Source organism: Lampris incognitus, chromosome 3 (genome assembly GCF_029633865.1).
Source record: "Lampris incognitus isolate fLamInc1 chromosome 3, fLamInc1.hap2, whole genome shotgun sequence".
NCBI classification, from domain to species: Eukaryota; Metazoa; Chordata; class Actinopteri; order Lampriformes; family Lampridae; genus Lampris; species Lampris incognitus.
Genome location: NC_079213.1, coordinates 23264631 through 23385344, shown reverse-complemented (window position 1 = coordinate 23385344; position 120714 = coordinate 23264631). Strand labels below are relative to the sequence as shown.

General features: G+C 44.8%; 39 non-coding genes across 39 annotated transcripts; all 39 read left to right on the top strand.

Moving 5' to 3' along the window:
* The first annotated feature begins 5415 nt into the window (after positions 1-5415).
* On the top strand, positions 5416-5487 carry trnad-guc (transfer RNA aspartic acid (anticodon GUC)). The gene has a single exon. It is a non-coding gene; the product is annotated as a tRNA-Asp (tRNA).
* Positions 5488-7900: 2413 nt separating this feature from the next.
* On the top strand, positions 7901-7973 carry trnar-acg (transfer RNA arginine (anticodon ACG)). Its single transcript has one exon. It is a non-coding gene; the product is annotated as a tRNA-Arg (tRNA).
* Positions 7974-9478: 1505 nt separating this feature from the next.
* trnar-acg (transfer RNA arginine (anticodon ACG)) lies at positions 9479-9551 on the top strand. Its single transcript has one exon. It is a non-coding gene; the product is annotated as a tRNA-Arg (tRNA).
* A 1505-nt stretch (positions 9552-11056) lies between these two features.
* On the top strand, positions 11057-11129 carry trnar-acg (transfer RNA arginine (anticodon ACG)). Its single transcript has one exon. It is a non-coding gene; the product is annotated as a tRNA-Arg (tRNA).
* Positions 11130-12634: 1505 nt separating this feature from the next.
* Positions 12635-12707, top strand: trnar-acg (transfer RNA arginine (anticodon ACG)). Its single transcript has one exon. It is a non-coding gene; the product is annotated as a tRNA-Arg (tRNA).
* Positions 12708-14212: 1505 nt separating this feature from the next.
* Positions 14213-14285, top strand: trnar-acg (transfer RNA arginine (anticodon ACG)). The gene has a single exon. It is a non-coding gene; the product is annotated as a tRNA-Arg (tRNA).
* A 1505-nt stretch (positions 14286-15790) lies between these two features.
* Positions 15791-15863, top strand: trnar-acg (transfer RNA arginine (anticodon ACG)). Its single transcript has one exon. It is a non-coding gene; the product is annotated as a tRNA-Arg (tRNA).
* Positions 15864-19623: 3760 nt separating this feature from the next.
* On the top strand, positions 19624-19695 carry trnad-guc (transfer RNA aspartic acid (anticodon GUC)). The gene has a single exon. It is a non-coding gene; the product is annotated as a tRNA-Asp (tRNA).
* Positions 19696-26844: 7149 nt separating this feature from the next.
* trnar-acg (transfer RNA arginine (anticodon ACG)) lies at positions 26845-26917 on the top strand. Its single transcript has one exon. It is a non-coding gene; the product is annotated as a tRNA-Arg (tRNA).
* A 603-nt stretch (positions 26918-27520) lies between these two features.
* trnad-guc (transfer RNA aspartic acid (anticodon GUC)) lies at positions 27521-27592 on the top strand. The gene has a single exon. It is a non-coding gene; the product is annotated as a tRNA-Asp (tRNA).
* Positions 27593-30010: 2418 nt separating this feature from the next.
* Positions 30011-30083, top strand: trnar-acg (transfer RNA arginine (anticodon ACG)). The gene has a single exon. It is a non-coding gene; the product is annotated as a tRNA-Arg (tRNA).
* A 1506-nt stretch (positions 30084-31589) lies between these two features.
* trnar-acg (transfer RNA arginine (anticodon ACG)) lies at positions 31590-31662 on the top strand. Its single transcript has one exon. It is a non-coding gene; the product is annotated as a tRNA-Arg (tRNA).
* Positions 31663-33168: 1506 nt separating this feature from the next.
* On the top strand, positions 33169-33241 carry trnar-acg (transfer RNA arginine (anticodon ACG)). The gene has a single exon. It is a non-coding gene; the product is annotated as a tRNA-Arg (tRNA).
* A 601-nt stretch (positions 33242-33842) lies between these two features.
* trnad-guc (transfer RNA aspartic acid (anticodon GUC)) lies at positions 33843-33914 on the top strand. Its single transcript has one exon. It is a non-coding gene; the product is annotated as a tRNA-Asp (tRNA).
* A 6234-nt stretch (positions 33915-40148) lies between these two features.
* Positions 40149-40220, top strand: trnad-guc (transfer RNA aspartic acid (anticodon GUC)). Its single transcript has one exon. It is a non-coding gene; the product is annotated as a tRNA-Asp (tRNA).
* A 1504-nt stretch (positions 40221-41724) lies between these two features.
* trnad-guc (transfer RNA aspartic acid (anticodon GUC)) lies at positions 41725-41796 on the top strand. Its single transcript has one exon. It is a non-coding gene; the product is annotated as a tRNA-Asp (tRNA).
* A 1504-nt stretch (positions 41797-43300) lies between these two features.
* On the top strand, positions 43301-43372 carry trnad-guc (transfer RNA aspartic acid (anticodon GUC)). The gene has a single exon. It is a non-coding gene; the product is annotated as a tRNA-Asp (tRNA).
* A 1504-nt stretch (positions 43373-44876) lies between these two features.
* On the top strand, positions 44877-44948 carry trnad-guc (transfer RNA aspartic acid (anticodon GUC)). The gene has a single exon. It is a non-coding gene; the product is annotated as a tRNA-Asp (tRNA).
* A 5983-nt stretch (positions 44949-50931) lies between these two features.
* Positions 50932-51003, top strand: trnad-guc (transfer RNA aspartic acid (anticodon GUC)). Its single transcript has one exon. It is a non-coding gene; the product is annotated as a tRNA-Asp (tRNA).
* Positions 51004-52507: 1504 nt separating this feature from the next.
* On the top strand, positions 52508-52579 carry trnad-guc (transfer RNA aspartic acid (anticodon GUC)). The gene has a single exon. It is a non-coding gene; the product is annotated as a tRNA-Asp (tRNA).
* A 1504-nt stretch (positions 52580-54083) lies between these two features.
* On the top strand, positions 54084-54155 carry trnad-guc (transfer RNA aspartic acid (anticodon GUC)). The gene has a single exon. It is a non-coding gene; the product is annotated as a tRNA-Asp (tRNA).
* Positions 54156-57244: 3089 nt separating this feature from the next.
* Positions 57245-57316, top strand: trnad-guc (transfer RNA aspartic acid (anticodon GUC)). Its single transcript has one exon. It is a non-coding gene; the product is annotated as a tRNA-Asp (tRNA).
* Positions 57317-58820: 1504 nt separating this feature from the next.
* trnad-guc (transfer RNA aspartic acid (anticodon GUC)) lies at positions 58821-58892 on the top strand. The gene has a single exon. It is a non-coding gene; the product is annotated as a tRNA-Asp (tRNA).
* Positions 58893-64508: 5616 nt separating this feature from the next.
* trnad-guc (transfer RNA aspartic acid (anticodon GUC)) lies at positions 64509-64580 on the top strand. Its single transcript has one exon. It is a non-coding gene; the product is annotated as a tRNA-Asp (tRNA).
* Positions 64581-66084: 1504 nt separating this feature from the next.
* trnad-guc (transfer RNA aspartic acid (anticodon GUC)) lies at positions 66085-66156 on the top strand. The gene has a single exon. It is a non-coding gene; the product is annotated as a tRNA-Asp (tRNA).
* A 1440-nt stretch (positions 66157-67596) lies between these two features.
* On the top strand, positions 67597-67668 carry trnad-auc (transfer RNA aspartic acid (anticodon AUC)). Its single transcript has one exon. It is a non-coding gene; the product is annotated as a tRNA-Asp (tRNA).
* A 1504-nt stretch (positions 67669-69172) lies between these two features.
* Positions 69173-69244, top strand: trnad-guc (transfer RNA aspartic acid (anticodon GUC)). The gene has a single exon. It is a non-coding gene; the product is annotated as a tRNA-Asp (tRNA).
* Positions 69245-70746: 1502 nt separating this feature from the next.
* On the top strand, positions 70747-70818 carry trnad-guc (transfer RNA aspartic acid (anticodon GUC)). Its single transcript has one exon. It is a non-coding gene; the product is annotated as a tRNA-Asp (tRNA).
* Positions 70819-73918: 3100 nt separating this feature from the next.
* trnad-guc (transfer RNA aspartic acid (anticodon GUC)) lies at positions 73919-73990 on the top strand. The gene has a single exon. It is a non-coding gene; the product is annotated as a tRNA-Asp (tRNA).
* Positions 73991-78660: 4670 nt separating this feature from the next.
* Positions 78661-78732, top strand: trnad-guc (transfer RNA aspartic acid (anticodon GUC)). Its single transcript has one exon. It is a non-coding gene; the product is annotated as a tRNA-Asp (tRNA).
* A 1507-nt stretch (positions 78733-80239) lies between these two features.
* trnad-guc (transfer RNA aspartic acid (anticodon GUC)) lies at positions 80240-80311 on the top strand. Its single transcript has one exon. It is a non-coding gene; the product is annotated as a tRNA-Asp (tRNA).
* A 1508-nt stretch (positions 80312-81819) lies between these two features.
* Positions 81820-81891, top strand: trnad-guc (transfer RNA aspartic acid (anticodon GUC)). The gene has a single exon. It is a non-coding gene; the product is annotated as a tRNA-Asp (tRNA).
* Positions 81892-83400: 1509 nt separating this feature from the next.
* On the top strand, positions 83401-83472 carry trnad-guc (transfer RNA aspartic acid (anticodon GUC)). Its single transcript has one exon. It is a non-coding gene; the product is annotated as a tRNA-Asp (tRNA).
* Positions 83473-84983: 1511 nt separating this feature from the next.
* On the top strand, positions 84984-85055 carry trnad-guc (transfer RNA aspartic acid (anticodon GUC)). The gene has a single exon. It is a non-coding gene; the product is annotated as a tRNA-Asp (tRNA).
* A 1509-nt stretch (positions 85056-86564) lies between these two features.
* Positions 86565-86636, top strand: trnad-guc (transfer RNA aspartic acid (anticodon GUC)). Its single transcript has one exon. It is a non-coding gene; the product is annotated as a tRNA-Asp (tRNA).
* A 10775-nt stretch (positions 86637-97411) lies between these two features.
* trnad-guc (transfer RNA aspartic acid (anticodon GUC)) lies at positions 97412-97483 on the top strand. Its single transcript has one exon. It is a non-coding gene; the product is annotated as a tRNA-Asp (tRNA).
* A 3083-nt stretch (positions 97484-100566) lies between these two features.
* On the top strand, positions 100567-100638 carry trnad-guc (transfer RNA aspartic acid (anticodon GUC)). The gene has a single exon. It is a non-coding gene; the product is annotated as a tRNA-Asp (tRNA).
* An 826-nt stretch (positions 100639-101464) lies between these two features.
* Positions 101465-101537, top strand: trnar-acg (transfer RNA arginine (anticodon ACG)). The gene has a single exon. It is a non-coding gene; the product is annotated as a tRNA-Arg (tRNA).
* Positions 101538-102145: 608 nt separating this feature from the next.
* On the top strand, positions 102146-102217 carry trnad-guc (transfer RNA aspartic acid (anticodon GUC)). Its single transcript has one exon. It is a non-coding gene; the product is annotated as a tRNA-Asp (tRNA).
* The last annotated feature ends 18497 nt before the right edge of the window (positions 102218-120714 follow it).

Genomic DNA, 120714 nt, shown 5'->3' with positions numbered 1-120714 from the left:
ACAGTTCCAGAGAATCTCAGCAGATACTGAACAAGTGAGTATCAGTGAACACCCCGAAACACCGACAGATGTGCAGGAAATTCTCGGCAAGCTCAATTTTTGTGGTAGCCCAGAACAGCAAGCACAGCTGACTTTGTTACTGGAGAAGTACTCTTTTGTGTTTGCAACAGAAGATGAAGATCTAGGCCACACTGACAAAGTACAACATGAGATCCATCTGACAGATGACATACCTGTAACACAGCCATACAGACGAATCCCACCCACACAGTACAGTGAAGTCAGGGAACATATTGGCAAGCTGCTTAAAAAAGGGGTCATTCAAGAAAGCTCTAGTGCTTATGCTTCGCCCATAGTACTAGTGAGAAAGGCAGATGGTAGTCTGAGGCTATGTGTCGATTACAGGAAACTCAACTCAAAGACAAGACGTGATGCATTCCCGCTCCCGAGAATTGATGAGAGTTTTGATGCGCTGAGAGGGGCAAAGTTCTTTTCGACCATAGATCTGGCGAGCGGATACCACCAGGTAGCTATGCATGAGAGAGATCGGACTAAGACTGCATTTACTACACCGTTTGGTCTGTATGAGTACGTGAGAATGCCTTTTGGTGTTTGTAACGGTCCAGCTACATTTCAGAGACTTATGCAAGTTACTATGAATGATCTCATTTTTCAGATACTCCTGGTCTACCTAGATGACATCTTGGTTTTTTCAGAGACATTTGAGCAGCATTTGGAGAGACTTGAGACTGTGTTTAAGAGACTGGCAGAGACGGGCCTTAAGGTGAAGTTGCAGAAGTGTGCTTTTCTACAACAGTCAGTAAAGTTTTTGGGTCATCAGGTGTCAGCAGAAGGTATAGGAACTGACCCCTCCAAGGTCTCTGCTGTTAAGAACTGGAAGGTCCCAACCACTGCCAAAGAGCTGCAGTCGTTCTTGGGTTTCTGTAGTTACTACAGGAGATTCATTCGAGGCTTCTCACAGATTGCCGGGCCACTGCATGACCTAGTCAACAAATGTTCAGGTGTGAAAAAAACAGGGAAAGTAGGTCACCAGTTTTGTAATATGTGGACACCAGAGTGTGACTCTTCCTTTGAGCAGTTAAAGGAAAAACTTACCTCTGCTCCCATTTTGGGTTTTGCCGATTTCACACAACCATTTGTAGTTGAGACAGATGCTAGTCAGCATGGATTAGGCGCTGTATTGTGTCAGCAGCAAGGTGACACCAGACGTGTCCTAGCATATGCTAGCCGCAGACTACGCCAGGCTGAGAAGAATGACCGAAATTATAGTAGCATGAAGTTGGAGTTGCTTGCCTTAAAATGGGCAGTTGCTGAAAAATTCAGGGGTTACTTGCTTGGTTCAAAGTTTGTTGTCCTGACTGATAACAATCCCCTCTGCCACCTCAAGACAGCCAAGTTAGGTGCTATAGAGCAGAGGTGGGTAGCGCAACTGTCTGTTTTTGATTTCGAGGTTAAGTACCGTCCTGGTTGCAGTAATGCCGCCGCAGATGCTCTCTCTAGGCAGGAGTTTGCAGGGGAGCCTGAAACAGACCCTGACTCGGATTTTGACGACTGTATCACTGTGTGTAACCTGATTGAGCGAGGAACAGTTCTGGATCCTGGTCTTGTCTCTAGAGGTCTGGAGTGTTACAAAGTGAGACCGATCCGTGCTGGGGAGTCGAGGTCTGGTGAGACAGGTACTAAACAGGGCAACACCCCCACACTGCCAGGTTATACCAGAGAGGAGCTGGTAGGTTTTCAGGCCGGTGACCCCACCCTAAAAGAGTTTAGGGCATTTTGGGATCGGGGGAGGAGGCCATGTCCCAGAGAGAGAGCAGCCCTGTCTAGTCAAGTGAAAAGATTGTTGAAACAATGGAGATGCATACAACAACGAGAAGGGTTGTTGTACAGGGTTATCACAGACCCACGTCATGGAGAAGTGTGGCAGTTACTCGTGCCTAGTTGTTTGAGGGACCAAGTTCTAGAAAATGTACATAACAACATGGGACATCAGGGCATAGAGCGCACTGTAAACTTGCTAAGAGGGAGGTGTTTTTGGGTAGGGCTATGCGAGGATGTGGAAAACTGGGTTAAAAACTGCGAGCGGTGCATTTTGACCAAGATGCCTCAGCCAAAAATCCATGCTCCAGTTCAGGCATTCCTGGCCTCCCGACCTCTAGAAGTGGTGGCTGTTGATTTTACAGTGTTGGAGGCAGCTTCAGATGGCCGTGAAAATGTCCTTGTTGTGACCGATGTGTTTACAAAGTTCACACAAGCGTATGCTACCAAAGACCAGAAGGCTGACACTACAGCTAAAGTTTTGCTCAGGGAGTGGTTCATGAAATATGGGGTCCCAGAGAGACTGCACTCAGACCAAGGTCGAAATTTCGAGAGTGAAATTATAGCAGAGCTGTGCAAACTCTATGGGGTTAAAAAGACACGGACAACTCCCTACAGGCCACAGGGAAACGGTCAGTGTGAAAGATACAATCGCACACTCCATGACTTGTTAAGGACACTCCCACCAGAGAAAAAAAAGCGTTGGCCAGAGCATCTGTCTGAAGTAGTATATGCCTATAATGTCACTCCTCATTCCACCACAGGGTACTCGCCTTATTATTTGCTTTTCGGGGTACAGCCACATCTCCCAGTAGATGCTTTATTAGGGCGTGAGTGTGTGTCAGACAGGAAACAGGATTGGTTGTCTGTTCATCAGGAGAGACTCCGACAGGCACATGAGAGAGCCAGAGAGTACTCAGAGCAGAAGGCAGCTGAGAGGATCTCACTGCAAAATGAGAAGGTGTATTGTCCTCCTGTGGACATTGGTCAGTTGGTTTTCCTACGTCACAGACCCCCAGGTAGACATAAGATTCAGGACACATGGACCTCAACAGTCTACAAGGTAGTTGACATCCAGGGTACCACACACACTGTTGAACCTTTTGAGGGAGGTCCCATTAAAAGAGTTCATAGGTCAGAGTTGCGACCTTGTGCGAAACCAGTTCCCAAACCAAGAACTAGAACTAGGTTACAGACCACTACACAGCCTGTAGCTGAGGATGAGCCTGAGTCACCTGAGGCTGATTTTGTTATTGTTGAGGAAGTCATCCCTCGCCGGCTTGTGCAAGTACCTAACCTGCCTCTTGCAGCAGAAAGTGTTAGTTTACCTGTGACAGCACCCACAGATGAGAGTGACGGTGAAGGACCTGAGGAAGGTTATTCAGATATGAGAAATTGTGGCACAGAAACAGAATGTGTTAATGATGTGCATCCAAACGTTAGCGACAGTGACTTGCCCATTATTGAAAACAGGGACAGGCCCGCACTAACAGAGGATGCTGGTGGAGCAGGACGTAGAACCTATGCACCTAAACCTGCCATTAGGAAAAGCAAGCGGGAAATGGCTGGATCTCATTCAAACCCATTTCATCTGCCAAAGTCAGCCTGTAATGCAGTCTCAGTCAGCACAGACATGGTCTCTAAGGTTTTGACAAGCCTGGGTGCTGCTCTCTTTGAAAAGGCCTTGCAGGGAGTATTTGAGTCAGTTCATGTTTCGTAGTCACCGAGGACGTTGACTATATTTGCAGGGGAGTATGTAGCCGGGTGGTAAATCTGTTAAATATGTTAAATGATTTTCCACTTAAATTTAGTATAGTTTAACTGTTAATATATGTAATTGTTACACTGTCAAGCCATGTAAAATGTCATTTGATGTATTTAAATTGTGAGGCAGATTGTGAGTGTATTTTTATAGTTTTGGTTGTCATTGCATGTTTTGACCAGTAAGTGGCAGTGGCGGACTTTTATTGTAACTCCGTGCAAGTTATCCAAGTGCATCTTGGGTATTCTTTCTTTTTTTCTTGTGTGGAGCGCCTGAAGATTGCGGTGTGACGAGGCTCTGACTCCGTAGTAAACGCTACTGGAGTTGATGTTCGGTGATTTTGGGCGAGCCGTCGACCGCTGTTCGCCGTTGCAGGCATGACAAGGTAACTGACAGAGTGAGAAGTTGCGCGATCTTCAGGAAGTTCCACATGTCTTTGTTAAACCCTGTTTAACGTACATAGTCCACTGCCGTATTTTGCACCGTATTTTGTATTTATTATTTCCCTTTTTAAAATCTTTTCTGTTAAACTTGCCACATCTGTGAACATTTATGAGCTGTTTGCTCGAAAGACACAGGAATGTATGCACTCAGTAAAACGATCTGCATTCGAAGATTCAAACAATAAAATTAAAGCTACAAGAACCCCGGAAGTAATTGTGTCCTGTGTGGTATCTAATTCCACGGGCTACACAAAGGTTGTGCAACATCAGATCAAGAGAAATATAAACGGAGAAAGTGATGTGCCAACACAATTTGTCTTGTGCGCAGTTTTAAACAGTTTACGGTTTTGTGTAAAGATTGGTAGTGTGCTGTACTGTGGTGATGGTGGTGGTACGGTGTTTAGTTCTCTGCGCTGCAGGCACAGCAAACCGGGTTTGAATCCCGGGCATGGTAGTGGTTGTTGTGAATTTATGGTTCTATGAAGGACTTTCGCATTGGGAGTAATTTAAGTGAAAAATAATTAAGTGCCCATGCATTTCCATGCACAACATGCTATCGTGCCATTATAACTGAAAGTTTTGTTAGACCTCAAGGCGCCGTGCAGTAAAGCATAACAGTTGAAAGAGTATTTTTCCAGTCAAAAGCCATGTGTGTGTAATATGTGAGTTGAATTGAACAGACAGAGGTGCCATCTATGGGCTAGTGGCGCAATGGATAACGCGTCTGACTACGGATCAGAAGATTCTAGCTTCGACTCCTGGCTAGCTCGTTTTACATGGGAAAAAGTCTCTTTAAGAGTGTCAAAGGTACCACACAGTAATTTGTAGGTGTGTTATGGGTCCAAGAGAAGTCTGGCAAAACGGTTATCACATAGAGTTTCACAAACATTGTGTCCTAACTGAATGCGACGGCAGGGAGCGTCAGGAACTAATTAGTTTGACTGCTTTATTTTTTACAAAAATTTCCCAAATGGCCTCAAATGACGCAGCGCTGTAGTGCACGATGCAGTGGGTTGTTTTCAGCTGAAATGTTGTTGGATGCCCTGTTTTATTTACTTGATGTCCCTCGCGTTGAAAAGCGCTATGTCACGGACGAGAAACTTCTCCAGTCTGCTCTCGATCGCAAAGCTGATAGGGACACGGTTTCTTACATGACGGTTTCAGTGTGGACAGAGTGTCCGATGCGACACGATAGTCACACATTCGCATCCAGTTAGGACACGATGTAAGGAGACCTCCACTCACTGCTGGTGAATATCTCGACTCAGTTCATCCGTTGCTTATGCTGTCATTAAGCTCTTTTCTGGTCCTCTATATGCATACCGTCCGGTAAAGAGCCAACAATAGGCCCACGTTTTCCGTTGCAGAGAGTCCTTGTTAGTATAGTGGCTAGTATCCCTGCCTGTCACGCAGGAGACCGGGGTTCAATTCCCCGACGGGGAGGGTACATCAATTTATGACTTGAGTCGTTAACATGTTGACTTCTCCCTATGTTTCCTTCAACGACGGCAGTAGTGCGACTGTCTGCTTCTTGCTGGGGAAAACTAAATCAACAGCAAACCAAGGCAACAGTAAAAACCTATCTAATATCTCTCCCTGTTCTTTCCTCTTTGCCTAAATTAAAACCTAGTATTTTGGTATAGCTATTTTTGGCCTTATATGGACAGTTTTCTGCTATTTCTAGATCCTCTATATAAATTTTGGGATTTCTCTGTGTTTCCTTTGGTCTCTGATGTTTCAACAGCCGAAGAAACTTAAATTTGAAAGGTAATAGAATAGAAGAGAACTGCAATGACTTCAACGTTGGACACAACGGGACTTTTACAAAGGTTGTGCAACATCAGATCAAGAGAAATATAAACGGAGAAAGTGATGTGCCAACACAATTTGTCTTGTGCGCAGTTTTAAACAGTTTACGGTTTTGTGTAAACATTGGTAGTGTGCTGTACTGTGGTGGTCGTGGTGGTACGGTGTTTAGTTCTCTGCGCTGCAGGCGCAGCAAACCGGGTTTGAATCCCGGGCATGGTAGTGGTTGTTGTGAATTTATGGTTCTATGAAGGACTTTCGCATTGGGAGTAATTTAACTGAAAAATAATTAAGTGCCCATGCATTTCCATGCACAACATGCTATCGTGCCATTATAACTGAAAGTTTGGTTAGACCTCAAGGCGCCGTGCAGTAAAGCATAACAGTTGAAAGAGTATTTTTCTAGTCAAAAGCCATGTGTGTGTAATATGTGAGTTGAATTGAACAGACAGAGGTGCCATCTTTGGGCTAGTGTCGCAATGGATAACTCGTCTGACTACGGATCAGAAGATTCTAGCTTCGACTCCTGGCTAGCTCGTTTTACGTGGGAAAAAGTCTCTTTTAGAGTGTCCAAGGTACCACACAGTAATTTGTAGGTGTGTTATGAGTCCAAGAAAAGTCTGGCAAAGTGGTTATCATATAGAGTTTCACCAACACTAACCCCTGTGTCCTAACTGAATGCGACCCGAGGGAGCTTCAGCAACTAATTAGTTTGACTGCTTTAATTTTTACAAAAATGTCCCAAATGGCCTCAAATGACGCAGCGCTGTAGTGCACGATGCAGTGGGTTGTTTTCAGCTGAAATGTTGTTGGATGCCCTGTTTTATTTACTTGATGTCCCTCGCGTTGAAAAGCGCTATGTCACGGACGAGAAACTTCTCCAGTCTGCTCTCGATCGCAAAGCTGATAGGGACACGGTTTCTTACATGACCGTTTCAGTGTGGACAGAGTGTCCGATGCGACACGATAGTCACACATTCGCTTCCAGTTAGGACACGATGTAAGGAGACTTCCACTCACTGCTGGTGAATATCTCTCGACTCAGTTCATCCGTTGCTTATGCTGTCATTAAGCTCTTTTCTGGTCCTCTATATGCATACCGTCCGGTAAAGAGCCAACAATAGGCCCACGTTTTCCATTGCAGAGAGTCCTCGTTAGTATAGGGGCTAGTATCCCTGCCTGTTGCGCGGGAGACCGGGGTTCAACTCCCCGACGGGAGGATGCATTAATTTATGACTTGAGTCGTTAGCATGTTGACTTCTTCTTATGTTTTCTTCAACGATGGCAGGAGTGCGACTGCCTGCTTCTTGCTGGGGAAAACTAAATCAACAGCAAACCAAGGCAACAGTAAAAACCTATCTAATATCTCTGCCTGCTCTTTCCTCTTTGGCTGTTGAAACATCAGAGGCAAAGGTAAACACAGAGAAATCCAAAACTTTATATAGAGGATCTAGAAATAGCAGAAAACTGTCCATAAAAGGCCAAAAATAGCTATACCAAAATACTAGGTTTTAATTTAGGCAAAGGAACTTAAATTTGAAAGGTAATAGATCAGAAGAGAACTGCAATGACTTCAACGTTGGACACAACAGGAATTTTACAAAGGTTGTACAACATCAGATCAAGAGAAATATAAACGGAGAAAGTGATGTGCAGACACAATTTGTCTTGTGCGCAGTTTTAAACAGTTTACGGTTTTGTGTAAAGATTGGTAGTGTGCTGTACAGTGGTTGTGGTGGTGGTGGTACGGTGTTTAGTTCTCTGCGCTGCATGCGCAGCAAACCGGGTTTGAATCCCGGGCATGGTAGTGGTTGTTGTGAATTTATGGTTCTATGAAGGACTTTCGCATTGGGAGTAATTTAAGTGAAAAATAATTAAGTGCTCATGCATTTCCATGCACAACATGCTATCGTGCCATTATAACTGAAAGTTTGGTTAGACCTCAAGGCGCCGTGCAGTAAAGCATAACAGTTGAAAGAGTATTTTTCCAGTCAAAAGCCATGTGTGTGTAATATGTGAGTTGAATTGAACAGACAGAGGTGCCATCTATGGGCTAGTGGCGCAATGGATAACGCGTCTGACTACGGATCAGAAGATTCTAGGTTCGACTCCTGGCTAGCTCGTTTTACATGGGAAAAAGTCTCTTTAAGAGTGTCAAAGGTACCACACAGTAATTTGCAGGTGTGTTATGGGTCCAAGAGAAGTCTGGCAAAACGGTTATCACATAGAGTTTCACAAACATTGTGTCCTAACTGAATGCGACGGCAGGGAGCGTCAGGAAGTAATTAGTTTGACTGCTTTATCTTTTACAAAAATTTCCCAAATGGCCTCAAATGACGCAGCGCTGTAGTGCACGATGCAGTGGGTTGTTTTCAGCTGAAATGTTGTTGGATGCCCTGTTTTATTTACTTGATGTCCCTCGCGTTGAAAAGCGCTATGTCACGGACGAGAAACTTCTCCAGTCTGCTCTCGATCGCAAAGCTGATAGGGACACGGTTTCTTACATGACCGTTTCAGTGTGGACAGAGTGTCCGATGCGACACGATAGTCACACATTCGCTTCCAGTTAGGACACGATGTAAGGAGACTTCCACTCACTGCTGGTGAATATCTCTCGACTCAGTTCATCCGTTGCTTATGCTGTCATTAAGCTCTTTTCTGGTCCTCTATATGCATACCGTCCGGTAAAGAGCCAACAATAGGCCCACGTTTTCCACTGCAGAGAGTCCTCGTTAGTATAGGGGCTAGTATCCCTGCCTGTTGCGCGGGAGACCGGGGTTCAACTCCCCGACGGGAGGATGCATTAATTTATGACTTGAGTCGTTAGCATGTTGACTTCTTCTTATGTTTTCTTCAACGATGGCAGGAGTGCGACTGCCTGCTTCTTGCTGGGGAAAACTAAATCAACAGCAAACCAAGGCAACAGTAAAAACCTATCTAATATCTCTGCCTGCTCTTTCCTCTTTGGCTGTTGAAACATCAGAGGCAAAGGTAAACACAGAGAAATCCAAAACTTTATATAGAGGATCTAGAAATAGCAGAAAACTGTCCATAAAAGGCCAAAAATAGCTATACCAAAATACTAGGTTTTAATTTAGGCAAAGGAACTTAAATTTGAAAGGTAATAGATCAGAAGAGAACTGCAATGACTTCAACGTTGGACACAACAGGAATTTTACAAAGGTTGTACAACATCAGATCAAGAGAAATATAAACGGAGAAAGTGATGTGCAGACACAATTTGTCTTGTGCGCAGTTTTAAACAGTTTACGGTTTTGTGTAAAGATTGGTAGTGTGCTGTACAGTGGTTGTGGTGGTGGTGGTACGGTGTTTAGTTCTCTGCGCTGCATGCGCAGCAAACCGGGTTTGAATCCCGGGCATGGTAGTGGTTGTTGTGAATTTATGGTTCTATGAAGGACTTTCGCATTGGGAGTAATTTAAGTGAAAAATAATTAAGTGCTCATGCATTTCCATGCACAACATGCTATCGTGCCATTATAACTGAAAGTTTGGTTAGACCTCAAGGCGCCGTGCAGTAAAGCATAACAGTTGAAAGAGTATTTTTCCAGTCAAAAGCCATGTGTGTGTAATATGTGAGTTGAATTGAACAGACAGAGGTGCCATCTATGGGCTAGTGGCGCAATGGATAACGCGTCTGACTACGGATCAGAAGATTCTAGGTTCGACTCCTGGCTAGCTCGTTTTACATGGGAAAAAGTCTCTTTAAGAGTGTCAAAGGTACCACACAGTAATTTGCAGGTGTGTTATGGGTCCAAGAGAAGTCTGGCAAAACGGTTATCACATAGAGTTTCACAAACATTGTGTCCTAACTGAATGCGACGGCAGGGAGCGTCAGGAAGTAATTAGTTTGACTGCTTTATCTTTTACAAAAATTTCCCAAATGGCCTCAAATGACGCAGCGCTGTAGTGCACGATGCAGTGGGTTGTTTTCAGCTGAAATGTTGTTGGATGCCCTGTTTTATTTACTTGATGTCCCTCGCGTTGAAAAGCGCTATGTCACGGACGAGAAACTTCTCCAGTCTGCTCTCGATCGCAAAGCTGATAGGGACACGGTTTCTTACATGACCGTTTCAGTGTGGACAGAGTGTCCGATGCGACACGATAGTCACACATTCGCTTCCAGTTAGGACACGATGTAAGGAGACTTCCACTCACTGCTGGTGAATATCTCTCGACTCAGTTCATCCGTTGCTTATGCTGTCATTAAGCTCTTTTCTGGTCCTCTATATGCATACCGTCCGGTAAAGAGCCAACAATAGGCCCACGTTTTCCATTGCAGAGAGTCCTCGTTAGTATAGGGGCTAGTATCCCTGCCTGTTGCGCGGGAGACCGGGGTTCAACTCCCCGACGGGAGGATGCATTAATTTATGACTTGAGTCGTTAGCATGTTGACTTCTTCTTATGTTTTCTTCAACGATGGCAGGAGTGCGACTGCCTGCTTCTTGCTGGGGAAAACTAAATCAACAGCAAACCAAGGCAACAGTAAAAACCTATCTAATATCTCTGCCTGCTCTTTCCTCTTTGGCTGTTGAAACATCAGAGGCAAAGGTAAACACAGAGAAATCCAAAACTTTATATAGAGGATCTAGAAATAGCAGAAAACTGTCCATAAAAGGCCAAAAATAGCTATACCAAAATACTAGGTTTTAATTTAGGCAAAGGAACTTAAATTTGAAAGGTAATAGATCAGAAGAGAACTGCAATGACTTCAACGTTGGACACAACAGGAATTTTACAAAGGTTGTACAACATCAGATCAAGAGAAATATAAACGGAGAAAGTGATGTGCAGACACAATTTGTCTTGTGCGCAGTTTTAAACAGTTTACGGTTTTGTGTAAAGATTGGTAGTGTGCTGTACAGTGGTTGTGGTGGTGGTGGTACGGTGTTTAGTTCTCTGCGCTGCATGCGCAGCAAACCGGGTTTGAATCCCGGGCATGGTAGTGGTTGTTGTGAATTTATGGTTCTATGAAGGACTTTCGCATTGGGAGTAATTTAAGTGAAAAATAATTAAGTGCTCATGCATTTCCATGCACAACATGCTATCGTGCCATTATAACTGAAAGTTTGGTTAGACCTCAAGGCGCCGTGCAGTAAAGCATAACAGTTGAAAGAGTATTTTTCCAGTCAAAAGCCATGTGTGTGTAATATGTGAGTTGAATTGAACAGACAGAGGTGCCATCTATGGGCTAGTGGCGCAATGGATAACGCGTCTGACTACGGATCAGAAGATTCTAGGTTCGACTCCTGGCTAGCTCGTTTTACATGGGAAAAAGTCTCTTTAAGAGTGTCAAAGGTACCACACAGTAATTTGCAGGTGTGTTATGGGTCCAAGAGAAGTCTGGCAAAACGGTTATCACATAGAGTTTCACAAACATTGTGTCCTAACTGAATGCGACGGCAGGGAGCGTCAGGAAGTAATTAGTTTGACTGCTTTATCTTTTACAAAAATTTCCCAAATGGCCTCAAATGACGCAGCGCTGTAGTGCACGATGCAGTGGGTTGTTTTCAGCTGAAATGTTGTTGGATGCCCTGTTTTATTTACTTGATGTCCCTCGCGTTGAAAAGCGCTATGTCACGGACGAGAAACTTCTCCAGTCTGCTCTCGATCGCAAAGCTGATAGGGACACGGTTTCTTACATGACCGTTTCAGTGTGGACAGAGTGTCCGATGCGACACGATAGTCACACATTCGCTTCCAGTTAGGACACGATGTAAGGAGACTTCCACTCACTGCTGGTGAATATCTCTCGACTCAGTTCATCCGTTGCTTATGCTGTCATTAAGCTCTTTTCTGGTCCTCTATATGCACACCGTCCGGTAAAGAGCCAACAATAGGCCCACGTTTTCCATTGCAGAGAGTCCTCGTTAGTATAGGGGCTAGTATCCCTGCCTGTTGCGCGGGAGACCGGGGTTCAACTCCCCGACGGGAGGATGCATTAATTTATGACTTGAGTCGTTAGCATGTTGACTTCTTCTTATGTTTTCTTCAACGATGGCAGGAGTGCGACTGCCTGCTTCTTGCTGGGGAAAACTAAATCAACAGCAAACCAAGGCAACAGTAAAAACCTATCTAATATCTCTGCCTGCTCTTTCCTCTTTGGCTGTTGAAACATCAGAGGCAAAGGTAAACACAGAGAAATCCAAAACTTTATATAGAGGATCTAGAAATAGCAGAAAACTGTCCATAAAAGGCCAAAAATAGCTATACCAAAATACTAGGTTTTAATTTAGGCAAAGGAACTTAAATTTGAAAGGTAATAGATCAGAAGAGAACTGCAATGACTTCAACGTTGGACACAACAGGAATTTTACAAAGGTTGTACAACATCAGATCAAGAGAAATATAAACGGAGAAAGTGATGTGCAGACACAATTTGTCTTGTGCGCAGTTTTAAACAGTTTACGGTTTTGTGTAAAGATTGGTAGTGTGCTGTACAGTGGTTGTGGTGGTGGTGGTACGGTGTTTAGTTCTCTGCGCTGCATGCGCAGCAAACCGGGTTTGAATCCCGGGCATGGTAGTGGTTGTTGTGAATTTATGGTTCTATGAAGGACTTTCGCATTGGGAGTAATTTAAGTGAAAAATAATTAAGTGCTCATGCATTTCCATGCACAACATGCTATCGTGCCATTATAACTGAAAGTTTGGTTAGACCTCAAGGCGCCGTGCAGTAAAGCATAACAGTTGAAAGAGTATTTTTCCAGTCAAAAGCCATGTGTGTGTAATATGTGAGTTGAATTGAACAGACAGAGGTGCCATCTATGGGCTAGTGGCGCAATGGATAACGCGTCTGACTACGGATCAGAAGATTCTAGGTTCGACTCCTGGCTAGCTCGTTTTACATGGGAAAAAGTCTCTTTAAGAGTGTCAAAGGTACCACACAGTAATTTGCAGGTGTGTTATGGGTCCAAGAAAAGTCTGGCAAAACGGTTATCACATAGAGTTTCACAAACATTGTGTCCTAACTGAATGCGACGGCAGGGAGCGTCAGGAAGTAATTAGTTTGACTGCTTTATCTTTTACAAAAATTTCCCAAATGGCCTCAAATGACGCAGCGCTGTAGTGCACGATGCAGTGGGTTGTTTTCAGCTGAAATGTTGTTGGATGCCCTGTTTTATTTACTTGATGTCCCTCGCGTTGAAAAGCGCTATGTCACGGACGAGAAACTTCTCCAGTCTGCTCTCGATCGCAAAGCTGATAGGGACACGGTTTCTTACATGACCGTTTCAGTGTGGACAGAGTGTCCGATGCGACACGATAGTCACACATTCGCTTCCAGTTAGGACACGATGTAAGGAGACTTCCACTCACTGCTGGTGAATATCTCTCGACTCAGTTCATCCGTTGCTTATGCTGTCATTAAGCTCTTTTCTGGTCCTCTATATGCATACCGTCCGGTAAAGAGCCAACAATAGGCCCACGTTTTCCATTGCAGAGAGTCCTCGTTAGAATAGGGGCTAGTATCCCTGCCTGTTGCGCGGGAGACCGGGGTTCAACTCCCCGACGGGAGGATGCATTAATTTATGACTTGAGTCGTTAGCATGTTGACTTCTTCTTATGTTTTCTTCAACGATGGCAGGAGTGCGACTGCCTGCTTCTTGCTGGGGAAAACTAAATCAACAGCAAACCAAGGCAACAGTAAAAACCTATCTAATATCTCTGCCTGCTCTTTCCTCTTTGGCTGTTGAAACATCAGAGGCAAAGGTAAACACAGAGAAATCCAAAACTTTATATAGAGGATCTAGAAATAGCAGAAAACTGTCCATAAAAGGCCAAAAATAGCTATACCAAAATACTAGGTTTTAATTTAGGCAAAGGAACTTAAATTTGAAAGGTAATAGATCAGAAGAGAACTGCAATGACTTCAACGTTGGACACAACAGGAATTTTACAAAGGTTGTACAACATCAGATCAAGAGAAATATAAACGGAGAAAGTGATGTGCAGACACAATTTGTCTTGTGCGCAGTTTTAAACAGTTTACGGTTTTGTGTAAAGATTGGTAGTGTGCTGTACAGTGGTTGTGGTGGTGGTGGTACGGTGTTTAGTTCTCTGCGCTGCATGCGCAGCAAACCGGGTTTGAATCCCGGGCATGGTAGTGGTTGTTGTGAATTTATGGTTCTATGAAGGACTTTCGCATTGGGAGTAATTTAAGTGAAAAATAATTAAGTGCTCATGCATTTCCATGCACAACATGCTATCGTGCCATTATAACTGAAAGTTTGGTTAGACCTCAAGGCGCCGTGCAGTAAAGCATAACAGTTGAAAGAGTATTTTTCCAGTCAAAAGCCATGTGTGTGTAATATGTGAGTTGAATTGAACAGACAGAGGTGCCATCTATGGGCTAGTGGCGCAATGGATAACGCGTCTGACTACGGATCAGAAGATTCTAGGTTCGACTCCTGGCTAGCTCGTTTTACATGGGAAAAAGTCTCTTTAAGAGTGTCAAAGGTACCACACAGTAATTTGCAGGTGTGTTATGGGTCCAAGAAAAGTCTGGCAAAACGGTTATCACATAGAGTTTCACAAACATTGTGTCCTAACTGAATGCGACGGCAGGGAGCGTCAGGAAGTAATTAGTTTGACTGCTTTATCTTTTACAAAAATTTCCCAAATGGCCTCAAATGACGCAGCGCTGTAGTGCACGATGCAGTGGGTTGTTTTCAGCTGAAATGTTGTTGGATGCCCTGTTTTATTTACTTGATGTCCCTCGCGTTGAAAAGCGCTATGTCACGGACGAGAAACTTCTCCAGTCTGCTCTCGATCGCAAAGCTGATAGGGACACGGTTTCTTACATGACCGTTTCAGTGTGGACAGAGTGTCCGATGCGACACGATAGTCACACATTCGCTTCCAGTTAGGACACGATGTAAGGAGACTTCCACTCACTGCTGGTGAATATCTCTCGACTCAGTTCATCCGTTGCTTATGCTGTCATTAAGCTCTTTTCTGGTCCTCTATATGCATACCGTCCGGTAAAGAGCCAACAATAGGCCCACGTTTTCCATTGCAGAGAGTCCTCGTTAGTATAGGGGCTAGTATCCCTGCCTGTTGCGCGGGAGACCGGGGTTCAACTCCCCGACGGGAGGATGCATTAATTTATGACTTGAGTCGTTAGCATGTTGACTTCTTCTTATGTTTTCTTCAACGATGGCAGGAGTGCGACTGCCTGCTTCTTGCTGGGGAAAACTAAATCAACAGCAAACCAAGGCAACAGTAAAAACCTATCTAATATCTCTGCCTGCTCTTTCCTCTTTGGCTGTTGAAACATCAGAGGCAAAGGTAAACACAGAGAAATCCAAAACTTTATATAGAGGATCTAGAAATAGCAGAAAACTGTCCATAAAAGGCCAAAAATAGCTATACCAAAATACTAGGTTTTAATTTAGGCAAAGGAACTTAAATTTGAAAGGTAATAGATCAGAAGAGAACTGCAATGACTTCAACGTTGGACACAACAGGAATTTTACAAAGGTTGTACAACATCAGATCAAGAGAAATATAAACGGAGAAAGTGATGTGCAGACACAATTTGTCTTGTGCGCAGTTTTAAACAGTTTACGGTTTTGTGTAAAGATTGGTAGTGTGCTGTACAGTGGTTGTGGTGGTGGTGGTACGGTGTTTAGTTCTCTGCGCTGCATGCGCAGCAAACCGGGTTTGAATCCCGGGCATGGTAGTGGTTGTTGTGAATTTATGGTTCTATGAAGGACTTTCGCATTGGGAGTAATTTAAGTGAAAAATAATTAAGTGCTCATGCATTTCCATGCACAACATGCTATCGTGCCATTATAACTGAAAGTTTGGTTAGACCTCAAGGCGCCGTGCAGTAAAGCATAACAGTTGAAAGAGTATTTTTCCAGTCAAAAGCCATGTGTGTGTAATATGTGAGTTGAATTGAACAGACAGAGGTGCCATCTATGGGCTAGTGGCGCAATGGATAACGCGTCTGACTACGGATCAGAAGATTCTAGGTTCGACTCCTGGCTAGCTCGTTTTACATGGGAAAAAGTCTCTTTAAGAGTGTCAAAGGTACCACACAGTAATTTGCAGGTGTGTTATGGGTCCAAGAAAAGTCTGGCAAAACGGTTATCACATAGAGTTTCACAAACATTGTGTCCTAACTGAATGCGACGGCAGGGAGCGTCAGGAAGTAATTAGTTTGACTGCTTTATCTTTTACAAAAATTTCCCAAATGGCCTCAAATGACGCAGCGCTGTAGTGCACGATGCAGTGGGTTGTTTTCAGCTGAAATGTTGTTGGATGCCCTGTTTTATTTACTTGATGTCCCTCGCGTTGAAAAGCGCTATGTCACGGACGAGAAACTTCTCCAGTCTGCTCTCGATCGCAAAGCTGATAGGGACACGGTTTCTTACATGACCGTTTCAGTGTGGACAGAGTGTCCGATGCGACACGATAGTCACACATTCGCTTCCAGTTAGGACACGATGTAAGGAGACTTCCACTCACTGCTGGTGAATATCTCTCGACTCAGTTCATCCGTTGCTTATGCTGTCATTAAGCTCTTTTCTGGTCCTCTATATGCATACCGTCCGGTAAAGAGCAAACAATAGGCCCACGTTTTCCATTGCAGAGAGTCCTCGTTAGTATAGGGGCTCGTATCCCTGCCTGTTGCGCGGGAGACCGGGGTTCAACTCCCCGACGGGGAGGATGCGTTAATTTATGACTTGAGTCGTTAGCATGTTGACTTCTTCTTATGTTTTCTTCAACGATGGCAGGAGTGCGACTGCCTGCTTCTTGCTGGGGAAAACTAAATCAACAGCAAACCAAGGCAACAGTAAAAACCTATCTAATATCTCTGCCTGCTCTTTCCTCTTTGGCTGTTGAAACATCAGAGGCAAAAGTAAACTCAGAGAAATCCAAAACTTTATATAGAGGATCTAGAAATAGCAGAAAACTGTCCATAAAAGGCCAAAAATAGCTATACAAAAATACTAGGTTTTAATTTAGGCAAAGGAACTTAAATTTGAAAGGTAATAGATCAGAAGAGAACTGCAATGACTTCAACGTTGGACACAACAGGAATTTTACAAAGGTTGTACAACATCAGATCAAGAGAAATATAAACGGAGAAAGTGATGTGCAGACACAATTTGTCTTGTGCGCAGTTTTAAACAGTTTACGGTTTTGTGTAAAGATTGGTAGTGTGCTGTACTGTGGTTGTGGTGGTGTTACGGTGTTTAGTTCTTTGCGCTGCAGGCGCAGCAAACCGGGTTTGAATCCCGGGCATGGTAGTGGTTGTTGTGAATTTTTGGTTCTATGAAGGACTTTCGCATTGGGAGTAATTTAAGTGAAAAATAATTAAGTGCCCATGCATTTCCATGCACAACATGCTATCGTGCCATTATAACTGAAAGTTTGGTTAGACCTCAAGGCGCCGTACAGTAAAGCATAACAGTTGAAAGAGTATTTTTCTAGTCAAAAGCCATGTGTGTGTAATATGTGTGAGTTGAATTGAACAGACAGAGGTGCCATCTATGGGCTAGTGGCGCAATGGATAACGCGTCTGACTACGGATCAGAAGATTCTAGCTTCGACTCCTGGCTAGCTCGTTTTACATGGGAAAAAGTCTCTTTAAGAGTGTCAAAGGTACCACACAGTAATTTGTAGGTGTGTTATGGGTCCAAGAAAAGTCTGGCAAAACGGTTATCACATAGAGTTTCACAAACATTGTGTCCTAACTGAATGCGACGGCAGGGAGCGTCAGGAACTAATTAGTTTGACTGCTTTATTTTTTACAAAAATTTCCCAAATGGCCTCTAATGACGCAGCGCTGTAGTGTACGATGCAGTGGGTTGTTTTCAGCTGAAATGTTGTTGGATGCCCTGTTTTATTTACTTGATGTCCCTCGCGTTGAAAAGCGCTATGTCACGGACGAGAAACTTCTCCATTCTGCTCTCGATCGCAAAGCTGATAGGGACACGGTTTCTTACATGACGGTTTCAGTGTGGACAGAGTGTCCGATGCGACACGATAGTCACACATTCGCGTCCAGTTAGGACACGATGTAAGGAGACTTCCACTCTCTGCTGGTGAATATCTCGACTCAGTTCATCCGTTGCTTATGCTGTCATTAAGCTCTTTTCTGGTCCTCTATATGCATACCGTCCGGTAAAGAGCAAACTATAGGCCCACGTTTTCCATTGCAGAGAGTCCTCGTTAGTATAGGGGCTCGTATCCCTGCCTGTTGCGCGGGAGACCGGGGTTCAACTCCCCGACAGGGAGGATGCGTTAATTTATGACTTGAGTCGTTAGCATGTTGACTTCTTCTTATGTTTTCTTCAACGATGGCAGGAGTGCGACTGCCTGCTTCTTGCTGGGGAAAACTAAATCAACAGCAAACCAAGGCAACAGTAAAAACCTATCTAATATCTCTGCCTGCTCTTTCCTCTTTGGCTGTTGAAACATCAGAGGCAAAAGTAAACTCAGAGAAATCCAAAACTTTATATAGAGGATCTAGAAATAGCAGAAAACTGTCCATAAAAGGCCAAAAATAGCTATACAAAAATACTAGGTTTTAATTTAGGCAAAGGAACTTAAATTTGAAAGGTAATAGATCAGAAGAGAACTGCAATGACTTCAACGTTGGACACAACAGGAATTTTACAAAGGTTGTACAACATCAGATCAAGAGAAATATAAACGGAGAAAGTGATGTGCAGAAACAATTTGTCTTGTGCGCAGTTTTAAACAGTTTACGGTTTTGTGTAAAGATTGGTAGTGTGCTGTACAGTTGTTGTGGTGGTGGTGGTACGGTGTTTAGTTCTCTGCGCTGCATGCGCAGCAAACCGGGTTTGAATCCCGGGCATGGTAGTGGTTGTTGTGAATTTATGGTTCTATGAAGGACTTTCGCATTGGGAGTAATTTAAGTGAAAAATAATTAAGTGCCCATGCATTTCCATGCACAACATGCTATCGTGCCATTATAACTGAAAGTTTGGTTAGACCTCAAGGCGCCGTGCAGTAAAGCATAACAGTTGAAAGAGTATTTTTCCAGTCAAAAGCCATGTCTGTGTAATATGTGTGAATTGAATTGAACAGACAGAGCTGCCATCTATGGGCTAGTGGCGCAATGGATAACGCGTCTGACTACGGATCAGAAGATTCTAGCTTCGACTCCTGGCTACCTCGTTTTACATGGGAAAAAGTCTCTTTAAGAGTGTCAAAGGTACCACACAGTAATTTGTAGGTGTGTTATGGGTCCAAGAAAAGTCTGGCAAAACGGTTATCACATAGAGTTTCACAAACATTGTGTCCTAACTGAATGCGACGGCAGGGAGCGTCAGGAACTAATTAGTTTGACTGCTTTATTTTTTACAAAAATTTCCCAAATGGCCTTAAATGACGCAGCGCTGTAGTGCACGATGCAGTGGGTTGTTTTCAGCTGAAATGTTGTTGGATGCCCTGTTTTATTTACTTGATGTCCCTCGCGTTGAAAAGCGCTATGTCACGGACGAGAAACTTCTCCAGTCTGCTCTCGATCGCAAAGCTGATAGGGACACGGTGTCTTACATGACGGTTTCAGTGTGGACAGAGTGTCCGATGCGACACGATAGTCACACATTCGCTTCCAGTTAGGACACGATGTAAGGAGACTTCCACTCACTGCTGGTGAATATCTCTCGACTCAGTTCATCCGTTGCTTATGCTGTCATTAAGCTCTTTTCTGGTCCTCTATATGCATACCGTCCGGTAAAGAGCCAACAATAGGCCCACGTTTTCCGTTGCAGAGAGTCCTCGTTAGTATAGTGGCTAGTATCCCTGCCTGTCACGCAGGGGACCGGGGTTCAATTCCCCGACGGGGAGGGTACATCAATTTATGACTTGAGTCGTTACCATGTTGACTTCTCCCTATGTTTCCTTCAACGATGGCAGTAGTGCGACTGTCTGCTTCTTGCTGGGGAAAACTAAATCAACAGCAAACCAAGGCAACAGTAAAAACCTCTCTAATATCTCTCCCTGTTCTTTCCTCTTTGCCTAAATTAAAACCTAGTATTTTGGTATAGCTATTTTTGGCCTTATATGGACAGTTTTCTGCTATTTCTAGATCCTCTATATAAATTTTGGGATTTCTCTGTGTTTCCTTTGGTCTCTGATGTTTCAACAGCCGAAGAAACTTAAATTTGAAAGGTAATAGAATAGAAGAGAACTGCAATGACTTCAACGTTGGACACAACGGGACTTTTACAAAGGTTGTGCAACATCAGATCAAGAGAAATATAAACGGAGAAAGTGATGTGCCAACACAATTTGTCTTGTGCGCAGTTTTAAACAGTTTACGGTTTTGTGTAAAGATTGGTAGTGTGCTGTACAGTGGTGGTGGTACGGTGTTTAGTTCTCTGCGCTGCATGCGCAGCAAACCGGGTTTGAATCCCGGGCATGGTAGTGGTTGTTGTGAATTTATGGTTCTATGAAGGACTTTCGCATTGGGAGTAATTTAAGTGAAAAATAATTAAGTGCCCATGCATTTCCATGCACAACATGCTATCGTGCCGTTATAACTGAAAGTTTGGTTAGACCTCAAGGCGCCGTGCAGTAAAGCATAACAGTTGAAAGACAACTTTTCCAGTCAAAAGCCATGTGTGTGTAATATGTGTGAGTTGAATTGAACAGACAGAGGTGCCATCTATGGGCTAGAGGCGCAATGGATAACGCGTCTGACTACGGATCAGAAGATTCTAGCTTCGACTCCTGGCTAGCTCGTTTTACGTGGGAAAAAGTCTCTTTTAGAGTGTCCAAGGTACCACACAGTAATTTGTAGGTGTGTTATGAGTCCAAGAAAAGTCTGGCAAAGTGGTTATCATATAGAGTTTCACCAACACTAACCCCTGTGTCCTAACTGAATGCGACCCGAGGGAGCTTCAGGAACTAATTAGTTTGACTGCTTTAATTTTTACAAAAATGTCCCAAATGGCCTCGAATGACGCAGCGCTGTAGTGGACGATGCAGTGGGTTGTTTTCAGTTGAAATGTTGTTGGATGCCCTGTTTTATTTACTTGATGTCCCTCGCGTTGAAAAGCGTTATGTCACGGACGAGAAACTTCTCCAGTCTGCTCTCGATCGCAAAGCTGATAGGGACACGGTTTCTTACATGACGGTTTCAGTGTGGACAGAGTGTCCGATGCGACACGATAGTCACACATTCGCGTCCAGTTAGGACACGATGTAAGGAGACTTCCACTCTCTGCTGGTGAATATCTCGACTCAGTTCATCCGTTGGTTATGCTGTCATTAAGCTCTTTTCTGGTCCTCTATATGCATACCGTCCGGTAAAGAGCCAACAATAGGCCCACGTTTTCCATTGCAGAGTCCTCGTTAGTATAGGGGCTCGTATCCCTGCCTGTTGCGCGGGAGACCGGGGTTCAACTCCCCGACGGGGAGGATGCATTAATTTATGACTTGAGTCGTTAGCATGTTGACTTCTTCTTATGTTTTCTTCAACGATGGCAGGAGTGCGACTGCCTGCTTCTTGCTGGGGAAAACTAAATCAACAGCAAACCAAGGCAACAGTAAAAATCTATCTAATATCTCTGCCTGCTCTTTCCTCTTTGGCTGTTGAAACATCAGAGGCAAAAGTAAACACAGAGAAATCCAAAACTTTATATAGAGGATCTAGAAATAGCAGAAAACTGTCCATAAAAGGCCAAAAATAGCTATACCAAAATACTAGGTTTTAATTTAGGCAAAGGAACTTAAATTTGAAAGGTAATAGATCAGAAGAGAACTGCAATGACTTCAACGTTGGACACAACGGGACTTTTACAAAGGTTGTGCAACATCAGATCAAGAGAAATATAAACGGAGAAAGTGATGTGCCAACACAATTTGTCTTGTGCGCAGTTTTAAACAGTTTACGGTTTTGTGTAAAGATTGGTAGTGTGCCGTACTGTGGTGGTGGTGGTGGTACGGTGTTTAGTTCTCTGCGCTGCAGGCGCAGCAAACCGGGTTTGAATCCCGGGCATGGTAGTGGTCTTTGGGAATTTATGGTTCTATGAAGGACTTTCGCATTGGGAGTAATTTAAGTGAAAAATAATTAAGTGCCCATGCATTTCCATGCACAACATGCTATCGTGCCATTATAACTGAAAGTTTGGTTAGACCTCAAGGCGCCGTGCAGTAAAGCATAACAGTTGAAAGAGTATTTTTTCCAGTCAAAAGCCATGTGTGTGTAATATGTGTGAGTTGAATTGAAGAGACAGAGCTGCCATCTATGGGCTAGTGGCGCAATGGATAACGCGTCTGACTACGGATCAGAAGATTCTAGCTTCGACTCCTGGCTAGCTCGTTTTACATTGGAAAAAGTCTCTTTAAGAGTGTCAAAGGTACCACACAGTAATTTGTAGGTGTGTTATGGGTCCAAGAAAAGTCTGGCAAAACGGTTATCACATAGAGTTTCACAAACATTGTGTCCTAACTGAATGCGACGGCAGGGAGCGTCAGGAACTAATTAGTTTGACTGCTTTAATTTTTACAAAAATGTCCCAAATGGCCTCAAATGACGCAGCGCTGTAGTGCACGATGCAGTGGGTTGTTTTCAGCTGAAATGTTGTTGGATGCCCTGTTTTATTTACTTGATGTCCCTCGCGTTGAAAAGCGCTATGTCACGGACGAGAAACTTCTCCAGTCTGCTCTCGATCGCAAAGCTGATAGGGACACGGTGTCTTACATGACGGTTTCAGTGTGGACAGAGTGTCCGATGCGACACGATAGTCACACATTCGCGTCCAGTTAGGACACGATGTAAGGAGACTTCCACTCTCTGCTGGTGAATATCTCGACTCAGTTCATCCGTTGGTTATGCTGTCATTAAGCTCTTTTCTGGTCCTCTATATGCATACCGTCCGGTAAAGAGCAAACAATAGGCCCACGTTTTCCATTGCAGAGAGTCCTCGTTAGTATAGGGGCTCGTATCCCTGCCTGTCACGCGGGAGACCGGGGTTCAACTCCCCGACGGGGAGGATGCATTAATTTATGACTTGAGTCGTTAGCATGTTGACTTCTTCTTATGTTTTCTTCAACGATGGCAGGAGTGCGACTGCCTGCTTCTTGCTGGGGAAAACTAAATCAACAGCAAACCAAGGCAACAGTAAAAACCTATCTAATATCTCTGCCTGCTCTTTCCTCTTTGGCTGTTGAAACATCAGAGGCAAAAGTAAACACAGAGAAATCCAAAACTTTATATAGAGGATCTAGAAATAGCAGAAAACTGTCCATAAAAGGCCAAAAATAGCTATACCAAAATACTAGGTTTTAATTTAGGCAAAGGAACTTAAATTTGAAAGGTAATAGATCAGAAGAGAACTGCAATGACTTCAACGTTGGACACAACAGGATTTTATAAAGGTTGTACAACATCAGATCAAGAGAAATATAAACGGAGAAAGTGATGTGCAGACACAATTTGTCTTGTGCGCAGTTTTAAACAGTTTACGGTTTTGTGTAAAGATTGGTAGTGTGCTGTACAGTGGTTGTGGTAGTGGTGGTACGGTGTTTAGTTCTCTGCGCTGCATGCGCAGCAAACCGGGTTTGAATCCCGGGCATGGTAGTGGTTGTTGTGAATTTATGGTTCTATGAAGGACTTTCGCATTGGGAGTAATTTAACTGAAAAATAATTAAGTGCCCATGCATTTCCATGCACAACATGCTATCGTGCCATTATAACTGAAAGTTTGGTTAGACCTCAAGGCGCCGTGCAGTAAAGCATAACAGTTGAAAGAGTATTTTTCTAGTCAAAAGCCATGTGTGTGTAATATGTGTGAGTTGAATTGAACAGACAGAGGTGCCATCTATGGGCTAGTGGCGCAATGGATAACGCGTCTGACTACGGATCAGAAGATTCTAGCTTCGACTCCTGACTAGCTCGTTTTACATGGGAAAAAGTCTCTTTAAGAGTGTCAAAGGTACCACACAGTAATTTGTAGGTGTGTTATGGGTCCAAGAAAAGTCTGGCAAAACGGTTATCACATAGAGTTTCACAAACATTGTGTCCTAACTGAATGCGACGGCAGGGAGCGTCAGGAACTAATTAGTTTGACTGCTTTATTTTTTACAAAAATTTCCCAAATGGCCTCAAATGACGCAGCGCTGTAGTGCACGATGCAGTGGGTTGTTTTCAGCTGAAATGTTGTTGGATGCCCTGTTTTATTTACTTGATGTCCCTCGCGTTGAAAAGCGCTATGTCACGGACGAGAAACTTCTCCAGTCTGCTCTCGATCGCAAAGCTGATAGGGACACGGTTTCTTACATGACGGTTTCAGTGTGGACAGAGTGTCCGATGCGACACGATAGTCACACATTCGCTTCCAGTTAGGACACGATGTAAGGAGACTTCCACTCACTGCTGGTGAATATCTCTCGACTCAGTTCATCCGTTGCTTATGCTGTCATTAAGCTCTTTTCTGGTCCTCTATATGCATACCGTCCGGTAAAGAGCCAACAATAGGCCCACGTTTTCCGTTGCAGAGAGTCCTCGTTAGTATAGTGGCTAGTATCCCTGCCTGTCACGCAGCAGACCGGGGTTCAATTCCCCGACGGGGAGGGTACATCAATTTATGACTTGAGTCGTTACCATGTTGACTTCTCCCTATGTTTCCTTCAACGATGGCAGTAGTGCGACTGTCTGCTTCTTGCTGGGGAAAACTAAATCAACAGCAAACCAAGGCAACAGTAAAAACCTATCTAATATCTCTCCCTGTTCTTTCCTCTTTGCCTAAATTAAAACCTAGTATTTTGGTATAGCTATTTTTGGCCTTATATGGACAGTTTTCTGCTATTTCTAGATCCTCTATATAAATTTTGGGATTTCTCTGTGTTTCCTTTGGTCTCTGATGTTTCAACAGCCGAAGAAACTTAAATTTGAAAGGTAATAGAATAGAAGAGAACTGCAATGACTTCAACGTTGGACACAACGGGACTTTTACAAAGGTTGTGCAACATCAGATCAAGAGAAATATAAACGGAGAAAGTGATGTGCCAACACAATTTGTCTTGTGCGCAGTTTTAAACAGTTTACGGTTTTGTGTAAAGATTGGTAGTGTGCCGTACTGTGGTGGTGGTGGTGGTACGGTGTTTAGTTCTCTGCGCTGCAGGTGCAGCAAACCGGGTTTGAATCCCGGGCATGGTAGTGGTTGTTGTGAATTTATGGTTCTATGAAGGACTTTCGCATTGGGAGTAATTTAACTGAAAAATAATTAAGTGCCCATGCATTTCCATGCACAACATGCTATCGTGCCATTATAACTGAAAGTTTGGTTAGACCTCAAGGCGCCGTGCAGTAAAGCATAACAGTTGAAAGAGTATTTTTCTAGTCAAAAGCCATGTGTGTGTAATATGTGTGAGTTGAAATGAACAGACAGAGATGCCACCTTTGGGCTAGTGGCGCAATGGATAACGCGTCTGACTACGCATCAGAAGATTCTAGCTTCGAGTCCTGGCTAGCTCGTTTTACGTGGGAAAAAGTCTCTTTTAGAGTGTCCAAGGTACCACACAGTAATTTGTAGGTGTGTTATGAGTCTAAGAAAAGTCTGGCAAAGTGGTTATCATATAGAGTTTCACCAACACTAACCCCTGTGTTTCCTAACCGAATGCGACCCGAGGGAGCTTCAGCAACTAATTAGTTTGACTGCTTTAATTTTTACAAAAATGTCCCAAATGGCCTCGAATGACGCAGCGCTGTAGTGGACGATGCAGTGGGTTGTTTTCAGTTGAAATGTTGTTGGATGCCCTGTTTTATTTACTTGATGTCCCTCGCGTTGAAAAGCGTTATGTCACGGACGAGAAACTTCTCCAGTCTGCTCTCGATCGCAAAGCTGATAGGGACACGGTTTCTTACATGACGGTTTCAGTGTGGACAGAGTGTCCGATGCGACACGATAGTCACACATTCGCGTCCAGTTAGGACACGATGTAAGGAGACTTCCACTCTCTGCTGGTGAATATCTCGACTCAGTTCATCCGTTGGTTATGCTGTCATTAAGCTCTTTTCTGGTCCTCTATATGCATACCGTCCGGTAAAGAGCAAACAATAGGCCCACGTTTTCCATTGCAGAGAGTCCTCGTTAGTATAGGGGCTCGTATCCCTGCCTGTCACGCGGGAGACCGGGGTTCAACTCCCCGACGGGGAGGATGCATTAATTTATGACTTGAGTCGTTAGCATGTTGACTTCTTCTTATGTTTTCTTCAACGATGGCAGTAGTGCGACTGCCTGCTTCTTGCTGGGGAAAACTAAATCAACAGCAAACCAAGGCAACAGTAAAAACCTATCTAATATCTCTGCCTGCTCTTTCCTCTTTGGCTGTTGAAAGATCAGAGGCAAAAGTAAACACAGAGAAATCCAAAACTTTATATAGAGGATCTAGAAATAGCAGAAAACTGTCCATAAAAGGCCAAAAATAGCTATACCAAAATACTAGGTTTTAATTTAGGCAAAGGAACTTAAATTTGAAAGGTAATAGATCAGAAGAGAACTGCAATGACTTCAACGTTGGACACAACAGGATTTTATAAAGGTTGTACAACATCAGATCAAGAGAAATATAAACGGAGAAAGTGATGTGCAGACACAATTTGTCTTGTGCGCAGTTTTAAACAGTTTACGGTTTTGTGTAAAGATTGGTAGTGTGCTGTACAGTGGTTGTGGTGGTGGTGGTACGGTGTTTAGTTCTCTGCGCTGCATGCGCAGCAAACCGGGTTTGAATCCCGGGCATGGTAGTGGTTGTTGTGAATTTATGGTTCTATGAAGGACTTTCGCATTGGGAGTAATTTAACTGAAAAATAATTAAGTGCCCATGCATTTCCATGCACAACATGCTATCGTGCCATTATAACTGAAAGTTTGGTTAGACCTCAAGGCGCCGTGCAGTAAAGCATAACAGTTGAAAGAGTATTTTTCTAGTCAAAAGCCATGTGTGTGTAATATGTGTGAGTTGAATTGAACAGACAGAGGTGCCATCTATGGGCTAGTGGCGCAATGGATAACGCGTCTGACTACGGATCAGAAGATTCTAGGTTCGACTCCTGGCTAGCTCGTTTTACATGGGAAAAAGTCTCTTTAAGAGTGTCAAAGGTACCACACAGTAATTTGTAGGTGTGTTATGGGTCCAAGAAAAGTCTGGCAAAACGGTTATCACATAGAGTTTCACAAACATTGTGTCCTAACTGAATGCGACGGCAGGGAGCGTCAGGAACTAATTAGTTTGACTGCTTTATTTTTTACAAAAATTTCCCAAATGGCCTCAAATGACGCAGCGCTGTAGTGCACGATGCAGTGGGTTGTTTTCAGCTGAAATGTTGTTGGATGCCCTGTTTTATTTACTTGATGTCCCTCGCGTTGAAAAGCGCTATGTCACGGACGAGAAACTTCTCCAGTCTGCTCTCGATCGCAAAGCTGATAGGGACACGGTTTCTTACATGACGGTTTCAGTGTGGACAGAGTGTCCGATGCGACACGATAGTCACACATTCGCTTCCAGTTAGGACACGATGTAAGGAGACTTCCACTCACTGCTGGTGAATATCTCTCGACTCAGTTCATCCGTTGCTTATGCTGTCATTAAGCTCTTTTCTGGTCCTCTATATGCATACCGTCCGGTAAAGAGCCAACAATAGGCCCACGTTTTCCGTTGCAGAGAGTCCTCGTTAGTATAGTGGCTAGTATCCCTGCCTGTCACGCAGGAGACCGGGGTTCAATTCCCCGACGGGGAGGGTACATCAATTTATGACTTGAGTCGTTACCATGTTGACTTCTCCCTATGTTTCCTTCAACGATGGCAGTAGTGCGACTGTCTGCTTCTTGCTGGGGAAAACTAAATCAACAGCAAACCAAGGCAACAGTAAAAACCTATCTAATATCTCTCCCTGTTCTTTCCTCTTTGCCTAAATTAAAACCTAGTATTTTGGTATAGCTATTTTTGGCCTTATATGGACAGTTTTCTGCTATTTCTAGATCCTCTATATAAATTTTGGGATTTCTCTGTGTTTCCTTTGGTCTCTGATGTTTCAACAGCCGAAGAAACTTAAATTTGAAAGGTAATAGAATAGAAGAGAACTGCAATGACTTCAACGTTGGACACAACGGGACTTTTACAAAGGTTGTGCAACATCAGATCAAGAGAAATATAAACGGAGAAAGTGATGTGCCAACACAATTTGTCTTGTGCGCAGTTTTAAACAGTTTACGGTTTTGTGTAAAGATTGGTAGTGTGCCGTACTGTGGTGGTGGTGGTGGTACGGTGTTTAGTTCTCTGCGCTGCAGGTGCAGCAAACCGGGTTTGAATCCCGGGCATGGTAGTGGTTGTTGTGAATTTATGGTTCTATGAAGGACTTTCGCATTGGGAGTAATTTAACTGAAAAATAATTAAGTGCCCATGCATTTCCATGCACAACATGCTATCGTGCCATTATAACTGAAAGTTTGGTTAGACCTCAAGGCGCCGTGCAGTAAAGCATAACAGTTGAAAGAGTATTTTTCTAGTCAAAAGCCATGTGTGTGTAATATGTGTGAGTTGAAATGAACAGACAGAGATGCCACCTTTGGGCTAGTGGCGCAATGGATAACGCGTCTGACTACGCATCAGAAGATTCTAGCTTCGAGTCCTGGCTAGCTCGTTTTACGTGGGAAAAAGTCTCTTTTAGAGTGTCCAAGGTACCACACAGTAATTTGTAGGTGTGTTATGAGTCTAAGAAAAGTCTGGCAAAGTGGTTATCATATAGAGTTTCACCAACACTAACCCCTGTGTTTCCTAACTGAATGCGACCCGAGGGAGCTTCAGCAACTAATTAGTTTGACTGCTTTAATTTTTACAAAAATGTCCCAAATGGCCTCGAATGACGCAGCGCTGTAGTGGACGATGCAGTGGGTTGTTTTCAGTTGAAATGCTGTTGGATGCCCTGTTTTATTTACTTGATGTCCCTCGCGTTGAAAAGCGTTATGTCACGGACGAGAAACTTCTCCAGTCTGCTCTCGATCGCAAAGCTGATAGGGACACGGTTTCTTACATGACGGTTTCAGTGTGGACAGAGTGTCCGATGCGACACGATAGTCACACATTCGCGTCCAGTTAGGACACGATGTAAGGAGACTTCCACTCTCTGCTGGTGAATATCTCGACTCAGTTCATCCGTTGGTTATGCTGTCATTAAGCTCTTTTCTGGTCCTCTATATGCATACCGTCCGGTAAAGAGCAAACAATAGGCCCACGTTTTCCATTGCAGAGAGTCCTCGTTAGTATAGGGGCTCGTATCCCTGCCTGTCACGCGGGAGACCGGGGTTCAACTCCCCGACGGGGAGGATGCATTAATTTATGACTTGAGTCGTTAGCATGTTGACTTCTTCTTATGTTTTCTTCAACGATGGCAGTAGTGCGACTGCCTGCTTCTTGCTGGGGAAAACTAAATCAACAGCAAACCAAGGCAACAGTAAAAACCTATCTAATATCTCTGCCTGCTCTTTCCTCTTTGGCTGTTGAAAGATCAGAGGCAAAAGTAAACACAGAGAAATCCAAAACTTTATATAGAGGATCTAGAAATAGCAGAAAACTGTCCATAAAAGGCCAAAAATAGCTATACCAAAATACTAGGTTTTAATTTAGGCAAAGGAACTTAAATTTAAAAGGTAATAGATCAGAAGAGAACTGCAATGACTTCAACGTTGGACACAACAGGAATTTTATAAAGGTTGTACAACATCAGATCAAGAGAAATATAAACGGAGAAAGTGATGTGCAGACACAATTTGTCTTGTGCGCAGTTTTAAACAGTTTACGGTTTTGTGTAAAGATTGGTAGTGTGCTGTACAGTGGTTGTGGTGGTGGTGGTACGGTGTTTAGTTCTCTGCGCTGCATGCGCAGCAAACCGGGTTTGAATCCCGGGCATGGTAGTGGTTGTTGTGAATTTATGGTTCTATGAAGGACTTTCGCATTGGGAGTAATTTAACTGAAAAATAATTAAGTGCCCATGCATTTCCATGCACAACATGCTATCGTGCCATTATAACTGAAAGTTTGGTTAGACCTCAAGGCGCCGTGCAGTAAAGCATAACAGTTGAAAGAGTATTTTTCTAGTCAAAAGCCATGTGTGTGTAATATGTGTGAGTTGAATTGAACAGACAGAGCTGCCATCTATGGGCTAGTGGCGCAATGGATAACGCGTCTGACTACGGATCAGAAGATTCTAGGTTCGACTCCTGGCTAGCTCGTTTTACATTGGAAAAAGTCTCTTTAAGAGTGTCAAAGGTACCACACAGTAATTTGTAGGTGTGTTATGGGTCCAAGAAAAGTCTGGCAAAACGGTTATCACATAGAGTTTCACAAACGTTGTGTCCTAACTGAATGCGACGGCAGGGAGCGTCAGGAACTAATTAGTTTGACTGCTTTAATTTTTACAAAAATGTCCCAAATGGCCTCAAATGACGCAGCGCTGTAGTGCACGATGCAGTGGGTTGTTTTCAGCTGAAATGTTGTTGGATGCCCTGTTTTATTTACTTGATGTCCCTCGCGTTGAAAAGCGCTATGTCACGGACGAGAAACTTCTCCAGTCTGCTCTCGATCGCAAAGCTGATAGGGACACGGTTTCTTACATGACGGTTTCAGTGTGGACAGAGTGTCCGATGCGACACGATAGTCACACATTCGCGTCCAGTTAGGACACGATGTAAGGAGACTTCCACTCTCTGCTGGTGAATATCTCGACTCAGTTCATCCGTTGGTTATGCTGTCATTAAGCTCTTTTCTGGTCCTCTATATGCATACCGTCCGGTAAAGAGCAAACAATAGGCCCACGTTTTCCATTGCAGAGAGTCCTCGTTAGTATAGGGGCTCGTATCCCTGCCTGTCACGCGGGAGACCGGGGTTCAACTCCCCGACGGGGAGGATGCATTAATTTATGACTTGAGTCGTTAGCATGTTGACTTCTTCTTATGTTTTCTTCAACGATGGCAGTAGTGCGACTGCCTGCTTCTTGCTGGGGAAAACTAAATCAACAGCAAACCAAGGCAACAGTAAAAACCTATCTAATATCTCTGCCTGCTCTTTCCTCTTTGGCTGTTGAAAGATCAGAGGCAAAAGTAAACACAGAGAAATCCAAAACTTTATATAGAGGATCTAGAAATAGCAGAAAACTGTCCATAAAAGGCCAAAAATAGCTATACCAAAATACTAGGTTTTAATTTAGGCAAAGGAACTTAAATTTGAAAGGTAATAGATCAGAAGAGAACTGCAATGACTTCAACGTTGGACACAACAGGAATTTTATAAAGGTTGTACAACATCAGATCAAGAGAAATATAAACGGAGAAAGTGATGTGCAGACACAATTTGTCTTGTGCGCAGTTTTAAACAGTTTACGGTTTTGTGTAAAGATTGGTAGTGTGCTGTACAGTGGTTGTGGTGGTGGTGGTACGGTGTTTAGTTCTCTGCGCTGCATGCGCAGCAAACCGGGTTTGAATCCCGGGCATGGTAGTGGTTGTTGTGAATTTATGGTTCTATGAAGGACTTTCGCATTGGGAGTAATTTAACTGAAAAATAATTAAGTGCCCATGCATTTCCATGCACAACATGCTATCGTGCCATTATAACTGAAAGTTTGGTTAGACCTCAAGGCGCCGTGCAGTAAAGCATAACAGTTGAAAGAGTATTTTTCTAGTCAAAAGCCATGTGTGTGTAATATGTGTGAGTTGAATTGAACAGACAGAGGTGCCATCTATGGGCTAGTGGCGCAATGGATAACGCGTCTGACTACGGATCAGAAGATTCTAGGTTCGACTCCTGGCTAGCTCGTTTTACATTGGAAAAAGTCTCTTTAAGAGTGTCAAAGGTACCACACAGTAATTTGTAGGTGTGTTATGGGTCCAAGAAAAGTCTGGCAAAACGGTTATCACATAGAGTTTCACAAACATTGTGTCCTAACTGAATGCGACGGCAGGGAGCGTCAGGAACTAATTAGTTTGACTGCTTTAATTTTTACAAAAATGTCCCAAATGGCCTCAAATGACGCAGCGCTGTAGTGCACGATGCAGTGGGTTGTTTTCAGCTGAAATGTTGTTGGATGCCCTGTTTTATTTACTTGATGTCCCTCGCGTTGAAAAGCGCTATGTCACGGACGAGAAACTTCTCCAGTCTGCTCTCGATCGCAAAGCTGATAGGGACACGGTTTCTTACATGACGGTTTCAGTGTGGACAGAGTGTCCGATGCGACACGATAGTCACACATTCGCGTCCAGTTAGGACACGATGTAAGGAGACTTCCACTCTCTGCTGGTGAATATCTCGACTCAGTTCATCCGTTGGTTATGCTGTCATTAAGCTCTTTTCTGGTCCTCTATATGCATACCGTCCGGTAAAGAGCAAACAATAGGCCCACGTTTTCCATTGCAGAGAGTCCTCGTTAGTATAGGGGCTCGTATCCCTGCCTGTCACGCGGGAGACCGGGGTTCAACTCCCCGACGGGGAGGATGCATTAATTTATGACTTGAGTCGTTAGCATGTTGACTTCTTCTTATGTTTTCTTCAACGATGGCAGTAGTGCGACTGCCTGCTTCTTGCTGGGGAAAACTAAATCAACAGCAAACCAAGGCAACAGTAAAAACCTATCTAATATCTCTGCCTGCTCTTTCCTCTTTGGCTGTTGAAAGATCAGAGGCAAAAGTAAACACAGAGAAATCCAAAACTTTATATAGAGGATCTAGAAATAGCAGAAAACTGTCCATAAAAGGCCAAAAATAGCTATACCAAAATACTAGGTTTTAATTTAGGCAAAGGAACTTAAATTTGAAAGGTAATAGATCAGAAGAGAACTGCAATGACTTCAACGTTGGACACAACAGGAATTTTATAAAGGTTGTACAACATCAGATCAAGAGAAATATAAACGGAGAAAGTGATGTGCAGACACAATTTGTCTTGTGCGCAGTTTTAAACAGTTTACGGTTTTGTGTAAAGATTGGTAGTGTGCTGTACAGTGGTTGTGGTGGTGGTGGTACGGTGTTTAGTTCTCTGCGCTGCATGCGCAGCAAACCGGGTTTGAATCCCGGGCATGGTAGTGGTTGTTGTGAATTTATGGTTCTATGAAGGACTTTCGCATTGGGAGTAATTTAAGTGAAAAATAATTAAGTGCCCATGCATTTCCATGCACAACATGCTATCGTGCCATTATAACTGAAAGTTTGGTTAGACCTCAAGGCGCCGTGCAGTAAAGCATAACAGTTGAAAGAGTATTTTTCTAGTCAAAAGCCATGTGTGTGTAATATGTGTGAGTTGAATTGAACAGACAGAGGTGCCATCTATGGGCTAGTGGCGCAATGGATAACGCGTCTGACTACGGATCAGAAGATTCTAGGTTCGACTCCTGGCTAGCTCGTTTTACATTGGAAAAAGTCTCTTTAAGAGTGTCAAAGGTACCACACAGTAATTTGTAGGTGTGTTATGGGTCCAAGAAAAGTCTGGCAAAACGGTTATCACATAGAGTTTCACAAACATTGTGTCCTAACTGAATGCGACGGCAGGGAGCGTCAGGAACTAATTAGTTTGACTGCTTTAATTTTTACAAAAATGTCCCAAATGGCCTCAAATGACGCAGCGCTGTAGTGCACGATGCAGTGGGTTGTTTTCAGCTGAAATGTTGTTGGATGCCCTGTTTTATTTACTTGATGTCCCTCGCGTTGAAAAGCGCTATGTCACGGACGAGAAACTTCTCCAGTCTGCTCTCGATCGCAAAGCTGACAGGGACACGGTTTCTTACATGACGGTTTCAGTGTGGACAGAGTGTCCGATGCGACACGATAGTCACACATTCGCGTCCAGTTAGGACACGATGTAAGCAGACTTCCACTCACTGCTGGTGAATATCTCGACTCAGTTCATCCGTTGCTTATGCTGTCATTAAGCTCTTTTCTGGTCCTCTATATGCATACCGTCCGGTAAAGAGCCAACGATAGGCCCACGTTTTCCGTTGCAGGGAGTCCTCGTTAGTATAGTGGCTAGTATCCCTGCCTGTCACGCAGGAGACCGGGGTTCAATTCCCCGACGGGGAGGGTACATCAATTTATGACTTGAGTCGTTACCATGTTGACTTCTCCCTATGTTTCCTTCAACGATGGCAGTAGTGCGACTGTCTGCTTCTTGCTGGGGAAAACTAAATCAACAGCAAACCAAGGCAACAGTAAAAACCTATCTAATATCTCTCCCTGTTCTTTCCTCTTTGCCTAAATTAAAACCTAGTATTTTGGTATAGCTATTTTTGGCCTTATATGGACAGTTTTCTGCTATTTCTAGATCCTCTATATAAATTTTGGGATTTCTCTGTGTTTCCTTTGGTCTCTGATGTTTCAACAGCCGAAGAAACTTAAATTTGAAAGGTAATAGAATAGAAGAGAACTGCAATGACTTCAACGTTGGACACAACGGGACTTTTACAAAGGTTGTGCAACATCAGATCAAGAGAAATATAAACGGAGAAAGTGATGTGCCAACACAATTTGTCTTGTGCGCAGTTTTAAACAGTTTACGGTTTTGTGTAAAGATTGGTAGTGTGCTGTACAGTGGTTGTGGTGGTGGTGGTACGGTGTTTAGTTCTCTGCGCTGCAGGCGCAGCAAACCGGGTTTGAATCCCGGGCATGGTAGTGGTTGTTGTGAATTTATGGTTCTATGAAGGACTTTCGCATTGGGAGTAATTTAAGTGAAAAATAATTAAGTGCCCATGCATTTCCATGCACAACATGCTATCGTGCCATTATAACTGAAAGTTTGGTTAGACCTCAAGGCGCCGTGCAGTAAAGCATAACAGTTGAAAGAGTATTTTTCTAGTCAAAAGCCATGTGTGTGTAATATGTGTGAGTTGAATTGAACAGACAAAGGTGCCATCTTTGGGCTAGTGGCGCAATGGATAACGCGTCTGACTACGGATCAGAAGATTCTAGCTTCGACTCCTGGCTAGCTCGTTTTACGTGGGAAAAAGTCTTTTTTAGAGTGTCCAAAGTACCACACAGTAATTTGTAGGTGTGTTACGAGTCCAAGAAAAGTCTGGCAAAACGGTTATCACATAGAGTTTCACAAACATTGTGTCCTAACTGAATGCGACGGCAGGGAGCGTCAGGAACTAATTAGTTTGACTGCTTTATTTTTTACAAAAATTTCCCAAATGGCCTCAAATGACGCAGCGCTGTAGTGCACGATGCAGTGGGTTGTTTTCAGCTAAAATGTTGTTGGATGCCCTGTTTTATTTACTTGATGTCCCTCGCGTTGAAAAGCGCTATGTCACGGACGAGAAACTTCTCCAGTCTGCTCTCGATCGCAAAGCTGATAGGGACACGGTTTCTTACATGACGGTTTCAGTGTGGACAGAGTGTCCGATGCGACACGATAGTCACACATTCGCTTCCAGTTAGGACACGATGTAAGGAGACTTCCACTCACTGCTGGTGAATATCTCTCGACTCAGTTCATCCGTTGCTTATGCTGTCATTAAGCTCTTTTCTGGTCCTCTATATGCATACCGTCCGGTAAAGAGCCAACAATAGGCCCACGTTTTCCGTTGAAGATAGTCCTCGTTAGTATAGTGGCTAGTATCCCTGCCTGTCACGCAGGAGACCGGGGTTCAATTCCCCGACGGAGAGGGTACATCAATTTATGACTTGAGTCGTTACCATGTTGACTGCTCCCTATGTTTCCTTCAACGATGGCAGTAGTGCGACTGTCTGCTTCTTGCTGGGGAAAACTAAATCAACAGCGAACCAAGGCAACAGTAAAAACCTATCTAATATCTCTCCCTGTTCTTTCCTCTTTGCCTAAATTAAAACCTAGTATTTTGGTATAGCTATTTTTGGCCTTATATGGACAGTTTTCTGCTATTTCTAGATCCTCTATATAAAATTTGGGATTTCTCTGTGTTTCCTTTGGTCTCTGATGTTTCAACAGCCGAAGAAACTTAAATTTGAAAGGTAATAGAATAGAAGAGAACTGCAATGACTTCAACGTTGGACACAACGGGACTTTTACAAAGGTTGTGCAACATCAGATCAAGAGAAATATAAACGGAGAAAGTGATGTGCCAACACAATTTGTCTTGTGCGCAGTTTTAAACAGTTTACGGTTTTGTGTAAAGATTGGTAGTGTGCTGTACTGTGGTGGTGGTGGTGGTACGGTGTTTAGTTCTCTGCGCTGCAGGCGCAGCAAACCGGGTTTGAATCCCGGGCATGGTAGTGGTTGTTGTGAATTTATGGTTCTATGAAGGACTTTCGCATTGGGAGTAATTTAACTGAAAAATAATTAAGTGCCCATGCATTTCCATGCACAACATGCTATCGTGCCATTATAACTGAAAGTTTGGTTAGACCTCAAGGCGCCGTGCAGTAAAGCATAACAGTTGAAAGAGTATTTTTCTAGTCAAAAGCCATGTGTGTGTAATATGTGTGAGTTGAATTGAACAGACAAAGGTGCCATCTTTGGGCTAGTGGCGCAATGGATAACGCGTCTGACTACGGATCAGAAGATTCTAGCTTCGACTCCTGGCTAGCTCGTTTTACGTGGGAAAAAGTCTTTTTTAGAGTGTCCAAAGTACCACACAGTAATTTGTAGGTGTGTTACGAGTCCAAGAAAAGTCTGGCAAAACGGTTATCACATAGAGTTTCACAAACATTGTGTCCTAACTGAATGCGACGGCAGGGAGCGTCAGGAACTAATTAGTTTGACTGCTTTATTTTTTACAAAAATTTCCCAAATGGCCTCAAATGACGCAGCGCTGTAGTGCACGATGCAGTGGGTTGTTTTCAGCTAAAATGTTGTTGGATGCCCTGTTTTATTTACTTGATGTCCCTCGCGTTGAAAAGCGCTATGTCACGGACGAGAAACTTCTCCAGTCTGCTCTCGATCGCAAAGCTGATAGGGACACGGTTTCTTACATGACGGTTTCAGTGTGGACAGAGTGTCCGATGCGACACGATAGTCACACATTCGCTTCCAGTTAGGACACGATGTAAGGAGACTTCCACTCACTGCTGGTGAATATCTCTCGACTCAGTTCATCCGTTGCTTATGCTGTCATTAAGCTCTTTTCTGGTCCTCTATATGCATACCGTCCGGTAAAGAGCCAACAATAGGCCCACGTTTTCCGTTGAAGATAGTCCTCGTTAGTATAGTGGCTAGTATCCCTGCCTGTCACGCAGGAGACCGGGGTTCAATTCCCCGACGGAGAGGGTACATCAATTTATGACTTGAGTCGTTACCATGTTGACTGCTCCCTATGTTTCCTTCAACGATGGCAGTAGTGCGACTGTCTGCTTCTTGCTGGGGAAAACTAAATCAACAGCGAACCAAGGCAACAGTAAAAACCTATCTAATATCTCTCCCTGTTCTTTCCTCTTTGCCTAAATTAAAACCTAGTATTTTGGTATAGCTATTTTTGGCCTTATATGGACAGTTTTCTGCTATTTCTAGATCCTCTATATAAAATTTGGGATTTCTCTGTGTTTCCTTTGGTCTCTGATGTTTCAACAGCCGAAGAAACTTAAATTTGAAAGGTAATAGAATAGAAGAGAACTGCAATGACTTCAACGTTGGACACAACGGGACTTTTACAAAGGTTGTGCAACATCAGATCAAGAGAAATATAAACGGAGAAAGTGATGTGCCAACACAATTTGTCTTGTGCGCAGTTTTAAACAGTTTACGGTTTTGTGTAAAGATTGGTAGTGTGCTGTACTGTGGTGGTGGTGGTGGTACGGTGTTTAGTTCTCTGCGCTGCAGGCGCAGCAAACCGGGTTTGAATCCCGGGCATGGTAGTGGTTGTTGTGAATTTATGGTTCTATGAAGGACTTTCGCATTGGGAGTAATTTAACTGAAAAATAATTAAGTGCCCATGCATTTCCATGCACAACATGCTATCGTGCCATTATAACGGAAAGTTTGGTTAGACCTCAAGGCGCCGTGCAGTAAAGCATAACAGTTGAAAGAGTATTTTTCTAGTCAAAAGCCATGTGTGTGTAATATGTGTGAGTTGAATTGAACAGACAAAGGTGCCATCTTTGGGCTAGTGGCGCAATGGATAACGCGTCTGACTACGGATCAGAAGATTCTAGCTTCGACTCCTGGCTAGCTCGTTTTACGTGGGAAAAAGTCTTTTTTAGAGTGTCCAAGGTACCACACAGTAATTTGTAGGTGTGTTATGGGTCCAAGAAAAGTCTGGCAAAACGGTTATCACATAGAGTTTCACAAACATTGTGTCCTAACTGAATGCGACGGCAGGGAGCGTCAGGAACTAATTAGTTTGACTGCTTTATTTTTTACAAAAATTTCCCAAATGGCCTTAAATGACGCAGCGCTGTAGTGCACGATGCAGTGGGTTGTTTTCAGCTGAAATGTTGTTGGATGCCCTGTTTTATTTACTTGATGTCCCTCGCGTTGAAAAGCGCTATGTCACGGACGAGAAACTTCTCCAGTCTGCTCTCGATCGCAAAGCTGATAGGGACACGGTTTCTTACATGACGGTTTCAGTGTGGACAGAGTGTCCGATGCGACACGATAGTCACACATTCGCTTCCAGTTAGGACACGATGTAAGGAGACTTCCACTCACTGCTGGTGAATATCTCTCGACTCAGTTCATCCGTTGCTTATGCTGTCATTAAGCTCTTTTCTGGTCCTCTATATGCATACCGTCCGGTAAAGAGCCAACAATAGGCCCACGTTTTCCGTTGCAGAGAGTCCTCGTTAGTATAGTGGCTAGTATCCCTGCCTGTCACGCAGGACACCGGGGTTCAATTCCCCGACGGAGAGGGTACATCAATTTATGACTTGAGTCGTTACCATGTTGACTGCTCCCTATGTTTCCTTCAACGATGGCAGTAGTGCGACTGTCTGCTTCTTGCTGGGGAAAACTAAATCAACAGCAAACCAAGGCAACAGTAAAAACCTATCTAATATCTCTCCCTGTTCTTTCCTCTTTGCCTAAATTAAAACCTAGTATTTTGGTATAGCTATTTTTGGCCTTATATGGACAGTTTTCTGCTATTTCTAGATCCTCTATATAAAATTTGGGATTTCTCTGTGTTTCCTTTGGTCTCTGATGTTTCAACAGCCGAAGAAACTTAAATTTGAAAGGTAATAGAATAGAAGAGAACTGCAATGACTTCAACGTTGGACACAACGGGACTTTTACAAAGGTTGTGCAACATCAGATCAAGAGAAATATAAACGGAGAAAGTGATGTGCCAACACAATTTGTCTTGTGCGCAGTTTTAAACAGTTAACGGTTTTGTGTAAAGATTGGTAGTGTGCTATACTGTGGTGGTGGTACGGTGTTTAGTTCTCTGCGCTGCAGGCGCAGCAAACCGGGTTTGAATCCCGGGCATGGTAGTGGTTGTTGTGAATTTATGGTTCTATGAAGGACTTTCGCATTGGGAGTAATTTAACTGAAAAATAATTAAGTGCCCATGCATTTCCATGCACAACATGCTATCGTGCCATTATAACTGAAAGTTTGGTTAGACCTCAAGGCGCCGTGCAGTAAAGCATAACAGTTGAAAGAGTATTTTCTAGTCAAAAGCCATGTGTGTGTAATATGTGTGAGTTGAATTGAACAGACAGAAGTGCCATCTTTGGGCTAGTGGCGCAATGGATAACGCGTCTGACTACGGATCAGAAGATTCTAGCTTCGACTCCTGGCTAGCTCGTTTTACGTGGGAAAAAGTCTCTTTTAGAGTGTCCAAGGTACCACACAGTAATTTGTAGGTGTGTTACGAGTCCAAGAAAAGTCTGGCAAAACGGTTATCACATAGAGTTTCACAAACATTGTGTCCTAACTGAATGCGACGGCAGGGAGCGTCAGGAACTAATTAGTTTGACTGCTTTATTTTTTACAAAAATTTCCCAAATGGCCTTAAATGACGCAGCGCTGTAGTGCACGATGCAGTGGGTTGTTTTCAGCTGAAATGTTGTTGGATGCCCTGTTTTATTTACTTGATGTCCCTCGCGTTGAAAAGCGCTATGTCACGGACGAGAAACTTCTCCAGTCTGCTCCCGATCGCAAAGCTGATAGGGACACGGTTTCTTACATGACGGTTTCAGTGTGGACAGAGTGTCCGATGCGACACGATAGTCACACATTCGCATCCAGTTAGGACACGATGTAAGGAGACCTCCACTCACTGCTGGTGAATATCTCGACTCAGTTCATCCGTTGCTTATGCTGTCATTAAGCTCTTTTCTGGTCCTCTATATGCATACCGTCCGGTAAAGAGCCAACAATAGGCCCACGTTTTCCGTTGCAGAGAGTCCTTGTTAGTATAGTGGCTAGTATCCCTGCCTGTCACGCAGGAGACCGGGGTTCAATTCCCCGACGGGGAGGGTACATCAATTTATGACTTGAGTCGTGACCATGTTGACTTCTCCCTATGTTTCCTTCAACGATGGCAGTAGTGCGACTGTCTGCTTCTTGCTGGGGAAAACTAAATCAACAGCAAACCGAGGCAACAGTAAAAACCTATCTAATATCTCTCCCTGTTCTTTCCTCTTTGCCTAAATTAAAACCTAGTATTTTGGTATAGCTATTTTTGGCCTTATATGGACAGTTTTCTGCTATTTCTAGATCCTCTATATAAATTTTGGGATTTCTCTGTGTTTCCTTTGGTCTCTGATGTTTCAACAGCCGAAGAAACTTAAATTTGAAAGGTAATAGAATAGAAGAGAACTGCAATGACTTCAACGTTGGACACAACGGGACTTTTACAAAGGTTGTGCAACATCAGATCAAGAGAAATATAAACGGAGAAAGTGATGTGCCAACACAATTTGTCTTGTGCGCAGTTTTAAACAGTTTACGGTTTTGTGTAAAGATTGGTAGTGTGCCGTACTGTGGTGGTGGTGGTGGTACGGTGTTTAGTTCGCTGCGCTGCAGGCGCAGCAAACCGGGTTTGAATCCCGGGCATGGTAGTGGTTGTTGTGAATTTATGGTTCTATGAAGGACTTTCGCATTGGGAGTAATTTAAGTGAAAAATAATTAAGTGCCCATGCATTTCCATGCACAACATGCTATCGTGCCATTATAACTGAAAGTTTGGTTAGACCTCAAGGCGCCGTGCAGTAAAGCATAACAGTTGAAAGAGTATTTTTCCAGTCAAAAGCCATGTGTGTGTAATATGTGTGAGTTGAATTGAACAGACAGAGCTGCCATCTATGGGCTAGTGGCGCAATGGATAACGCGTCTGACTACGGATCAGAAGATTCTAGCTTCGACTCCTGGCTAGCTCGTTTTACATTGGAAAAAGTCTCTTTAAGAGTGTCAAAGGTACCACACAGTAATTTGTAGGTGTGTTATGGGTCCAAGAAAAGTCTGGCAAAACGGTTATCACATAGAGTTTCACAAACATTGTGTCCTAACTGAATGCGACGGCAGGGAGCGTCAGGAACTAATAAGTTTGACTGCTTTATTTTTTACAAAAATTTCCCAAATGGCCTTAAATGACGCAGCGCTGTAGTGCACGATGCAGTGGGTTGTTTTCAGCTGAAATGTTGTTGGATGCCCTGTTTTATTTACTTGATGTCCCTCGCGTTGAAAAGCGCTATGTCACGGACGAGAAACTTCTCCAGTCTGCTCTCGATCGCAAAGCTGATAGGGACACGGTTTCTTACATGACGGTTTCAGTGTGGACAGAGTGTCCGATGCGACACGATAGTCACACATTCGCATCCAGTTAGGACACGATGTAAGGAGACCTCCACTCACTGCTGGTGAATATCTCGACTCAGTTCATCCGTTGCTTATGCTGTCATTAAGCTCTTTTCTGGTCCTCTATATGCATACCGTCCGGTAAAGAGCCAACAATAGGCCCACGTTTTCCGTTGCAGAGAGTCCTCGTTAGTATAGTGGCTAGTATCCCTGCCTGTCACGCAGGAGACCGGGGTTCAATTCCCCGACGGGGAGGGTACATCAATTTATGACTTGAGTCGTTACCATGTTGACTTCTCCCTATGTTTCCTTCAACGATGGCAGTAGTGCGACTGTCTGCTTCTTGCTGGGGAAAACTAAATCAACAGCAAACCAAGGCAACAGTAAAAACCTATCTAATATCTCTCCCTGTTCTTTCCTCTTTGCCTAAATTAAAACCTAGTATTTTGGTATAGCTATTTTTGGCCTTATATGGACAGTTTTCTGCTATTTCTAGATCCTCTATATAAATTTTGGGATTTCTCTGTGTTTCCTTTGGTCTCTGATGTTTCAACAGCCGAAGAAACTTAAATTTGAAAGGTAATAGAATAGAAGAGAACTGCAATGACTTCAACGTTGGACACAACGGGACTTTTACAAAGGTTGTGCAACATCAGATCAAGAGAAATATAAACGGAGAAAGTGATGTGCCAACACAATTTGTCTTGTGCGCAGTTTTAAACAGTTTACGGTTTTGTGTAAACATTGGTAGTGTGCTGTACTGTGGTGGTGGTGGTGGTACGGTGTTTAGTTCTCTGCGCTGCAGGCGCAGCAAACCGGGTTTGAATCCCGGGCATGGTAGTGGTTGTTGTGAATTTATGGTTCTATGAAGGACTTTCGCATTGGGAGTAATTTAACTGAAAAATAATTAAGTGCCCATGCATTTCCATGCACAACATGCTATCGTGCCATTATAACTGAAAGTTTGGTTAGACCTCAAGGCGCCGTGCAGTAAAGCATAACAGTTGAAAGAGTATTTTTCTAGTCAAAAGCCATGTGTGTGTAATATGTGTGAGTTGAATTGAACAGACAGAGCTGCCATCTATGGGCTAGTGGCGCAATGGATAACGCGTCTGACTACGGATCAGAAGATTCTAGCTTCGACTCCTGGCTAGCTCGTTTTACGTGGGAAAAAGTCTTTTTTAGAGTGTCCAAGGTACCACACAGTAATTTGTAGGTGTGTTACGAGTCCAAGAAAAGTCTGGCAACACGGTTATCACATAGAGTTTCACAAACATTGTGTCCTAACTGAATGCGACGGCAGGGAGCGTCAGGAACTAATTAGTTTGACTGCTTTATTTTTTACAAAAATTTCCCAAATGGCCTTAAATGACGCAGCGCTGTAGTGCACGATGCAGTGGGTTGTTTTCAGCTGAAATGTTGTTGGATGCCCTGTTTTATTTACTTGATGTCCCTCGCGTTGAAAAGCGCTATGTCACGGACGAGAAACTTCTCCAGTCTGCTCTCGATCGCAAAGCTGATAGGGACACGGTTTCTTACATGACGGTTTCAGTGTGGACAGAGTGTCCGATGCGACACGATAGTCACACATTCGCATCCAGTTAGGACACGATGTAAGGAGACCTCCACTCACTGCTGGTGAATATCTCGACTCAGTTCATCCGTTGCTTATGCTGTCATTAAGCTCTTTTCTGGTCCTCTATATGCATACCGTCCGGTAAAGAGCCAACAATAGGCCCACGTTTTCCGTTGCAGAGAGTCCTTGTTAGTATAGTGGCTAGTATCCCTGCCTGTCACGCAGGAGACCGGGGTTCAATTCCCCGACGGGGAGGGTACATCAATTTATGACTTGAGTCGTGACCATGTTGACTTCTCCCTATGTTTCCTTCAACGATGGCAGTAGTGCGACTGTCTGCTTCTTGCTGGGGAAAACTAAATCAACAGCAAACCGAGGCAACAGTAAAAACCTATCTAATATCTCTCCCTGTTCTTTCCTCTTTGCCTAAATTAAAACCTAGTATTTTGGTATAGCTATTTTTGGCCTTATATGGACAGTTTTCTGCTATTTCTAGATCCTCTATATAAATTTTGGGATTTCTCTGTGTTTCCTTTGGTCTCTGATGTTTCAACAGCCGAAGAAACTTAAATTTGAAAGGTAATAGAATAGAAGAGAACTGCAATGACTTCAACGTTGGACACAACGGGACTTTTACAAAGGTTGTGCAACATCAGATCAAGAGAAATATAAACGGAGAAAGTGATGTGCCAACACAATTTGTCTTGTGCGCAGTTTTAAACAGTTTACGGTTTTGTGTAAAGATTGGTAGTGTGCTGTACTGTGGTGGTGGTGGTGGTACGGTGTTTAGTTCGCTGCGCTGCAGGCGCAGCAAACCGGGTTTGAATCCCGGGCATGGTAGTGGTTGTTGTGAATTTATGGTTCTATGAAGGACTTTCGCATTGGGAGTAATTTAAGTGAAAAATAATTAAGTGCCCATGCATTTCCATGCACAACATGCTATCGTGCCATTATAACTGAAAGTTTGGTTAGACCTCAAGGCGCCGTGCAGTAAAGCATAACAGTTGAAAGAGTATTTTTCCAGTCAAAAGCCATGTGTGTGTAATATGTGTGAGTTGAATTGAACAGACAGAGCTGCCATCTATGGGCTAGTGGCGCAATGGATAACGCGTCTGACTACGGATCAGAAGATTCTAGCTTCGACTCCTGGCTAGCTCGTTTTACATTGGAAAAAGTCTCTTTAAGAGTGTCAAAGGTACCACACAGTAATTTGTAGGTGTGTTATGGGTCCAAGAAAAGTCTGGCAAAACGGTTATCACATAGAGTTTCACAAACATTGTGTCCTAACTGAATGCGACGGCAGGGAGCGTCAGGAACTAATAAGTTTGACTGCTTTATTTTTTACAAAAATTTCCCAAATGGCCTTAAATGACGCAGCGCTGTAGTGCACGATGCAGTGGGTTGTTTTCAGCTGAAATGTTGTTGGATGCCCTGTTTTATTTACTTGATGTCCCTCGCGTTGAAAAGCGCTATGTCACGGACGAGAAACTTCTCCAGTCTGCTCTCGATCGCAAAGCTGATAGGGACACGGTTTCTTACATGACGGTTTCAGTGTGGACAGAGTGTCCGATGCGACACGATAGTCACACATTCGCATCCAGTTAGGACACGATGTAAGGAGACCTCCACTCACTGCTGGTGAATATCTCGACTCAGTTCATCCGTTGCTTATGCTGTCATTAAGCTCTTTTCTGGTCCTCTATATGCATACCGTCCGGTAAAGAGCCAACAATAGGCCCACGTTTTCCGTTGCAGAGAGTCCTCGTTAGTATAGTGGCTAGTATCCCTGCCTGTCACGCAGGAGACCGGGGTTCAATTCCCCGACGGGGAGGGTACATCAATTTATGACTTGAGTCGTTACCATGTTGACTTCTCCCTATGTTTCCTTCAACGATGGCAGTAGTGCGACTGTCTGCTTCTTGCTGGGGAAAACTAAATCAACAGCAAACCAAGGCAACAGTAAAAACCTATCTAATATCTCTCCCTGTTCTTTCCTCTTTGCCTAAATTAAAACCTAGTATTTTGGTATAGCTATTTTTGGCCTTATATGGACAGTTTTCTGCTATTTCTAGATCCTCTATATAAATTTTGGGATTTCTCTGTGTTTCCTTTGGTCTCTGATGTTTCAACAGCCGAAGAAACTTAAATTTGAAAGGTAATAGAATAGAAGAGAACTGCAATGACTTCAACGTTGGACACAACGGGACTTTTACAAAGGTTGTGCAACATCAGATCAAGAGAAATATAAACGGAGAAAGTGATGTGCCAACACAATTTGTCTTGTGCGCAGTTTTAAACAGTTTACGGTTTTGTGTAAAGATTGGTAGTGTGCTGTACTGTGGTGGTGGTGGTACGGTGTTTAGTTCTCTGCGCTGCAGGCGCAGCAAACCGGGTTTGAATCCCGGGCATGGTAGTGGTTGTTGTGAATTTATGGTTCTATGAAGGACTTTCGCATTGGGAGTAATTTAACTGAAAAATAATTAAGTGCCCATGCATTTCCATGCACAACATGCTATCGTGCCATTATAACTGAAAGTTTGGTTAGACCTCAAGGCGCCGTGCAGTAAAGCATAACAGTTGAAAGAGTATTTTTCTAGTCAAAAGCCATGTGTGTGTAATATGTGTGAGTTGAATTGAACAGACAAAGGTGCCTGTTATGTATGCACACATCGACAGTGCTGCATTTGATTTGGTGCTGTTCTATTGTGCTGGGATCGATTGGTGATGCCTGCGGGCTCTGGGTTGTTTGATCGGGTCTGCCTTTGATGCTGTGTCAGTCAAAATAAAGAATGCCACGGAGAGGTTGTGTCGAGCGACAGCGCTGTGTCCTGACGTGATTTCTAAATACAATATTGGCGACGAGGATGGCTGATATCTCTCTCCCACCACCTGCCCCCTTCCTGGCATTACCTGGCGAGCCTCCGGTACCATGGACTCGCTGGCTACATAGTTTTGAAAATTACATCATCGCCTCAGGGCTCGACGACGTGAGCCAGGCTAGGAAGACGGCTCTGTTGCTTCACTGCTTGGGAGCAGAGGGTCATCGTGTGCTCGGGACTCTGGGGAACGTCACAAGCTTTGCCGAAGCTGTGGGACTTATGAGCACCCATTTCACTGCTCCACAGAGTGCCCTCCTTCGGCGATTTATATTCCGTCAGCGACACCAACTGCCTGGTGAGTCTGTGCGGCAGTACGTAGCTAATTTGCGAGGGCTAGCTAGCTCATGCAAGTTTGGCCCGCTTCAGGACGAGATGGTTCGCGACCAGCTAATCGAACACACCAACAACGCAAAGGTGCGTGAGAATCTCCTGCTGGAAAAAGATGATCTGCTGCTGTCCAGAGCAATTACCATCGCACTACAGGTTGAGGGAGCAGCTGAGTGTGCTGCTATGCTAAATACACAGCAAGTGGCCACCTCCAGTCAAGCTGCCAACGACTCCTCCCTCTACTCACGGCTGCCCCTCGGGACGCAATCCAGCCAGAGCGAGGCGGGCGCCGACTCCACTGGGGACGTCTTGCAACTGCAACGACGGCGTTCTCGGCCCCGCCCTCAACAGTCCTGTGGTAACTGTGGGTCTCGGTCTCATGTTTCAAGGGCTCAGAACTGCCCTGCCCGTGGCCAGACATGCCGTAGCTGCGGTAAGCACAATCACTTTGCCAACGTCTGTCGATCTTCCCCGGCTGGGTCAGAGGGCCACACCCCCCAGTCTTCAACCGCCGTCATTCACAAGGTGAGCTCTGCGCCAGTGTCATTCAAATCATGCACAGTCAACATTAATGATGTGTGCATTCCCCTGCTGTTGGACACCGGTGCAAGTGTGTCTCTCCTGAATGTTGATACCTACAGTCAATTTTTCGGTTCACTGCCACTGTCCGCACCCTCAGCTGTCCTCTGTGGGTATGGTGACTCCAAAATCGATCTGGTTGGCTCTCTCCAACTGACTGTCCGCTATGGAACCAAGCTGGTGCCTAATGCAGTTTTTCATGTGGCACGCCGTGGGGCCAACCTGATGGGCCTGGACCTGTTCTCCGCTCTGGGGTTCTCCCTCTTAGACACAAGGGGGGCAGCAATCCTGACTGTCGCCACACCTTGGCAGCAGAAGTGGCCATCGCTGTTTATGGGGCTTGGCTGCCTCTCCGCCTTCACCCATCAACCTCTCCTCAACCCTGCTGTGAAATCTGTCATCCAACCACTGCGCCGCATCCCGTTGGCTCTCCGTGATGGGGTCTCCGCCGAGCTGCAACAACTGCTGGAAGCTGGCATCATTGAACCGGTGGACGCGTCACCTTGGGTCTCAAACCTCGTGGTGGCTAAGAAGAAGTCGGGGGGCCTGCGTGTCTGCGTCGATCTACGTGCAGTAAATAAGGCAGTGGTCCCTGATAAGTATCCACTGCCCACCTCAGAAGAACTCACTGCTCAGTTCTATGGCTCTGAGGTGTTCTCCAAGCTCGACCTCAGACAGGGGTACTTACAGGTGCCCCTCCACCCCAGCAGCCGAAACCTCACAGCCTTTGTGACACATGCAGGAGTGTTTCGCTACACCAGGATGCCTTTCGGTCTCAGCTCCGCCCCTAGCTGCTTCCAGAAAATCATGGTCTCCGTGCTGGCTGGCATACTGGGCGTGGCCATTTATCTGGACGATATAGTGGTACACGGGCCCACCAGTGAAATCCACGACAAGCGCCTTAACATGGTCTTCGCAGCCCTGTCCAAGCACAAGCTAACTCTCAATGCTGAGAAATGTGTCCTCTCTGTGCCAGCCATCGACTTCGTGGGGTTCCGGCTGTCAGCGAGCGGTGCAACTCCACTACAATCCAACGTGGACGCCATTCAGGCCATCCCTGAGCCCAGCTCGGCCGCCCAGGTCGCCTCCTTCCTGGGTATGACAAGTTACTACCTGAGGTTTCTTCCCCAGTACTCTGCGACCACAGCCCCCCTGCGCCAGCTGCTGCGTAAGGACGAGCCATGGGTGTGGTCAAAGGCATGCAGTGACGCTGTGCGTGATCTCAAGACTCAACTGACTTCACCACCAGTGTTGGCTCACTTCAACATCTCCAGCTCCACCTTTGTGACCTGTGACGCATCAGCCACAGCGATAGGGGCCGTGCTGTCTCAAACCCAGAACGGTGTGGAGAAGCCCATTGCCTTCGCCTCCCGTGCCCTCAACCTGACCGAGCAGCGGTACTCCGTGGGTGAGCGTGAGGCGTTAGCCTGTATCTGGGCTTGTGAAAGGTGGCACCTCTACCTCTATGGCCGCTCCTTCACCCTCAGGACAGATCACCAGGCCCTGACAGCGCTGCTGTCCACATCTGGGACAGGCCACAAACCCCTGAGGCTGCACCGCTGGTCTGACCGCCTCCGCCAGTACAACTTCAGCCTGCAGTTCACCCCAGGCAGAGACAATGTTGTCGCCGACCTGCTCTCTCGCTCTGTCTCCACCCCAGCTCCACAGACGGACACTGACTGTGTGGAAAAGGACATTGTCCAAATGCTACACACACCCCTCCAGGCCACTGTCTCTCTGCAGGAGCTGAGGGCAGCCTCCGAACAGGACCCTGTCCTCTCCCAGCTCCGCACCTACATCCAGAACGGCTGGCCTCACAAGGTCCCAGAGGAGCTGGCTGCGTTCGCCCGAGTCAGACAGGAGCTCTCCTGCTGGAACGACACCTGCGTGGCACGTGGGTTTTGCACAGTGGTCCCAGCTGCTCTCCGTGCACGTGTTTTGAATACGGCGCATGAAGGCCACCTGGGCATTGTGAAACTGAAACAGCGCTGCCGAGACCTGGTGTGGTGGCCGGGGATAGACAGAGATATTGAGGCTCTGGTGAAGGACTGTTCTGCCTGCCTTGTGAGTGGCAAGACTGGCCACCAGGCTCCCCCACCCCTGCAACCTCTCGCCTGGCCCTCTCAGCCCTGGGAACACCTGCAGTTGGACATTTGTGGTGAGATCCATGGAGTTCCCCACCACCAACGCTTCATGGTGGTCGCCTACGATCTACACTCAAAATGGCCTGAACTCACCACTTCCGGCACTGTGACCTCACAGATCATCATCGACTTCCTGGACTCTCTTTTCTCTCGCTGGGGCCTCCCAAAGGCCATCACCACTGACAACGGCCCTCAGATGGTCTCTGCTGAGTTCACTGCTTATCTCGAAAGCAAGGGCATCCGTCATATACGCACTGCGTACTACCACCCCCAGGCCAATGGCGGCGTTGAACGTTTTCACCAGTCACTGAAGAACGGCCTCAGAGCACACATGGCCCAAGGGTGCTCTTTCACGCAGGCCATTCGTCACACTCTGCTACACTATCGGGCCACACAGCACTCGACCACAGGCGTCTCCCCAGCCTCTCTCATGCTAGGCCGGGAACTGTGCATGCCCCTTGACAGGCTCCGCCCCTCCACACCTCAGGCACCTCCCTCTGGGGTCAGAGCCTCAGTCACTCGTCAGCAGACGCGGATGAAGCAACGGTTTGACCAGTCAAAACGAACCAGGGTGCCAGACATCAATGTGTCAGACTGGGTCAGGGTCCGCAGGCCCCACAGGGACAATAAAATGGCTTCATACTGGTCATCTCCTCTCCAAGTCACCCGTCAGCTGGGCCCAGCCACTTACCTCCTCAGCGATGGCACTCGGTGGCACTCCAGTCGTCTACGGAAGGTGTCAGCTCCGCCACACACAGCTGGTGACACAACCATAGCCATTCCCTCAGCATGGCGAGACGCCCCGGGGCTTCATGCAGCTCCTACACGGGCCCCAGACATTTCTGGGCCTCAGCTCCCCCTGCCATCTCCCTCCCCACCTCGGCCTGCCCAGCCTCAGGCCGCCCCGCGACCTGTTCGCACACGTTTACGCCCTGGCCACCTAGAGGACTTTGTGTCAACCTTTCATGTTTGAAATCCTGCCCGGGGGGGGGGGGGGAAATGTTATGTATGCACACATCGACAGTGCTGCATTTGATTTGGTGCTGTTCTATTGTGCTGGGATCGATTGGTGATGCCTGCGGGCTCTGGGTTGTTTGATCGGGTCTGCCTTTGATGCTGTGTCAGTCAAAATAAAGAATGCCACGGAGAGGTTGTGTCGAGCGACAGCGCTGTGTCCTGACGTGATTTCTAAATACAATAGTGCCATCTTTGGGCTAGTGGCGCAATGGATAACGCGTCTGACTACGGATCAGAAGATTCTAGCTTCGACTCCTGGCTAGCTCGTTTTACGTGGGAAAAAGTCTTTTTTAGAGTGTCCAAGGTACCACACAGTAATTTGTAGGTGTGTTACGAGTCCAAGAAAAGTCTGGCAACACGGTTATCACATAGAGTTTCACAAACATTGTGTCCTAACTGAATGCGACGGCAGGGAGCGTCAGGAACTAATTAGTTTGACTGCTTTATTTTTTACAAAAATTTCCCAAATGGCCTTAAATGACGCAGCGCTGTAGTGCACGATGCAGTGGGTTGTTTTCAGCTGAAATGTTGTTGGATGCCCTGTTTTATTTACTTGATGTCCCTCGCGTTGAAAAGCGCTATGTCACGGACGAGAAACTTCTCCAGTCTGCTCTCGATCGCAAAGCTGATAGGGACACGGTTTCTTACATGACGGTTTCAGTGTGGACAGAGTGTCCGATGCGACACGATAGTCACACATTCGCATCCAGTTAGGACACGATGTAAGGAGACCTCCACTCACTGCTGGTGAATATCTCGACTCAGTTCATCCGTTGCTTATGCTGTCATTAAGCTCTTTTCTGGTCCTCTATATGCATACCGTCCGGTAAAGAGCCAACAATAGGCCCACGTTTTCCGTTGCAGAGAGTCCTTGTTAGTATAGTGGCTAGTATCCCTGCCTGTCACGCAGGAGACCGGGGTTCAATTCCCCGACGGGGAGGGTACATCAATTTATGACTTGAGTCGTGACCATGTTGACTTCTCCCTATGTTTCCTTCAACGATGGCAGTAGTGCGACTGTCTGCTTCTTGCTGGGGAAAACTAAATCAACAGCAAACCGAGGCAACAGTAAAAACCTATCTAATATCTCTCCCTGTTCTTTCCTCTTTGCCTAAATTAAAACCTAGTATTTTGGTATAGCTATTTTTGGCCTTATATGGACAGTTTTCTGCTATTTCTAGATCCTCTATATAAATTTTGGGATTTCTCTGTGTTTCCTTTGGTCTCTGATGTTTCAACAGCCGAAGAAACTTAAATTTGAAAGGTAATAGAATAGAAGAGAACTGCAATGACTTCAACGTTGGACACAACGGGACTTTTACAAAGGTTGTGCAACATCAGATCAAGAGAAATATAAACGGAGAAAGTGATGTGCCAACACAATTTGTCTTGTGCGCAGTTTTAAACAGTTTACGGTTTTGTGTAAAGATTGGTAGCGTGCTGTACTGTGGTGGTGGTGGTGGTACGGTGTTTAGTTCGCTGCGCTGCAGGCGCAGCAAACCGGGTTTGAATCCCGGGCATGGTAGTGGTTGTTGTGAATTTATGGTTCTATGAAGGACTTTCGCATTGGGAGTAATTTAAGTGAAAAATAATTAAGTGCCCATGCATTTCCATGCACAACATGCTATCGTGCCATTATAACTGAAAGTTTGGTTAGACCTCAAGGCGCCGTGCAGTAAAGCATAACAGTTGAAAGAGTATTTTTCCAGTCAAAAGCCATGTGTGTGTAATATGTGTGAGTTGAATTGAACAGACAGAGCTGCCATCTATGGGCTAGTGGCGCAATGGATAACGCGTCTGACTACGGATCAGAAGATTCTAGCTTCGACTCCTGGCTAGCTCGTTTTACATTGGAAAAAGTCTCTTTAAGAGTGTCAAAGGTACCACACAGTAATTTGTAGGTGTGTTATGGGTCCAAGAAAAGTCTGGCAAAACGGTTATCACATAGAGTTTCACAAACATTGTGTCCTAACTGAATGCGACGGCAGGGAGCGTCAGGAACTAATAAGTTTGACTGCTTTATTTTTTACAAAAATTTCCCAAATGGCCTTAAATGACGCAGCGCTGTAGTGCACGATGCAGTGGGTTGTTTTCAGCTGAAATGTTGTTGGATGCCCTGTTTTATTTACTTGATGTCCCTCGCGTTGAAAAGCGCTATGTCACGGACGAGAAACTTCTCCAGTCTGCTCTCGATCGCAAAGCTGATAGGGACACGGTTTCTTACATGACGGTTTCAGTGTGGACAGAGTGTCCGATGCGACACGATAGTCACACATTCGCATCCAGTTAGGACACGATGTAAGGAGACCTCCACTCACTGCTGGTGAATATCTCGACTCAGTTCATCCGTTGCTTATGCTGTCATTAAGCTCTTTTCTGGTCCTCTATATGCATACCGTCCGGTAAAGAGCCAACAATAGGCCCACGTTTTCCGTTGCAGAGAGTCCTCGTTAGTATAGTGGCTAGTATCCCTGCCTGTCACGCAGGAGACCGGGGTTCAATTCCCCGACGGGGAGGGTACATCAATTTATGACTTGAGTCGTTACCATGTTGACTTCTCCCTATGTTTCCTTCAACGATGGCAGTAGTGCGACTGTCTGCTTCTTGCTGGGGAAAACTAAATCAACAGCAAACCAAGGCAACAGTAAAAACCTATCTAATATCTCTCCCTGTTCTTTCCTCTTTGCCTAAATTAAAACCTAGTATTTTGGTATAGCTATTTTTGGCCTTATATGGACAGTTTTCTGCTATTTCTAGATCCTCTATATAAATTTTGGGATTTCTCTGTGTTTCCTTTGGTCTCTGATGTTTCAACAGCCGAAGAAACTTAAATTTGAAAGGTAATAGAATAGAAGAGAACTGCAATGACTTCAACGTTGGACACAACGGGACTTTTACAAAGGTTGTGCAACATCAGATCAAGAGAAATATAAACGGAGAAAGTGATGTGCCAACACAATTTGTCTTGTGCGCAGTTTTAAACAGTTTACGGTTTTGTGTAAAGATTGGTAGTGTGCCGTACTGTGGTGGTGGTGGTGGGAAGGTGTTTAGTTCTCTGCGCTGCAGGCGCAGCAAACCGGGTTTGAATCCCGGGCATGGTAGTGGTTGTTGTGAATTTATGGTTCTATGAAGGACTTTCGCATTGGGAGTAATTTAACTGAAAAATAATTAAGTGCCCATGCATTTCCATGCACAACATGCTATCGTGCCATTATAACTGAAAGTTTGGTTAGACCTCAAGGCGCCGTGCAGTAAAGCATAACAGTTGAAAGAGTATTTTTCCAGTCAAAAGCCATGTGTGTGTAATATGTGTGAGTTGAATTGAACAGACAGAGCTGCCATCTATGGGCTAGTGGCTCAATGGATAACGCGTCTGACTACGGATCAGAAGATTCTAGCTTCGACTCCTGGCTAGCTCGTTTTACATTGGAAAAAGTCTCTTTAAGAGTGTCAAAGGTACCACACAGTAATTTGTAGGTGTGTTATGGGTCCAAGAAAAGTCTGGCAAAACGGTTATCACATAGAGTTTCACCAACATTGTGTCCTAACTGAATGCGACGGCAGGGAGCGTCAGGAACTAATTAGTTTGACTGCTTTATTTTTTACAAAAATTTCCCAAATGGCCTTAAATGACGCAGCGCTGTAGTTCACGATGCAGTGGGTTGTTTTCTGCTGAAATGTTGTTGGATGCCCTGTTTTATTTACTTGATGTCCCTCGCGTTGAAAAGCGCTATGTCACGGACGAGAAACTTCTCCAGTCTGCTCTCGATCGCAAAGCTGATAGGGACACGGTTTCTTACATGACGGTTTCAGTGTGGACAGAGTGTCCGATGCGACACGATAGTCACACATTCGCATCCAGATAGGACACGATGTAAGGAGACCTCCACTCACTGCTGGTGAATATCTCTACTCAGTTCATCCGTTGCTTATGCTGTCATTAAGCTCTTTTCTGGTCCTCTATATGCATACCGTCCGGTAAAGAGCCAACAATAGGCCCACGTTTTCCGTTGCAGAGAGTCCTTGTTAGTATAGTGGCTAGTATCCCTGCCTGTCACGCAGGAGACCGGGGTTCAATTCCCCGACGGGGAGGGTACATCAATTTATGACTTGAGTCGTTACCATGTTGACTTCTCCCTATGTTTCCTTCAACGATGGCAGTAGTGCGACTGTCTGCTTCTTGCTGGGGAAAACTAAATCAACAGCAAACCAAGGCAACAGTAAAAACCTATCTAATATCTCTCCCTGTTCTTTCCTCTTTGCCTAAATTAAAACCTAGTATTTTGGTATAGCTATTTTTGGCCTTATATGGACAGTTTTCTGCTATTTCTAGATCCTCTATATAAATTTTGGGATTTCTCTGTGTTTCCTTTGGTCTCTGATGTTTCAACAGCCGAAGAAACTTAAATTTGAAAGGTAATAGAATAGAAGAGAACTGCAATGACTTCAACGTTGGACACAACGGGACTTTTACAAAGGTTGTGCAACATCAGATCAAGAGAAATATAAACGGAGAAAGTGATGTGCCAACACAATTTGTCTTGTGCGCAGTTTTAAACAGTTTACGGTTTTGTGTAAAGATTGGTAGTGTGCTGTACAGTGGTTGTGGTGGTGGTGGTACGGTGTTTAGTTCGCTGCGCTGCAGGCGCAGCAAACTGGGTTTGAATCCCGGGCATGGTAGTGGTTGTTGTGAATTTATGGTTCTATGAAGGACTTTCGCATTGGGAGTAATTTAACTGAAAAATAATTAAGTGCCCATCCCTTTCCATGCACAACATGCTATCGTGCCATTATAACTGAAAGTTTGGTTAGACCTCAAGGCGCCGTGCAGTAAAGCATAACAGTTGAAAGAGTATTTTTCTAGTCAAAAGCCATGTGTGTGTAATATGTGTGAGTTGAATTGAACAGACAGAAGTGCCATCTTTGGGCTAGTGGCGCAATGGATAACGCGTCTGACTACGGATCAGAAGATTCTAGCTTCGACTCCTGGCTAGCTCGTTTTACGTGGGAAAAAGTCTCTTTTAGAGTGTCCAAGGTACCACACAGTAATTTGTAGGTGTGTTATGAGTCCAAGAAAAGTCTGGCAAAGTGGTTATCATATAGAGTTTCACCAACACTAACCCCTGTGTTTCCTAACTGAATGCGACCCGAGGGAGCTTCAGCAACTAATTAGTTTGACTGCTTTAATTTTTACAAAAATGTCCCAAATGGCCTCGAATGACGCAGCGCTGTAGTGGACGATGCAGTGGGTTGTTTTCAGTTGAAATGTTGTTGGATGCCCTGTTTTATTTACTTGATGTCCCTCGCGTTGAAAAGCGTTATGTCACGGACGAGAAACTTCTCCAGTCTGCTCTCGATCGCAAAGCTGATAGGGACACGGTTTCTTACATGACGGTTTCAGTGTGGACAGAGTGTCCGATGCGACACGATAGTCACACATTCGCGTCCAGTTAGGACACGATGTAAGGAGACTTCCACTCTCTGCTGGTGAATATCTCGACTCAGTTCATCCGTTGGTTATGCTGTCATTTAGCTCTTTTCTGGTCCTCTATATGCATACCGTCCGGTAAAGAGCAAACAATAGGCCCACGTTTTCCATTGCAGAGAGTCCTCGTTAGTATAGGGGCTCGTATCCCTGCCTGTCACGCGGGAGACCGGGGTTCAACTCCCCGACGGGGAGGATGCATTAATTTATGACTTGAGTCGTTAGCATGTTGACTTCTTCTTATGTTTTCTTCAACGATGGCAGCAGTGCGACTGCCTGCTTCTTGCTGGGGAAAACTAAATCAACAGCAAACCAAGGCAACAGTAAAAACCTATCTAATATCTCTGCCTGCTCTTTCCTCTTTGGCTGTTGAAACATCAGAGGCAAAAGTAAACACAGAGAAATCCAAAACTTTATATAGAGGATCTAGAAATAGCAGAAAACTGTCCATAAAAGGCCAAAAATAGCTATACCAAAATACTAGGTTTTAATTTAGGCAAAGGAACTTAAATTTGAAAGGTAATAGAATAGAAGAGAACTGCAATGACTTCAACGTTGGACACAACGGGACTTTTACAAAGGTTGTGCAACATCAGATCAAGAGAAATATAAACGGAGAAAGTGATGTACCAACACAATTTGTCTTGTGCGCAGTTTTAAACAGTTTACGGTTTTGTGTAAAGATTGGTAGTGTGCTGTACTGTGGTGGTGGTGGTACGGTGTTTAGTTCTCTGCGCTGCAGGCGCAGCAAACCGGGTTTGAATCCCGGGCATGGTAGTGGTTGTTGTGAATTTATGGTTCTATGAAGGACTTTCGCATTGGGAGTAATTTAACTGAAAAATAATTAAGTGCCCATGCATTTCCATGCACAACATGCTATCGTGCCATTATAACTGAAAGTTTGGTTAGACCTCAAGGCGCCGTGCAGTAAAGCATAACAGTTGAAAGACAACTTTTCCAGTCAAAAGCCATGTGTGTGTAATATGTGTGAGTTGAATTGAACAGACAAAGGTGCCATCTATGGGCTAGTGGCGCAATGGATAACGCGTCTGGTTACGGATCAGATGATTCTAGCTTCGACTCCTGGCTAGCTCGTTTTACATGGGAAAAAGTCTCTTTAAGAGTGTCAAAGGTACCACACAGTAATTTGTAGGTGTGTTATGGGTCCAAGAAAAGTCTGGCAAAACGGTTATCACATAGAGTTTCACAAACATTGTGTCCTAACTGAATGCGACGGCAGGGAGCGTCTGGAACTAATTAGTTTGACTGCTTTATTTTTTACAAAAATTTCCCAAATGGCCTCAAATGACGCAGCGCTGTAGTGCACGATGCAGTGGGTTGTTTTCAGCTGAAATGTTGTTGGATGCCCTGTTTTATTTACTTGATGTCCCTCGCGTTGAAAAGCGCTATGTCACGGACGAGAAACTTCTCCAGTCTGCTCTCGATCGCAAAGCTGATAGGGACACGGTTTCTTACATGACGGTTTCAGTGTGGACAGAGTGTCCGATGCGACACGATAGTCACACATTCGCGTCCAGTTAGGACACGATGTAAGGAGACCTCCACTCACTGCTGGTGAATATCTCGACTCAGTTCATCCGTTGCTTATGCTGTCATTAAGCTCTTTTCTGGTCCTCTATATGCATACCGTCCGGTAAAGAGGCAACAATAGGCCCACGTTTTCCGTTGCAGAGAGTCCTTGTTAGTATAGTGGCTAGTATCCCTGCCTGTCACGCAGGAGACCGGGGTTCAATTCCCCGACAGGGAGGGTACATCAATTTATGACTTGAGTCGTTACCATGTTGACTTCTCCCTATGTTTCCTTCAACGATGGCAGTAGTGCGACTGTCTGCTTCTTGCTGGGGAAAACTAAATCAACAGCAAACCAAGGCAACAGTAAAAACCTATCTAATATCTCTCCCTGTTCTTTCCTCTTTGCCTAAATTAAAACCTAGTATTTTGGTATAGCTATTTTTGGCCTTATATGGACAGTTTTCTGCTATTTCTAGATCCTCTATATAAATTTTGGGATTTCTCTGTGTTTCCTTTGGTCTCTGATGTTTCAACAGCCGAAGAAACTTAAATTTGAAAGGTAATAGAATAGAAGAGAACTGCAATGACTTCAACGTTGGACACAACGGGACTTTTACAAAGGTTGTGCAACATCAGATCAAGAGAAATATAAACGGAGAAAGTGATGTGCCAACACAATTTGTCTTGTGCGCAGTTTTAAACAGTTTACGGTTTTGTGTAAAGATTGGTAGTGTGCTGTACTGTGGTGGTGGTGGTGGTACGGTGTTTAGTTCGCTGCGCTGCAGGCGCAGCAAACCGGGTTTAAATCCCGGGCATGGTAGTGGTTGTTGTGAATGTATGGTTCTATGAAGGACTTTCGCATTGGGAGTAATTTAACTGAAAAATAATTAAGTGCCCATGCATTTCCATGCACAACATGCTGTCGTGCCATTATAACTGAAAGTTTGGTTAGACCTCAAGGCGCCGTGCAGTAAAGCATAACAGTTGAAAGACAACTTTTCCAGTCAAAAGCCATGTGTGTGTAATATGTGTGAGTTGAATTGAACAGACAGAACTGCCATCTATGGGCTAGTGGCGCAATGGATAACGCGTCTGACTACGGATCAGAAGATTCTAGCTTCGACTCCTGGCTAGCTCGTTTTACATTGGAAAAAGTCTCTTTAAGAGTGTCAAAGGTACCACACAGTAATTTGTAGGTGTGTTATGGGTCCAAGAAAAGTCTGGCAAAACGGTTATCACATAGAGTTTCACAAACATTGTGTCCTAACTGAATGCGACGGCAGGGAGCGTCAGGAACTAATTAGTTTGACTGCTTTATTTTTTACAAAAATTTCCCAAATGGCCTTAAATGACGCAGCGCTGTAGTGCACGATGCAGTGGGTTGTTTTCAGCTGAAATGTTGTTGGATGCCCTGTTTTATTTACTTGATGTCCCTCGCGTTGAAAAGCGCTATGTCACGGACGAGAAACTTCTCCAGTCTGCTCTCGATCGCAAAGCTGATAGGGACACGGTTTCTTACATGACGGTTTCAGTGTGGACAGAGTGTCCGATGCGACACGATAGTCACACATTCGCATCCAGTTAGGACACGATGTAAGGAGACCTCCACTCACTGCTGGTGAATATCTCGACTCAGTTCATCCGTTGCTTATGCTGTCATTAAGCTCTTTTCTGGTCCTCTATATGCATACCGTCCGGTAAAGAGCCAACAATAGGCCCACGTTTTCCGTTGCAGAGAGTCCTTGTTAGTATAGTGGCTAGTATCCCTGCCTGTCACGCAGGAGACCGGGGTTCAATTCCCCGACGGGGAGGGTACATCAATTTATGACTTGAGTCGTGACCATGTTGACTTCTCCCTATGTTTCCTTCAACGATGGCAGTAGTGCGACTGTCTGCTTCTTGCTGGGGAAAACTAAATCAACAGCAAACCAAGGCAACAGTAAAAACCTATCTAATATCTCTCCCTGTTCTTTCCTCTTTGCCTAAATTAAAACCTAGTATTTTGGTATAGCTATTTTTGGCCTTATATGGACAGTTTTCTGCCATTTCTAGATCCTCTATATAAATTTTGGGATTTCTCTGTGTTTCCTTTGGTCTCTGATGTTTCAACAGCCGAAGAAACTTAAATTTGAAAGGTAATTGTAATGAATGAAAGGTCACGTGTTTAACTTGACCCACTCACGGATGTACGTGCAGTGCGTGTGACGTATACAGGAAGTTAGAAGCGCATGTTATGAAGGTTGTATGTCGGATGAACGCTAGTAAAAGCTACACAGTTAAGAACCTACGAAGTCGGCTCGTTCTTGAATTATTCTTATGTCAGTAAGACAAGGCGTCTACGGACATTACATGGTGTCAGAATAGTCTGTGTATCGGAACACGAGCGGTCATGCCGAAGTTTAATCCGCCGAGTGAATTCAAGTTTGACTGCCCCGTTGAATGGCCGGAGTGGAAACAAGGGTTTTCGCGCTTCAGGCTCGCGACAAAGCTGGATAAAGACGACGGGGAGACTCAAGTGAGTTCGCTGATTTATGCAATGGGCAGCGAGGCTGAAAAGATATTCAGCTCGTTTGACTTCGCGGCGGAGGGTGATAAAGTGGACTATGATATCGTACTGAAAAAGTTCGACGACTACTTTATTCCCCGCCGTAACATCATACATGACAGGGCGTGCTTCTATCAACGTAGCCAGCAGCCAGGAGAGACAGCGGAGATGTACATCCGGACATTGTATGAGCTGTCTGAACACTGTGAGTTTGGGGACAAGAGGGATGAACATATCAGAGATCGTCTGGTAGTGGGCATAAAAGATAAGGTGCTCTCCCGTCAGTTCCAGCTCACAGCGGACCTTACTCTGGTGAAAGTCATTGAACAAGTGCGCCAGGCGGAGGCAATAACAAAGCAGCTCAGCCTCCAAGCTAACCAACCAGAGGCCCTGCTGGCTAACGTCAATGTTGTCCGATGGCGGGACGAACGCCAAAACAAAAAGGGCGGACAGCGTCATGGTGGCGGCAGTCCGGCAACCAACAAAGTAGATGAATGCGGGAGGTGCGGCAAGACGCAGCACACCGATGAGCGGAAGTGTCCTGCAACGAACAGTAAGTGCAACAAGTGTCATAAAAAGGGACATTGGGAGCGTGTATGTCACTCTAAAGCGGTGAGAGAAGTCACTGAAGAGGTTAAACAGCTGTACTTTCTGGGAGAAGTTGGCAAAGAGAGCAGTCAGGAAGATTGGACTGTTAGTTTAACAATAAGTGATGTACCAATAACCTTTAAAATTGACACGGGGGCTGACGCTACTGTTATCAACCAAGGGACATTTAAAAAGCTGAAGCCAAACATAAAACTGGGACCTCCTGACACATGCTTCATAAGCCCAGGTGGAAACATCAGCTGCATAGGACAGTTTCAAGCCACAACCAACTACAAGGAGAAACAATACTCCTTTCCAGTGTATGTGATCAAGGGGAGAGGCAGCTGTCTGCTGAGTCGTCTAGAGGCAGTGGAGATGGGTCTAGTGAAGCGGATGAATGAGGTCAGTGGAGTTTTCGGTTCAAGTGGACTGCTGAAAACAGACCCAGTGAAAATAGCTCTGGTGGAGGGTGCCCAGCCATACGCGGTGCATACAGCCAGACGGATACCGCTGCCACTTGTACCACTGGTTAAGAAAGAACTGCAGCGCATGGAAAATGAGGGCATTATTGAAAAAGTGACTCAGCCCACAGAATGGTGCGCCGCTATGGTGCCGGTGCTGAAACCGAACAAGAAAGAGGTTCGCTGCTGCGCTGACCTCAGGAGGCTGAATCGAGCGGTGAAACGTGAGAAATACGTGCTGCCCACTATGGAGGAAATAATGCCAAGGCTCGCAGGGTCAAAGTTCTTCACAACGTTGGATGCAGCAAGTGGGTTTTACCAGATCCCCTTGCATGAAGACAGCAGGGGGCTCACCACTTTCATCACCCCATTTGGGAGGTATGCTTTCTGCCGCCTTCCATTTGGTATAACGAGTGCTCCAGAGATTTTCCAGAGAAAGATGGCGGAAACTCTGACCGGGCTAGAGGGCACAGAGGTGTACATGGATGACATCCTTATACATGGAGAGACTGAGGAAATCCATGACCGGCGCCTAGCAGAGGCGCTGGGGGTCATTGAAACAGCAGGTCTCAAACTGAACCAAGCGAAATGCAAGTTCAAACAGAAACAAGTCCGCTTCCTTGGTCATATCATCAACGAGGCAGGCATCAGACCTGACCCGGACAAAGTGGCCGGAATAGAGAACTTTCCTCAGCCCCAGAACGTGACGGAACTCAAGAGGTTCCTCGGGATGGTGAACTATTTGGCAAAATACGTCCCAGAGCTGTCCACTGTAGGTCAGCCGCTTTATGGACTGCTTAAAGCAACGACAGAGTGGCTGTGGGGACCTGCACAGAACACAGCATTCCAAGACCTTAAAGCAGCACTCGCCACCGCCCCGGTACTCACCTTTTATGACGTCAATAAGGCTACGGTGGTGTCAGCAGATGCCAGCAGCTACGGGCTGGGAGGCGTTCTGCTCCAGCAGCACGGGGAACACTGGAAGCCCGTGGCCTACTGCTCCCGACGGCTGAGTGACGCAGAGACAAGGTACGCACAGATCGAGAAAGAGTGCTTAGCCAGCGTCTGGGCATGTGAAAGGTTCGAGAAGTACTTGTTTGGGCTTGACAATTTCAGACTTGTCACCGATCATAAACCACTAGTGCCTCTCATGAACAGCAAAGACTTGGATAATGTGCCCATTAGGTGCCAGAGACTTTTATCAGGTGAGAGGGGAGTTATCTGCGGTAGATGGTTTAGTCATCAGAGGCAGTCGTATCGTCATTCCCACAGAGATGAGGGAGGTGATCTTAGACAGAATACACGACGGGCACCAGGGGATAGCTAAGTGCAGAGAGAGAGCTAGCCAGTCAGTGTGGTGGCCCAAAATGACAGAGCACATTACAACAAAGATACAGCAATGTCAATTCTGCAGAGAACACAAGAACACACAGAGAAAAGAGCCTTTAATGTCAAGTGAGCTCCCATCCAGACCATGGCAGAAAGTTGGCATAGACCTGTGTGAGTACAAAAAGCAAAACTACTTGATAGTGTCTGACTATTATTCCAGGTTTTTGGAGATCCTAAATCTACCAACAACTACTAGCAGTCAGGTTGTAGCTAGGCTGAAGGCTACATTTGCACGTTTTGGTATCCCTGAAATTGTAGTTAGTGATAATGGGCCACAGCTAGTTTCAGAAGAGATGAGGAGGTTCAGTGAGGATTATGATTTCATCCATGTGACTTCAAGCCCACACTACCCCCAGAGTAATGGACAGGCAGAGAGGGCTGTTCAGATAGCCAAAAGCATATTAAGGCAGGAAGACCCTCTCCTCGCCCTGTTGACATACAGAGCTACACCCTCTTCTTCCACTGGAGCCAGTCCAGCGGAATTGCTCATGGGTAGGAGACTCAGAACCACCTTACCCACATTGCAGCATAACCTGAAACCGGCCTGGCCTAAAGAGGAACTGATCAAAACCGCTGACGCCGCAGCCAAATCGAGGCAGGCTTTCTACTACAACCGCAGGAACGGCGTGCGGACACTGCGCCCACTGAACTCGGGTGACGCAGTACTCATCAAACCTGATGGACAGAAAACATGGACAATGCCAGCAGTAGTTCACAGTCAGAGCTCCACTCCCAGATCCTACATAGTGGAGACAGCTCAAGGTGAACATTACAGAAGGAACAGGCGCCACCTGTTGGCCACACCTAAAACACTCACCTTTGTCAGCAGGGATCCTGACCATGTCACTCCAGGGGAGAGTGGAAACACGGATGAGTCCCGAGCAGCAGAAATGCCAACTTCCACACCATATGTTACTCGCTCTGGCAGGGTGAGCAAGCCAGCAATCCGGCTGGATTTGTGAGGCGTATGGACTTGTGTATTGTGGGGGGATTTTTTATTTTTTGTGAAAAGGGGGGTGATATACAGGTTAGAAAATCATCTTAGAGGGGGAGATGTAATGAATGAAAGGTCACGTGTTTAACTTGACCCACTCACGGATGTACGTGCAGTGCGTGTGACGTATACAGGAAGTTAGAAGCGCATGTTATGAAGGTTGTATGTCGGATGAACGCTAGTAAAAGCTACACAGTTAAGAACCTACGAAGTCGGCTGGTTCTTGAATTATTCTTATGTCAGTAAGACAAGGCGTCTACGGACATTACAGTAATAGAATAGAAGAGAACTGCAATGACTTCAACGTTGGACACAACGGGACTTTTACAAAGGTTGTGCAACATCAGATCAAGAGAAATATAAACGGAGAAAGTGATGTGCCAACACAATTTGTCTTGTGCGCAGTTTTAAACAGTTTACGGTTTTGTGTAAAGATTGGTAGTGTGCCGTACTGTGGTGGTGGTGGTGGTACGGTGTTTAGTTCTCTGCGCTGCAGGCGCAGCAAACCGGGTTTGAATTCCGGGCATGGTAGTGGTTGTTGTGAATTTATGGTTCTATGAAGGACTTTCGCATTGGGAGTAATTTAACTGAAAAATAATTAAGTGCCCATGCATTTCCATGCACAACATGCTATCGTGCCATTATAACTGAAAGTTTGGTTAGACCTCAAGGCGCCGTGCAGTAAAGCATAACAGTTGAAAGAGTATTTTTCCAGTCAAAAGCCATGTGTGTGTAATATGTGTGAGTTGAATTGAAGAGACAGAGGTGCCATCTATGGGCTAGTGGCGCAATGGATAACGCGTCTGACTACGGATCAGAAGATTCTAGCTTCGACTCCTGGCTAGCTCGTTGTACTTTGGAAAAAGTCTCTTTAAGAGTGTCAAAGGTACCACACAGTAATTTGTAGGTGTGTTATGGGTCCAAGAAAAGTCTGGCAAAACGGTTATCACATAGAGTTTCACAAACATTGTGTCCTAACTGAATGCGACGGCAGGGAGCGTCAGGAACTAATTAGTTTGACTGCTTTAATTTTTACAAAAATGTCCCAAATGGCCTCAAATGACGCAGCGCTGTAGTGCACGATGCAGTGGGTTGTTTTCAGCTGAAATGTTGTTGGATGCCCTGTTTTATTTACTTGATGTCCCTCGCGTTGAAAAGCGCTATGTCACGGACGAGAAACTTCTCCAGTCTGCTCTCGATCGCAAAGCTGATAGGGACACGGTTTCTTACATGACGGTTTCAGTGTGGACAGAGTGTCCGATGCGACACGATAGTCACACATTCGCATCCAGTTAGGACACGATGTAAGGAGACCTCCACTCACTGCTGGTGAATATCTCGACTCAGTTCATCCGTTGCTTATGCTGTCATTAAGCTCTTTTCTGGTCCTCTATATGCATACCGTCCAGTAAAGAGCCAACAATAGGCCCACGTTTTCCTTTGCAGAGAGTCCTTGTTAGTATAGTGGCTAGTATCCCTGCCTGTCACGCAGGAGACCGGGGTTCAATTCCCCGACGGGGAGGGTACATCAATTTATGACTTGAGTCGTGACCATGTTGACTTCTCCCTATGTTTCCTTCAACGATGGCAGTAGTGCGACTGTCTGCTTCTTGCTGGGGAAAACTAAATCAACAGCAAACCAAAGCAACAGTAAAAACCTATCTAATATCTCTCCCTGTTCTTTCCTCTTTGCCTAAATTAAAACCTAGTATTTTGGTATAGCTATTTTTGCCCTTATATGGACAGTTTTCTGCTATTTCTAGATCCTCTATATAAATTTTGGGATTTCTCTGTGTTTCCTTTGGTCTCTGATGTTTCAACAGCCGAAGAAACTTAAATTTGAAAGGTAATAGAATAGAAGAGAACTGCAATGACTTCAACGTTGGACACAACGGGACTTTTACAAAGGTTGTGCAACATCAGATCAAGAGAAATATAAACGGAGAAAGTGATGTGCCAACACAATTTGTCTTGTGCGCAGTTTTAAACAGTTTACGGTTTTGTGTAAAGATTGGCAGTGTGCTGTATTGTGGTGGTGGTGGTGGTACGGTGTTTAGTTCTCTGCGCTGCAGGCGCTGCAAACCGGGTTTGAATCCCGGGCATGGTAGTGGTTGTTGTGAATTTTTGGTTCTATGAAGGACTTTCGCATTGGGAGTAATTTAACTGAAAAATAATTAAGTGCCCATGCATTTCCATGCACAACATGCTATCGTGCCATTATAACTGAAAGTTTGGTTAGACCTCAAGGCGCCGTGCAGTAAAGCATAACAGTTGAAAGACAACTTTTCCAGTCAAAAGCCATGTGTGTGTAATATGTGTGAGTTGAATTGAACAGACAGAGCTGCCATCTTTGGGCTAGTGGCGCAATGGATAACGCGTCTGACTACGGATCAGAAGATTCTAGCTTCGACTCCTGGCTAGCTCGTTTTACGTGGGAAAAAGTCTCTTTTAGAGTGTCCAAGGTACCACACAGTAATTTGTAGGTGTGTTACGAGTCCAAGAAAAGTCTGGCAAAACGGTTATCACATAGAGTTTCACAAACATTGTGTCCTAACTGAATGCGACGGCAGGGAGCGTCAGGAACTAATTAGTTTGACTGCTTTATTTTTTACAAAAATTTCCCAAATGGCCTTAAATGACGCAGCGCTGTAGTGCACGATGCAGTGGGTTGTTTTCAGCTGAAATGTTGTTGGATGCCCTGTTTTATTTACTTGATGTCCCTCGCGTTGAAAAGCGCTATGTCACGGACGAGAAACTTCTCCAGTCTGCTCTCGATCGCAAAGCTGATAGGGACACGGTTTCTTACATGACGGTTTCAGTGTGGACAGAGTGTCCGATGCGACACGATAGTCACATATTCGCATCCAGTTAGGACACGATGTAAGGAGACCTCCACTCACTGCTGGTGAATATCTCGACTCAGTTCATCCGTTGCTTATGCTGTCATTAAGCTCTTTTCTGGTCCTCTATATGCATACCGTCCGGTAAAGAGCCAACAATAGGCCCACGTTTTCCGTTGCAGAGAGTCCTTGTTAGTATAGTGGCTAGTATCCCTGCCTGTCACGCAGGAGACCGGGGTTCAATTCCCCGACGGGGAGGGTACATCAATTTATGACTTGAGTCGTGACCATGTTGACTTCTCCCTATGTTTCCTTCAACGATGGCAGTAGTGCGCCTGTCTGCTTCTTGCTGGGGAAAACTAAATCAACAGCAAAACCTAGCATTTTGGTATAGCTATTTTTGGCCTTATATGGACAGTTTTCTGCCATTTCTAGATCCTCTATATAAATTTTGGGATTTCTCTGTGTTTCCTTTGGTCTCTGATGTTTCAACAGCCGAAGAAACTTAAATTTGAAAGGTAATAGAATAGAAGAGAACTGCAATGACTTCAACGTTGGACACAACGGGACTTTTACAAAGGTTGTGCAACATCAGATCAAGAGAAATATAAACGGAGAAAGTGATGTGCCAACACAATTTGTCTTGTGCGCAGTTTTAAACAGTTTACGGTTTTGTGTAAAGATTGGTAGTGTGCTGTACTGTGGTGGTGGTGGTGGTACGGTGTTTAGTTCGCTGCGCTGCAGGCGCAGCAAACCGGGTTTGAATCCCGGGCATGGTAGTGGTTGTTGTGAATGTATGGTTCTATGAAGGACTTTCGCATTGGGAGTAATTTAACTGAAAAATAATTAAGTGCCCATGCATTTCCATGCACAACATGCTATCGTGCCATTATAACTGAAAGTTTGGTTAGACCTCAAGGCGCCGTGCAGTAAAGCATAACAGTTGAAAGACAACTTTTCCAGTCAAAAGCCATGTGTGTGTAATATGTGTGAGTTGAATTGAACAGACAGAGCTGCCATCTATGGGCTAGTGGCGCAATGGATAACGCGTCTGACTACGGATCAGAAGATTCTAGCTTCGACTCCTGGCTAGCTCGTTTTACATTGGAAAAAGTCTCTTTAAGAGTGTCAAAGGTACCACACAGTAATTTGTAGGTGTGTTATGGGTCCAAGAAAAGTCTGGCAAAACGGTTATCACATAGAGTTTCACAAACATTGTGTCCTAACTGAATGCGACGGCAGGGAGCGTCAGGAACTAATTAGTTTGACTGCTTTATTTTTTACAAAAATTTCCCAAATGGCCTTAAATGACGCAGCGCTGTAGTGCACGATGCAGTGGGTTGTTTTCAGCTGAAATGTTGTTGGATGCCCTGTTTTATTTACTTGATGTCCCTCGCGTTGAAAAGCGCTATGTCACGGACGAGAAACTTCTCCAGTCTGCTCTCGATCGCAAAGCTGATAGGGACACGGTTTCTTACATGACGGTTTCAGTGTGGACAGAGTGTCCGATGCGACACGATAGTCACACATTCGCATCCAGTTAGGACACGATGTAAGGAGACCTCCACTCACTGCTGGTGAATATCTCGACTCAGTTCATCCGTTGCTTATGCTGTCATTAAGCTCTTTTCTGGTCCTCTATATGCATACCGTCCGGTAAAGAGCCAACAATAGGCCCACGTTTTCCGTTGCAGAGAGTCCTTGTTAGTATAGTGGCTAGTATCCCTGCCTATCACGCAGGAGACCGGGGTTCAATTCCCCGACGGGGAGGGTACATCAATTTATGACTTGAGTCGTGACCATGTTGACTTCTCCCTATGTTTCCTTCAACGATGGCAGTAGTGCGACTGTCTGCTTCTTGCTGGGGAAAACTAAATCAACAGCAAACCAAGGCAACAGTAAAAACCTATCTAATATCTCTCCCTGTTCTTTCCTCTTTGCCTAAATTAAAACCTAGTATTTTGGTATAGCTATTTTTGGCCTTATATGGACAGTTTTCTGCTATTTCTAGATCCTCTATATAAATTTTGGGATTTCTCTGTGTTTCCTTTGGTCTCTGATGTTTCAACAGCCGAAGAAACTTAAATTTGAAAGGTAATAGAATAGAAGAGAACTGCAATGACTTCAACGTTGGACACAACGGGACTTTTACAAAGGTTGTGCAACATCAGATCAAGAGAAATATAAACGGAGAAAGTGATGTGCCAACACAATTTGTCTTGTGCGCAGTTTTAAACAGTTTACGGTTTTGTGTAAAGATTGGTAGTGTGCTGTACTGTGGTGGTGGCGGTGGTACGGTGTTTAGTTCGCTGCGCTGCAGGCGCAGCAAACCGGGTTTGAATCCCGGGCATGGTAGTAGTTGTTGTGAATTTATGGTTCTATGAAGGACTTTCGCATTGGGAGTAATTTAAGTGAAAAATAATTAAGTGCCCATACATTTCCATGCACAACATGCTATCGTGCCATTATAACTGAAAGTTTGGTTAGACCTCAAGGCGCCGTGCAGTAAAGCATAACAGTTGAAAGAGTATTTTTCCAGTCAAAAGCCATGTGTGTGTAATATGTGTGAGTTGAATTGAACAGACAGAGCTGCCATCTATGGGCTAGTGGCGCAATGGATAACGCGTCTGACTACGGATCAGAAGATTCTAGCTTCGACTCCTGGCTCGCTCGTTTTACATTGGAAAAAGTCTCTTTAAGAGTGTCAAAGGTACCACACAGCAATTTGTAGGTGTGTTATGGGTCCAAGAAAAGTCTGGCAAAACGGTTATCACATAGAGTTTCACAAACATTGTGTCCTAACTGAATGCGACGGCAGGGAGCGTCAGCAACTAATTAGTTTGACTGCTTTATTTTTTACAAAAATTTCCCAAATGGCCTCAAATGACGCAGCGCTGTAGTGCACGATGCAGTGGATTATTTTCAGCTGAAATGTTGTTGGATGCCCTGTTTTATTTACTTGATGTCCCTCGCGTTGAAAAGCGCTATGTCACGGACGAGAAACTTCTCCAGTCTGCTCTCGATCGCAAAGCTGATAGGGACACGGTTTCTTACATGACGGTTTCAGTGTGGACAGAGTGTCCGATGCGACACGATAGTCACACATTCGCATCCAGTTAGGACACGATGTAAGGAGACCTCCACTCACTGCTGGTGAATATCTCGACTCAGTTCATCCGTTGCTTATGCTGTCATTAAGCTCTTTTCTGGTCCTCTATATGCATACCGTCCGGTAAAGAGGCAACAATAGGCCCACGTTTTCCGTTGCAGAGAGTCCTTGTTAGTATAGTGGCTAGTATCCCTGCCTGTCACGCAGGAGACCGGGGTTCAATTCCCCGACGGGGAGGGTACATCAATTTATGACTTGAGTCGTTACCATGTTGACTTCTCCCTATGTTTCCTTCAACGATGGCAGTAGTGCGACTGTCTGCTTCTTGCTGGGGAAAACTAAATCAACAGCAAACCAAGGCAACAGTAAAAACCTATCTAATATCTCTCCCTGTTCTTTCCTCTTTGCCTAAATTAAAACCTAGTATTTTGGTATAGCTATTTTTGGCCTTATATGGACAGTTTTCTGCTATTTCTAGATCCTCTATATAAATTTTGGGATTTCTCTGTGTTTCCTTTGGTCTCTGATGTTTCAACAGCCGAAGAAACTTAAATTTGAAAGGTAATAGAATAGAAGAGAACTGCAATGACTTCAACGTTGGACACAACGGGACTTTTACAAAGGTTGTGCAACATCAGATCAAGAGAAATATAAACGGAGAAAGTGATGTGCCAACACAATTTGTCTTGTGCGCAGTTTTAAACAGTTTACGGTTTTGTGTAAAGATTGGTAGTGTGCCGTACTGTGGTGGTGGTGGTGGTACGGTGTTTAGTTCTCTGCGCTGCAGGCGCAGCAAACCGGGTTTGAATTCCGGGCATGGTAGTGGTTGTTGTGAATTTATGGTTCTATGAAGGACTTTCGCATTGGGAGTAATTTAACTGAAAAATAATTAAGTGCCCATGCATTTCCATGCACAACATGCTATCGTGCCATTATAACTGAAAGTTTGGTTAGACCTCAAGGCGCCGTGCAGTAAAGCATAACAGTTGAAAGAGTATTTTTCCAGTCAAAAGCCATGTGTGTGTAATATGTGTGAGTTGAATTGAAGAGACAGAGGTGCCATCTATGGGCTAGTGGCGCAATGGATAACGCGTCTGACTACGGATCAGAAGATTCTAGCTTCGACTCCTGGCTAGCTCGTTGTACTTTGGAAAAAGTCTCTTTAAGAGTGTCAAAGGTACCACACAGTAATTTGTAGGTGTGTTATGGGTCCAAGAAAAGTCTGGCAAAACGGTTATCACATAGAGTTTCACAAACATTGTGTCCTAACTGAATGCGACGGCAGGGAGCGTCAGGAACTAATTAGTTTGACTGCTTTAATTTTTACAAAAATGTCCCAAATGGCCTCAAATGACGCAGCGCTGTAGTGCACGATGCAGTGGGTTGTTTTCAGCTGAAATGTTGTTGGATGCCCTGTTTTATTTACTTGATGTCCCTCGCGTTGAAAAGCGCTATGTCACGGACGAGAAACTTCTCCAGTCTGCTCTCGATCGCAAAGCTGATAGGGACACGGTTTCTTACATGACGGTTTCAGTGTGGACAGTGTCCGATGCGACACGATAGTCACACATTCGCATCCAGTTAGGACACGATGTAAGGAGACCTCCACTCACTGCTGGTGAATATCTCGACTCAGTTCATCCGTTGCTTATGCTGTCATTAAGCTCTTTTCTGGTCCTCTATATGCATACCGTCCAGTAAAGAGCCAACAATAGGCCCACGTTTTCCGTTGCAGAGAGTCCTTGTTAGTATAGTGGCTAGTATCCCTGCCTGTCACGCAGGAGACCGGGGTTCAATTCCCCGACGGGGAGGGTACATCAATTTATGACTTGAGTCGTGACCATGTTGACTTCTCCCTATGTTTACTTCAACGATGGCAGTAGTGCGACTGTCTGCTTCTTGCTGGGGAAAACTAAATCAACAGCAAACCAAAGCAACAGTAAAAACCTATCTAATATCTCTCCCTGTTCTTTCCTCTTTGCCTAAATTAAAACCTAGTATTTTGGTATAGCTATTTTTGCCCTTATATGGACAGTTTTCTGCTATTTCTAGATCCTCTATATAAATTTTGGGATTTCTCTGTGTTTCCTTTGGTCTCTGATGTTTCAACAGCCGAAGAAACTTAAATTTGAAAGGTAATAGAATAGAAGAGAACTGCAATGACTTCAACGTTGGACACAACGGGACTTTTACAAAGGTTGTGCAACATCAGATCAAGAGAAATATAAACGGAGAAAGTGATGTGCCAACACAATTTGTCTTGTGCGCAGTTTTAAACAGTTTACGGTTTTGTGTAAACATTGGTAGTGTGCCGTACTGTGGTGTTGGTGGTGGTGGTGGTACGGTGTTTAGTTCTCTGCGCTGCAGGTGCAGCAAACCGGGTTTGAATCCCGGGCATGGTAGTGGTTGTTGTGAATTTATGGTTCTATGAAGGACTTTCGCATTGGGAGTAATTTAACTGAAAAATAATTAAGTGCCCATGCATTTCCATGCACAACATGCTATCGTGCCATTATAACTGAAAGTTTGGTTAGACCTCAAGGCGCCGTGCAGTAAAGCATAACAGTTGAAAGAGTATTTTTCTAGTCAAAAGCCATGTGTGTGTAATATGTGTGAGTTGAATTGAACAGACAGAGGTGCCATCTTTGGGCTAGTGGCGCAATGGATAACGCGTCTGACTACGGATCAGAAGATTCTAGCTTCGACTCCTGGCTAGCTCGTTTTACGTGGGAAAAAGTCTCTTTTAGAGTGTCCAAGGTACCACACAGTAATTTGTAGGTGTGTTATGAGTCTAAGAAAAGTCTGGCAAAGTGGTTATCATATAGAGTTTCACCAACACTAACCCCTGTGTTTCCTAACTGAATGCGACCCGAGGGAGCTTCAGCAACTAATTAGTTTGACTGCTTTAATTTTTACAAAAATGTCCCAAATGGCCTCGAATGACGCAGCGCTGTAGTGGACGATGCAGTGGGTTGTTTTCAGTTGAAATGTTGTTGGATGCCCTGTTTTATTTACTTGATGTCCCTCGCGTTGAAAAGCGTTATGTCACGGACGAGAAACTTCTCCAGTCTGCTCTCGATCGCAAAGCTGATAGGGACACGGTTTCTTACATGACGGTTTCAGTGTGGACAGAGTGTCCGATGCGACACGATAGTCACACATTCGCGTCCAGTTAGGACACGATGTAAGGAGACTTCCACTCTCTGCTGGTGAATATCTCGACTCAGTTCATCCGTTGGTTATGCTGTCATTAAGCTCTTTTCTGGTCCTCTATATGCATACCGTCCGGTAAAGAGCAAACAATAGGCCCACGTTTTCCATTGCAGAGAGTCCTCGTTGGTATAGGGGATCGTATCCCTGCCTGTCACGCGGGAGACCGGGGTTCAACTCCCCGACGGGGAGGATGCATTAATTTATGACTTGTGTCGTTAGCATGTTGACTTCTTCTTATGTTTTCTTCAACGATGGCAGTAGTGCGACTGCCTGCTTCTTGCTGGGGAAAACTAAATCAACAGCAAACCAAGGCAACAGTAAAAACCTATCTAATATCTCTGCCTGCTCTTTCCTCTTTGGCTGTTGAAACATCAGAGGCAAAAGTAAACACAGAGAAATCCAAAACTTTATATAGAGGATCTAGAAATAGCAGAAAACTGTCCATAAAAGGCCAAAAATAGTTATACCAAAATACTAGGTTTTAATTTAGGCAAAGGAACTTAAATTTGAAAGGTAATAGATCAGAAGAGAACTGCAATGACTTCAACGTTGGACACAACAGGAATTTTATAAAGGTTGTACAACATCAGATCAAGAGAAATATAAACGGAGAAAGTGATGTGCAGACACAATTTGTCTTGTGCGCAGTTTTAAACAGTTTACGGTTTTGTGTAAAGATTGGTAGTGTGCTGTACAGTGGTTGTGGTGGTGGTGGTACGGTGTTTAGTTCTCTGCGCTGCATGCGCAGCAAACCGGGTTTGAATCCCGGGCATGGTAGTGGTTGTTGTGCATTTATGGTTCTATGAAGGACTTTCGCATTGGGAGTAATTTAAGTGAAAAATAATTAAGTGCCCATGCATTTCCATGCACAACATGCTATCGTGCCATTATAACTGAAAGTTTGGTTAGACCTCAAGGCGCCGTGCAGTAAAGCATAACAATTGAAAGAGTATTTTTCTAGTCAAAAGCCATGTGTGTGTAATATGTGTGAGTTGAATTGAAGAGACAGAGCTGCCATCTATGGGCTAGTGGCGCAATGGATAACGCGTCTGACTGCGGATCAGAAGATTCTAGCTTCGACTCCTGGCTAGCTCGTTTTACATTGGAAAAAGTCTCTTTAAGAGTGTCAAAGGTACCACACAGTAATTTGTAGGTGTGTTATGGGTCCAAGAAAAGTCTGGCAAAACGGTTATCACATAGAGTTTCACAAACATTGTGTCCTAACTGAATGCGACGGCAGGGAGCGTCAGGAACTAATTAGTTTGACTGCTTTAATTTTTACAAAAATGTCCCAAATGGCCTCAAATGACGCAGCGCTGTAGTGCACGATGCAGTGGGTTGTTTTCAGCTGAAATGTTGTTGGATGCCCTGTTTTATTTACTTGATGTCCCTCGCGTTGAAAAGCGCTATGTCACGGACGAGAAACTTCTCCAGTCTGCTCTCGATCGCAAAGCTGATAGGGACACGGTTTCTTACATGACGGTTTCAGTGTGGACAGAGTGTCCGATGCGACACGATAGTCACACATTCGCGTCCAGTTAGGACACGATGTAAGGAGACTTCCACTCACTGCTGGTGAATATCTCTCGACTCAGTTCATCCGTTGCTTATGCTGTCATTAAGCTCTTTTCTGGTCCTCTATATGCATACCGTCCGGTAAAGAGCCAACAATAGGCCCACGTTTTCCGTTGCAGAGAGTCCTCGTTAGTATAGTGGCTAGTATCCCTGCCTGTCACGCAGGAGACCGGGGTTCAATTCCCCGACGGGGAGGGTACATCAATTTATGACTTGAGTCGTTACCATGTTGACTTCTCCCTATGTTTCCTTCAACGATGGCAGTAGTGCGACTGTCTGCTTCTTGCTGGGGAAAACTAAATCAACAGCAAACCAAGGCAACAGTAAAAACCTATCTAATATCTCTCCCTGTTCTTTCCTCTTTGCCTAAATTAAAACCTAGTATTTTGGTATAGCTATTTTTGGCCTTATATGGACAGTTTTCTGCTATTTCTAGATCCTCTATATAAATTTTGGGATTTCTCTGTGTTTCCTTTGGTCTCTGATGTTTCAACAGCCGAAGAAACTTAAATTTGAAAGGTAATAGAATAGAAGAGAACTGCAATGACTTCAACGTTGGACACAACGGGACTTTTACAAAGGTTGTGCAACATCAGATCAAGAGAAATATAAACGGAGAAAGTGATGTGCCAACACAATTTGTCTTGTGCGCAGTTTTAAACAGTTTACGGTTTTGTGTAAAGATTGGTAGTGTGCCGTACTGTGGTGGTGGTGGTGGTACGGTGTTTAGTTTTCTGCGCTGCAGGCGCAGCAAACCGGGTTTGAATTCCGGGCATGGTATTGGTTGTTGTGAATTTATGGTTCTATGAAGGACTTTCGCATTGGGAGTAATTTAACTGAAAAATAATTAAGTGCCCATGCATTTCCATGCACAACATGCTATCGTGCCATTATAACTGAAAGTTTGGTTAGACCTCAAGGCGCCGTGCAGTAAAGCATAACAGTTGAAAGAGTATTTTTCCAGTCAAAAGCCATGTGTGTGTAATATGTGTGAGTTGAATTGAAGAGACAGAGGTGCCATCTATGGGCTAGTGGCGCAATGGATAACGCGTCTGACTACGGATCAGAAGATTCTAGCTTCGACTCCTGGCTAGCTCGTTGTACATTGGAGAAAGTCTCTTTAAGAGTGTCAAAGGTACCACACAGTAATTTGTAGGTGTGTTATGGGTCCAAGAAAAGTCTGGCAAAACGGTTATCACATAGAGTTTCACAAACATTGTGTCCTAACTGAATGCGACGGCAGGGAGCGTCAGGAACTAATTAGTTTGACTGCTTTAATTTTTACAAAAATGTCCCAAATGGCCTCAAATGACGCAGCGCTGTAGTGCACGATGCAGTGGGTTGTTTTCAGCTGAAATGTTGTTGGATGCCCTGTTTTATTTACTTGATGTCCCTCGCGTTGAAAAGCGCTATGTCACGGACGAGAAACTTCTCCAGTCTGCTCTCGATCGCAAAGCTGATAGGGACACGGTTTCTTACATGACGGTTTCAGTGTGGACAGAGTGTCCGATGCGACACGATAGTCACACATTCGCATCCAGTTAGGACACGATGTAAGGAGACCTCCACTCACTGCTGGTGAATATCTCGACTCAGTTCATCCGTTGCTTATGCTGTCATTAAGCTCTTTTCTGGTCCTCTATATGCATACCGTCCGGTAAAGAGCCAACAATAGGCCCACGTTTTCCGTTGCAGAGAGTCCTTGTTAGTATAGGGGCTAGTATCCCTGCCTGTCACGCAGGAGACCGGGGTTCAATTCCCCGACGGGGAGGGTACATCAATTTATGACTTGAGTCGTGACCATGTTGACTTCTCCCTATGTTTCCTTCAACGATGGCAGTAGTGCGACTGTCTGCTTCTTGCTGGGGAAAACTAAATCAACAGCAAACCAAGGCAACAGTAAAAACCTATCTAATATCTCTCCCTGTTCTTTCCTCTTTGCCTAAATTAAAACCTAGTATTTTGGTATAGCTATTTTTGGCCTTATATGGACAGTTTTCTGCTATTTCTAGATCCTCTATATAAATTTTGGGATTTCTCTGTGTTTCCTTTGGTCTCTGATGTTTCAACAGCCGAAGAAACTTAAATTTGAAAGGTAATAGAATAGAAGAGAACTGCAATGACTTCAACGTTGGACACAACGGGACTTTTACAAAGGTTGTGCAACATCAGATCAAGAGAAATATAAACGGAGAAAGTGATGTGCCAACACAATTTGTCTTGTGCGCAGTTTTAAACAGTTTACGGTTTTGTGTAAACATTGGTAGTGTGCCGTACTGTGGTGGTGGTGGTGGTACGGTGTTTAGTTCTCTGCGCTGCAGGTGCAGCAAACCGGGTTTGAATCCCGGGCATGGTAGTGGTTGTTGTGAATTTATGGTTCTATGAAGGACTTTCGCATTGGGAGTAATTTAACTGAAAAATAATTAAGTGCCCATGCATTTCCATGCACAACATGCTATCGTGCCATTATAACTGAAAGTTTGGTTAGACCTCAAGGCGCCGTGCAGTAAAGCATAACAGTTGAAAGAGTATTTTTCTAGTCAAAAGCCATGTGTGTGTAATATGTGTGAGTTGAATTGAACAGACAGAGCTGCCATCTTTGGGCTAGTGGCGCAATGGATAACGCGTCTGACTACGGATCAGAAGATTCTAGCTTCGACTCCTGGCTAGCTCGTTTTACGTGGGAAAAAGTCTCTTTTAGAGTGTCCAAGGTACCACACAGTAATTTGTAGGTGTGTTATGAGTCTAAGAAAAGTCTGGCAAAGTGGTTATCATATAGAGTTTCACCAACACTAACCCCTGTGTTTCCTAACTGAATGCGACCCGAGGGAGCTTCAGCAACTAATTAGTTTGACTGCTTTAATTTTTACAAAAATGTCCCAAATGGCCTCGAATGACGCAGCGCTGTAGTGGACGATGCAGTGGGTTGTTTTCAGTTGAAATGTTGTTGGATGCCCTGTTTTATTTACTTGATGTCCCTCGCGTTGAAAAGCGTTATGTCACGGACGAGAAACTTCTCCAGTCTGCTCTCGATCGCAAAGCTGATAGGGACACGGTTTCTTACATGACGGTTTCAGTGTGGACAGAGTGTCCGATGCGACACGATAGTCACACATTCGCGTCCAGTTAGGACACGATGTAAGGAGACTTCCACTCTCTGCTGGTGAATATCTCGACTCAGTTCATCCGTTGGTTATGCTGTCATTAAGCTCTTTTCTGGTCCTCTATATGCATACCGTCCGGTAAAGAGCAAACAATAGGCCCACGTTTTCCATTGCAGAGAGTCCTCGTTGGTATAGGGGATCGTATCCCTGCCTGTCACGCGGGAGACCGGGGTTCAACTCCCCGACGGGGAGGATGCATTAATTTATGACTTGTGTCGTTAGCATGTTGACTTCTTCTTATGTTTTCTTCAACGATGGCAGTAGTGCGACTGCCTGCTTCTTGCTGGGGAAAACTAAATCAACAGCAAACCAAGGCAACAGTAAAAACCTATCTAATATCTCTGCCTGCTCTTTCCTCTTTGGCTGTTGAAACATCAGAGGCAAAAGTAAACACAGAGAAATCCAAAACTTTATATAGAGGATCTAGAAATAGCAGAAAACTGTCCATAAAAGGCCAAAAATAGTTATACCAAAATACTAGGTTTTAATTTAGGCAAAGAAACTTAAATTTGAAAGGTAATAGAATAGAAGAGAACTGCAATGACTTCAACGTTGGACACAACAGGAATTTTATAAAGGTTGTACAACATCAGATCAAGAGAAATATAAACGGAGAAAGTGATGTGCAGACACAATTTGTCTTGTGCGCAGTTTTAAACAGTTTACGGTTTTGTGTAAAGATTGGTAGTGTGCTGTACAGTGGTTGTGGTGGTGGTGGTACGGTGTTTAGTTCTCTGCGCTGCATGCGCAGCAAACCGGGTTTGAATCCCGGGCATGGTAGTGGTTGTTGTGCATTTATGGTTCTATGAAGGACTTTCGCATTGGGAGTAATTTAAGTGAAAAATAATTAAGTGCCCATGCATTTCCATGCACAACATGCTATCGTGCCATTATAACTGAAAGTTTGGTTAGACCTCAAGGCGCCGTGCAGTAAAGCATAACAATTGAAAGAGTATTTTTCTAGTCAAAAGCCATGTGTGTGTAATATGTGTGAGTTGAATTGAAGAGACAGAGCTGCCATCTATGGGCTAGTGGCGCAATGGATAACGCGTCTGACTACGGATCAGAAGATTCTAGCTTCGACTCCTGGCTAGCTCGTTTTACATTGGAAAAAGTCTCTTTAAGAGTGTCAAAGGTACCACACAGTAATTTGTAGGTGTGTTATGGGTCCAAGAAAAGTCTGGCAAAACGGTTATCACATAGAGTTTCACAAACATTGTGTCCTAACTGAATGCGACGGCAGGGAGCGTCAGGAACTAATTAGTTTGACTGCTTTAATTTTTACAAAAATGTCCCAAATGGCCTCAAATGACGCAGCGCTGTAGTGCACGATGCAGTGGGTTGTTTTCAGCTGAAATGTTGTTGGATGCCCTGTTTTATTTACTTGATGTCCCTCGCGTTGAAAAGCGCTATGTCACGGACGAGAAACTTCTCCAGTCTGCTCTCGATCGCAAAGCTGATAGGGACACGGTTTCTTACATGACGGTTTCAGTGTGGACAGAGTGTCCGATGCGACACGATAGTCACACATTCGCGTCCAGTTAGGACACGATGTAAGGAGACTTCCACTCACTGCTGGTGAATATCTCTCGACTCAGTTCATCCGTTGCTTATGCTGTCATTAAGCTCTTTTCTGGTCCTCTATATGCATACCGTCCGGTAAAGAGCCAACAATAGGCCCACGTTTTCCGTTGCAGAGAGTCCTCGTTAGTATAGTGGCTAGTATCCCTGCCTGTCACGCAGGAGACCGGGGTTCAATTCCCCGACGGGGAGGGTACATCAATTTATGACTTGAGTCGTTACCATGTTGACTTCTCCCTATGTTTCCTTCAACGATGGCAGTAGTGCGACTGTCTGCTTCTTGCTGGGGAAAACTAAATCAACAGCAAACCAAGGCAACAGTAAAAACCTATCTAATATCTCTCCCTGTTCTTTCCTCTTTGCCTAAATTAAAACCTAGTATTTTGGTATAGCTATTTTTGGCCTTATATGGACAGTTTTCTGCTATTTCTAGATCCTCTATATAAATTTTGGGATTTCTCTGTGTTTCCTTTGGTCTCTGATGTTTCAACAGCCGAAGAAACTTAAATTTGAAAGGTAATAGAATAGAAGAGAACTGCAATGACTTCAACGTTGGACACAACGGGACTTTTACAAAGGTTGTGCAACATCAGATCAAGAGAAATATAAACGGAGAAAGTGATGTGCCAACACAATTTGTCTTGTGCGCAGTTTTAAACAGTTTACGGTTTTGTGTAAAGATTGGTAGTGTGCTGTACTGTGGTGGTGGTGGTAGTGGTACGGTGTTTAGTTCTCTGCGCTGCAGGCGCAGCAAACCGGGTTTGAATCCCGGGCATGGTAGTGGTTGTTGTGAATTTATGGTTCTATGAAGGACTTTCGCATTGGGAGTAATTTAACTGAAAAATAATTAAGTGCCCATGCATTTCCATGCACAACATGCTATCGTGCCATTATAACTGAAAGTTTGGTTAGACCTCAAGGCGCCGTGCAGTAAAGCATAACAGTTGAAAGAGTATTTTTCTAGTCAAAAGCCATGTGTGTGTAATATGTGTGAGTTGAATTGAACAGACAGAAGTGCCATCTTTGGGCTAGTGGCGCAATGGATAACGCGTCTGACTACGGATCAGAAGATTCTAGCTTCGACTCCTGGCTAGCTCGTTTTACGTGGGGAAAAGTCTCTTTTAGAGTGTCCAAGGTACCACACAGTAATTTGTAGGTGTGTTATGAGTCCAAGAAAAGTCTGGCAAAACGGTTATCACATAGAGTTTCACAAACATTGTGTCCTAACTGAATGCGACGGCAGGGAGCGTCAGGAACTAATTAGTTTGACTGCTTTATTTTTTACAAAAATTTCCCAAATGGCCTTAAATGACGCAGCGCTGTAGTGCACGATGCAGTGGGTTGTTTTCAGCTGAAATGTTGTTGGATGCCCTGTTTTATTTACTTGATGTCCCTCGCGTTGAAAAGCGCTATGTCACGGACGAGAAACTTCTCCAGTCTGCTCTCGATCGCAAAGCTGATAGGGACACGGTTTCTTACATGACGGTTTCAGTGTGGACAGAGTGTCCGATGCGACACGATAGTCACACATTCGCATCCAGTTAGGACACGATGTAAGGAGACCTCCACTCACTGCTGGTGAATATCTCGACTCAGTTCATCCGTTGCTTATGCTGTCATTAAGCTCTTTTCTGGTCCTCTATATGCATACCGTCCGGTAAAGAGCCAACAATAGGCCCACGTTTTCCGTTGCAGAGAGTCCTTGTTAGTATAGTGGCTAGTATCCCTGCCTGTCACGCAGGAGACCGGGGTTCAATTCCCCGACGGGGAGGGTACATCAATTTATGACTTGAGTCGTTACCATGTTGACTTCTCCCTATGTTTCCTTCAACGATGGCAGTAGTGCAACTGTCTGCTTCTTGCTGGGGAAAACTAAATCAACAGCAAACCAAGGCAACAGTAAAAACCTATCTAATATCTCTCCCTGTTCTTTCCTCTTTGCCTAAATTAAAACCTAGTATTTTGGTATAGCTATTTTTGGCCTTATATGGACAGTTTTCTGCTATTTCTAGATCCTCTATATAAATTTTGGGATTTCTCTGTGTTTCCTTTGGTCTCTGATGTTTCAACAGCCGAAGAAACTTAAATTTGAAAGGTAATAGAATAGAAGAGAACTGCAATGACTTCAACGTTGGACACAACGGGACTTTTACAAAGGTTGTGCAACATCAGATCAAGAGAAATATAAACGGAGAAAGTGATGTGCCAACACAATTTGTCTTGTGCGCAGTTTTAAACAGTTTACGGTTTTGTGTAAAGATTGGTAGTGTGCTGTACTGTGGTGGTGGTGGTAGTGGTACGGTGTTTAGTTCTCTGCGCTGCAGGCGCAGCAAACCGGGTTTGAATCCCGGGCATGGTAGTGGTTGTTGTGAATTTATGGTTCTATGAAGGACTTTCGCATTGGGAGTAATTTAACTGAAAAATAATTAAGTGCCCATGCATTTCCATGCACAACATGCTATCGTGCCATTATAACTGAAAGTTTGGTTAGACCTCAAGGCGCCGTGCAGTAAAGCATAACAGTTGAAAGAGTATTTTTCTAGTCAAAAGCCATGTGTGTGTAATATGTGTGAGTTGAATTGAACAGACAGAAGTGCCATCTTTGGGCTAGTGGCGCAATGGATAACGCGTCTGACTACGGATCAGAAGATTCTAGCTTCGACTCCTGGCTAGCTCGTTTTACGTGGGGAAAAAGTCTCTTTTAGAGTGTCCAAGGTACCACACAGTAATTTGTAGGTGTGTTATGAGTCCAAGAAAAGTCTGGCAAAACGGTTATCACATAGAGTTTCACAAACATTGTGTCCTAACTGAATGCGACGGCAGGGAGCGTCAGGAACTAATTAGTTTGACTGCTTTATTTTTTACAAAAATTTCCCAAATGGCCTTAAATGACGCAGCGCTGTAGTGCACGATGCAGTGGGTTGTTTTCAGCTGAAATGTTGTTGGATGCCCTGTTTTATTTACTTGATGTCCCTCGCGTTGAAAAGCGCTATGTCACGGACGAGAAACTTCTCCAGTCTGCTCTCGATCGCAAAGCTGATAGGGACACGGTTTCTTACATGACGGTTTCAGTGTGGACAGAGTGTCCGATGCGACACGATAGTCACACATTCGCATCCAGTTAGGACACGATGTAAGGAGACCTCCACTCACTGCTGGTGAATATCTCGACTCAGTTCATCCGTTGCTTATGCTGTCATTAAGCTCTTTTCTGGTCCTCTATATGCATACCGTCCGGTAAAGAGCCAACAATAGGCCCACGTTTTCCGTTGCAGAGAGTCCTTGTTAGTATAGTGGCTAGTATCCCTGCCTGTCACGCAGGAGACCGGGGTTCAATTCCCCGACGGGGAGGGTACATCAATTTATGACTTGAGTCGTTACCATGTTGACTTCTCCCTATGTTTCCTTCAACGATGGCAGTAGTGCAACTGTCTGCTTCTTGCTGGGGAAAACTAAATCAACAGCAAACCAAGGCAACAGTAAAAACCTATCTAATATCTCTCCCTGTTCTTTCCTCTTTGCCTAAATTAAAACCTAGTATTTTGGTATAGCTATTTTTGGCCTTATATGGACAGTTTTCTGCTATTTCTAGATCCTCTATATAAATTTTGGGATTTCTCTGTGTTTCCTTTGGTCTCTGATGTTTCAACAGCCGAAGAAACTTAAATTTGAAAGGTAATAGAATAGAAGAGAACTGCAATGACTTCAACGTTGGACACAACGGGACTTTTACAAAGGTTGTGCAACATCAGATCAAGAGAAATATAAACGGAGAAAGTGATGTGCCAACACAATTTGTCTTGTGCGCAGTTTTAAACAGTTTACGGTTTTGTGTAAAGATTGGTAGTGTGCTGTACAGTGGTTGTGGTGGTGGTGGTACGGTGTTTAGTTCTCTGCGCTGCATGCGCAGCAAACCGGGTTTGAATCCCGGGCATGGTAGTGGTTGTTGTGCATTTATGGTTCTATGAAGGACTTTCGCATTGGGAGTAATTTAAGTGAAAAATAATTAAGTGCCCATGCATTTCCATGCACAACATGCTATCGTGCCATTATAACTGAAAGTTTGGTTAGACCTCAAGGCGCCGTGCAGTAAAGCATAACAATTGAAAGAGTATTTTTCTAGTCAAAAGCCATGTGTGTGTAATATGTGTGAGTTGAATTGAAGAGACAGAGCTGCCATCTATGGGCTAGTGGCGCAATGGATAACGCGTCTGACTACGGATCAGAAGATTCTAGCTTCGACTCCTGGCTAGCTCGTTTTACATTGGAAAAAGTCTCTTTAAGAGTGTCAAAGGTACCACACAGTAATTTGTAGGTGTGTTATGGGTCCAAGAAAAGTCTGGCAAAACGGTTATCACATAGAGTTTCACAAACATTGTGTCCTAACTGAATGCGACGGCAGGGAGCGTCAGGAACTAATTAGTTTGACTGCTTTAATTTTTACAAAAATGTCCCAAATGGCCTCAAATGACGCAGCGCTGTAGTGCACGATGCAGTGGGTTGTTTTCAGCTGAAATGTTGTTGGATGCCCTGTTTTATTTACTTGATGTCCCTCGCGTTGAAAAGCGCTATGTCACGGACGAGAAACTTCTCCAGTCTGCTCTCGATCGCAAAGCTGATAGGGACACGGTTTCTTACATGACGGTTTCAGTGTGGACAGAGTGTCCGATGCGACACGATAGTCACACATTCGCGTCCAGTTAGGACACGATGTAAGGAGACTTCCACTCACTGCTGGTGAATATCTCTCGACTCAGTTCATCCGTTGCTTATGCTGTCATTAAGCTCTTTTCTGGTCCTCTATATGCATACCGTCCGGTAAAGAGCCAACAATAGGCCCACGTTTTCCGTTGCAGAGAGTTCTCGTTAGTATAGTGGCTAGTATCCCTGCCTGTCACGCAGGAGACCGGGGTTCAATTCCCCGACGAGGAGGGTACATAAATTTATGACTTGAGTCGTTACCATGTTGACTTCTCCCTATGTTTCCTTCAACGATGGCAGTAGTGCGACTGTCTGCTTCTTGCTGGGGAAAACTAAATCAACAGCAAACCAAGGCAACAGTAAAAACCTATCTAATATCTCTCCCTGTTCTTTCCTCTTTGCCTAAATTAAAACCTAGTATTTTGGTATAGCTATTTTTGGCCTTATATGGACAGTTTTCTGCTATTTCTAGATCCTCTATATAAATTTTGGGATTTCTCTGTGTTTCCTTTGGTCTCTGATGTTTCAACAGCCGAAGAAACTTAAATTTGAAAGGTAATAGAATAGAAGAGAACTGCAATGACTTCAACGTTGGACACAACGGGACTTTTACAAAGGTTGTGCAACATCAGATCAAGAGAAATATAAACGGAGAAAGTGATGTGCCAACACAATTTGTCTTGTGCGCAGTTTTAAACAGTTTACGGTTTTGTGTAAAGATTGGTAGTGTGCTGTACTGTGGTGGTGGTGGTGGTAGTGGTACGGTGTTTAGTTCTCTGCGCTGCAGGCGCAGCAAACCGGGTTTGAATCCCGGGCATGGTAGTGGTTGTTGTGAATTTATGGTTCTATGAAGGACTTTCGCATTGGGAGTAATTTAACTGAAAAATAATTAAGTGCCCATGCCTTTCCATGCACAACATGCTATCGTGCCATTATAACTGAAAGTTTGGTTAGACCTCAAGGCGCCGTGCAGTAAAGCATAACAGTTGAAAGAGTATTTTTCTAGTCAAAAGCCATGTGTGTGTAATATGTCTGAGTTGAATTGAACAGACAGAAGTGCCATCTTTGGGCTAGTGGCGCAATGGATAACGCGTCTGACTACGGATCAGAAGATTCTAGCTTCGACTCCTGGCTAGCTCGTTTTACGTGGGGAAAAAGTCTCTTTTAGAGTGTCCAAGGTACCACACAGTAATTTGTAGGTGTGTTATGAGTCCAAGAAAAGTCTGGCAAAACGGTTATCACATAGAGTTTCACAAACATTGTGTCCTAACTGAATGCGACGGCAGGGAGCGTCAGGAACTAATTAGTTTGACTGCTTTATTTTTTACAAAAATTTCCCAAATGGCCTTAAATGACGCAGCGCTGTAGTGCACGATGCAGTGGGTTGTTTTCAGCTGAAATGTTGTTGGATGCCCTGTTTTATTTACTTGATGTCCCTCGCGTTGAAAAGCGCTATGTCACGGACGAGAAACTTCTCCAGTCTGCTCTCGATCGCAAAGCTGATAGGGACACGGTTTCTTACATGACGGTTTCAGTGTGGACAGAGTGTCCGATGCGACACGATAGTCACACATTCGCATCCAGTTAGGACACGATGTAAGGAGACCTCCACTCACTGCTGGTGAATATCTCGACTCAGTTCATCCGTTGCTTATGCTGTCATTAAGCTCTTTTCTGGTCCTCTATATGCATACCGTCCGGTAAAGAGCCAACAATAGGCCCACGTTTTCCGTTGCAGAGAGTCCTTGTTAGTATAGTGGCTAGTATCCCTGCCTGTCACGCAGGAGACCGGGGTTCAATTCCCCGACGGGGAGGGTACATCAATTTATGACTTGAGTCGTTACCATGTTGACTTCTCCCTATGTTTCCTTCAACGATGGCAGGAGTGCGACTGCCTGCTTCTTGCTGAGGAAAACTAAATCAACAGCAAACCAAGGCAACAGTAAAAACCTATCTAATATCTCTGCCTGCTCTTTCCTCTTTGGCTGTTGAAACATCAGAGGCAAAAGTAAACACAGAGAAATCCAAAACTTTATATAGAGGATCTAGAAATAGCAGAAAACTGTCCATAAAAGGCCAAAAATAGCTATACCAAAATACTAGGTTTTAATTTAGGCAAAGGAACTTAAATTTGAAAGGTAATAGATCAGAAGAGAACTGCAATGACTTCAACGTTGGACACAACAGGAATTTTACAAAGGTTGTACAACATCAGATCAAGAGAAATATAAACGGAGAAAGTGATGTGCAGACACAATTTGTCTTGTGCGCAGTTTTAAACAGTTTACGGTTTTGTGTAAAGATTGGTAGTGCGCTGTACAGTGGTTGTGGTGGTGGTGGTACGGTGTTTAGTTTTCTGCGCTGCATGCGCAGCAAACCGGGTTTGAATCCCGGGCATGGTAGTGGTTGTTCTGATTTTATGGTTCTATGAAGGACTTTCGCATTGGGAGTAATTTAAGTGAAAAATAATTAAGTGCCCATGCATTTCCATGCACAACATGCTATCGTGCCATTATAACTGAAAGTTTGGTTAGACCTCAAGGCGCCGTGCAGTAAAGCATAACAGTTGAAAGAGTATTTTTCCAGTCAAAAGCCATGTGTGTGTAATATGTGTGAGTTGAATTGAACAGACAGAGGTGCCATCTATGGGCTAGTGGCGCAATGGATAACGCGTCTGACTACGGATCAGAAGATTCTAGCTTCGACTCCTGGCTAGCTCGTTTTACATGGGAAAAAGTCTCTTTAAGAGTGTCAAAGGTACCACACAGCAATTTGTAGGTGTGTTATGGGTCCAAGAAAAGTCTGGCAAAACGGTTATCACATAGAGTTTCACAAACATTGTGTCCTAACTGAATGCGACGGCAGGGAGCGTCAGCAACTAATTAGTTTGACTGCTTTATTTTTTACAAAAATTTCCCAAATGGCCTCAAATGACGCAGCGCTGTAGTGCACGATGCAGTGGGTTGTTTTCAGCTGAAATGTTGTTGGATGCCCTGTTTTATTTACTTGATGTCCCTCGCGTTGAAAAGCGCTATGTCACGGACGAGAAACTTCTCCAGTCTGCTCTCGATCGCAAAGCTGATAGGGACACGGTTTCTTACATGACGGTTTCAGTGTGGACAGAGTGTCCGATGCGACACGATAGTCACACATTCGCATCCAGTTAGGACACGATGTAAGGAGACTTCCACTCACTGCTGGTGAATATCTCTCGACTCAGTTCATCCGTTGCTTATGCTGTCATTAAGCTCTTTTCTGGTCCTCTATATGCATACCGTCCGGTAAAGAGCCAACAATAGGCCCACGTTTTCCGTTGCAGAGAGTCCTCGTTAGTATAGTGGCTAGTATCCCTGCCTGTCACGCAGGAGACCGGGGTTCAATTCCCCGACGGGGAGGGTACATCAATTTATGACTTGAGTCGTGACCATGTTGACTTCTCCCTATGTTTCCTTCAACGATGGCAGTAGTGCGACTGTCTGCTTCTTGCTGGGGAAAACTAAATCAACAGCAAACCAAGGCCACAGTAAAAACCTATCTAATATCTCTCCCTGTTCTTTCCTCTTTGCCTAAATTAAAACCTAGTATTTTGGTATAGCTATTTTTGGCCTTATATGGACAGTTTTCTGCTATTTCTAGATCCTCTATATAAATTTTGGGATTTCTCTGTGTTTCCTTTGGTCTCTGATGTTTCAACAGCCGAAGAAACTTAAATTTGAAAGGTAATAGAATAGAAGAGAACTGCAATGACTTCAACGTTGGACACAACGGGACTTTTACAAAGGTTGTGCAACATCAGATCAAGAGAAATATAAACGGAGAAAGTGATGTGCCAACACAATTTGTCTTGTGCGCAGTTTTAAACAGTTTACGGTTTTGTGTAAAGATTGGTAGTGTGCTGTACTGTGGTGGTGGTGGTGGTACGGTGTTTAATTCTCTGCGCTGCATGCGCAGCAAACCGGGTTTGAATCCCGGGCATGGTAGTGGTTGTTGTGAATTTATGGTTCTATGAAGGACTTTCGCATTGGGAGTAATTTAAGTGAAAAATAATTAAGTGCCCATGCATTTCCATGCACAACATGCTATCGTGCCATTATAACTGAAAGTTTGGTTAGACCTCAAGGCGCCGTGCAGTAAAGCATAACAGTTGAAAGAGTATTTTTCTAGTCAAAAGCCATGTGTGTGTAATATGTGTGAGTTGAATTGAACAGACAGAAGTGCCATCTTTGGGCTAGTGGCGCAATGGATAACGCGTCTCACTACGGATCAGAAGATTCTAGCTTCGACTCCTGGCTAGCTCATTTTACGTGGGAAAAAGTCTCTTTTAGAGTGTCCAAGGTACCACACAGTAATTTGTAGGTGTGTTATGAGTCCAAGAAAAGTCTGGCAAAGTGGTTATCATATAGAGTTTCACCAACACTAACCCCCTGTGTCCTAACTGAATGCGAGCCGAGGGAGCTTCAGCAACTAATTAGTTTGACTGCTTTAATTTTTACAAAAATGTCCCAAATGGCCTCGAATGACGCAGCGCTGTAGTGGACGATGCAGTGGGTTGTTTTCAGTTGAAATGTTGTTGGATGCCCTGTTTTATTTACTTGATGTCCCTCGCGTTGAAAAGCGTTATGTCACGGACGAGAAACTTCTCCAGTCTGCTCTCGATCGCAAAGCTGATAGGGACACGGTTTCTTACATGACGGTTTCAGTGTGGACAGAGTGTCCGATGCGACACGATAGTCACACATTCGCGTCCAGTTAGGACACGATGTAAGGAGACTTCCACTCTCTGCTGGTGAATATCTCGACTCAGTTCATCCGTTGGTTATGCTGTCATTAAGCTCTTTTCTGGTCCTCTATATGCATACCGTCCGGTAAAGAGCAAACAATAGGCCCACGTTTTCCATTGCAGAGAGTCCTCGTTAGTATAGGGGCTCGTATCCCTGCCTGTTGCGCGGGAGACCGGGGTTCAACTCCCCGACGGGAGGATGCATTAATTTATGACTTGAGTCGTTAGCATGTTGACTTCTTCTTATGTTTTCTTCAACGATGGCAGGAGTGCGACTGCCTGCTTCTTGCTGGTGTAGCCCGTGGAATTAGATACCACACAGGACACAATTACTTCCGGGGTTCTTGTAGCTTTAATTTTATTGTTTGAACCTTCGAATGCAGATCGTTTTACTGAGTGCATACATTCCTGTGTCTTTCGAGCAAACAGCTCATAAATGTTCACAGATGTGGCAAGTTTAACAGAAAAGATTTTAAAAAGGGAAATAATAAATACAAAATACGGTGCAAAATACGGCAGTGGACTATGTACGTTAAACAGGGTTTAACAAAGACATGTGGAACTTCCTGAAGATCGCGCAACTTCTCACTCTGTCAGTTACCTTTAAACAGAATTAAAATGCATATAAAACCTTTACATCCCAAATACAATGGCATGGTGTGGCTTTATTCACGCCAACATTACCTTGTCATGCCTGCAATGGCGAACAGCGGTCGACGGCTCGCGCCCAAAATCACCGAACATCAACTCCAGTAGCGTCTAAATCAAACCATCTTGTCAAATTACCGACATACAATATTGTTTGGAATAATGTTACAGGTATATTTCACAAGATATTTACCCTTACTTACTACGGAGTCAGAGCCTCGTCACACCGCAATCTTCAGGCGCTCCACACAAGAAAAAAAGAAAGAATACCCAAGATGCACTTGGATAACTTGCACGGAGTTACAATAAAAGTCCGCCACTGCCACTTACTGGTCAAAACATGCAATGACAACCAAAACTATAAAAATACACTCACAATCTGCCTCACAATTTAAATACATCAAATGACATTTTACATGGCTTGACAGTGTAACAATTACATATATTAACAGTTAAACTATACTAAATTTAAGTGGAAAATCATTTAACATATTTAACAGATTTACCACCCGGCTACATACTCCCCTGCAAATATAGTCAACGTCCTCGGTGACTACGAAACATGAACTGACTCAAATACTCCCTGCAAGGCCTTTTCAAAGAGAGCAGCACCCAAGCTTGTCAAAACCGTAGAGACCATGTCTGTGCTGACTGAGACTGCATTACAGGCTGACTTTGGCAGATGAAATGGGTTTGAATGAGATCCAGCCATTTCCCGCTTGCTTTTCCTAATGGCAGGTTTAGGTGCATAGGTTCTACGTCCTGCTCCACCAGCATCCTCTGTTAGTGCGGGCCTGTCCCTGTTTTCAATATTGGGCAAGTCACTGTCGCTAACGTTTGGATGCACATCATTAACACATTCTGTTTCTGTGCCACAATTTCTCATATCTGAATAACCTTCCTCAGGTCCTTCACCGTCACTCTCATCTGTGGGTGCTGTCACAGGTAAACTAACACTTTCTGCTGCAAGAGGCAGGTTAGGTACTTGCACAAGCCGGCGAGGGATGACTTCCTCAACAATAACAAAATCAGCCTCAGGTGACTCAGGCTCATCCTCAGCTACAGGCTGTGTAGTGGTCTGTAACCTAGTTCTAGTTCTTGGTTTGGGAACTGGTTTCGCACAAGGTCGCAACTCTGACCTATGAACTCTTTTAATGGGACCTCCCTCAAAAGGTTCAACAGTGTGTGTGGTACCCTGGATGTCAACTACCTTGTAGACTGTTGAGGTCCATGTGTCCTGAATCTTATGTCTACCTGGGGGTCTGTGACGTAGGAAAACCAACTGACCAATGTCCACAGGAGGACAATACACCTTCTCATTTTGCAGTGAGATCCTCTCAGCTGCCTTCTGCTCTGAGTACTCTCTGGCTCTCTCATGTGCCTGTCGGAGTCTCTCCTGATGAACAGACAACCAATCCTGTTTCCTGTCTGACACACACTCACGCCCTAATAAAGCATCTACTGGGAGATGTGGCTGTACCCCGAAAAGCAAATAATAAGGCGAGTACCCTGTGGTGGAATGAGGAGTGACATTATAGGCATATACTACTTCAGACAGATGCTCTGGCCAACGCTTTTTTTTCTCTGGTGGGAGTGTCCTTAACAAGTCATGGAGTGTGCGATTGTATCTTTCACACTGACCGTTTCCCTGTGGCCTGTAGGGAGTTGTCCGTGTCTTTTTAACCCCATAGAGTTTGCACAGCTCTGCTATAATTTCACTCTCGAAATTTCGACCTTGGTCTGAGTGCAGTCTCTCTGGGACCCCATATTTCATGAACCACTCCCTGAGCAAAACTTTAGCTGTAGTGTCAGCCTTCTGGTCTTTGGTAGCATACGCTTGTGTGAACTTTGTAAACACATCGGTCACAACAAGGACATTTTCACGGCCATCTGAAGCTGCCTCCAACACTGTAAAATCAACAGCCACCACTTCTAGAGGTCGGGAGGCCAGGAATGCCTGAACTGGAGCATGGATTTTTGGCTGAGGCATCTTGGTCAAAATGCACCGCTCGCAGTTTTTAACCCAGCTTTCAACATCCTCGCATAGCCCTACCCAAAAACACCTCCCTCTTAGCAAGTTTACAGTGCGCTCTATGCCCTGATGTCCCATGTTGTTATGTACATTTTCTAGAACTTGGTCCCTCAAACAACTAGGCACAAGTAACTGCCACACTTCTCCATGACGTGGGTCTGTGATAACCCTGTACAACAACCCTTCTCGTTGTTGTATGCATCTCCATTGTTTCAACAATCTTTTCACTTGACTAGACAGGGCTGCTCTCTCTCTGGGACATGGCCTCCTCCCCCGATCCCAAAATGCCCTAAACTCTTTTAGGGTGGGGTCACCGGCCTGAAAACCTACCAGCTCCTCTCTGGTATAACCTGGCAGTGTGGGGGTGTTGCCCTGTTTAGTACCTGTCTCACCAGACCTCGACTCCCCAGCACGGATCTGTCTCACTTTGTAACACTCCAGACCTCTAGAGACAAGACCAGGATCCAGAACTGTTCCTCGCTCAATCAGGTTACACACAGTGATACAGTCGTCAAAATCCGAGTCAGGGTCTGTTTCAGGCTCCCCTGCAAACTCCTGCCTAGAGAGAGCATCTGCGGCGGCATTACTGCAACCAGGACGGTACTTAACCTCGAAATCAAAAACAGACAGTTGCGCTACCCACCTCTGCTCTATAGCACCTAACTTGGCTGTCTTGAGGTGGCAGAGGGGATTGTTATCAGTCAGGACAACAAACTTTGAACCAAGCAAGTAACCCCTGAATTTTTCAGCAACTGCCCATTTTAAGGCAAGCAACTCCAACTTCATGCTACTATAATTTCGGTCATTCTTCTCAGCCTGGCGTAGTCTGCGGCTAGCATATGCTAGGACACGTCTGGTGTCACCTTGCTGCTGACACAATACAGCGCCTAATCCATGCTGACTAGCATCTGTCTCAACTACAAATGGTTGTGTGAAATCGGCAAAACCCAAAATGGGAGCAGAGGTAAGTTTTTCCTTTAACTGCTCAAAGGAAGAGTCACACTCTGGTGTCCACATATTACAAAACTGGTGACCTACTTTCCCTGTTTTTTTCACACCTGAACATTTGTTGACTAGGTCATGCAGTGGCCCGGCAATCTGTGAGAAGCCTCGAATGAATCTCCTGTAGTAACTACAGAAACCCAAGAACGACTGCAGCTCTTTGGCAGTGGTTGGGACCTTCCAGCTCTTAACAGCAGAGACCTTGGAGGGGTCAGTTCCTATACCTTCTGCTGACACCTGATGACCCAAAAACTTTACTGACTGTTGTAGAAAAGCACACTTCTGCAACTTCACCTTAAGGCCCGTCTCTGCCAGTCTCTTAAACACAGTCTCAAGTCTCTCCAAATGCTGCTCAAATGTCTCTGAAAAAACCAAGATGTCATCTAGGTAGACCAGGAGTATCTGAAAAATGAGATCATTCATAGTAACTTGCATAAGTCTCTGAAATGTAGCTGGACCGTTACAAACACCAAAAGGCATTCTCACGTACTCATACAGACCAAACGGTGTAGTAAATGCAGTCTTAGTCCGATCTCTCTCATGCATAGCTACCTGGTGGTATCCGCTCGCCAGATCTATGGTCGAAAAGAACTTTGCCCCTCTCAGCGCATCAAAACTCTCATCAATTCTCGGGAGCGGGAATGCATCACGTCTTGTGTTTGAGTTGAGTTTCCTGTAATCGACACATAGCCTCAGACTACCATCTGCCTTTCTCACTAGTACTATGGGCGAAGCATAAGCACTAGAGCTTTCTTGAATGACCCCTTTTTTAAGCAGCTTGCCAATATGTTCCCTGACTTCACTGTACTGTGTGGGTGGGATTCGTCTGTATGGCTGTGTTACAGGTATGTCATCTGTCAGATGGATCTCATGTTGTACTTTGTCAGTGTGGCCTAGATCTTCATCTTCTGTTGCAAACACAAAAGAGTACTTCTCCAGTAACAAAGTCAGCTGTGCTTGCTGTTCTGGGCTACCACAAAAATTGAGCTTGCCGAGAATTTCCTGCACATCTGTCGGTGTTTCGGGGTGTTCACTGATACTCACTTGTTCAGTGTCCGCTGAGATTCTCTGGAACTGTACCTCACAAAGCTCATCACTTTTCACACAGTCTACCTGAGTCAAAACCCCTAGCCTAGTCCGTGGCCCTAGCCAGATATCTTCATCAGACATGTTCATGACTCGGACTGGAAAAATGTGATTGCCCGATGAAACCAAAGTAGGCACAACAACCAAACCTCCAGGAACGGGGACACCCACAGACTCCAGCAACAAAAAAAACCATCCTCACTCACAGTCCTGAGTCCCCTAGCCATAACTGTAGCAGCAGATGAAGCAGGTATATGGACTACATCCTTACCAGCTACCCTAGCGAAAGAGAGTCTGTCTGTTGCATGTACTGCATGAAGATGATTAAAAGCCTCTCTCCAGTTTGAGTCAAACCTCTCTTGCAGTGTGGTGTCAAACTCAGTGTGTACTAGCTCTCTGCATTTTTTGACAATGTTCATCCCTATTAGACCTGGAACAGAGGAAGAGTGTTCAGAATCTTTAACTATCAGAAAACCTCGCTCTGGGATAGTCAGACCCATGGCTTCTACATCAAGCTCCACATAGCCCATATAGGGTATGTCTAATCCATTAGCTGCAGTGATCTTTAACCACTCAAATGCCGGGTGAATGTCTTCACCTTTCACTGACAGGTGTTCCCTGAAAAAACTCTCAGAAATTGTACTGACCTGGCTACCAGTGTCAAGTAAGCAGGACACTGTAACACCTCGTAGTTTCACCTCAACAGTTTTACATTCTCCGACTGCACGCTCTAAGATCCTGCTTCTGTCTGGAGTCTCTTTTGGTGAGCCAGCTTCCTCCCCTCGAGTTGTGTGGCTCATGACAACTGAGGGTGCGAGTTTTCCTGCACTACATAAGAACTAGGTGTTGCGTCCCCTTGACCCCCTCTGGCCTGTGAGCATTTTCTTGCAATGTGACCTATGCCTCTACACTTGAAACAGATAGGCTGACCATCTGGTGTGAACTTTGGCTGGGGTCTAGGTCGTGGCTTGGGCTCTAGGAATGTCTGTTGAGTGCTGCGCTTACTCAGTTCACCTACAGCAAAGGCTAGATCAGCGAGTGTTTTGCCTAACTCTGCTAGCTGTTTTTCTTGATGGGCTACTGCTCTCCGAACATCATTTAATGCAATACCTTGGTCATTGTTTGTTTTAATAATAGAGCACTGGGTTTCCGGAACCTCTAATGTAACTTGGTTGCTCTTTATGACCCTGGGACGATGAGACCTGCTGTCCTCCATCTCCCACAGGAGGGCCTCGTTCCTCACATCTAGAAGACTGCTCTCTGGTTTGTCCCTAACCATTTTCCTGAGTTCACGCCTGAGTGCTGCTTCTCTTAAACCCTCAATAAACCGGTCTCTGAGCACAGTTTTCTCATTAGGTATTACATCTGTGGACTGTTTCACTACAGAGCTCAAAATCTGGGATAGTGCATGGGAGTAGTCACGGAGGTCTTCTCCATCAGTTTGGTTACGGTTGTAAAAGGTCTGCAAAAGCTGTGTGGAACTGCGCTTTTCCCCAAATGCATTGCTCAGGTAAGAGTATAAATCACTGGGCCCCACTGACTGACCCCTCATGCATAGTCGCACCTCTTCCAATGCAGGGCCATGCAATAGAGATAGTATATAGTCACATTGTTCCTCTGTTGTTTGCTCTCTGTATCTTAAAACCCTTTCAACCTCTTCAATAAACTCTTCGACAGATCTCCTGTCTGTACCACACTCCCCACTAAATGCTTGGATCTGGCGTTCTCTTGGAACGTAGATGTATGAACGTGTGGGTGCACTGTTATCACTTGCTCTCTGAGCCCTTGCTTCACCATTTAACCTGGTGAGCTCATCTCGCAGTCTGGCAAGCTCTTGCATGGTGGTCTGCATTTCTTTTGTAGCACCTTCACCTATACCCATTATGCCACCTGAGGTGTGGCCATTATCATTACGTGAACTCCCTTCATCACCAGAATCACTAGACATAATGATATATTAATCTTTACTCAGTCCAGTATAAATGAGGATATTTAGTTCAAAACCTGGTTCAAGGATACTACAAGGACAGTCTTTAACTTGGAGCCTTGCTGGATCTTGGTCTTTGTAGCTGAAGTTAGCGCTGGAGTCCTCTGCGCTGGTACGGCTGAGTCGTGTGAAACAGGAAGCACCAGAACCTCTTAGATGCCCTCACGTCGTCTCTCGCTGGTCACCACCTCCACAGCAGGATGGCTTCAGACTCAACACCAACGGACGTCACCAGCAATCTTCACCACTGCCGTATTTTTTTTTTTTTAAGTAAAAATAAGCCACTCTGTTGCCAATTTTAAAAAAAATGTTTTAGCTACACCCCACTCCTGGTACCAAAATTATGTAGCCCGTGGAATTAGATACCACACAGGACACAATTACTTCCGGGGTTCTTGTAGCTTTAATTTTATTGTTTGAACCTTCGAATGCAGATCGTTTTACTGAGTGCATACATTCCTGTGTCTTTCGAGCAAACAGCTCATAAATGTTCACAGATGTGGCAAGTTTAACAGAAAAGATTTTAAAAAGGGAAATAATAAATACAAAATACGGTGCAAAATACGGCAGTGGACTATGTACGTTAAACAGGGTTTAACAAAGACATGTGGAACTTCCTGAAGATCGCGCAACTTCTCACTCTGTCAGTTACCTTTAAACAGAATTAAAATGCATATAAAACCTTTACATCCCAAATACAATGGCATGGTGTGGCTTTATTCACGCCAACATTACCTTGTCATGCCTGCAATGGCGAACAGCGGTCGACGGCTCGCGCCCAAAATCACCGAACATCAACTCCAGTAGCGTCTAAATCAAACCATCTTGTCAAATTACCGACATACAATATTGTTTGGAATAATGTTACAGGTATATTTCACAAGATATTTACCCTTACTTACTACGGAGTCAGAGCCTCGTCACACCGCAATCTTCAGGCGCTCCACACAAGAAAAAAAGAAAGAATACCCAAGATGCACTTGGATAACTTGCACGGAGTTACAATAAAAGTCCGCCACTGCCACTTACTGGTCAAAACATGCAATGACAACCAAAACTATAAAAATACACTCACAATCTGCCTCACAATTTAAATACATCAAATGACATTTTACATGGCTTGACAGTGTAACAATTACATATATTAACAGTTAAACTATACTAAATTTAAGTGGAAAATCATTTAACATATTTAACAGATTTACCACCCGGCTACACTGGGGAAAACTAAATCAACAGCAAACCAAGGCAACAGTAAAAACCTATCTAATATCTCTGCCTGCTCTTTCCTCTTTGGCTGTTGAAACATCAGAGGCAAAAGTAAACACAGAGAAATCCAAAACTTTATATAGAGGATCTAGAAATAGCAGAAAACTGTCCATAAAAGGCCAAAAATAGCTATACCAAAATACTAGGTTTTAATTTAGGCAAAGGAACTTAAATTTGAAAGGTAATAGATCAGAAGAGAACTGCAATGACTTCAACGTTGGACACAACAGGAATTTTACAAAGGTTGTACAACATCAGATCAAGAGAAATATAAACGGAGAAAGTGATGTGCAGACACAATTTGTCTTGTGCGCAGTTTTAAACAGTTTACGGTTTTGTGTAAAGATTGGTAGTGCGCTGTACAGTGGTTGTGGTGGTGGTGGTACGGTGTTTAGTTTTCTGCGCTGCATGCGCAGCAAACCGGGTTTGAATCCCGGGCATGGTAGTGGTTGTTCTGATTTTATGGTTCTATGAAGGACTTTCGCATTGGGAGTAATTTAAGTGAAAAATAATTAAGTGCCCATGCATTTCCATGCACAACATGCTATCGTGCCATTATAACTGAAAGTTTGGTTAGACCTCAAGGCGCCGTGCAGTAAAGCATAACAGTTGAAAGAGTATTTTTCCAGTCAAAAGCCATGTGTGTGTAATATGTGTGAGTTGAATTGAACAGACAGAGGTGCCATCTATGGGCTAGTGGCGCAATGGATAACGCGTCTGACTACGGATCAGAAGATTCTAGCTTCGACTCCTGGCTAGCTCGTTTTACATGGGAAAAAGTCTCTTTAAGAGTGTCAAAGGTACCACACAGCAATTTGTAGGTGTGTTATGGGTCCAAGAAAAGTCTGGCAAAACGGTTATCACATAGAGTTTCACAAACATTGTGTCCTAACTGAATGCGACGGCAGGGAGCGTCAGGAACTAATTAGTTTGACTGCTTTATTTTTTACAAAAATTTCCCAAATGGCCTTAAATGACGCAGCGCTGTAGTGCACGATGCAGTGGGTTGTTTTCAGCTGAAATGTTGTTGGATGCCCTGTTTTATTTACTTGATGTCCCTCGCGTTGAAAAGCGCTATGTCACGGACGAGAAACTTCTCCAGTCTGCTCTCGATCGCAAAGCTGATAGGGACACGGTTTCTTACATGACGGTTTCAGTGTGGACAGAGTGTCCGATGCGACACGATAGTCACACATTCGCATCCAGTTAGGACACGATGTAAGGAGACTTCCACTCACTGCTGGTGAATATCTCTCGACTCAGTTCATCCGTTGCTTATGCTGTCATTAAGCTCTTTTCTGGTCCTCTATATGCATACCGTCCGGTAAAGAGCCAACAATAGGCCCACGTTTTCCGTTGCAGAGAGTCCTCGTTAGTATAGTGGCTAGTATCCCTGCCTGTCACGCAGGAGACCGGGGTTCAATTCCCCGACGGGGAGGGTACATCAATTTATGACTTGAGTCGTGACCATGTTGACTTCTCCCTATGTTTCCTTCAACGATGGCAGTAGTGCGACTGTCTGCTTCTTGCTGGGGAAAACTAAATCAACAGCAAACCAAGGCCACAGTAAAAACCTATCTAATATCTCTCCCTGTTCTTTCCTCTTTGCCTAAATTAAAACCTAGTATTTTGGTATAGCTATTTTTGGCCTTATATGGACAGTTTTCTGCTATTTCTAGATCCTCTATATAAATTTTGGGATTTCTCTGTGTTTCCTTTGGTCTCTGATGTTTCAACAGCCGAAGAAACTTAAATTTGAAAGGTAATAGAATAGAAGAGAACTGCAATGACTTCAACGTTGGACACAACGGGACAATTACAAAGGTTGTGCAACATCAGATCAAGAGAAATATAAACGGAGAAAGTGATGTGCCAACACAATTTGTCTTGTGCGCAGTTTTAAACAGTTTACGGTTTTGTGTAAAGATTGGTAGTGTGCTGTACAGTGGTTGTGGTGGTGGTGGTACGGTGTTTAGTTCTCTGCGCTGCAGGCGCAGCAAACCGGGTTTGAATCCCGGGCATGGTAGTGGTTGTTGTGAATTTATGGTTCTATGAAGGACTTTCGCATTGGGAGTAATTTAACTGAAAAATAATTAAGTGCCCATGCATTTCCATGCACAACATGCTATCGTGCCATTATAACTGAAAGTTTGGTTAGACCTCAAGGCGCCGTGCAGTAAAGCATAACAGTTGAAAGAGTATTTTTCTAGTCAAAAGCCATGTGTGTGTAATATGTGTGAGTTGAATTGAACAGACAGAAGTGCCATCTTTGGGCTAGTGGCGCAATGGATAACGCGTCTCACTACGGATCAGAAGATTCTAGCTTCGACTCCTGGCTAGCTCGTTTTACGTGGGAAAAAGTCTCTTTTAGAGTGTCCAAGGTACCACACAGTAATTTGTAGGTGTGTTATGAGTCCAAGAAAAGTCTGGCAAAGTGGTTATCATATAGAGTTTCACCAACACTAACCCCCTGTGTCCTAACTGAATGCGAGCCGAGGGAGCTTCAGCAACTAATTAGTTTGACTGGTTTAATTTTTACAAAAATGTCCCAAATGGCCTCGAATGACGCAGCGCTGTAGTGGACGATGCAGTGGGTTGTTTTCAGTTGAAATGTTGTTGGATGCCCTGTTTTATTTACTTGATGTCCCTCGCGTTGAAAAGCGTTATGTCACGGACGAGAAACTTCTCCAGTCTGCTCTCGATCGCAAAGCTGATAGGGACACGGTTTCTTACATGACGGTTTGAGTGTGGACAGAGTGTCCGATGCGACACGATAGTCACACATTCGCGTCCAGTTAGGACACGATGTAAGGAGACTTCCACTCTCTGCTGGTGAATATCTCGACTCAGTTCATCCGTTGGTTATGCTGTCATTAAGCTCTTTTCTGGTCCTCTATATGCATACCGTCCGGTAAAGAGCAAACAATAAGCCCACGTTTTCCATTGCAGAGAGTCCTCGTTAGTATAGGGGCGCGTATCCCTGCCTGTTGCGCGGGAGACCGGGGTTCAACTCCCCGACGGGGAGGATGCATTAATTTATGACTTGAGTCGTTAGCATGTTGACTTCTTCTTATGTTTTCTTCAACGATGGCAGGAGTGCGACTGCCTGCTTCTTGCTGGGGAAAACTAAATCAACAGCAAACCAAGGCAACAGTAAAAATCTATCTAATATCTCTGCCTGCTCTTTCCTCTTTGGCTGTTGAAACATCAGAGGCAAAAGTAAACACAGAGAAATCCAAAACTTTATATAGAGGATCTAGAAATAGCAGAAAACTGTCCATAAAAGGCCAAAAATAGCTATACCAAAATACTAGGTTTTAATTTAGGCAAAGGAACTTAAATTTGAAAGGTAATAGATCAGAAGAGAACTGCAATGACTTCAACGTTGGACACAACAGGAATTTTACAAAGGTTGTACAACATCAGATCAAGAGAAATATAAACGGAGAAAGTGATGTGCAGACACAATTTGTCTTGTGCGCAGTTTTAAACAGTTTACGGTTTTGTGTAAAGATTGGTAGTGCGCTGTACTGTGGTGGTGGTACGGTGTTTAGTCCTCTGCGTTGCAGGGGCAGCAACCCAGGTTTGAATCCCGGGCATGGTAGTGGTTGTTGTGAATTTATGGTTCTATGAAGGACTTTTGTATTGGGAGTAATTTAACTGAAAAATACTTAAGTGCCCATGTATTTCCATGCACAACATGCTATCGTGCCATTATAACTGAAAGTTTGGTGTGACCTCAAGGCGCCGTGCAGTAAAGCATAACAGTTGAAAGACTATTTTTCTAGTCAAAAGCCATGTGTGTGTAATATGTGTGAGTTGAATTGAACAGACAGAGGTGCCATCTGTGGCGCGATGGATAACGCGTCTGACTACGGATCAGAAGATTCTAGTTTCGACTCCTGGCTAGCTCGTTTTACATAGTAAAAAGTCTCTTTAAGAGTGTCCAAGTTGCCACACAGTAATTTGTAGGTGTGTTATGTGTCCAAGAAAAGTCTGGCAAAATGGTTATCACATAGAGTTTCACCAACACTAAATACTGTGTGCTAACTGAATGCGACGGCAGGGAGCCTCAGGAACTAATTGGTTTGACTGCTTTAATTTTTACAAAAATGTCCCAAATGGCCTCGAATGACGCAGCGCTGTAGTGGACGATGCAGTGGGTTGTTTTCAGTTGAAATGTTTTGGACGCCCTGTTTTATTTACTTGATGTCCCTCGCGTTGAAAAGCGTTATGTCACGGACGAGAAACTTCTCCAGTCTGCTCTCGATCGCAAAGCTGATAGGGACACGGTTTCTTACATGACGGTTTCAGTGTGGACAGAGTGTCCGATGCGACACGATAGTCACACAGTCGCATCCAGTTAGGACACGATGTAAGGAGACCTCCACTCACTGCTGGTGAATATCTCGACTCAGTTCATCCGTTGCTTATACTGTCATTAAGCTCTTTTCTGGTCCTCTATATGCATACCGTCCGGTAAAGAGGCAACAATAGGCCCACGTTTTCCGTTGCAGAGAGTCCTCGTTAGTATAGTGGCTAGTATCCCTGCCTGTCACGCAGGAGACCGGGGTTCAATTCCCCGACGGGGAGGATGCATCAATTTATGACTTGAGCCGTTACCATGTTGACTTCTCCTTATGTTTTCGTCAACGATGGCAGGAGTGCGACTGCCTGCTTCTTGCTGGGGAAAACTAAATCAACAGCAAACCAAGGCAACAGTAAAAACCTATCTAATATCTCTGCCTGCTCTTTCCTCTTTGCCTAAATTAAAACCTAGTATTTTGGTATAGCTATTTTTGGCCTTATATGGACAGTTTTCTGCTATTTCTAGATCCTCTATATAAATTTTGGGATTTCTCTGTGTTTACTTTTGCCTCTGATGTTTCAACAGCCAAGGAACTTAAATTTGAAAGGTAATAGAATAGAAGAGAACTGCAATGACTTCAACGTTGGACACAACGGGATTTTTACAAAGGTTGTACAACATCAGATCAAGAGAAATATAAACGGAGAAAGTGATATGCAAACACAATTTGTCTTGTGCGCAGTTTTAAACAGTTTACGGTTTTGTGTAAAGATTGGTAGTGTGCTGTACTGTGGTGGTGGTGGTACGGTGTTTAGTCCTCTGCGTTGCAGGCGCAGCAAACCAGGTTTGAATCCCGGGCATGGTAGTGGTTGTTGTGAATTTATGGTTCTATGAAGGACTTTCGCATTGGGAGTAATTTAAGTGAAAAATAATTAAGTGCCCATGCATTTCCATGCACAAAATGCTATCGTGCCATTATAACTGAAAGTTTGGTGTGACCCCAAGGCGCCGTGCAGTAAAGCATAACAGTTGAAAGACAATTTTTCCAGTCAAAAGCCATGTGTGTGTAATATGTCTGAGTTGAATTGAACAGACAGAGGTGCCATCTATGGGCTAGTGGCGCAATGGATAACGCGTCTGACTACGGATCAGAAGATTCTAGGTTCGACTCCTGGCTAGCCCGTTTTACATGGGAAAAAGTCTCTTTAAGAGTGTCTAAGGTACCACACAGTAATTTGTAGGTGTGTTATGAGTCCAAGAAAAATCTGGCAAAATGGTTATCACATAGAGTTTCACCAACACTAACCACTGTGTCCTAACTGAATGCGACGCGAGGGAGCTTCAGCAACTAATTAGTTTGACTGCTTTAATTTTTACAAAAATGTCCCAAATGGCCTCGAATGACGCAGCGCTGTAGTGGACGGTGCAGTGGGTTGTTTTCAGTTGAAATGTTGTTGGATGCCCTGTTTTATTTACTTGATGTCCCTCGCTTTGAAAAGCGTTATGTCACGGACGAGAAACTTCTCCAGTCTGCTCTCGATCGCAAAGCTGATAGGGACACGGTTTCTTACATGATGGTTTCAGTGTGGACAGAGTGTCCGATGCGACACGATAGTCACACATTCGCGTCCAGTTAGGACACGATGTAAGGAGACTTCCGCTCTCTGCTGGTGAATATCTCGACTCAGTTCATCCGTTGGTTATGCTGTCATTAAGCTCTTTTCTGGTCCTCTATATGCATACCATCCGGTAAAGAGTAAACAATAGGCCCACGTTTTCCCTTGCAGAGAGTCCTCGTTAGTATAGTGGTTAGTATCCCTGCCTGTCACGCAGGAGACCGGGGTTCAATTCCCCGACGGGGAGGGTGCATCAATTTATGACTTTAGTCGTTACCATGTTGACTTCTCCCTATGTTTCCTTCAACGATGGCAGTAGTGCGACTGTCTGCTTCTTGCTGGGGAAAACTAAATCAACAGCAAACCAAGGCAACAGTAAAAACCTATCTAATATCTCTCCCTGTTCTTTCCTCATTGCCTAAATTAAAACCTAGTATTTTGGTGTAGCTGTGGTTGACCTTATATGGCCAGTTTTCTCCCATTTCTAGATCCTCTATATAGATTTTTGGATTTCTCTGTGTTTCCTTTTCCTCTGATGTTTCAACAGCCAAAGGAACTTAAATTTGAAAGGTAATAGCATAGAAGAAAACTGCAATGACTTCAACTTTGGGCACAACAGGATTTTTACAAAGGTTGCACAACATCAGATCAAGAGAAATATAAATGGAGAAAGTGATGTGCAAACACAATTTCTCTTATCCGCAGTTTTAAACAGTCTATGTGTAGCCGGGTGGTAAATCTGTTAAATATGTTAAATGATTTTCCACTTAAATTTAGTATAGTTTAACTGTTAATATATGTAATTGTTACACTGTCAAGCCATGTAAAATGTCATTTGATGTATTTAAATTGTGAGGCAGATTGTGAGTGTATTTTTATAGTTTTGGTTGTCATTGCATGTTTTGACCAGTAAGTGGCAGTGGCGGACTTTTATTGTAACTCCGTGCAAGTTATCCAAGTGCATCTTGGGTATTCTTTCTTTTTTTCTTGTGTGGGGCGCCTGAAGATTGCGGTGTGACGAGGCTCTGACTCCGTAGTAAGTAAGGGTAAATATCTTGTGAAATATACCTGTAACATTATTCCAAACAATATTGTATGTCGGTAATTTGACAAGATGGTTTGATTTAGACGCTACTGGAGTTGATGTTCGGTGATTTTGGGCGCGAGCCGTCGACCGCTGTTCGCCATTGCAGGCATGACAAGGTAACTGACAGAGTGAGAAGTTGCGCGATCTTCAGGAAGTTCCACATGTCTTTGTTAAACCCTGTTTAACGTACATAGTCCACTGCCGTATTTTGCACCGTATTTTGTATTTATTATTTCCCTTTTTAAAATCTTTTCTGTTAAACTTGCCACATCTGTGAACATTTATGAGCTGTTTGCTCGAAAGACACAGGAATGTATGCACTCAGTAAAACGATCTGCATTCGAAGGTTCAAACAATAAAATTAAAGCTACAAGAACCCCGGAAGTAATTGTGTCCTGTGTGGTATCTAATTCCACGGGCTACATATGGTTTTGTGTAAAGGTTGCTGGTGCGCTGTACTGCGATCAGTACTCTGCGTTGTAGGCGCAGAACCCCAGGTGTGAATCCCAGGCGTGGCAGTGGTTGTTGTCAAGTTATGGTTCTACGAAGGACTATCGTCTTGGGAGTAATTTAACTGAAAAATACTTAAGCGCCCATGCATTTCCATGGACTACTCTATCGTGCCACTATAACTGAAAGTGCAGGTGTGTTATGAGTCCAAGAAAAGTCTGTCAAAATGGTTGCTACAGAGAATTTCATCAATACTTAACACTGTGTCCTAACTGAATGCGATGCGAGAGAGCGTCGAGTTTGATTGCTTTATTTTCTAGAACAACGTCCTAAATGGCTTCGAGTGAAGCAGCGCTGTCGAGGACGATGCGGTGGGTTGTTTTGAGCTGAAATGTTGTTGCATGCCCAGTTTCTATTTACTTGCTGTCGCTAGCGCAATGTCATGGACGAGGAACTTCTCCAGTCTGATCTCGAGCCCAAAGCTATAGGGATATGGTTTGTTTACATGACGGTTTCAGTGTGGACAGAGTGTCCGATGTGACACGATAGTCAGACATTCGCGTCCAGTTAGGACACGACATAAGGAGACTTCCATTCACTGCTGGTAAATATCTTGACTCAGTTCCTCAGTGTATTCACTCTCAAACAGTGTATGAAGCTGGTAGATACGTTGTTATTACACCTAAAAGTAGATCAATCACATATTACTGTGTGGCGTTTGAATGATTATGCAAGCAACATGAGTTTTTTCTAGATAGATAGATAGATCGATAGATAAACAAATTCAGTTTCCACTATTCTTAACCATGATGTTTGCCATCTACATGTCCGTAGCTAGATGAAAACAGGTTCAAGTGACCCAATACGTTTTATTGACATTACCTCGAAGCATTAAATAATTTGAAAATGTGTTTCTTAAAATATATATATTTAGATAGCTGTTGTCCTTCTTATGTAGGGATAATACACGCACACATACACGCGTACACACACGCACACACACACACACACACACACACACACACACACACACACACACACACACACACACACACACGTGTGGCGAACTTGTGGATCAGTCATCTGCTACTCTGCCAAGTGAATGGAGTCAAAAAATGTATTGAAATTCACATTTGTTTAAAAATAACAGCACTAGTTTCTTCTGATAAAAGAGATAATAAATGCAATTTCATTTTTAAAAATGTGCATAAAATGTGTTAAAGTGCACTATTTGTTCAACCCCGTTGCTCATTGCAAGCAAAGTTCAATCTTGTTACTCAATTATTTGTAATGAAAATAGTCTTTTAAACAGATTTTATAGTCATGCCTACTATAATAATAATGTAATAACTTGATTGTTAAGTTAAAATGATAAATACTCACCAACTAGTAATATTTTCTTTTTTTCTATCAAAAATAACTAAATGAACTCTAGCATACATGAAAAGTCACAAAACAGGAAAAATTGCTAGTTGCACCTTATATTGAGAGATTTAAAAGGATTACATTGAACATATATATTAATCATATCTAAAAACAAAGAAAAATATGTTGCAATAGAATTTTAAATCTTATTCAGAGACCTACTTAAATGTTGGTAACAGGGTTGCAAAAGCGGAGCGCATGTCAGGAAAAAACAGCTTATAAAATACTGTTTGATGACCTGAGGTGGGCAAATAAAATGTTCTTTTTTTCTTTTTATTTCTTTTAAATCTATTTCTGATTTTTCCTTTTTTTCTCCCAAGTTAGTGGCCAATAAATCCCTATTTTAGTTCAAACACCCACCCTCACGCATGCGTTCGCCAACTGCACCTCTCTGGCCGGCAGTCTTGAACGAGACACCTCCCCACTTTCGTGACAAGGCGAATCCAGGCCGAACCACTGCTTTTTCCCGACACACACAAGAGACGCATCATGTGACGACCACAAGCCGACTCCACCCTCTTCCTGAAAACAGCGTTGCTAATTATTGCTGCTTCACCAAGTCCGGCCATAGTCGGATCTGACGAGACCGGGGCGCAAACCCCGGTCCCCCAGTGGGCAACTGCATCGACACAAAGCCGATGCTTAGACCGCTACATCACCGCAGACCCTAAATAACATTTTCTGAATGTTACATTTTCTGAATGTTCTGAACCTACACACACAGACCAATGTCTACTTTTCGACTCACACCCCCCTCTGGAACACAAACTGGGCGTCATCAGAACTCTGCAACACGGAGCGGACAATGTGCCCAGCAGCACTCAGGCCCAACGGAAAGAACACAAACACCTGAGGGAAGCTCTAAAAACCTGCTGCTATCCCAGTTGGACCTTTGTGAAAACTGCAACATGTTCCAGAAAGACCAACCGGGTGAGCGATGAGGAGAAGAGGAATAGAAGGAATAACATAGTCATCCCGTATGTTTCTGGGGTCTCCGAGAAACTCAGGAGAATTTTTAACAAACATCGCATCCCGGTATACTTAAAACCCAGCAACACACTCCGACAAAAACTGGTTCACCCCAAAGACCGTGTACCACACACCCAAAAAAGCAATCTGGTGTATGCTGTACAATGCAATGAGGATTGAACTGACCTATTGTCATGTGCATAAACGACAGGCAAGGGAGTCGCAATTAATAACGTGCTTTATTCAGCCATCTGCTTCCAGTCCCCGACCCGGACAATCCCCAGAATGCCCCTGTACAGAACCGCGCTAAAACATATGGTTGCGTGCCCCTCCTCTTACGTACACAGCATGCTGGGCACTGTAGTTCTCATCACATCACCCTCCTTTTAAAGAACATGTATGTTCCAATGGAAACAATAACATTGCTAGATTATAAAACATAGCAACAGCAATACCATATTAGCAATTTGCTAATTAACAGCATAACCAGCTAACAATGAAGACATGCACTTCAAAATTCAAAAATTAACCTGAAGGGTGGGGTAGACTGCCCAGCCCTTCGACTGAGTGTGGGGATTATTCTGCCCCATTGCTCACTCAGTATCTAAACATCATACCGCTTTGGGGGGTTTTACAACTCTGCCACTGGAGGTGATGGTGAACCCGGAGGGCCTTGCTGGCACGTCCAGCTCCATGGGAGTGCCCGATGAGGTGGCGACCGGTGGGCTGAGTTGTTCCTGCTGCAAGTCATTGCTGTCTCTGGCTGGTTGGGTTGCAACAGTTGCAGGGGCAGGCACGGATTGCAGGTGCCTGCGGTTCCGTCTGAAGACAGCCCCGTCTTCCGTACGCACCGTGTAGGAGCGTGGTTCCCCTGAGGGATTCACCACGACTGCAGGCATTTTCCACCCCTTTTGCCTGTCTAGTTTGACTCGTACCCTGTCACCTGAGTGCAGTTCGGTTAGGGCACGTGCAGAGTGTCTCCTGTCGAAGAAAAACTTATAAGCCTCTTTTGCCCTTCTGTCATTCTTCTCCACCTCCTTGTGGTCGAAGAGCTGTGGCTGGAGTTTCCTCTCCAGCACAGGCATGTTGGTCCAGATCTGGCGGCCGGTCATGAGCTGCGTGGGGCTCGCACCTGTGGTAGCAATTAGTGTGGCGCGGTAGCACATCAGCGCTAGGTGAGGGTCAGGCTGCCGCAAAATTCTTTTGGCCGTCCCGACGGCCCTTTCGGCAGCTCCATTTGCCTGGGGGAAGTGGGGGCTGCAGGTTGTGTGGCGGAAATCATAGTTCCTACAAAACTGCCTAAATTCGGCTGATGTAAACTGTGTGGCATTGTCACTAATGAGTTCCCCAGGGACGCCCCATCATGCGAAAATACCTTTTAGCTGCTCAATCACCTGTAGACTGGAGGTGGTCCGTAGCTGGGTGATCTCAATGTCCCTGGAATAATAATCAACCGCTACCAGGTAGTTTTTTCCATCCTGCTCGCAAAGGTCTGCCCCAATCTTGTGCCATGGGCCGGGCGGCAGTGGTGTTGTACGTAGGGGCTCTTTGTACTGTGAGGGCTTATTGATTTGGCAGAATGTGCACTGTGTAACTTTCCGGTAAATTCCGATCCGATGCTGGGCCACCAGACAGACATCCTGGCTCTTTCACGACACTTTGTAAGGCCTTGGTGCCCTTCGTGAATCCTGTGTAGGATGTCTTCCTGATACGCAGGGGGAATTACAATCCTGTCTTGGTACAGGAGCAGCCCATATGCCTCGGACAGCGATGCACTCGCAGCGTGGTAGCCATGCAGATAAAAGGGCACGTGCCTCGGCCATCCCTCTCTGGTGTACCTGATCACCCTCTGCAATGTGTCGTCCTGACGCGTGGCCTGCTTTAACATGTCCAGCTTCGTGCTTGACACCGGTTTGGTTTCGATCACAGCTTCGACATGCACACGCATATCCCTGTCTGTGTCTGCCCCGCGGCCGTCCTGGAGTGGGTTCCTGGAAAGGGCGTCAGCCACCACCAGCTGTGAACCCGGAACATACACTGCTCTGGGGTTAAAACGCATTAGACGAATTAGAAGCCGCTGGCATCTCGGCGGCACTTTGTCCAGATCATATGCATTAATGAGGGGGCCAGGGGCTTGTGGTCTGTCTGTAAGCTAAACTCAGCTAAGCCTAACAGATAACGGGAAAACCGCTCACAGGCCCACACCCCTGCAAGGCATTCCTTCTCTAACTGAGAGTATCTCTTCTCTGCATCTGTGAGAGTTCTGGAGCAGAAGGCAACAGGCTGAACTTTGTCCCCCTGAACCTGCAACAGTGCTGCCCCCAGCCCGTAACTACTAGCGTCCGCGCTCACAATGGTGGGCCTTGCTACATCATAGTATGCCAGGGCAGGAGTGGAAGACAACATTGCTTTTACCTTGGTGAAGGCTTGCTGTTGGGGCTCTCCCCACTGCCACTCTGCGTCTTTCTTCAGCAGCTCGCTCACCGGGTGTAGCACTGATGACAGTTCGGGTAGAAACCTCCCCAGATAATTTACCATACCCAGCCACTGTCTCACCTGAGGGACATTCTCGGGGCTCTGCATGTCTGAGATGGCCTTCACCTTGCCTGGATCTGGTTTGATGCCGTCTTTGCTGATGATGTGCCCAAAGTATTGCAACTCACTCCTGCTGAAGCGGCATTTCTCCCGGTTGAGCTTCAGCCCCGATGTTTTGATTGTCTGCAGTACCGCCTCCAAGTTTCTATCGTGCTCGTCCTGGTCCTTGCCGTACACGAGTATGTCATCCATGACGACGACCGTGCCCTTGTGGTCTCTCAGCAGAATGCACATTTCCCTCTGGAAGATCTCCGGTGCCGATGTGATGCCGAACAGGAGCCGCTGGAAACAGAACCGGCCTCTGGGAGTAATGAAAGTGGTTAGTTTTACACATCAGGGATCTAGCGGAATTTGCCAGAAGCCAGACGATGCGTCTAGCGTTGTAAAAACCCCTGCCCCTGCTAACTTGGGCATAATGTCCTCCAGCGTGGGGGAAGTGCTTGTGCTTAACAGCCTGGTTTAACCGCTTTAGGTCCACACAGATCCGTATCTTGCCGTTCTTTTTGACTACGGGCACCATGGGTGTGCACCACTCTGTGGGCTCGGTCACTTCTGTGATGATCCCCAAGGACTGCATGCGTTGCAGCTCGTCGTCCACCTTTGGCATGAGAGGGAAAGGGACCCTGCGTGGCGTGCTGAGGGCATAAGGCTGTATATTGGGCTTAAGCTCAATCATGACAGGTTCACAATTAAGCAATCCAATGTCCCCGAAAACATCTTCGCTAACCTGATCTGTTCTAAAAACTAGGCCCATTTCAAATGCAGCTCTGCAACTCAATAGATTGTTGGCATTTGGCCCTTTTATCACAAAAATCCCAATTTTGTGCATCTTCCCCCGTCTCTCCGTGCACGCCACAAATTTCCCCGCACACTGCAGTGCTCCCCCTGGGCTTCTCAGGTCGATTGATGTTTTAACCAGCTGTGGCCGTTCAGGCAGTCACCTATATGCAGTCTGTGACATGGTAGTGATGTCCGCCCCCGTATCGATTTTAAAATTAACCAACTTGCCGCAGATCGGGAACTCCACTTGCCACTTTTTCTCAAAATCCATCCCCTCTATGCAACCGAGCAAGGGGCGGCTTTCACTTTCCGCTTCGCCCTCATACGCATTATCCCGGTAAACGACCTCCCTCGCGTCTCTGGTTTTGCATACGGCAGCAAAATGTCCCCGCTTGTCGCATTTCCTGCAACGCCTGTTGCGTGCAGGGCATTCCTGCTGCTGCCCGTGCACGCGATTATATCGGGGGCAGGCTGTTTTGGGCCGCTGTGCGTTTCCGTTGCCCTTATTGTAGTGGTTGCTAGCGTTACTGCGGTCGCGGTTGGTATCGGCGCCCTGTGCTTTGCTAACTGCATTCAGTTCAGCTGTAATTCCTTCCGCATTTTGCTGTTTAACCAGTTCGAACTGACGGGCCATTTGCACCTCTTTTCCTAGCGTGAGCTCATCTTCCATCTGCAACCACTGTGACACGTCTCGGTCAGCAACTCCGATCACAACTCTATCACGAATATGCACTTCCTTTAATGCCCCGAACTCGCAGTGTTCTGCCAACTCATATAAACTCCTCACAAAGGCCTCGACAGTCTCTCCAGCTCTCTGCGAGCGCTGGTGAAAACATGCACGTTCGTGGATTACATTTATCCGTGGTACGAAATGCTCGTTGAGTTTACTGACCACCCTGTCATCATCGTTAGTGTAGCACACTTGATAAGAATGACACAAGGGCTGGTGTTTTTGTTGTTTTACTCCATCTGTCAAATAGACATTACAGAGGACACGTTTTCAGAGCATGGCTAACTATACGAACGGCAACACTCATCTGACGACTCTACCCGAATGCCCCAGAGTGCACCGCGGGAGCCAGCACTACGTCACACAGGCTAGAAGCAATTAACCTGCAGTGCCCTCCTGTGGCGAGAACCGGCTATCACAACAACACAGCAGACAATTCTCCTCTTTACTAGTAGTGAGTGGTCAATGAAGGTAAGTATATGAAATAGAAAATAGATGGGGGGCTACTAAATCCCAAGTACCCCACACTCTCCCCTCAAAAAGATAATGGCGTCCCGACATAACAAATCTACCAGTCCACATTGCATAACTTTTCATTGAAAAGATAGGTTATTACTAAGCAGGAGTCAATCTGGATACTGTACTGTAATCAGTCATAACATATAACACACATCTCCTATTAATGGTATATGTTTGCAGTAAATAATGTGCACTTGAATCCACTGCTTCGTCCGTCTTGAGGCCGGGGAGCTATAGTATCTGACTAAAAGCAAATAACTTTGTAATAGTAATATCCCTGGTGGTAACAGGTGTGTTCTAAAACACCAATGCTACAGTAACTCTATGTCTGGTGATCACAGGACAACTAAAATCACATAGCTATAACAATTGTAACATGTCGAAAGTTTTTTTTTTTGGTTTTTTTTTTAAATGTTTTTTTAAATTTATTTATTTATACTGACTTGTCTGATTTGCTTATCTACCAGACACACTAGGCTGCCCTAGTCTGTGATAAGTAAACACTGGTGTGGGTTTTCTATTTCTCAAAGGATATGCTTTTTCTCTGGCAGGCTGCACAGCTTCCCCTGGAGGAGGCTGCAAGGCATCTTCTGGTGGAGGCTGCAAGGCATCTTCCGGGCTCTTGTCGTCATCGGGCTCATCCTCTTCTTCAGCTCCAGATGTCTCGCCATTCTCTGACACTGTCCCATTGTCCTCTATTGTTGCAGGTTGCTCCGCAAAATCCTCTTCATCTTGACCGTCTCTTTCCTCCGGATAGAACTCCAAGGCGTCTGGGCTCAGCTGACTCTGGATCCGCTCACTGGCTCTGACTGTTGGTCGTCCCACGATGCATCTCCAGTTATCCTCATCATCTGAGTCACTGTCCTGTTCCTGGTTCCACTGCATTTGTCTGTCTGTCTTCTTTCTCTCCCGTCTAGGTTTCACAGGTAAGTCCTCTCCTCTTGGTTCCACCGGCAGGAAGTCGCATGGCAGAAGAAGGTTCCTATGCATGATTCTGGTTCGTCCTTTTCCATTCTCCGGCTTCAGCTCATACACAGGGCTGTCGGCGTGCTTCCTCTGTGTTACTACATGCACCTGGTCCTCCCAGAATGGTCTTAATTTCCCCGGTCCTCCTTTCTCGTTCAGGTTGCGGATGAGAACCCTGCATCCGGGATACAGCTCTGTCCCGTGGGCCTTTTTGTCGTATAGTGTTTTGTTTCTGGCCCCCTCCTTCCGTGCGGTCTCTGATGCTAGGCGATAGGCGTCATTCATGCGGGCCTTCCACTTCTCTGCATATTCTTGATGGGATAGTGCCTGGTCCTTTGCTCTAAGGCCAAACATCAGGTCAATGGGAAGTCTTGGATTTCTGCCGAACAACAGATAGTAAGGTGCAAATCCGGTCGCTTCATTTCGGGTGCAGTTGTATGCATGTATCACCTTTGGGAGTGACGCTTTCCAATCCGTTTTCGCAACCGCTGGCAGGTTTCTCAGCATCGCCAGAACCGTTCTGTTGAAACGCTCGACCTGACCATTTCCTTGCGGGTGATACGGTGTTGTGTGAGAACCCCTGACTCCACTGTACTCCTGCAGCTTGGCGAAGAGCTTATTGTCAAACTCCTTCCCTTGGTCATGGTGCAGCGTCGCCGGGAAACCAAATCTCAGCACAAAGTCCCCGAATACCTTCTCTGCGGCGGTCTTGGCAGCTTTGTTTCTGCATGCATAGGCTTGAACAAAACGGGTAAAGTGGTCCATAACCACCAGTATATACTCGTACCCTCCCTTATACTTCTCTAAGTGTAAGAAGTCAATGGAGACCATCTCAAATGGGTGTGTGGTCACGATGTTGGTGAGAGGGGCTCTGGTTGGTTTGTTGGGGCGCTTGGTCTTCAGGCAGCTACACACCTGTGTGATGTAATGTTCCACATCTTTCTGCATGTGAGGCCAATAGAAACGGTCCCTCAACAGGTGCAACACCCTCTCCACGCCTAGATGGCCCAGGTCTCTGTGCAGTTCTTTATACACCAGCTCATGGAACTTTTTCGGCAGGACTAGCTGAGTTCGGGTAGCTGTTTTCCGGCGCAGGATGCCATCATCATCAAGGCACAGCCGATGCTTCTCTCTCATGAGTGTCGCAACACCCCTGCTCGCACACTGTGTTTTTCCCCGAGGCCACTGATTGGAGGTTATGTACTTCAGCACCTCACCAATGACAGCATCCTCCCTCTGGGCGTCTCTCACCGTCTGACTGGGTATCTCTGCCACAGGTGATGTATGTTCCTTCTCAAACTCGGCTAGTGCTGTGGCTATGGTTACCGGACACATCCAAGGCTCAGCTCTCTCCAGCTGTACTGACAGCGCCTGGGTCACACTGTTCATGACCTCGGGGCTTACTTCTTGTGAACAGGTCTGCATGTACTGCTCCATCGGCATGCGTGAGAGGCCATCTGCGTCCCCATTGGCTCGTCCAGGCCGGTACTTGATAGAGAACTGGAAATCGGCTAACTCTGCTACCCACCTGTGGGTGGTCGCATTCAGTTTGGCTGTCGTGAGCACATAGGTGAGGGGATTATTGTCTGTGTAGACAGTGAATGATGGAGCGTGGTAGAGGTAATCTCTAAATCTCTCACATATGGCCCATTTCATCGCGAGGAACTCCAACTTCCCTGAGTGGAGATGGTAGTTCTTCTCAGGAGTTGTCAGTGTCCTAGACCCGTACGCGATGACTGCCAGCCCACCCTGTGACTGTCTTTGATACAATACTGCCCCGAGGCCCTCTCGTGACGCGTCGCAGTGAAGGATAAAGGGCTGTTCAAAGTCTGGGTAGCCCAACACTGGTGGCTGGATGAGGAATTCAATCAACTGACAGAGGACCTGTTGGTGTTCAGCTGTCCACTTAACTGGGTGAGAGGAGGGCAGATGGTCTCGGGAGCCCTTCCTCCCCTTGTCCTTTCTCTTTTGTTTGAGCTTCCCCGCTGCTGTCTTCTCTGGGGTGAGGAGGTCATAGAGAGGCCTTGCGATTCGGGAGAAGTTAGGTATGTAGGGCCGGTAATACGAGATGAATCCCAGCATCTTCCTGAGCTCTCCGATGGTCGTAGGTTCTCTCTCCTTCAGTGCCTGGACCGGGGCCACATCAGCGGGGTCCATTGTGTATCCATCCTTGGTCACAAGCCTTCCCAGGAACCTTACTTGGTTTTTGAAGAGTTCACATTTTCTTGCCGTCAGCTTGATTCCATGGCTTCTGTAGCGGTGCAGTACTCTTCTCAGGTGCTGGAGGTGTTCGTCGAATGTGGTTGAGTGGACCAGGTTGTCATCTAAATACGGCTGACAAATGTCGTCCCTCAGCCCAATCAAACATTCCTCCATGGACCTCTGAAACTCTGCTGGTGCTGAGGACAGTCCGAAGGGAATTCTCACCCATTCATATAATCCCCACGGGGTGATGAATGCAGTCAGTGGGCGGCTGGACTCCTCAAGAAACCCCTGGTGATATGCCTTCCCCTGATCCAAGACAGAAAACCAGGCACTCCCCTTCAGGCTGCCGAGCATATCCTGGATGCGTGGTATTGGATGGCGGTCTGGGATGGACCTCTTGTTCAACTCACGGTAGTCACAGCAGAGGCGGAGGCTCCCATCCTTTTTCCGCACACACACGATTGGGCTTGAGTAGGGTGATTTTGACTTAGTTATCCAGCCTCTGTTCAGTAAATCCTAGAGGTATTCCTTCACTTCTTTATGAAGAGGCTTTGGGACTGATGTGTATGTCCGCTTCACCGGTGTGGTGTCACTCAGGCGGATCTTGAGCTGGAGTGATGGAATAGTCCCCACATCATGGTCATCACGTACGAACACACTACTCTCCTCCCGCAGTAGCTCTCTCACCTGCAGTTGTTGTTCAGGTGTCAGGTGGTTCAGAGGGACAGGCGGGTCCCATAGATCTTCCTCCTGGTGTTCCGTCTTGACATCACCTGGCCCTTTCAGCTTTGTTGTGTCTCTAATCACAGGTCTTCGTTCTGTACCTGTTGTGGAGGTCCCTGGGATGACTGGGTTCACTGTACTAGTCCCATCCACATCCAACGGCTTCACGGCGGCAGGGTAGATGGCTCTAGTTCTTTGGGTCTGCCCCAGGGGAGTCCGTGGCGGCAGTGTGATGTCATGAACTGTGACGTTAGTCACTGGGACAGCGATGCGTGACCAGGTTCCCTTCTGTAAACATACAATGTTTTCATCCACCTTCAGGCCCTCTGGCCACTTTGGGTTCACATTAGGCTCAAAGAGGACGTTCTGGTCTGCTTGGAGGGGCCCTGCTCTAACACCACACTTAACAGTCTTTGTCTGGCCCGCCGGAATAGTCATGCTTTCTCGGCCCACTTTAACCATCCCCTCACCTTCCATATCATCTCGGCTCTTTATCAGCTTCACGAGGACTTCAGCCTTCTTGTAGTCAACCGCGAACGCAATGCTTAGTGCCTTTGTGATTACACTTGATGGCTGTCCAGCTCCAGACTCTAACAGGTGTTCAATTACATTGTAACCGATGATCGGTTCTTCTGCGGTGCCCTGGTGTGTGGTTACTAGTATTGGCACAGTGAGTTCCATTGGTGGGGTCTGAGTGGTGCTATTCGGTGCTAACTGGACAGTCACTTCCACCCATCCAGAGAAAGGAATGGTTGTCTGGTTTGCTGCTTTACCAGTCAGGGTGCCAGGGCCAAGGATCTCTTCTGTGCTTCTCACCTTGGTGTGTGGGAGATGTTTTCTCCTCCATTCTTCACTGATTAGGCAGACCTGCGACCCGGTATCCCACAATGCCTGTGTGGCTACACCATCAATGTAACAGTTTATCATGTATTTCTTTCCAATTAGGTTCAGCAGCTGTGACTGGCGTTTTGAGGAGATATGACTCACTGTGGGTGCTTGCTGTTCCCGCCCTGCCTCGTCTCGCTGTCGGGCAGACACTCTGGCTTCTAGTAGCTGAATACTGTCGTCGATGAGCTTGCTGGTGACAGTACAGCTAGATGTGTCTACCTGCTCCGATTTTTCAGGCCTCTGAGCTCTACACCCTCTTGAAAGATGGCCACTCTGTCCGCATTTGAAACAGTGGTTGCACTGGTCGCCCCTTTCACTGTCTTGACAGGCTTTGCATCCACGCTTCCTCACAGGCTGCTGCTGACGAGAAGGTCTTTGGCCAGAGGAGTGGTTCATGGCTTTTCTCATCTGTTCCATTTCTCCTTTCAGCTGTTGGATTATCTCGTAGAACGCAGACTCCTTTTGGTTCCCTGCCTGTGTCTTAAGGGCTTTCACACTCGCGGATGTTGATGGCGACGACTCCTGACCCCCGACCACTGCAGCTTCCTCTCCTAGATACTGATGTGCCTCAGCTCGCACTTCCCGCACTCTGGTTTCCTTACTGTGGGAGCTCTTCTTGAATTTCCGCTGTCTCTCTGACTCGAAACTTGCGGCCTCTATCATCTTAACAATGAGAACATCATCAGTAGTTGCTTGATCATCGAGATAGCTCTTGAGCTGATATTTTACCTGGTCACTCACTAGCCCAGTTCCCACAGCTCTTAGGAACTTCTTCTGTATCAGTTCAGGGCTGTATTGTTCATCAGAGCCAGGCTCTCTCGCTGCTGCTAAGAGTCTCTCTTTACATGCTATGGCTCGGAACAGGAAGTTCTGCGCTGACTCCTGACTGTCCTGTGTGATGTTGATTAGTCGGTGATATAGGTCCACAGAGCTATCCTCTTTGAAATGGCCTTTCAGAATGGTCCTCAGCTGAGGGAGGGTGAGTTCGGTTTTGATCTCTAACAAGTCACGGAGAGTCAGCCCAGGGCTGATGGCTCGGATTACAGCCTCTATTATCTCCAACTCGCTGTGGCCTTTTCTCACCCCCATATCAATCTGATGCGTAAGATTTATGTAAGACAACTTGTCTATCTGCCCCCATTCTCCTATTTGGCCATTTATCTTAAAGTCTCTGCGTATGGTCACTTCAGGGGGTTGGATTACTGACGGGATTGGGTTTGAAGGTTGACTAGGTCTACTGGGTTCTTTAAGACTTAGTTTCTCACTGAGGCGTGATATCTCTTCCTCAAGCGCTTTTGTGGATGCAGTAAAGCTGGACTGTAAGGCCGGATATTGTTCATGTAAGCTTGCCAATTCAGCAGCATCCTTGTTAGTACTGTCTGCACCTGCACCAGTATGTGACTCCGCCCCTCTCTGCTTCATTTCACTAGAGAGGTCCACTAGTCTGGACAGAAACTGACGTGCTACCTCTTCATCCTCCTCAATTGCTTCATCCACAGTCTCACTAATAGGTCTGATCAGCGCATGCCTCTTTGTCTGGTTTTCAGTGGGGACTTTAGCAATAACACACACCTCTTTTAACTGGTCCAGCCCTAACTGCAGGAGGGTCTCACTCAGCCTGTCTTGCAGTTGCTCAAGCTCCAGTTCCATTGTTGGTCACGTGTTCTCACTCCGCTCCCCACTTCTTCTCCTGACAATGGTGGCAATGGCGCTGATCCCGGGTTTCGGCACCAATATTTGTAGCACACTTGATAAGAATGACACTTACAAGGGCTGGTGTTTTTGTTGTTTTACTCCATCTGTCAAATAGACATTACAGAGGACACGTTTTCAGAGCATGGCTAACTATACGAACGGCAACACTCATCTCCAATTTATACACAATAAGAGCACCAAATATATTCTTCCATAAATTCACATTAGTCTAGCCTACCGCTAGCAAAGCTAAACAGTATATAACGTTACGGAACATGGGGGGATCAAAATAGCAACACACATAGGCCTACCTTCATATTTACACAGTGTGGAGACACTAAACATAGTAAAGGGAGACTAATCACACATACAGACAATGTCAAAGCCAAGCTACAGAACAATAGTCTAGTCAGTTAAGGCAAAATGGCTGCAAAAAGTCATTCACATTTGAGCCTATGTTTTTCTGTTAATTTAGAGTCCAATAAAGAAAAAAATGCAAGGAGCCCAAAATTTTAGGTGGGGGAAGTCTCTGAAATGGCCACGCCCACTTTTTAGGCCTGGAAATCAGTATCTCGGCTCCTGAATGTCGCAGAGAGCTGATCATGGGCTCAAAAGAAGCAGAAGCACCACATTTATATAAGCATTATGAACAAACATATACCCCAAAACCTTTACTTTTTCAGATATTTTAAGAAAACTAATTTTTACTGGTCACGTTTCACGTATCAGCTCCTGAAGGTTGTAAAAAGCTATATTTGACATGAATCTCATTCGCTGCCTATGTTATAAAGCATGAAGCACAATACACACACGAATCATGAGTTTAGAAAATATCTTAGTTGTCTTCAGCTCCATGTCATGAGAATAGCAGTATCATACACAAGATATCTTAACCCAGGCCAGGTTGCAGTGGGTGGATCCGATCAGCCCCTTTATGCCATCAAGAAGATGATACAGTGGGCCATGGGGGAAGAGTTTTCTCATTCATACTTCGCGTTCATGGGTGGGCTGCACCTTGAGAAGGTTTCTCTTGTCTGTGTTGGGCAGTTGATAAAAGGAACTGGCCTTGATACCATCTTAACCTCAGCTAATCTGAATATCACAGGTCTGACAACTGCTGTCTGCGATGTGAATTCCATAAAGAAGGCTAGATACTGTATTCAACTCCTGGCTGTGGTGCTGGCCAAGAAGAGAGATGAAGCATTTCAGGCAAAACGTCTAGAGGACAACAGTTTGACTTGGAGTAACTGGGTGGCCAATGAAAACAGCCCCATGTTTCACTACTGGAACAATGTTGTTGACACAATCAAGAAGGTTCTTATCTTCATAAGATCCTTTCGAGAGGCAAACTTCATCATGATGATCAGTGCACTTGAGCAGCTCATTCCTCTTTTCTTTGCACTTGATCATACACACTATGCCAGATGGGCATCAGTGTTTCTTCAGGATCTCAAAGAGCTCAAATGGAGACACCCATACTTGTTCAAGGAATTTCTTTCAGGCTCTTTCACAGTAAACACCAGAGACAACCCATTCTCAAAGATTGCATGTGATCAAAAGCAGGAACATAACATAAAGGTCATCAAGTCTGACACTGGATATGTCGATATCATCAATCGGGAAGATCAAGAGTTCTTCAGGAAACTCGAACTTGCGCTACCCGAAATCCAGCGCTACCTAGATGAGGTCGAAGGTCAAGATCCATCACACGGGCACAAAGAAATGCTGGATTCCTTCAAGGAAACATTTTCAAGCCACACACTCAAGGTGTACCAGGGTATCCTTACCAACCCGTTCGATGAAGCTCAGTTCATGAGGTTGAACTCATCCATTCCCTTCCCAGATGTCATAAGTAAAGACTCCAGTTTTGTCTTTACAGTCGGCAAAACTCAGCATGACCAGTTTGTGCAGGAGCGAATTGTATTAAGTAAGAAGGATGTCAATGCAACCATCTCACGAAATGCCCTGAAACTCCCAAGTTCATGTGCAAAAGTCCAACTCGCTAGCCCTGCAATCAAGCCACCCAAAGGAACCTTTGCAAAGCTGAAGGAGGCCTGCAGATCAAGAGAAGAAGAGACAAGGAAGTTATTTGGTGGTGAATTCACAGGTGAAACTAATTGATATAAAGTCAGTTATTCAAATATTTTAGATGTTACTTAAGTCTTACCAGATTTTTAATACAGTGATATTCATTGATTCAATTTCACATTCAAGTTAATTGATTTGACAGTAAGCCCAAGAGTTACACTTAGCTTAACTATTCATTTCAATTTCAGTTTTACCCGACGCCTTGTCAACAAAGGATGGAGATATTTATCATAGCCAAAAGTCTCAAATTCTTAAGGACATCGGTGTACAAGTTCAATCTACATCCTCAGAAGGACTTGTGATAGATTTGTCTGTGCAAGTACGAATCATGGCAAAGTCTCTCACCAAAGGCATGACATTCCAAGACTTTGTAATCAAAGTGTTGAAGCATTGCCAGGATCGGTCATGAGAAGAAAGCCAATCGTATTGACATTGTGGCTGACCTCTACCAGAATATGAGTATCAAGACTGCGACTAGGAAGAACCGGGGATCAGCAGGTAGTTCACAGATGGCTTTCAGTGAGAATGACACCATGCCAGAATCTAAGCAATTCTTTGAAGCTTTTCTGTCTAATGTAGACAACAAAGTAGCCCTGAATCTAATGTTCGCCAGGATTGCTAAGGCACAAGCGTGGAACTGGGACAAGGAGTTCAGCATCACCTACGGCAGAAAGGTGCTTGCAAACTTCGGCGAAAGCTTCGAGATCCAGCTTTATGACAGCATAGATATGCTTGAGGAGGCTGACAACCGCATCGTTTGCCATGTGATGCACATGCTAAACAAGGGGATCAAGTCAGTTACAGTTAGAACAGTCGACTCCGATGTGGTAGTCATCCTACTAGGGTTCACTACACAGTTCCTATCAGTATGTAATGACTTCCAACTTATAGTTGACTTTGCAGTTCCTGGCAAACGCCAATTCTACTCAATCACAGAAGCACACAAGAAGCTTGGTGGAGATGTGGCCGATGCCATGCCTGTGTTCCATTCTTTTAGTGGCTGTGATTCTGTGAGCGCCTTCTTTGGCCACTCAAAGACTGCTCAATACAAAGCCTGGATAAACCACAGTAAGTCCACAGAACTCACTGCTGCTTTGAGAGGACTAAGTTGCTGCCCTAGTATCGAGACAGTTAAGGAAAGCATGGAAGTTATTGAGCCCTGGGTAATGAGCTGGTACAACAAGACTGGGCTGTACAACTGTGTCAGTATAGATGAGCTCAGATTCCAGCTGTTCAAGCACTCAGTTAATGATGAGCTGAGAGACCTACCCCCAAGTCAGGATGCGCTTCTACAGCATCTGTTGAGAGCTACATTCCAGGCAGGATGGCTGTGGGGAAACAGCCTGCTACAACTCCCTTGTCCCCCTGTCATTGAATGGGGTTGGACTACCGAAGGAGAGGAACTCTTCGTCAAGTGGAGCACAGTTTCCACAAGAGATACATTGTCTCGAGTAACAGGGGTGTGTAGTTGCAGATCTAATAAGTGTACCTCATGTTCTTGTGCTGGCAGAGGGATGAAATGTCTCATTTATTGCAAGTGCCTCAGCAAGTGTTTGAATCCAGTCTGATGGGATGTGTGAGGTTAAAATAAAGATTTTTTTGGACCTCACATGGTTTGCTTTGT